Source organism: Vicia villosa, linkage group LG1 (assembly GCF_029867415.1).
Source record: "Vicia villosa cultivar HV-30 ecotype Madison, WI linkage group LG1, Vvil1.0, whole genome shotgun sequence".
Classification (NCBI taxonomy): domain Eukaryota; kingdom Viridiplantae; phylum Streptophyta; class Magnoliopsida; order Fabales; family Fabaceae; genus Vicia; species Vicia villosa.
Genome location: NC_081180.1, coordinates 179,521,219 through 179,665,397, shown reverse-complemented (window position 1 = coordinate 179,665,397; position 144,179 = coordinate 179,521,219). Strand labels below are relative to the sequence as shown.

At 35.6% G+C, this 144,179-nt stretch overlaps 5 protein-coding genes and 3 non-coding genes across 8 annotated transcripts; 7 read left to right on the top strand and 1 right to left on the bottom strand.

Annotated features, from left to right (window-relative positions):
- Positions 1-10,003: 10,003 nt before the first annotated feature.
- LOC131645334 (small nucleolar RNA R71) lies at positions 10,004-10,110 on the top strand. The gene has a single exon (XR_009296963.1). It is a non-coding gene; the product is annotated as a small nucleolar RNA R71 (small nucleolar RNA).
- An 18,189-nt stretch (positions 10,111-28,299) lies between these two features.
- On the top strand, positions 28,300-33,977 carry LOC131644710 (sorting nexin 1-like). Its single transcript, XM_058915269.1, has 10 exons — positions 28,300-28,689; positions 29,798-29,933; positions 31,072-31,205; positions 31,688-31,759; positions 32,292-32,451; positions 32,591-32,724; positions 32,850-32,918; positions 33,101-33,180; positions 33,474-33,534; positions 33,626-33,977. Exons 1-10 carry the CDS (start codon positions 28,522-28,524, stop codon positions 33,833-33,835), a joined length of 1,224 nt encoding a protein of 407 aa, XP_058771252.1. The 5' UTR covers positions 28,300-28,521; the 3' UTR covers positions 33,836-33,977.
- Positions 33,978-34,708: 731 nt separating this feature from the next.
- On the top strand, positions 34,709-35,809 carry LOC131644711 (uncharacterized). Its single transcript, XM_058915270.1, has 3 exons — positions 34,709-35,158; positions 35,276-35,329; positions 35,436-35,809. Exons 1-3 carry the CDS (start codon positions 34,871-34,873, stop codon positions 35,667-35,669), a joined length of 576 nt encoding a protein of 191 aa, XP_058771253.1. The 5' UTR covers positions 34,709-34,870; the 3' UTR covers positions 35,670-35,809.
- Positions 35,810-40,850: 5,041 nt separating this feature from the next.
- LOC131620804 (protein ORANGE-LIKE, chloroplastic-like) lies at positions 40,851-43,426 on the top strand. The gene is made up of 8 exons (XM_058891970.1): positions 40,851-41,276; positions 41,408-41,525; positions 41,845-41,967; positions 42,199-42,285; positions 42,427-42,503; positions 42,643-42,770; positions 42,914-43,050; positions 43,165-43,426. The coding sequence occupies exons 1-8, from the start codon at positions 41,068-41,070 to the stop codon at positions 43,240-43,242; spliced, it is 957 nt and encodes a 318-aa protein (XP_058747953.1). The 5' UTR covers positions 40,851-41,067; the 3' UTR covers positions 43,243-43,426.
- Positions 43,427-43,895: 469 nt separating this feature from the next.
- Positions 43,896-43,975, top strand: TRNAL-UAG (transfer RNA leucine (anticodon UAG)). The gene has a single exon. It is a non-coding gene; the product is annotated as a tRNA-Leu (tRNA).
- Positions 43,976-44,816: 841 nt separating this feature from the next.
- LOC131620793 (beta-fructofuranosidase, insoluble isoenzyme 1-like) lies at positions 44,817-49,281 on the bottom strand. The gene is made up of 7 exons (XM_058891960.1): positions 49,077-49,281; positions 46,962-46,970; positions 45,998-46,860; positions 45,758-45,916; positions 45,433-45,671; positions 45,268-45,361; positions 44,817-45,188 (listed from the first exon to the last, which is right to left on the bottom strand). Exons 1-7 carry the CDS (start codon positions 49,249-49,251, stop codon positions 45,009-45,011), a joined length of 1,719 nt encoding a protein of 572 aa, XP_058747943.1. The 5' UTR covers positions 49,252-49,281; the 3' UTR covers positions 44,817-45,008.
- A 2,248-nt stretch (positions 49,282-51,529) lies between these two features.
- Positions 51,530-62,151, top strand: LOC131660307 (uncharacterized). The gene is made up of 2 exons (XM_058929528.1): positions 51,530-52,188; positions 59,851-62,151. Exons 1-2 carry the CDS (start codon positions 51,530-51,532, stop codon positions 62,030-62,032), a joined length of 2,841 nt encoding a protein of 946 aa, XP_058785511.1. The 3' UTR covers positions 62,033-62,151.
- A 12,846-nt stretch (positions 62,152-74,997) lies between these two features.
- On the top strand, positions 74,998-75,077 carry TRNAL-UAG (transfer RNA leucine (anticodon UAG)). Its single transcript has one exon. It is a non-coding gene; the product is annotated as a tRNA-Leu (tRNA).
- The last annotated feature ends 69,102 nt before the right edge of the window (positions 75,078-144,179 follow it).

Genomic DNA, 144,179 nt, shown 5'->3' with positions numbered 1-144,179 from the left:
TTCAAGTATTTTTAGATGTTTTATGTTGAAAAGAAAAAGAACTAGCCTAAGTATGAAGGGAATTTCTACCTAATATTATCATGGTTTCTACCTAAGGTTAGGATTTAAAGAAGTATGAAAAATAGAGCGCTAAGTAGAATATTGAAAATAGCATGAAAAAGAACAAGTCAAAATATAGCACAAAAGTGAATTAAAAGTACTATTATTTTTATGAGTTTTTTTTGAAGGAATTTAAATGTCAAAATTACCTAAAAATCTACTATTTTTATGACTTTTTATGAGAGCAACGAACTACAAAGTGCCGAGTTAAACTAGCCTAAAAATCTATTAAGGAAACTAGTATTTTTTATGAGTTTTTTATATGTCAACAATAGTGTATCAAAGTCTAAAAGGAACATTATCAATTTTATTACTAAAAGAAGTGGTAAAAAAAATCTAAGTAAAACGTAAATTATTTAGGTGAACAAAATGGAAACAGGGGGTGCAAACTGAAGTTGGTGGTACATATAGCAGCATGGGCGCAAGGCCCAGGAATGTTTTTTGTTCAGTTTCTGCCTAACAAAAACGTGTAGCGATGGGCCAAAGGGGGTGAGCAAGGAGCAATCAGGCCCAAGGTTTTATTGTTACCAGAAAATTGAAGGAGGGGTGCACGATGGGCCTTTCTGGGGTGAACAGCATAGTAGGCCTATGAAGTGTTATTTTTGTTTGATCCATTGTTATACTTGCCATTATTCAGAACAAAAAAACAATTAAAAAGGAAAATTAAATAATAATACTTGAAAGGGAATTAGGTTAAATCGTGAGTGACCTTTCAGCTTGCACATTCTCCTTTCTCTTCTCCTCAAAACGCAAACGGCTCAACGGCGACGGATTCACCTTTCTTCTCCGATCAAGCAAACAGCGCCGCCATACGCGGCTCGCCCTCTGCCTCACTCCTCTCTTGCTCTCAAATCGATCCTCAAATCGTATTCTCATTTTTTCCTCTAATTCGGTAACACAGAGAACCTTAACCTAAGTCTGAAATTGAACGGAAATCTCGGGGCCTTTTGAGCAATAACCATGGGGAAAGCGTTCGGTGAAGCTCAAGCATTCATATTGCATCAAGGAAGATTTGAAGAAGATGGAGAGACAAGGAGTTACGAAGACTTACCTGACTTTGCCGAAGGAGGTTGAAGATCGAGGCTACCAGAGGGGGGACTCCGTGTTCTTGATGTACACTGAAGGCGCGAAATAAACGCGACAAGGAGGTGAATGCTTCAGGTAACGATCTTTGACGCTATTACTCTTCGCGAATTCTTTTTCTCCTTCTTCTCTTCTTTCCCTTTTTTGCGATTTTTTGTGAGTTGTTACGTGAGAACGAGTGATGGAGGATAGGGATAGAACAAGATACCGAAGGATTAAGCGATCGCGGAGGCTAAGCTCTACCTCGTCGGAGCTTCGAGGTGAAGCTTCGAGAGGTATTTCGAAGGAGCTCTGGTATGGTGTAGGTGATGATTTGCAGAGGGCAAGCGAAGGTTGAAGATGAAGGATTGAGAGAGAGTGAATTGGAGAGAGTGAGAGAGTTAGGGTGAAGGAATTGTGAAGTGATGAAAAGTGATGGTGGTGAATGGTGGAGTATGAGTGTGTTCAGAGAGTGGAAAGAGGAAGAAGATGGTGATGGATGAAGTGTGAAAAAAATGGCGTGAGAAATCAGTGTGTATGAGTGAGGTTTGAATATATAGAGGTGGAGGGAAGAAGTTAGTTAAGGGGAGAAGGATTCTGAGCCATTAGATTAGAGAGAATCGGTTAGGAGATTGAAGGGTGAGATCGAGAGTTGGTTATGATCAGTTATGAATCTGTTTTGGTTGTTAGAAGTGAGCTAGTTATAAGAATGAAGGCTGGTACTTCTGTTATCAGTTACTGATTCTGTTAGTGATGTCAGTTAGTTGTTATGTTAGTTACAGAGTTAGTTACCATGACTGCAATGTTAGTTATAGGTTGAGAGTTAGGTTGGTTTTCTGTTAGAGTTAACTGGTTAGAGAATAGGCTGAAGGTTATGAAATGTTTGGGATTGGTTATTTGATTGAAGGTTAGAGTATTTGTGTGGTTGAATTTGTAGAGCTGTTAGAAAGAGTTAGTTGCAAATGGTTTTGACAGTTAGGAATCGGTTAGGTTGTTAGGAATAACTAACTTCTGCTATGAGGTGGAGGGTAGAGATTGAGGTGGTTTGCAGTCAGTTAGCTGTTAGTCAAAAATTCTGTTATGAGATGGTTTGGACTGTTGTTTGTATAGTCACAGAATGTTATAGGTTGAGAAGCTTTAGTTAGAAATTCCATTTCAGTTAGTTAAAAACAGTTAGAGACATAGTTAATTGTCAGTCAAAAATGTTAATTAGTTATAAGTTGTTAGTAACTATTAGGAGAAAAAAGTTAGTAACTGAGTCAATGTCGACTGAAATGTTAGTTAATAATCGGTTAAAAAGTTAGTTACGAACTTGAAAATAGTTAGTTGTCGCTTCTGTTGGTTAGAATTTGCAGGTGTATTGTTTTGGCATTGAATGTATATAGGGACATATTTGTGAAAATGTAGGGCTGCATGTATGTGTTTTGAACTGAGTTTATGGATTGGTTTTGAGTAATGTGAATGTGGATTTTGCAGGGCTTGGTTTGGTTATTTTCTGAACTGGTTCTTGTTTTCTGCAGGGCCTGTTATATGGTTTTCTTTCTGGTTTTTTCTATTGCCAATTTGAGCTTGTAACATGATTTTTTGAATGAGTGCTTAGATGTGGATGCTGTATAATGCAGGTTTTGGATATGGTGAGATTGAATGTATGCAGCTGACTTCAATTATGAATTGTGGCAGGTTCTTTTGGAAGCTTTGCAAACCTTTGGGTATGTTTCAAGTCATGAAGGCATTATGGAGAAAATTTTGGCAAATGATGAAGAAACAGCGAACCTGGTTGAAGATGTTAGGTCTAGGTCATTGTTGGGTTTGAGTCAAAGTTGGTCAACGGTTTGACTTGGTCAACAGTTGACCAAAAGTCAAAGTTGGTTTTTTTTGTAATTTTCTTGACTTCGTTTTGTAGATAGCGGTGGACTCTTGATCTTTGTAATTAAATCTGATCTTGGTTTGAATAATGGGATGTTGACTTTTTCAAGTAATGGACTCATTTCCCTCATTTAGATTTAACTTTCTTATTATCTTGAATGAATATCATGAATGAAATTTTCAATATGACCTTTGATCCAAACTTGAATAACAAGGGCAATCTTACAATCTCAATGAAATATTGGCTTCAGTCCAAACCTTTTTCAAACCACACTTGCTAACCGCATCTTTGCACCTTGACCTACATTTTGCAAATTAATCTATAAATCTTCTTTTGCCTTGACAAAGTTCCTCATTGAAGATAATATTTGAAGCATAAAGGAAATCCTTGTCTTGTAGTACACATAACCATGAATCCAGACCCTACTTCCATAATTCAACGCTTTAAGGAGCGCTCGACGAATCAGTGTTATTTGATATGTACACCTCACAATCACTATGAACCCTTAATGATTCAAGATCCTTGATCCCAATGTCAATTTTATTGGTTAATGAATGCATGATGCGTTATATGACCTAATGGAAGATATATACATGAGATTATGAAATGAGAAGTCTAAGCCAGTTAAAAGTTAAAGGGGTAGGACAAATTTGGGGTATGACACTCTCCTCCTCTTACATCAGTCCAGATCACAAGCACACTCTTTTCTGCATTGGCAAAAAGACTGAGATCAACATCTCTCACATTCTGTTTGAGAATCTGAAGACTTCAATCCTTGAGTCAAGAGAAGAGGAAAGGGCGAAGTACCCTCATCTTCCAAGAACGACTATTCCGTTTGGAAGAATGATTTCAGACATTATTACTGAAAGCAAAGTGCTGGACTCCATCAGAAAACTCAATGCATCCCACTTGCTTGGAGTAGTTCAAGGTCCCATTTTTAATGGTGTGGATTTGTTCAGATTAGAACTCATCAAAAATGTACCTTCTGTGTGCCCAAGTTTTCCTGACATTCTCTCAAGAAGAGTTGTTGCTGAAGGTTTTGCCTCCCTGTTTCAAGAAGAACTGCATCAGGTTGTCAAGTCTTACCTGGAAGATTGTGTTAGGAAGCAATCAGATATTGATCCTGCTTGGATCCATGGCAGATTACTTCCGTCCAAGGCTGATCTTCTGAAGAAAGATCAGAAGGAACTAAAGGCTAGGCTAAAAAGAAAAGCCCAAGAAGATGAGGCTGAGAAAGCCAAGAAGTTAAGGGTCACCTATGATCCTGACAAGGTGGACTCTGAAGAACGAAGAGATAAAAGGATCAGAGATTCCTTTCGCAGAACCAGATCTTCTTCTTCTTCTGTACAAATATCCAGAAAGGTTTTTACTCCACCTCCTTCTGTCCCTAAACCTTTTCCCCAATCACCTCCTTCTGAACCAAAAGTAAACTTCACCTTACCAAATCCTTCTCCATCATCCTTCTCCTCTCCCATTCTAAACCCCACACCTTTAAGTATTCTTCCCCCAACTCCTTCTGATAAATCTTTCTCACCAATTCCCTTTACAAACACTCCATCCTCGTCTCAATCTATCATTTTTGATATTCCATCCTCATCAATCATTCTCTCAGATATCCCTTCTTCCTCATCCACCGTACCTCCACCTTCTATATCCCATCCCTTACCTACCAGAAAATCCAAACCTTACTGTCTTCTCTATCCTGACTACAAATTCACCTTCAATCCGCCTGAACCTGAACCCTATACCTACCTGGAACTTTTCAGACATGAGGTGATTAGCAGTCTAGACCTTCTGAAGGATGCATTTCTAAATGGTCTGGATGATGTTTCTACAAGAAATCTCTGGAGAAGATTTCGCAAGGATTTTCAAGTAGAAGCAATGGGAGTACAGAAAAGACTAGTGGCTGCTGCCCCTGGTTACCCTGGTTACCTTCTGGAGGAAGATAATGGTATATACTACCATCCTCTCAGAAATTGTGTTGCTGCTGAGGAGAAGCCCTTTGTGGATGAATTGGAAGTATTAAGACTGGCTGCTGAAATGGAAGCAAATCCATGCAGGGATATTGTTATCTTTATTCCTCAATACCCTGTTCTGCTAGGAGACTTCAAGACTCTCTTTGACTATCTGAGGGAAAACCCGTCTGAGAAAGACCCAAGCTTGGTCATTCCAGAAGTTGCTGACCCACCAGTAGTCGAAGGTCCTTCTGCTCCCAGGAATCTAGCTGCCATTCTTCAGGCACTTGAGAATGGAGACTCGGAAATTCCTGCTGCAGAATATGGAGATGCTTCTATGCAAGAAGCAGATGCTGAAGATCATGTTGCTGAATCAGTTCCTGTTGAGGAAATCCCTGCAAATGATCTATCTATGGAAGCTGCAGATCAACATGCCATTCCTGTGGTTGAAAGCGGTGAAGCTTCTTCTGATGAATCTTCTCGTCTTGCAAGGACTCTAGAAGAAATTCAGAAAAGACAGGATGAGCAAAGCTCACTCAATGCTGAGTATAGCGCTTTCATGGTGAGGCAAAAAGGACACAACAATATGGTTCAAGAGATGCTGACCAAGATCTTGTCAAGACTAGGGCCATCCTAGATTGAGTCTGTGTTGTTTCTTTCTTTTCGTTGCATCTGTCTTTGTGCATCTGATCTTTCTTATCTTCATGTACTTCTGTACCTGCTGTTTGAACTTCAATGAAATCAACTTCTTCCTCCGTGTGTTTCGTTTTGTTTGTCTCTGAATCTTTTTTGCTTTTTGATGATATGACAAAAAGGGGGAGAAAGATAAATGATAAATGATTTGATTTAATCAGTTGCTTTCACTGACAAGAACTGCAAGTTCTATATGGTTTAAGTGTTTTGCAGGTATAAAGATGTGAAGAAAATCTTCAAAGCAAACACAAGAAGCAAAACCATGGAAACTGAAGCAAGCCGAGTGCTGTCAAGCTTCAGAGATCAGAAGCAAGAAAGAAGAATGAATCAGAAGCACTGATAATAGAATTTGATCCATATTTGTCTATTTGTTTTGACAAAATTCTATTTGCTCTGATACATTATTTGCTCTGATACATTATTTTAGCCTATATGGCTCTGATACATATCATGTGTTCAAATATACATTTTATGTTCTAACTCGTTCATGCTGACTTTTGTCGTTTAGTTTTTGTTCTGTAACATTTCAGGATGTAGAGATGCTCAGATGATGCTCTGGTACATTCAACAAATGTTCTGATACAAATCTAGCATGAAGTAATGTTGGTAGAAATTCAAAGCTCTGAAGCTATCCGAGGGAAGCAGAAATCAGAAGCTGTGAATGTTCTAAAGATCCAGAAAACTCAAGTTCTGAAGCTGTCCTAAATGGAAGCAGAAATCAGAAGCTGTGAATGTTCAGAAGATCAAAGAAATTCAAGTTCTGAAGCTGTCCTAGATGGAAGCAGAAGTCAGAAGCTGTGAATGTTCAGAAGATCAAAGAAATTCAAGTTCTGAAGCTGTCCTAGATGGAAGCAGAAATCAGAAGCTGTGAGTGTTCTAGGGATCTAAAGAAATTCTAGTTCTGAAGCTGTCCTATGGAAGCAGAAGTCAGAAGCTATGAATTCTCTGAAGACAGAAGCGTATATGATCGTCTCTACCGAAATAATCAGGGAAGTCTTTTATTAAAGTTCTTCGAGTATTTATTTCAGGGGGAGATTATTTATCTCAGGGGGAGATTGTTAATCTCAGGGGGAGACATATTCATATGCTTATGCTATAGCTGTGTAATTTGTCTTTTGCCATCTATTCTTTCTGATCGCAAATTCATATCATTTATATATGTTTTTGTCATCATCAAAAAGGGGGAGATTGTTAGAACAAGATTTGTTCTGATCAATTATCTTAGTTTTGATGATAACAATAATATGAATTTTGCTTAAGATTATATGGTACTCTAATCCAATGCAATTTCCTTTTCAGGGAATATATAAAGAGTACGCATAATTCAGCGCTCAGAAGCTTTGTCTCAAAGGGTTCAGCATGCAACATCAGAACATGGTCTGGCAAGACATCAGAAGATGGTCGAAGCAGAATCAGAACATGGGTCTATGGAAGCATCAGAAGAACAAGAGAACAGAAGCACTGAAGTTCTGATGGTATCACGCTCAGAAGCACTTCAAGGTCAGAAGATCAGAAGATGCTATGCACCAAGCTGTTTGACTCTGATGATATTCAAACGTTGTATTCACAAACATCAGATAAGAAGAAAGTACAAGTGGCAAGCTACGCTGACTGACAAAAGGAACGTTAAAAGCTATTCTAGGCTACGTCAGTAGACACAGCGTGAACAAGGCTCGAGGTAGTTGACAAAAGCGTATAACATTAAATGCGATGCTGTACGGAACACGCAAAGCATTAAATGCACTCAACGGTCATCTTCTCCAACGCCTATAAATATGAAGTTCTGATGAGAAGCAAGGTTAACGATTCTGAACAAAACAACTCATATTCAACTTGCTGAAACTCTGTTCAAATCTAAACTCAGAATCTTCATCTTCATCAAAGCTCACTACATTGCTGTTGTAATATTTTAGTGAGATTAAGCTTAAACGATTAAGAGAAATATCACAGTTGTGATTATCGCTTTTAAGAAGCATTTGTAATACTCTTAGAATTGATTACATTAAGTTGTAAGGAACTAGAGTGATCGTGTGGATCAGAATACTCTAGGAAGCCTTAGAGGTTATCTAAGCAGGTTGTAACTAGAGTGATCGTGTGGATCAGTAGACTCTAGAAAAGTCTTAGAGGGTATCTAAGCAGTTGTTCCTGGAGTGATCAGTGTGTGATCAGAAGACTCTGGAAGACTTAGTTGCTGACTAAGTGGAGAACCATTGTAATCCGTGCGATTAGTGGATTAAATCTTCAGTTGAGGTAAATCATCTCTGCGGGGGTGGACTGGAGTAGTTTAGTTAACAACGAACCAGGATAAAAATAACTGTGCAATTTATTTTTATCTGTCAAGTTTTTAAAGCTACACTTATTCAAACCCCCCCCCTTTCTAAGTGTTTTTCTATCCTTCACTGGTCGGTTTAGTTCTTCGTCTAGAAACTCATATCTAAGATCGGTAGGAAGTGTCTTCAGCTCTATAGCAGGTTTCTTAGGTCCAGGTATAGGATCAGGAGTTAAAGCTAAGCATTCACTCAGGTGGTTATCTTGATATTCCTCACGCCAGTTGTCATCTTCAAAAATTGGCGGCATAGGAATTCTTAGGATGTCGGTTTCCGTATTTGGTTCGGATTTTATTTCATGAACACACTCGTCGATTATGTCAGCAGAACATCATGTGTCAATTATAGAAGGTGCTTTTAGGAATTGGGAAAGTATAAATTCTATTTTCTCTTCTCCTACTTCAAAAGTAAGCTTTCCTCGTTTTACGTCTATAATTGCACCAGCGGTTGCTAAGAATGGTCTTCCTAATATGATTGGGATGTTAGAATCTTCTTGGATATCCATAATGATGAAGTCAGTTGGGATGTAGAATTGACCTACACGGACAGGGATATTCTCTAACATTCCTACAGGGTACTTTACTGAACGGTCTGCTAGTTGAAGAGACATTCTTGTTGCTTTAAGCTCACCTAGATTTAGTTTCTTACAGGTTGAGAGAGGCATCAAACTAACACTAGCTCCTAAATCGCACAAGGCTTTCTCTATAATGGTTTTACCTATTACGCAGGGTATAGAGAAACTACCAGGGTCTTTCAGTTTTGGAGGCATATTGTTTTGGATGATAGCGCTACATTCAGCGGTAAGCGTTATAGTTTCGTTATCCTCGAGTTTCTTTTTGTTTGATAAGATTTCTTTTAAGAACTTAGCGTACGAAGGCATTTCAGTTATGGCTTCTGTGAATGGTATGGTTATGTTTAATTGCTTCAGAAGTTCTACAAATCTTTTAAATTGCGCTTCGGTTTTTGATTTAGCTAATCTCTGAGGGTAAGGAATTGGTGGCTTATAAGGTGGTGGTGGAACATAAGGTTTCTCCTTTTCGGGTTCCACTTCGTTATTGTTCTCATCAGTCTTAGTAGTTTGTTCGTCAGTTGTTTTCTTTTGGGTTTCCTTTGGCTCTTGTTGTGACATGGGTACGTTTTGGGTTCTAGGATCTATGGGTCCATCGTAATTCGTTCCACTTCGTAGTGTTATCGCGTTCGCATGTCCTTTAGGATTAGGTTGTGGTTGAGCAGGAAACGTGCCAGCAGGGGCAGCAGTAGGTGCTTGTTGTTGAGCCACTTGTGAGATTTGAGTTTCTAACATTTTGTTATGCGTAGCTAAAGCATCTACTTTGTTCGATAGTTGTTTTAGTTGCTCGCTATTGTGGATGTTTTGATTCAGGAAGTCTTTATTGGTTTGTTGTTGGGAAGCTATGAAGTTCTCCATCATGATTTCTAGGTTCGACTTCCTAGGGGTGTTTTGAGCAGCTACAGGCGCTTTTTGGTAGCCAGGTGGTACAGCAGGTGCTTGTCCAGGCGCGTACAACGCATTGTTGTTCTTATAAGAAAAGTTCGGGTGGTTTTTCCATCCAGGGTTGTACGTGTTAGAATAAGGGTTTCCTTGAGCGTAATTTACTTGATCAGATGGGACTCCAGTCAAGAGTTGGCATTCAGCAACTACATGCCCAGTCAATCCACAAATCTCGCAGTTAGGTGCTACAGCGGCAGCGGTGGCTGAAGGAGTGATGGTTAAATTCTCGATCTTTTGAGTTAAAGCGTCTACTTTAGCGTTAACGCGGTCTATACCACTTATTTCGTACATTCCTCCTTTGGTTTGTGCTTTCTCTAGAGCAGCTCGTTCTCCACCCCATTGGTAATGGTTTTGTGCCATGTTCTCTATGAGTTTGTATGCTTCATCATGGGGTTTGTCCATTAATGCTCCGCCAGCAGCGGCATCTATAGTCATTTTAGTGTTATATAGGAGACCACCATAGAAAGTATGGATGATCAGCCATGGTTCGAGTCCATGATGAGGGCATATTCTAAGCATGTCCTTGTAACGTTCCCAAGCTTCGAAGAGTGATTCGTTATCTTTCTGGGTAAATCCGTTGATTTGACCTCTAAGCATAGCAGTTTTGCTAGGCGGAAAATATCTCGCTAAGAATACTCTCTTCAATTCGTCCCACGTAGTTATGGAATTGGAAGGCAGGGATTGAAGCCACGCTCTCGCTCTATCTCTCAAGGAGAAAGGGAAAAGGCGTAATCGAATAGCTTCGGAACTAACGTTGTTGGCTTTGATAGTGTCGGCGTATTGCACGAACACGGATAAATGGAGATTGGGGTCGTCTACAGGGCTTCCAGAGAATTGATTCTGTTGAACAGCTTGGACCAGTGAAGGTTTTAGTTCGAAATTGTTCGCTTCAATCGCAGGTGGTGCGATGCTTGAATGCGGTTCAGCGCGCGAAGGAGCGGCATAGTCTCTAAGAGGACGAATAGCAGCCATCTCTAACTTCGGGGTAATTTGATTGATTTGATCAGTAAAAATCAATTCCTGATTGATCGGAATTTCTGCTACTTTGGGAAGATTGCGAGCTCGACGTTTGACGTTAATGAAACGTTCGATCTCGTTAATTCGTTGTATTAAGTCTCCTCCTTCTGAACGAGTATTTGGCATACAATCGTTCAAAAAGAAAGGGAAGAATTGTCCTAGTCTCTACGGTGTAACAGTGAGTTACGATATCGACTTAAATAGTCCCCGGCAACGGCGCCAAAAACTTGATCGCGACTTTACGTGTCTATAAATCTGATAACTGCAAGTGCACAGTCGTGTCGTGTAGTTTTAAAAGATATCGAATCCACAGGGACTATGAATCGATCTACCGTTATCTAAGGTTACTATGTAAAGCTAGGAGTACTAAAATTTCGATTGTTCCTAAGGGAGAGTGATTGTGAGAGAATAAAGAATAATAATAAAAGACAGGTATCAGTATGTATTTCGTTTAACTACAGGAAATCCGAAGGTCCATTGGCTTTTGCATAATCAAATTAAAAATCTTTACTAATTCAATTGATTAAAAATCCTCGTCTCAAACTTTCGCTCTGTTGAGTCAGACTACTATCCTAATCCTAATGTACGCTTTCGCCATCCCATTAGATTTTAGAAGAGCTTTTTGGAAACAATGTAATTAATAAAATGCCTATTTTATGAGGTCGTTATCTATTTAAATCTCCTAATCTCAAACTTTCGCTCTGTTGACTCGGAGCAAGCTAATATCCCTAACGTACGCTTTCGCCATCCCGCTCGAGTGTAAAAACAATTTTTGGAAATAAATAAGTCCCAATTAGTTTTAATACGCTTTCGCCATCCTTAAAACTAATGTCCTATGTCTACTATCCAGTTAAAGACCTCAAACTTTCGCTCTATTGGTTTTAACCTTTGACCGTCTTAAGCCCTCAAACTTTCGCTCTATTGGTTTTAAGACTTACTAATTAAACTAGACATATAAACCAAAAATAAGTGATAATTAATAAAACAATATTAAGCCAATTTATTTAGGATCCCTACGGTTAACTTACTTTACATACCGACACCTTTAGTAATTTAGCCAGACATATTAATACGGTTAAACATGCATAAATCAGTTTTGTTCATAATAATAAGCATATTAAATAGCATATAATATATCATGCAATAATAATATAAATAAAGGCGGTAAATAAAAACCTGAATTAAATAAATGGCAAATAATTCTTCAAGTATCGAACCTCCACCACAGCTTGGCTGGATCGTTCTTCGGAATTTAAATGGCAGAAAATAAAAAAAAACAAGGAATTAAAACGATAAATCTAACGTAAGGCTAGATCTACGAAAAGTTCACAACAATTTCCAGTGTAGAAATCGTTGTGAGAAAATAAACGGTTGAATGAAAACAGAATAATGAAAAGCGGTTCGCGGTACAATTTCGGCAGCACTTCGTTGGCAGGAAATCGGACCGATTGAAGTGAGATAGCAGGTCCTATTTATAGGAGGGGATTTGCAGTTGGAATCCGTGAATTGAGGGACCTTTTTCTGACTGGGACTTGGAGACGTGCGTCTCCGATTCTTCAGGGAGGCAGCTGACTGACTTGAGACGTGCGTCTCAAGTGGAGATTCTTTAGGGAGGTGGAGACGTGCGTCTCCCCTTTGCTGAGGTGGCAGAGACGTGCGTCTCTGCTTACTAGTGTGGCCTGGGTTGCTTTCCTTCGTGGGCTGGATTGCTCTTTTGGGCCTTTTGGGTCCTAATTGCACCCTTCTTTCATTTCAGCACTCCTTTTCGTCTTTTAAGCATAAATATTGGTCATTTAAGCTCGATTTTCTTTCCTTTTCGCAAATAGACGCAATTGAAGTGTAAAACCTGAAACAAAACAAATACACGCGTAATATCACAATAAATTAACATAATAAACGGAAAATGCTATAAATATCTATGGATTCTAGGCTAAATATACGATATAAAATCGTGTTATCAGAGTTTGAGTACCTTGACAATTTTAGTCAATATCATTCCCATCCTTTTGGACAAAAACAACAAACTTAAGCAATCAACAATAGACACTTCAAGTGTGTGTGTGGGATATCATGTGACACAAGAACAAACAAGTGAGTATGATAATCAATAAATAAGAGAGATGGATGTATCTAAAACCCATGGATTCAAACTCATGTATGAATGATGAATGATTGATATGATGAATAAACACGGGGTTAGATAAACAACACATAAGAGAAATTAACAAGATAATGGTTAAAATAACAATTAAGTACAAAACAAGGATTAAATCGACAAGTATGTACAAGATAACAAACTTAATTAATCATGGATAAACAAAGATCAACGTGTTTCTTTTTATTTTTGGGTTAGGGTTTTAAACCTAGGTTTTTTGAATTAGGGTTTAATCATAAACACCTAAATCTAATTGATTTTAATTGTTAAATTCCTATTTCTTTAAGAGAAATGGTCTAAGGGTACATAAAGAAGTCAATGACATCCTACTCTAACCCTAAACAAATATTTACAAACATTCATAAAGTTCTATAAAAGAAATAACCAAAACAAAAGATTTTTTAATTGGTTTTTCTTAACATAAAAGACATGTTTTTGAATTAATTTTTAAATAAAGAAATATTAAATATTTTTGGGATTTTTTAACATAATGTGAAAATACATAAAAGAAAATAAATCACACAAAAAAGAAGGGATTCAAAACATTGATTTTACTATTTTTTTATGATTTTTTGAAGTTTAATAAAAACTAAAATAAAATGGTGATAAAAGAAAGGTTTTGTCTTTGGAAGGGTTTGAACCCATGCCCTTCACATCACCACTCAAAACCTTAGCCACTGGAACAGGCGCGTGTACTGATCATTAGGCCCATCCCATTTCAATACATATTAAAACAAGTTGGAAATGTTAAAAATAAAATAAAGAAGGAACAAAAGGTTTGGGGCAAGGGGGATTCGAACCCCAAACCCTATGGGCATGAGAGGACTAAAGGCGTGTTGGTTACCAAGTGAGCTATTACGATGAAGCCGTTAAGCAATGGACACCATTAAAAATAAAATAAACAAAGTTTCAAAATTCAGACTTCCACTTCATCTTCTTCATTGGACCACGAAGAACAACATCAAAACAACCATGGCGCCAAATTCAAATGTTATCAAATCTTAATCAAATTGAACAAATTAAAATCCTAAAATGATCAGCAAGAGGTCACGAATCTAAACATGTATTTAACTAACATTTATTTAACCTTAAACGCATGAATTTCTGGAAAACTATTAAGAACCCTAAAAACTCAATTTCAAATTAAATGACCAAATCAAACAATCAGACTCTAAAAGCTTAGGACTTTTGTTCCTTACATTATTTTGAACACAATGGTATCAAGAAATGCAAGAAACAAAGCACAAATGAGTATGCTCGAATTCAAGAAAAATACCTCTGAAAGTGAGGATCAAACTCTTGATTGGAGGTGTTTCTGGGCTGCCAATTCAATCTGGAATCCTTTAGTGATGTCCAAGGAAGCTTTCTGGGTGCTTAGAACTCCTTGAGGACCCATGCAACTTCAAACACGATTTCACCTACAAAGCAGAAAAGTTATGGTTGGAACTTATAGTTCCAAGTGTTACAGATCCAAAACAGGTGTTTGGATAGCTTCTAAATGATGTTTAGAAGGTATCCAACACAAAAAATCCAAGAATGCACGAGCCAAATCAAAAATCACAGTTTATGGCTTAAGGGTGAGTTTTGGAAAAATGCAAATGGTGATTTTGTGCTTTAGGTGTTTAGCAAGTGTTTGGTGGTTATGGACAATTTCTATATGTGATATAGAAGCTATTTGAAAGGTTAATTTGGTTGGTAAGTGTTTGCTTTGGATTTTGGTTAGTTATGAGCTTGAAAGAACCTTTAATGGAGGTAAAAATGTGATTTTTGTTTAGGGGACCTTTGAGAGGTTGAGGAAGGCATGGACAACTTCTAAATGATGTTTAGAAGTTTTCTAAACCTTTGGTTGATACCCAAAATTGCTTAAACTTAAAATGACCTATAAAATGCAAAGATAGGAAAATGAGAATTTCAAGTGAGGTAGTGACTTGGAAAATTCTGGTGTGTTTGATCAAGGGAGTGATACTATCTATTTATAGGCAAGGATTAGGGTTCGTGGAGGGAAAAAATTCAGAGTTTTGAGCTCACATGTGATCTTTGTACCTCTTTGCTTGTTTGTGAAGAAATGAGAAAGTTATGGTTTCAATGGAAGGTACAAACTTTAAGCATGCTTGCAAGGACTTTGATATGATCTTAGAGAGTTTGCTTGTTGGATTTGTGTTGCTTTTGCTACAGAGGAGACATGGGGGAGGCTCAAGGAAAGTGGACTTTGCAAAAGCAATGCTTTTCTAGAATGGAAGTGTGACCTTTATGCCATTAATGGATTGATCACTTGGATAATGTCTTAAACACTTGGATTATAGCTCAAAAGAAAGTGTAATCTTCTGATTATGGTGCTTTAAACAAGTTATATGGGCTGCAAGAAAGGAATCTTTGCATTTGAAATGGTTTTGGTTCATAACTTCTCCATCTTTATTCTTGAATTCAAGTGTTCATGGTGCCTTTTTCACAAAATCATATCTCATTCAGCAAGCCATGGATTTTCATGCTATTGGTCTCTTTGGAAAGTCCTTGCTACATAATTCAATTCACTTGTTAAAAGTTTCCTCAAACTCTTTTTGGATCATGGAGAAAAAATGGCTTAAAGTTAAGAAAAAACTAGGTGAAAACACTTAAAAAATTTCTAAGTTTTTTAGACATAAACCTTCTTAATCCAAAATCTCTCAAAATAATCACTTTTAGCCAAAAGTTGCATTGTGATAAGTTGTTTTTTTGTCAAGATCTACAACTTTCATGTTTGGAGATTTTTAGGTTTGTAGGCAAAATTTGGAGTTCCCAAAATTAGGTCAAAATTCACTTAAAACCCTAATTTTGACTTTTGTTGAGTTTTTTATTCTTGATGAATTCGTTGAATTTTCTTTGATAAAATGTCTTCAATATCCATATGATGATGATTTGGATCCTTAAAAGTCCATAGTTGACCATTTTTCTCAAAAGTCAAAGGTTGACTTGCACAGTTGAATTTTTCCAGATGAACTGTAGTTTTGTGATTTCCAAATGAATCAAGCTCTCCTCTTCAAATGAATGATATGGATGGATTATAATGTTGATTTGGATACCCTTGAATCATATTTTGAGTCTTTGAGCCATGTCCTGGTTAAAAGTCAACTCTCTAGTGTAATTAGGTCAAAAACCCTAATTGGAGCCTCTGGTGAATTTGAAGGTGATTGATCTTGCATTGAACCCTCCTTGGATCTTGATATTTATTATATAATCCTTTGAATTATAGAAAAATGTTGAATTATCTTGTGGGACTCAAAACCCTAATTTGCCTAGCCTCCTCTTGATCAGTCTCCTGTCTTGGGGCACAAGCAACAAACAACAAATTTTTTTGTATTTTTGTTAGCAAATGATAAATGCATGATGATTATGATGATAATGATGATCCTAATGCTTAATATATGGTTGGATCCCAGTGGTCAAAAATTGGGGTACAACAATCCTCACCTTCCTCCAAATTATCATTGGCATTCTATTCATGGTTCCAAACTAAACACTAGCAACTAAATTGTTTTGTTTTGGAACTAGAATTAGGTATAATTAATACAAAAAAGGATAATAGGCCATGGGGATGTGTGATCCGAAATGGAGGGTAAGGACCAAGAGACAACAAGATACAAAAATAAAAATACAAGGGGATCCTTGGGCCGGATCGGTTGAACCGGATCCGATGCCCTCACCACTAAAACGGGTTAAGGAAACCCTAAACCAAAACATTCTCAACTCAGCCGTTCAAATCTCTTTTCCTTTCACGTTATGAACAGAACAACAAAAACACCATATCTTTTTTCTCTCTCGATCGCGCAATGATTTCCAACGATAATCACAAGCCAACATTCAAACAAAGCAAAATCATTAGGTTAAACCAATCTCCCACCATAACCCTAACCCCAATGTTTCACTATGTTCATAGATAGATTACAGATTACAAGCAAAATGGATAAATGGAAATTGAAAAAAAAGCGAGAGAAGAAAAAGAACGAGCAATCTAACATCAGAATGCTTCAGGTAATCTCTTGGCTTCGACTTGCTTCTTTGCTTGCGTTGCCTCTTCTTCTCATCTGTGTGTGCTTCTACGCTTCTGTTTTTTTCTGCGTTTGGTTGTGTTGCTGATGTGATTTTCTCTGAGTTTGACGCGTGAGAGTGAGGTATTGGTGTTACGGTTTGAGCGAGTTGAGTGTAAGGGCTGAAGTTGGAAGTTAGTGACGATAATGGTGATATAATGAGTGAAATGGAAATCGTTGGGCTAAGGTTGTTGATAGTTTGTGTAGAATGGATTTAGCATAGGTTTGGTGCAAACAAATTATTGGTGGTCCCCTAATGAAGAGATGAAGGGTCAGTATTATTGGTGGATTGAGGTAGGTTTTGGGGGGAAATTGGATGGCTTTTGAATTGTTTTGTCATACTGATTCAGTGCTTTCTAATGTAGGTTTTCTGCCTTGCCATTTTTATGTAAATATTGGACTGTTTAAGACAGCATATTAGTGCAGGTTGGAGCAGCATTTGCAGGTTTGTCAACATTGACTTTGGAGTTTTGTATAAAGATGATGGTGATGCGCAGAGCTGAAGATGCTTCACATCACTTATTATTTTTTATTTTTTGTAATATGTTAAAATAATGTAATAAAATATCTTATTTATTATTCTTAAATCCAACTTAAATTAGTAATAGTAATTAAATAGCCATTTAATCACTAGCACCAATCCAAATAGAACTTAAAAGGAGAATGCAATCTAAGTTATGCAAAAAGTGTGAATTCAAATAACAATGCAAACATGCTTTACAATTAATCTTAAACTTCACAATAAATTCAAATTTTAAGTAAGTCAATTGTTTATGGCTCACATGAAATCTAAATTCAAGGAAAATATGAGTGTAATGTAATTGATTTTAATCTTTTTAAGTTAGATGCATATGATAAAATAAATCTGATAAATGACAAAGTTCGATGAGATGAAATGAAATGGTCTTTTGACTTATACATGAATATGAAATGACTAAGGAACATAAATCAATATATAAGTCACTCAGATGATTTTTTTAACGATTAAGGTCAGATGACTAGATTGAAGAAGGTAGGGCAAAACTTGGGGTATGACAATAATAATGTGAGGATAATGAAGAGAAAAGAGAGTTTCTTCTTCTTCTCACTGTTTCATGTACCAGCTTCCGAGTTCTGGCGCGACTGAAGTCATCTCTTGCTGATTATCCATCTCAAGAAGACTTAAAGCTACTATTAGGTTTATATATTTTTTCAATTTTTGTTTAAGGATGTTGCCTCTGAGAACCATGCTTCTAGTTTGTACTCAATTCATTATGAGCTAAACCTTTTGTCGTTGAGCAATGTGAAGTTAATATTAAGTTGGTTTTATGTAAGTTGTGTATTGTTCAGTGCCTTGTTTTATTACGTGACAACTTGTTTACAAATTTGCTTCTTTGAATGATCAACTTAGGAAAAGATAATAGGTTATTATTGTGAGAGATCCAACAACAAGTGGATTTCATAATAAAAGTAGTTGAAAAGAGTAGGGTAGAGATATTCACTTAGAGATAAGGAACTACAACTATAAAGGATTTCAGAATTCAGACAAACGTATTTTAGGTTTATAAGTTGACTTATAGATTTGTTCCCTTGCCCTCTGATGCATGCTTTAATGTTATAGAAATACACCTCTAAATCACTTTGGCATTTCCTGGCACGACACTACACATCACGAACACATATCACTTCACTAACATTAATGGATAATAACTTAACACACCCTCTTTTGATATATTTCACGCACACCTTACACTATTTATATTTGATTTAAGAGAAAACTGAACTTGTGACAATCAATTATTATTTTTATCCTTGCTCTGTTGCTCATGCTTAATTTTAAAAGATAGTTCCTTACAAAATGATTCTAAGTAACAATTTCACTCCCAAACTGCACTAAGGAGACCAAACTGGAGGATGCCCCATTTTTGTTGAATAGGGAAACAAAGAGTTGGTGGAGATGAGCCTAAAGCATAATGCAGAACAAAGAAGAAGAATTGACGCGGGGAGCTTTCAGACAGAAGTTCCTAGAGAAATACTTTTCAATAAGTTCTAGGGAAGAGAAAAAAGCTCAATTCCTTCGGTTGCATTAGGGAACATGCTTGTCATTGAGTATGTTGCGAAGTTCGAATTCTTAGCAAAGTACTTATGCTTCTTCGACAACAGGGTTGATGAACATTATAAGTGTGAACAGTTTGAAAGACAAGGCAAAACTGACAAACCCTTGCATTGTTATATATAAGCAAGGTTTGAGAGGCAACTGTTTTGGATTGGCCAAAATGACCCTCGGTCGACCACTCATGGGGAGTTATAAGTCATCTGGATGGCTTGCGGTGCATGAGATTTACCATGTATATGATCACTGACGATCTAAAATCAAGATGCATCTAATGACTCCTTGCATCACACGCTTAGTAAATAGCGGATTGTTATAACCGCCTCACTATATAAATGGTATATGCAAAGAATTCAGGTACACAATTTCAAATTCAATTTCCATTCACTCTTCTCCCTCCTATACTGACTTGAATATTGAAGTGTTAACCTTATAAATCAGCCTCTCCTCAACCACTTTGAAAGCTCAAATTCACACTTTACCTTCATAACCACCCATTCCTCCACTAATTTTAGTTCCGCAATGGGCAACTATAAGATCCTTCTCTCATTTTAGTATAATTTAATTTAATTGTTGATTAATAAATAAAAATTGAATTGTTAAAACAAATTTATAAAAGAAAGCTCCACAAAGTTTATTCCAATAGTTAGATATAATTAATTTTATCTCATAGTAGTTTTTATATTAGAGTTTAAAATTTTCTGCTCAACTAAAAAGTAAAACCATAACAAATACAACTATTAGGGGTGGACAAATTTTATCTGTTGATTTAAACTGACTGATCCGTTGGTTATTTTGTATAATCGGATCAGGTCGGATTGGGTGTCGGGTTGATTTAGTTGATTAATTTGGGTATTGTAGGGTTATTTCGGCCGGGCACGGATGGTTATTTTAAATCCGTCAAAAACCGAATCCGACCGAACTCAATTAATATTTAGTTTATTTATTTTTATTACTATAAAACTAACATATTATAAAAATAAAAGTCACAATATTGTCATATTTTTATCATTTTATAGTTTAACAATTCGTTTTGGTATCACACTAATATAAGAACACGCCCTTTAAAAATTTAAATGTTATTTAACTTGTAGTTTAAAGTGTGATAATAACCAAAATAATTTCAATAATATTAGAAATGTTATCACATAATAATAATCAATAATAAAAATTGTTATTCTTTAATTATTCTAAAATTTTGTTTATTTTTTTACGATAAAAAAATGAATATATGAAATTTTATAAAAAAATAGTCAGTTTAATGAGTTTATTCCCATAAATATTAAACGGATAAAATCCACCCGACTTACCCGCTTAACCGATTTAACCCAAACTAACGATAACCAATTTTTTTCGGTCGAAATTGGCTCATTAAAATGAAACTCTAATTTACGTCGGATTTATGTTTTAGACCCGATACCGACTCAAACCGACCGATTGTTCACTCTTATCAATCATGGTTTATTCCCAAAACAAAAGCTGTATGTACCGTTATTTCACGTTTAATTTAATTAAACGCACGTGTCAAAAAACATTATCTAAACTCAAGCATGAAAGTTGTGCCACGTCAGTGCCATACACGTCAATGCTTAATGCTTATTGGTCAAATGTCCCAGCTATGCACTTAACCTTAGTGCCACGGCAGGTGGTTTTATGATTTAGTTAGTTAACCGTGTGTCAACTGTCAACTAGATCCTTATAATAACACTGTTTCGTCATAAACGGGTCGGAGCATTTTAAACCATGGATGTTTTTCATTCTATGATATTTTCAAATCACAATTATGAATTACTGTTAAAAAATGTGTTTCAATCGAGAGAACCGAGGCTGGAATCGTGAACGGAATCACTTTCCTTAAAGTATTTCAAGCACTCCCGAAATGTCTTAGAGTTTTTATGCAGGAATACCCAGGATAATTCAGCCTTATCGAGTTTGCGCAAGACCGGCGAAAACTCGAATGCAGCGAAGAACGATCTGGAATTATTCAGAGGATTTTCGGAATTTGTGATGTGATTTTCTGAATGCGGAATCATCTTTAAATAGGCCACGAAAATGTTAGTTTCAAAGGTTGCGACCCTTAATGAAACAATATATTTTCAAAAGTTATGACTGTTGCACATAGACAGATTCATGCACCATTTGCATGGTTTCAATTCTGCATGGTTTCGTGAACAGTTGCCTCCTTTCCGATTCAAAATTCAAATCACGTACACTGAGCAAAATATAGCACCCGGCCGAAGGCCCGCCGTCGCCCGCCGGAGCCGCCTCATTAACGCCGCGAATAGCCCGATCGCTCCGATGCGACGTGCCTAAGTGCTCAAGTGCCGTCTACAAGCCGCCACTAGCGCCTCTACGCCCACGCCCACGCCCCCGGACCCGGACCCGGACCCGGAGTCGGAGTCGGAGCCGGAGCCGGTGTCGCCGGTGGCGACACCGGCGAGTGGTTGTAGGATTGGGACAAGTGGCAATAATGCTTGGGACCACCACATTTGTCAATGTGGCACTTTATCCTCTTTTGTCCTTTTGTTGAGTTAATGTCATTAATTCTTTTATAAGGACTTTGAAAATGAGTGAATCTTTCAATGTGGGACTTTATTACATGCATTTATTAGCATTTACTCATTTTCACCATTTGTCATTTTAGAACACACTTGTAATCATTATACCATTAATAATTACAACAATCCCCCACTTGTTCTAATAATGAAAATTCCAATTCCAGAATATAGAAGATAAAAGTGTTAATACAGTTAGGTATCTTTCGATTTGAACTTAACCTTAGTAAAGACAACGCAAAGTCTAATCGGAATGTTAGGTAGCTATGCTTTGAACCATTATCCCATGTGATCAGACCGGCATTGCTATACACACACTTTTAAGGTTTTCTTCGCCTACATATCTCGCCTAGCACTATTTATGGCCATGTGCTTTTCCTGTTTTTCATGAATTTTTCATGAGAGAAACTCCAACTCTCACTTTGAGACGGCACCATCTCGAAATTCACATAGGTGAAGTTTTATCTCTATATCCTCGATATAGTACTTCATTAAGAGTTTCCTTAAAACTCAACCCTCAATTATGTAATAGTCAACATTATCACGAAATGTTGTACCAACTTCCAAATCAACGACTTGTTGTTACCCATTGAATCTTAGGTTAAGATGTATTAACTTCAGATTGGGTTGCTATCATTGTCGGAACCCTTATTCAAGGAGCTTTAATCCCATACCTTTCGAGGTAGACTTTACTAAATCTCTGGCCAGTGGTTTAGTAAAAGGATCAGCCAAATTGTAGCTTGTTTGTATATATGTCAGTGAAATGATCCCATCCTTTATCATTTTTCTCACGAGAGAATGTCTAAGACCTATGTGTCTAGACTTTCCATTGTATACTTCACTGAAAGCTCTAGCCAGGGTGGCTTGACTATCACAATGTATCAACACCTTTGAAACATTTTCTTTAGCTAATGGAACCTCTAATAAGAGATCCCTCAACCATTCTGCTTCTTGCCCAGCAGATGCAAGAGCCACAAACTCTGATTCCATGGTTGAGAGAGTAATGCATGTTTGTTTCTTGCTCTTCCAAGAAATCGCACCTCCAGCTAATGTGAATATCCACCCAGTTGTAGATTTATAATCTCCAACACTTGATATCCAACTTGCGTCGGTATATCCTTCTAGTATGGCAGGAAACTTACCATAATGAAGGCCAAGGTTTTTAGTTTTTGACAAATATCCAAAAATCCTTGTTATTGCCTTCCAATGTTCATCATTTGGATTGCTAGTAAATCTACTCATTTTACTAACAGCAAATGCTATGTCTGGTCTAGTACATTGCATTAAGTACATTAGACATCCAATTGCACTTGCATATTCCAATTGTGCCATGGATCTACCATTGTTCTTTTGAAGTTTGACACTAGGATCGAACGGAGTGTGTACTTCCCTGAAGTTAAGGTGTTTGAACTTTTCCAACATTTTTTCAATGTAATGTGTTTGATTAAGTTCATAACCCCCACTATTTTGTCTTACTTTGATCCCTAATATAGTGTCAACTAATCCAAGATCTTTCATCTTGAATGTGGAAGTTAGAAAACCTTTTGTTTCTAAGATTCCATTCATCTCATTGCTAATAATCAACATGTCATCAACATATAGACATAGAAAGATAATAGCATTTCCACACACCTTTGTGTACAAGCATTTGTCACAAGAATTTGGAATGAACCCATTTGAAAGTATGGCAGTGTCAAATTTTTGGTGCCATTGTTTAGGTGCCTGTTTTAAACCATATAAAGATTTGACAAGTTTACATACCTTTTGTTCATTTCCATGAAGTGTGTAGCCTTCTGGTTGCTCCATATAAATTTCCTCGTCGAGATCACCATTTAGGAATGCTGTTTTAACGTCCATTTGATGTACAATAAGGTTGTTCAAGGAGGCTAGTGCAAACAGAATTCTAATCGTCGTAGTTTTTGCTACTGGTGCATATGTATCAAAATAATCAATACCTTCCTTTTGTCTAAATCCTTTTGCAACTAATCTGGCCTTGTAGGTGTTTAATGTACCATCGCTGTGATACTTCTTCCTAAACACCCATTTGCATCCAATGGGTCTTGATCCCTTCGGAAGATCGACTAGTTCCCAAGTGTGATTTGACATAATTGAATCCATTTCATCTTGGATAGCATCCTTCCAAAAAGAAGCGTCTCTAGAAGTCATTGCTTCTTTATATGTTTTAGGATCATCTTCAATTTGAAGAATAATAGGAATTTTATGAACATCATTCTTATTATTTCCTTCAATTAGATAAACGGAAATAAGTTGAGAATCGATTTCATCTGGTCCTAGACCTTTATTCCTACGTGCCCTTTTGCTTCTTCTTGGTTCGGGTTGTGTTTCAACAATCCGCGTCGAATCATTGTTACCAGATTCTTTGATCGTGGGATTCTCTGGTTCCTTATTCTTTGTGATAAGATTTTCGAAGAATTCCACATCTCTAGATTCGACAATTACATTAGACTCTAAATTTAGTAGTCTATATGCTTTGCTATTTTGTGCATATCCTATGAAAGCACATCTGATCCCTCGAGGACCTAGTTTTGTTCTTTTGGGGTCCATATTTTTATAATATGCCACGCACCCCCACACTCTAAAGTAATCAATATTTGGTGACCTTCCTTTCCATTTTTCATATGGAGAAATTCCAGTTGTTTTTAATGGAATTCTATTCATTATGTGACATGCGGATAATAATGCTTCGCCCCACAAATTAAATGGCAACTCTGAGTGCATCAACATAGCATTAATCATTTCTTGATATGTTCTATTTTTTCTTTCGGCCATGCCATTTTGTTGTGGTGTGCGAGGCGCAGAACATTCATGTATAATGCCATATTCTTCACAATATGCATCAAATTCTGCCGAGAAGTATTCACCGCCTCTATCACTTCTAAGTACTTTTATGGTAGTACTTAATTGATTTTCGACTTCCGCTTTATATGTTTTAAAAGCATTAAAGGCATCGTCTTTATGCTTTAAGAGGTATACATGTGTGAATCTAGAACAATCATCAATGAATGTTATAAAATAACGATTTCCCCCACGGGTTAACATTCCATTGAATTCACACAAGTCAGAGTGCACAAGATCAAGAACATTTGTTTTTCTTTCAACACTTTTGAAAGGTTTCTTAATCATTTTAGACTTAACACATATTTCGCATTTTCCGAAATCATGAATGTTACATGATATCAATCCAGATTTAATTAGTCTATTCATAGTACTAATACCAATATGTGCTAATCTAGAGTGCCATAATGAAATAGATTCAAGCATATAAGCAGAATTAGAAATTTCATTAATAATATTATCAGTAGTACATAGTTTGATCATTCCCTCAGCGGAATATCCTTTTCCTACAAATATACCATTACGGGTCAATATTAACTTGCCCGATTCATACACAGATTTAATGCCAGGTTTTCCCAACAAGTCCCCACTAACGAGGTTCCTATTCATATCGGGAACATGAAGAACATTGATAAGAGTGACTTTCTTTCCAGAGGTGAAGTTGAGTTCGACAGATCCTGTTCCAACGACTCTTGATCGGACCTCATTGCCCATTTGCACCTCCTGTCCATCATTGACTTCGGTATAGGTTTTGAATGCCGCTTTATCATAAGACACATGTACAGTTGCACATGTATCATACCACCATCCTTGGACTTTTCCTTTGATAGCCATAATTTCGCTTACAGTAGCGATTATGTCGTCATTTGTATGAACAGCATTAACCTCATTTTTGGGCCTGTTGTGCCTGCAATCTCGAGCATAATGTCCGGGTTTGCCACATGCATAGCATCCATTTTTAGTACCCCTTTGTCCGCCAGAGTTTTTGAACCTGTTATGATCTTTCTTTGGACCAAGATGATTTTTTGTACCATCATATTTTTTCTTTCCTTTGGCAGCAACAGCATTTGCCTTTGCAAATCCGGAGGACTCGGTCTTTTCACGATCCTTCGTTTCTTCCTCGATTCGAAGGTGTTTCTGGAGTTTCTCCAACGAGAGATCCTCGGAACTATGCAGCAATTTCTTTCTGTATCCTTTCCATGAAGGTGGCAATTTTGCTATGATTGCACCGACTTGGAAAGCCTCAGGGACATCAATTTTTACGGCCTTAATTTTATTCACGAGAACCTGTAACTCGTGTACTTGTGCAAGAATAGGCTTTGAATCCAACATTTTAAAGTCAAAGTATTTAGATATTAAGAACTTTTTCGTACCTTCTTCTTCGGCTTTAAATTTGAATTCAAGTGCCTTCCAAATTTCCTTTGCAGATGCGGTATCAGTGTAGAGATCATAGAGACGATCGGTTAATGTGTTCAGAATGTGTCCACGGCACAGCAATTCATCTTCCTTACGTTTCTTTCTCTCCTTCTTTATTTCATCGGTGTCATCTGGAGTGGGTTCTGGAATTTCCTCCAAGTCAGGATCCAAGACATATTGAATTTTCAGAGTAGTCAGGAGAAAAGTCATTTTGTCTGCCCAACGGGTATAGTTTGTTCCATCAAAGCGATCTAGTTTCACAAGATCCTGGTTCATGAGTTTGATGCTTGAAACAGAAGCGTCGGTAGCCATGGTTTGATAATACTTTAAGATTGTTAAAAAATGTGTTTCAATCGAGAGAACCGAGGCTGGAATCGTGAACGGAATCACTTTCCTTAAAGTATTTCAAGCACTCCCGAAATGTCTTAGAGTTTTTATGCAGGAATACCCAGGATAATTCAGCCTTATCGAGTTTGCGCAAGACCGGCGAAAACTCGAATGCAGCGAAGAACGATCTGGAATTATTCAGAGGATTTTCGGAATTTGTGATGTGATTTTCTGAATGCGGAATCATCTTTAAATAGGCCACGAAAATGTTAGTTTCAAAGGTTGCGACCCTTAATGAAACAATATATTTTCAAAAGTTATGACTGTTGCACATAGACAGATTCATGCACCATTTGCATGGTTTCAATTCTGCATGGTTTCGTGAACAGTTGCCTCCTTTCCGATTCAAAATTCAAATCACGTACACTGAGCAAAATATAGCACCCGGCCGAAGGCCCGCCGGAGCCGCCTCATTAACGCCGTGCTCAAGTGCCGTCTACAAGCCGCCACTAGCGCCTCTACGCCCACGCCCACGCCCACGCCCACGCCCCCGGACCCGGACCCGGAGTCGGAGTCGGAGTCGGAGCCGGAGCCGGTGTCGCCGGTGGCGACACCGGCGAGTGGTTGTAGGATTGGGACAAGTGGCAATAATGCTTGGGACCACCACATTTGTCAATGTGGCACTTTATCCTCTTTTGTCCTTTTGTTGAGTTAATGTCATTAATTCTTTTATAAGGACTTTGAAAATGAGTGAATCTTTCAATGTGGGACTTTATTACATGCATTTATTAGCATTTACTCATTTTCACCATTTGTCATTTTAGAACACACTTGTAATCATTATACCATTAATAATTACAACAATTACCCCAAAGCCACGCTAAGAAAATTTAAGAATAATTTTTTTTTAATTTCATTATTTTTTATTAATTAGAATTATTTCATGTGTTATTCAACTTAATTTTTTTTAAAAAAGTGTTTATAATTTCAAACTGAAAATAATAAGAGGATTTTTATTTAAGATAAGAGTGTTTAAGTTACTCATTTGATTAATTTATTTGTAAATAAAATTGAGAAAAATTAGTAGTTAAAAAATTTAACATGTGAATTTATACATATCATATGTTAAGAAAATTGTATGTAATACATGAACAATATGATAGTCAAACTCATATTTATTTAATATTTGTAATAATAAGTAAATTAAATTATAATTTTAATCTCTCTATTTTTTTTTTGAAATCTATTTATTCTCTATTTAAATTCATTCAAGAAATTAGTTTACCAATTTCAAAACCATACTATTTTGATCTCTCCCTCAAATATATTAAATTTTTATATGTGACACAAAATTCTATGATGCAAAAGAGTACAACAAAATTAATGAATTATACATTTTTACTTTTATGATTACAAACTAAAAAATAAAATAAAATAATATTTCAATAATTAAAAAAAACAATCATCAATTATACACTCCACATAAGATTGAGTCATTCCTTTACTAAATTATTAGATCGATTACAATAATTTTAGGAACTTTCATTCAGGATTATCGATGATGCCAATAAAATAATAAGATTGAATTTTATCTTTCAATCTCGCGTTTATATGAAATATTGAGTTTTTATCTTTTAGTTTAGAATTTATATGCAATATTTATAAATGATATTGATTTTGTCTTCTAATACGAGGTTTAATATATATTTTTTATTTTAGCAAATATTTTTAAAAATGGATCGGAAAATGAAATAGAAAGAGTAAAAAGTAATAATAAAGTGAATTATTGCAAAAGATGAATAAAAAAAAAATCCTACCAGTATTTCATTATAACAAAAACTATAATTATAATATATATGATTCAAAAACATAAAAAAATATTTTTAAAATATATAATGAATTTCACATTTTGATTTAATATAATAAATGTTATATTATAAATATTTTGAACATATCTAAATTAAAATAAAATATATCATATAAACTTATTATAAAAAATAAAATACACATAATAAAAGTTTTAAAAATTAAAAAAATTTACCTAGTAAAAAAATTTATCTCTAAATCAGTTTTCAAAATGTTTTATTTTACTTTATTCTTCAATACATTTTTTCAAAATTAATTTATAAAATAATTTCTCAAAAATTAAAAGCCAAACCTCACTCAACCTAACCGTAATTCTCCTCATATATATCCAAAAATTTAGCTTATGCATGCATGAGAATTGGTTTAACAAACCTACCCGACCCATTTAATAGAAAACCGGGTTTTACACGCATTGAATAACAAACAAACACACCATTAACCAAAGCAACTTTACTTCCCAAGTGGCAACAAATTTTCACCGCCACACCAAACGCAACAACCTCTCCTCACTGATTCTCCGATCACTTTCTTTTTCTATTCCCCAAAACGACCGTGATTTGTTCGGTAATTACAAATCTGCCACCGCTCAATTCACAAAATAAGCAACCACGATCTTACGCAATTGAAAAATACTAGTAATTTCTTAAAACTTCGAATTTGATGGTTAATTTCGAGGGAATGGAACAGCAGAGAAGTTCCACCGGTGGTGCGTCGCTGAGCCCTAGATCGCCGTCGTCATCGCAACCGTTTCTCTCCGTTTCTGTTACGGATCCCGTTAAACTCGGCAATGGCGTTCAGTCTTATATCTCTTACCGTGTCATTACCAAAGTATTTTCCTATTACTCAATAATAACTTCGTGCTCTTTATTGTTATTTTTCTATATATTTTTTTGTTGGAAATTTCGGTGTTGATGCTTCTCTTAAACTTAGTTTAGCGTAAATGTGTGAACGATGAAATTTTGAGATTGTATAATTTCGGTTTTTGTGTGATTGATTTTGCTAACAAGTTCAGTTTGGGGGTTTTCTTGTTGAGTGAGCCGGAAATCGGAGTGATCGGAATTAGATAGGCAGAGGGAAATTACGAAATTACACAGCTGAGTTGTTTTCGATGAGTTTTGTTGTTCATACTGAAATGTGGTTTAGCTTTGGACTGCGTGTGCATTTATAGATTTGTTGGGATTAAGAATTAAATTGGAACATGCATGCTTGTGTTAATAATGCATGTTTAGCATGGTTACTGATTGTCGTATAAGTAGAGAGGACATGCCTGGTAAGTTATGGCGTTGGACTGGCATTGCCTAAGGATTGGTGATCGGGAGGACTGTTTACCGTTTCAGTTTTGTTATCTTGGGATTTGCAATTTCTTAATTGGCAAGGGAGGATCGTTTGATGTGATACTATGATCCAAATCGTAACTGCGCATTTTAAATCACAACGGCTTATTGTAGGAATAGAAAAAATTTATACAAGCTCATCTCAAATTCTCGGGGGAATATATGGAGTTTGGGGATCAAAAAGAGAGCTTAGGATCAGGATGTTAGAGAGAATGTACTAATTAGTGAATTTTATTTAGGATGAAGTGACGAACTTCTGGTTCAGTATTTGGGAACAGAGGTTAGATCTGGAAGCTGAAGGTTTAAGTATGACGGACAAGTTTAGTTAATTGAATTTGAAATACTATCTCAAAAGCTGTCTGATTTTGCACAACTGGAGTTTATATATTAACTTCGATGTTCTAGATGAAATTTATTGAGTGTATATAATATCTATAAAATTTCAGTGAAGAATAGCTAACTAATTCCTCCCTTATATTAATTGCAAAGATGTTCTCTCTCATCATTTGAGTTTTATTTCCATTTGAATGGATAGAGTTAATATGTAACTGCAAACATACATATGACACATGATCATCTGACTATTTGAAACAATGTGGCAGACAAATTTTCAGGAATACCAGGCACCCGAGAAGATTGTCATCCGGCGTTACAGTGACTTTGTTTGGTTACGTGATCGCCTTTTTGAGAAGTACAAAGGCATTTTCATTCCTCCTCTTCCAGAGAAAAGTGCTGTAGGTAACATCTAAATAGTACTCTTTCTTGCACTCTTTATAATACTTTGAATGTGGCTATCTATTGAAATTTAATGTCAATGCTACCTTGATACTTGTTCCGTGCTATAACGTTGTGTTGCTTTTATTTTCATTGCAGTAAAAACATTTTGTTTGATGGATTTTTTTTTTCCACCTTGCTCTTTTACACTATCAATCAAAATAGTGTAAAACAGGTTGTGTGTGTGTGTGTGGAACAACATTGGGTAGAAAACTTTCTCACTGAGAATTGAGAACAATCAATTTTCACCATCCAGTAAATATTATCAAATCTTTTGTAATTTATTTTATTCCCATAAATTCAATCCCCCGTTTCTCACTTCTTTGATCCATGCGAGTTTCTTATTTGAAATTCATCTGTTAAGAACATCAAATATTGGATTTCAAGCAAGTTTTTAACGTTCTTGTTAGTAGTTTTATGGTTTTAATCAGAGAAAGGAGAAGAATCAATCATGAGATTCATGTTCCTGAACATGATAGTATCAATTAAGAACAAAGTAGCTCTTGTTCAATAGGGACAATGGTGGAAGAAACACAGAACGTTGTTTTGGGACAAAGATGCTGGAAGGGCAGCTACATAGAGAAGGGACAGTAATCACTCATGTGACCTTAATTGATTTTTTTTAATCTAGACCAATGACCATTGAATTGTATTTTATGGTGAGGAATGATGGTTCTCATTTGTCACAGTAACAAATTGTTTTCACCAGAGTTGTTCCCTATATATATTTTAAGAATTAACCATGGAAGTACCAGTCTTCTGCTTTGCCTGTTGTATTTTTCCTTTGCCTTTCAGATTTCTGATGGTGCTTTATAATTTGAATACAAATCTAAATTGCTTGTCTGATTTATTTTATGGAAGTCTTTCTTTTCAGAGTTTAACATGCTATTTATTATAGTGTGTCCTAGACTGCCTTTGATTATGCTTATAAAAAATTAGTTGTAGATTTGATACACTTCTGTTGAACATTGTTTAATTATGTAATGATATCTATGATTCCCCTCATAGAAAATTATTGATTTCTGATTGTAGTTTATTCGAGACTTCAAATATCATGTCATCCAACACTCTGGCTGATTTTCAATTTTGGTTTGTATTACAGAGAAATTCCGTTTCAGTGCTGAGTTTATTGAAATGAGGCGACAGGCATTGGATGTATTTGTAAATAGAATAGCATCGCATCATCAACTTCAACAGAGTGAGGATCTGATGACGTTTTTGCAGGCAGAGGAAGAGGTGATACCTTGACTTCAGTGAACTATTTTGTTCTCTGTGCATCTCTATCTTTTTTATTTGTGATTTGTTGGCTACTTCGCTCTTTCTTTTGCTTTTCAACTTTTTATCATGGTGCCATGTCAATGCACTGTTTTTGAGTCCAAGTTTTTGATTCAATCTAACCATATTGACTTTAGTTCGGTGTTGAGTCTCCTGAATTGACCATCATAACTTGATTTCATGAAATTAGTGGTTGTTATATGAAAAAATGAATGATGCAATATGGTTTGATTCCATATCTACCTCCTAATCAGTTTACACTCTTGAGAGTGTAGGAAATTGAACGTGTCAAGACTTACCCCCATCCTCTACCGCATGGGATTTTATTATGTCTATTGTATCTGCAACTGCTCTAGTTCTGATGTTTTCTCACATTTGATTTGACTTTTAAGAGGTAAAATAAAGCCTTACTTAAGCTTGATTTCATCAAACATACTATGCAGACAATGGAAAGGCTAAGGTCCCACGAGGCTGGCTTATTCAAGAAGCCATCTGATTTAATGCAGATTTTTAAGGTAAGACGAGTTCTACTGCTGTTTTTGAATATGAATAGTTTCCTTTTACTTGATTGAAATCTGTTAAATGGAGTGATCTAAATTTTGCATTTCATTTTACTAAGATTGAAATCTGTTAAATGTAGTGATCTAAATTTTGAATTTCACTAATTTCCTGTATGAAATAACCTTACAAGGGGTTCGTCTTTTTTTCCCTGTTAGTACGTATGAAATGATTATGATTTGCTTTAATTTTTGCAAATAAAATGTTGTGGATGACATGTAGATCAATATAATAGAGTGTGATCAAAGGAGTTTAACAGGTTCTATTTTTATCTTCGGTAGACCAATGAAATATACTCTGTATTTGATATTTGCATTTTGCTGCATTATTATGCAATTCAACTATTTCTATGGATATGTTTAATCTAATGGTCTCCTGGATTGAAAACTTCCTCTATATAGACATTGGCTTTTGCTAGTCTACTTGTTTGAGTGTGATGTTTGTTCAGGTATCTTGTAAAACTTAAATTGATTAAGTGAATTTTTGCAGGATGTGCAATCAAAAGTGAGTGATGTTGTCCTTGGGAAGGAGAAGCCAGTGGAAGAATCTGATGCTGAATATGAGAAGCTAAAACATTACATTTTTGAACTAGAAAATCACTTGGGTGAAGCTCAAAAGCATGCATATCGTCTTGTGAAGAGGCACAGAGGTAACAATTTCATTTAAGATTTCAGTTTGATACTTTTTTTATCTTCTACCTATATTACTCACGTGCTTTCTTTTTATATTTTATCCCTTATTATGCCAAGATTATTTACGGTAATAAAATGTACTTTTTGCTCTTGCAGAGTTGGGACAATCATTGTCAGATTTTGGAAAAGCCGTGAAACTTCTAGGTGCTTCTGAAGGAAATGCACTTGGTAAAGCATTCTCTGAACTTGGGATAAAGTCAGAGATTTTATCAGTCAAGCTGCAAAAGGAGGTAAGCTCTATGTGTTATTGTCATACATTAATTTACTGACTTCTCATATAAGCTTGTTTGTTAGCATAAATTTGCATGCTTTTGAAGGGTGAAAAGAACTATCCTAATTTGAATCTGTCAAGCAGGCACATCAGCTCTTGATGAGTTTTGAAGAACCTTTGAAAGATTATGTCCGTGCTGTACAATCTATTAAGGTAGTTCTGGTTACACTTTCTTTCACTATTTCATAACAAAATTGTCTAACTTGATTAAGACTTTTTTATGATTTTGAAATTTATTTCACATGCCTGCTCCTTCCACCCTTCCCCCAAGAATGAACTTAAATGGATTGTTATGACTTATTTTAAATTGAATGGCTGTTTACTTTCTGAAATAGGCAACAATAGCAGAGAGGGCCAATGCCTTCAGGAGGCAATGTGAACTGGCTGAAACAATGAAGTTGAAGGAGATTAATCTGTATGCTCCTGTTTATCACTTTTACTATTTGACTACTTTTGTTTGCATTACATGACACGATTACCCCTCTTTTCACATGATATTTATGGTGAATTAACATTCACAATAAGTTCCTTTTGAATAGAGTCCATTTCCCCCAACCAAAACTTGAGCGAATAAATTATAAATGCAAATAAGTCTTGTTTGTGTCTTGTACTGTGGGATTTGTATAATTGTAATCAAGCCGATGTACCAGAAAACTGCTTATTGTCATATATCGTGATATATATTCCTTATTATTGTTTGGAATGCAGTGACAAACTCATGTTGATTCGCTCTGAGAAAGTGGGAGAAGCTGAGCGTGAATTTCATGAGGCAAGTTTGTTTATCATTTGACGTCCCATGATGATTTTTTTCTTATAAATAGTGTGTTTGACTGGACTGACATGACTATGACATGCTGCAGTTGAAGGCGGAGAGTGAACAAGCGACAAAGACATTTGAGACAATTGTGAAATTAATGAATGAAGAAATAGGGCGTTTTCAGGAACAGAAAACATTAGATATGGGGATAGCTTTCCACGAATTTGCCAAAGGTCAAGCACGTCTAGCAAATGGTATTGCAGATGCGTGGCGAAGTTTGCTTCCTAAACTAGAGGCATGTTCCTCTTCGTAGTGAAACTCTTTGTAATAGGGGCTTACAAGAGTTCTATGCTGTTTCAAATTATGTTGTAAAAGATGTGATTTTCTCACCACTTTGATTTTGTACAAAGTCTTAAAACAATTGAAATGCAATATTTAAAATACCTTTAATTTTCCGTTGTCCTCTATCTTCCTTGTTTCATGTGGTTGTATACCATGTTTGTTTTCATGGTGGATTGGATGTGCGGTCAATTGAAGCATGCAATTATATCTAGAGTTAAACAGCTTTTAGCTAAACTCAACTCTCTGTGGTAACCTGGAAACACAAATTCACAAACACATAATAGAAATATTGTGGTGCTCTAGCCTCTAGTAAGTCTCCCTTATTAGAATATATTGAATGATTCATTATGTTCAACTTTCTAATTGGCGGTCATGATACAGATATTTCTTTACATGAGTATTGTTTAAAAGTAAACTTAAAGCCATTTTGCAGATTTTACAAAAGGGATTTTATTTTGGTTCTTATAGTTTTATTTTTTATTAAAGGTATTTTGTTATAAACATGACTTGTTTCTAGTTAAATCCAATCTCTATTGGTGAATTAATTGAGATTTAACCTATATCTAACCATAACAATTATGTGCCTATTTAGAAGATGTAATAGCGGTATTAACTAAGTTTAAAAAAAAAAACATATATAATCTGCCACTATAATATTCTTTTTATATAACTTATATCAAATAAATATTTGTAGATGCATTTAAAAACTACCTTTAAAAAAGGCTAAAAAGTGTGTAGAAATTAAATTCAAGGGAAAATTAAAATAAGTTTTTTCGTTTAAAAAGAAAAGGTAGAGATATTGGGTTGACAGACAGCAATAATATTGGCAACGTGGGACTCTTAAGAGCCATTTGTTCACCACAAACCTAAACACAAATGAAATCAGCTCAAGCATTATCTATCCAGTGCCATTATTCAACATACAAAATAATAATAACAATCAATAATAGTTAGCTTCTGATCTTACTTGTGTAGTGTGAGAGAAGAAGAAGAAAAAAGGAAAATTATGGCAATGACAACAAGTAGTAGATGCTTGAACTTGAGTGTAAATCTGAGAGGAACACGATTCAACTCCCATGTTCCTCTCCCTTCTTACCACTCCCTCATTCCTATTTTTCACAACAACATTCATCCTTTACCCGTGCTTCGCACTAGCTTCCATCTCACGGCGGTGGTGCCCAAAGCCTCAGCTGGAAGCTACAGCTCCACCGATGGCGACGACGGAGTTTCTCTTGGCACCATGAAGCTGCCGGTTAACATAGATCTTCAAAGATTCGATTCCCTCTTATTTCAGGTAATATTACTTAGTGTCAGAGACACGCATCTGTTCAGAGGTGTCAGTGCTACCGAGGTACCGAGGTGTTAAATCACTTCACTTTCTTACTTATGTTATATATTTGTGTTGTGGCAGTGGGCAAACAGCCTTGCACAGGGAGCCAATCTACCACTTCCCATGCCTCTCAAGGTACACACATAATATGTTCTCGTTCTTTCTTACAAAACATTTCATTTGTTGCTAATGCTATCACTTTTCATGTAACAATGTAAATCATTTCAATTTAATAAAACAGGTGGACAAAATAGCAGGTGGAGCAAGATTGGGATTTATAACCATTGGTGATGGGGACACAGAGGTTCTTGTGTATATTGACTGTTTGGTTTTTAAACCCAATGAAGGTTCTGCTCCAGTTTTTCGTGCCACCAGACACGGACTCTTGAAAGATAAGGTGCCACCAGGTGAGCCCAGAATCATGAGGAGCCTTATGCAAGCTCTCGAGAAGTCGGTTCAAATCGCTAGATTGTGAAGTTTTTGGTTTTGTTTTTCTTCTCTCAGTGTACTTGTGGGTTTTGAGCTGATAAATGTAAGCAATCTGAAATGAAGTATAAATTTGATGCAGCTATATTTACTTCAAGAGACTCATGAATGATTGTACATATTTTGTTACTACTGTGTATTACAAATTATCAAAACAATTTTTGTTTTTTTGATCATAATAACTATGTTTTAGATGTGTCTGCAAACATAACTAAGACAAATTTTGACATATTTAATAAATGTGTTTTGTTATTTAGACACAATTTGACATCAAATTATACAGTTAATATCGATCACAGGTATAATTAACATAGTATAACAATGTTTTGCAACTCATTAACCATCAACTAAACATATAATTAACCACGATTGTGAATATGTTTAATCATGATTTCAAGTGTACTAGAAATGTCATAGTTAATAATGTTTAATTCGTAATGAATTATGGTGAGTATAGTTACTAGAAGATGGTATTGAATGGGTAATTTGTTTATTGATCTCATACACTTAAAAGAGAATCTAAGGGCCCACAAACGGGTCGACACTTGGCTTGCCTTCATCAGACATCTGTCCCACAATGCATCGCCTGAAAGCATAACACCCACGTAGTAGGGGGCTTGTCCTAAGGTGAAATGTGAACAATGACGTTTACATAGTGCATAACTACATATGTGAAGTCATGCCCATGACTCTCTAATAAGTATAATAAGTATGCAGTCAACAACTCACTTAGTCAAGGTGAAGTCGTTATCACTTCTTAGGATCCCCACAAATCTAAACTCATAAGTCTCAATAAATACCTCTCATCCTTAACATTAGGAAAGACAACTCACAACTGACACGAAATACCCTAAAGATACAAAACTTCTCACCTCACATGAGCTTGCTCTCTCCATAGCTAAAAACACCACCGAACAAGATTTCTCACCACCAAATGCAAACTCTAAACTACAAAAAATCACTAAAGGCCTCTGGCCACCTCTACCGACTCAGGGGTGCCACGTATTATGTACTTTTTGACAAGTATAATGACGCCCACCATGGAACTCCGGTAAAACTAATTTGTGCCACACCTTCAACTATCATCACCACTACTGCACTCTCTAAAGCTTCCACATCTAACATCAACTATCTTCAATCATGGTTTATAGGAGGACACAATCCCCCACACATGAAGATATCAGAGGTAGTAGTGATCCCAACGCCATGGCGAAATGCACGCCGTCATGTACAAACTACGCCGCCAAAATCAAAGTTTGGAAGACAATACATGTTTCCCCATAATCGCACATTATAAATTGAGGAGTGAGAAGTTAAGTAACACAACCAGCTAAGGGGTGATCGAACCACATAAAGGGCACTCGAACTAATACAGGGGTGACTCGGGAAGGACAACATATACGCCTCTCGCCCTCGCCCAAAGGTCTTCCTCAATTATTCTACTACAGTTACCTTAGGGGAAGGACGAAAATACTAGAAATCTTGACGGCTAGTTCTTGGTCATTCCATGCCGAAGTGTCTACAGTTGTATCTTAGGTTGATCTTTTGTAGCAACGTTGGATGCAATATCTTCCTTAATCAATTTAAATTTGAAATACCTTAATGTCCACAACGAGGCAATCACCATCAGCGTTGACCTGACATGAGCTAAGATGATTTATGAAGTTTTATAACATGATCTGAAGGAAGGTGAAGTTACAACTATGGAAACTAATGTGCCCTTGTTGATTAAACATCTAAAGGATATGGCCATCCATCCTCTGACTAAGAAAAGATACCACAATCAGAGTGATGAACAAATGTGGCTAACTAAAAGGAAAATAGAAAACACCAACCCTACAGATAAATAAGTGGTGGCATAAACCACCTGATTATGTTATCTTTTAAATTCTTTCTTATATACAAAGATATGGAATGCACAATGTAATGCAACCATTTAAATAAAGAAAGAATTCTCACCAAATTTCCCTTCCTTCTTATCACGAAAGGTAGTGACAAGTTTAGGGTACGACAAGAAGGATCGAAGCTCTGCCACACAGACTCAGGGGGCTGTCATAAACGCTAAAGGCATATGACTAAGTGTGTGTTTGAAATCAATGCTACCCACCGCTATTGCGCGTCAATATCATTTCCTAATCAATTTTACCGAAGCTACCATTTCTAGCTTTTACGTAACATGCGATCCCACTGTGAGTTTTGATTAATACCAAACATAGGCTAAAGTGATCAAAACCCCATGACACCAACACACGAGCACAACGAACACGCCCCAAAGTGGCAAATAACAAGCCTATCCTCCTTTAAACATATATCCCTCTCGAGGGTAAGGTCGCCAAGCTTCTTCCTTAACTTTTCCCTCTCTCGACAAAAATGATCAGGCAAGAAAAAAATTTCTTAACTAGTTGCACCAAAATCTAGAACACCGAATGCCCAACAAACATGATAAGCTAACTTCGTCAATTGACCTCGGTGAGCCTCGTTAGGGAGTTCTAAGAAGTAACAATAATCCTCGTCTGAAATCGAGGAACTAAATTCACCATCCGTCCTCGGACCTAGACATTCCAACAATACAAGATTGGCATCCATTTGTGTGGGGGACGGTCCACCCACAAATGTAAATCGTCAAAGGCGCTTGAGAAGGGGACTCTCCTCACAAAATTCTTTCAGCTCAAGGATGGGAGGAAACCTTTTCTCCCCTCCTGACCAAGAGAAGAAGAATTTTCTTCCAAAAGAACGCGACCAGGAGAGGCTGGAGTCACGTCCCTGACACTAAGAGAGACTATTTGGATAACTTGCCTAATCACTAGGCCAAACGAGGTACCATTAGGCGTACCTGACGCAAATAAACCATCGACCGAGGGCGTGTTTGGAATCCCAACTGGAGCAACAATAACTTTAATCTCTTTCTTCATCTGTCACATATAATCCTCATTTTTCACAATGTTTACAAAAGGGCAAAAATATTAGGAAAGACTAAAGAATAGAAAGGGGAAATACAACATTTTAAAGTCAACTATTGATTATTTTCTTCCTCTCATATTTAGACTAGCCATCCATGATCCAACAAGTTTGAATGCATATTTTCAACCGAGTCTTAGAAGCCAAATCAGACAAGACTATTCCTCATACATAACCAAGTTCTTGGGAAAAATACACTAGTAAGGAAATGACTTTGAGTTCAATCTTTGCGGAACATATTCATACATGAAATAGGAGCATCATGATGTAGTCTACAAATCTTTGAATAACCTCCCCGATTAAGGGAAACCACTAAGAAAAAATGGCCCTTAGAGTTTCTCACATTATTATAATAAGGCTTAAAATATTTGGTGTTTAGCCGCAAGAAAGTTACGCCAGAACCATCTACGGATTTAGAACCACTTTGCACTTTGAAGAGGTGAAAGGACAGTGTCACATTCAACTTGCTGCCTTTATATTCACACCAATGTTAAAAGACCTTGACAAACGCCCAACTCACAAGTTGGAGTTGTGAGAGGGGTAATAAACAGGTGATTTAGAAAACTAATTTCAAACTTATTAAAAGAAAGACGATAACCAAAGAATGAGATAAACATTCATGGAAAGGGATAACACACCCATAGTATTGACCGCAAACCCTTTGATCTTCATACGGAGAAAGGACACCTCAATCCTCAGGCGGACCCACATCAGCCTGAGTGAAAGAATGACTACGAGAAAAGGAAGAAACAATACCTGATATCTCCAAACTTACCGAAACTCCCAAAATGTCGATACCAGCCCTCCTAGTTGACACAAGGGAAACAACCATGTTTGCAGGAATCAAAGAACAACAATAGGAATATGTTGGCAGAGTAAATAAATTTGAAACACTAAGTAATCCTAAAAATGATGAAGGAAAGAAGAGAGCAAAAATCTCAAGCGCCAAAATCCAGAAGCTCGAGTATGAAGTTGAACACGTAAGAAACTGAACCGACAAGAAAAATTTCTCAGGTAACAGGTCATCTTTCACATCAAGAGAATTTTTAAAACAAAGGTAGGGAAGGGGAAAAGAGCTTCTCGAGAAAGTCAACAAGCAGTCACACATGAAAGAGTAACGTCCATTTGGAAACCTAGTATATCTTTTCAAAATATTGAAGGCCACATGACCATTTCCCACTATCAACGGTTGGGATTTTCCTATGACTGATAGAATTATACTCTAATACCCTCAGTGTAATTATGATGACAACTAGCTAGGATATAAAGCATGTGTTAGTCGTCCTCTGCTCCTTAAAGCACCTCATACGAATGTTGTCCTAAAACTACCTTTTCCTAAGAACAACGACGTCTCATTAGACCTCTCACCATGGTGACTTTATGAACACGTAAGGTCTATTACCTAAAAACACTTGCCTTTCATGATATAAGACAAGGACTCAGGGGCAACAATTCTTGGTCGGTTGCATAGGCCCAATAAAGTGTAAAGCCCAATACCCGGAGAACACAAAATGTGACAAAAATGGACATATGTAATGCTATGCCTTCTCACGCTACCCCATCCAAGAACATATTATACACCGTCCGATATATCCTCCAGCCATCCTCACTTCAAACATCATATTTATATTTCAATTTCTAACAAACTCGCATATTTAAAAAAGTTAACGCGCCATTTCCAAATATGATTTTCACTCTCCATTTAAAATTACACTATTCATTTCTATCACTAATTTAAGTGTTGAAATGCTAATCTTGTAAGTTAGCCTCGTCCACCACATCAAAACTCAACTCTACCACGACGCAAGATCAATTTTATTTCTCCGATCATCATTTCATTCTCTAATAGGGCAGCTTTTACAAAAGATTTACACTTATTAGACCGTAAATTTCACAAGTTTCTTTTGACCAGTTTGACTTTCAAAATCACACAACAATGTCAATTTTTAAGTTATTTTAAAGAAATCAATACACATATATATATTTGAAGTGATTTAATTAAATACACATATAAAAAAAATATTTACACCGTCAATATATAAAAATTAATCTCATAAAAAATAGAAACAATTTTATTTAGTTTTCTTATATAATGAATTTTTTTTCTCAAATTACATTCTTTTATAATTTCCTTAAAAATACATTCAATATTCAATACAACTTGTTTTCCCTTAAATGAAAGATGCCATGGCATATTGTTTGTCGTTGGAGGACACTATCCTTAAAAAAATAAAATATTAACATTCGATATATTCATTGTTCGTGGTGACGTATCATCCTTAGCAACTATTGTCTGTTCTGGTGTTCTTGGCTAGAGTTTTCCATTAGTCTCCCACTTCACAGTTCACACCATTCATAATTCACAACCACTTCCACAACCACTTCCATTCTAATGATTCTTCCATAACCTCAACCTCAAACCCAAATCAATGAATACTTTCTCTCCCTCCTCAACTTCCCTTTCTTCCACAATTCTACCTTTCCCCTCACATACAAAAAACTCCATTTTATGTGCCACAAGGCTTAATGGAAACACCAACCAATTTGGTTTTTCCAAAGGAACTCTTTTGCAGTTGAAGTCAAGGATAATTGCTTGCTCTTCTCCACAGGATGCTGGCTCCGGTGAAATCACACCAAAGTTTGTATTTTTTTTTGTTTGTTTTTGTATTCTAATTTCTAATTGTTTTTGCCAATTGGGTGTCTCTAATTTGATTCAAAATGGAAACTTTGTAACTGGTTTGATAAAAAATTATATATTTTTTGAAACAGCAACTTTTGCATTATTGAGGGACCAGAGACTGTTCAGGATTTTGTTCAGATGCAAGTGCAGGAAATTCAAGATAACATTAAGAGCAGGCGCAACAAAATCTTTCTTCTCATGGAAGAGGTTAGTTCATACTTCCCATATAGTTCATTAAATGTTCTCATTTTTCACATATTTTGGCGATGTTTGGATAATAACTTGTTTATCGAATAAGGGTTTATGTATAAACTGATTCAATGATAATGGATAAAACAGTTAAATTGTGTTCATATAAGTTATAAGTTGTTTTCATGTGTTATTGAATGGTTATGAAAATCAGTTGAAAACAACATAGGACATTTATGGATATTAGTGAATAAGTTCAAATAAGCCGATCCAAACATGGTATGTGTATCATATAGCCACACTTTTGATAATGGCTAACAAGAAATGAATATGGCAGGTAAGGAGATTGCGCGTGCAGCAGCGCTTAAGAAGAATACAAAGAGCTTTTAGTGAAGATGGAGAGGAGGATGCAAATGAGATGCCGGAAATTCCTTCATCAATTCCTTTTCTTCCTCATGTGGTGAGTTTCAAAACTTTGTTTTTATTATTAGGCTATTGGTGTTTAGTTGTTGATTGAACCATCCTTCTATGGATCGGAGAGAAACAAGTAGCACAAACCATACCAATTTCTACAAGTAGTGAAGAAGCTTATTTACATTGAAGAAGTTTGTAAACAGCTTATGTTGAACATCTTTTCTATTCGAGTCATTCTTTATCTTAACTAGTTTGTGGGCTTTTCGGATTGAAGTAGACGCCCAACACTTTGAAGAAGCTCTATCTAACAGGTGCATCATTCATATCTGCAATAATTGTATTTGGCGGGCTTATCGCACCGACGGTAATTTTATTTTCTTATTCATTTCATTTTTTTTATCTATGCCAATCAATCAACCTAAACTATTTGCGAGTCTATGAATGGATCCTTTTATTCTCTATTGATATTTGAGTTTAATTCTCACTATCCTTATGTTAATGGCAGCTGGAACTGAAATTGGGCATTGGTGGTACCTCATACGAGGATTTCATAAGAAGCTTGCATTTGCCTTTGCAACTAAGGTATATGCTATTCTTTGATTAGCTGACATAATCAATTTGAGATTTATGTCGGTCAGAAAGACCGAATTTTTTTTTGTTGACAAGTAGCATATTTACTTGATCAATACCTGATTATGATTCGTTTGGTTCATGAATCCAGTCAGGTCGACCCGATTGTGGCATCCTTTTCGGGTGGAGCAGTTGGCGTGATTTCAGTACTGATGTTAATCGAGGCTAATAATGTTGAGCAACAAGAGAAAACAAGGTGCAAGTATTGCCTTGGAACAGGTATGTTTCTACTCTTCGAATATTATCACTCTCTTAATATAAGATCTAAAGATATAAGGTAGAAAAAGAATTTATAAAAAATGATGCGCCTCAGTTTTGTAAGAATGAGTCTTACACGAATTTGTAATTTTATTTATGGAAAGGTTACTTGGCTTGTGCTCGGTGTTCCACAACTGGTGTATGCTTGAAAATTGATCCAATTTCAGCATCTGGTGCTACTGTTAGACCCCTGCAAGTTCCTACAACCAAAAGATGTCCAAATTGCTCCGGTGCTGGAAAGGTACACAATCCAGCAGCGCGTCTCATCTGATTCATTTTCTATTATACGCAACCGATTAATTTTGATTGCAATAAGTAGTGTTTTAAACTAATTGTCTTATGTGTTTTGTTTTAGGTTATGTGTCCAACCTGTCTTTGCACTGGGATGAAGATGGCAAGTGAACATGACCTGAGAATTGATCCATTTGACTAATTCTCTACCTCTTCTGACTTTGAAGGACTTGTATTTTCACCTCAAATTTAGCAATAATTTCTCTTTTAGAACAAAATATATATGAATAACGAATATGGCTAAAAAGCTTGTAACATTCTGTTGTGCTGGAATTCTTGATCCTAGTTCCATATTGATTGAATATAATGTGATACTTTTAATACAATCCTTTATGTTCTTCCACCCTCCCCAGAGGTGGATTTTTTATAACGAGAACAAGCGAGCTGAACAAGAGCATCGGTTAGGACTAGATTATTCATATCAAGATAGGACTGAGGCACAAAATCAATGTTGGATTTTAAACTTTTAACTCGTTTTAGCAAACTAATTAGTTGAGAAATTACGAACTTTCAAAGTATGTATGATAAAAATTGACTGCAACCTATCAAGATATCCGTGGATGCAATGAAGAAAAGAAACACGAGGAAAGAGAACTGCCTGAATAAACTTTATAGAAGTCATGATTCAAATTCAACAATCATATCTCTGTAGCATTCACACCAAGCAATCTTAAAATTTGTTTTGCAAACATATTGGAGGAAAGTCCACAAGAACAAGCAAACCAAGAATTCATTTACTGGCGCGGTTAAGAAAAATTGATACAATTAGACAAAGTAGATAATTTTAATCAACAAGACAGTTTGGCCGAGTGGTCTAAGGCGCCAGATTTAGGCTCTGGTCCGAAAGGGCGTGGGTTCAAATCCCACAGCTGTCAAAAATTTAGTTTTGATCTTCCCTGGAAAACAGCTCGGAGATTACTCTAATTGATTTTTTTTATTAATTTGCCGCAAGTATGTTTTTTTTATTTATATTCTACAACCTTTACCCTGTTTTCTTCATTATAGTATTTCTGTTTTTTTAATGATTTTGTTCGAACTTAGTAATTTGAATAACATGAACATGAGCAAATGTAAGGATTCAATGTATAAACTAGATTTTCAATGAAAATTCACTACTGTGTCACATCACTACAATTTTCTAATTGCATTTTCAAATTAACAATTTTATTGTTTTTGGTTTGTTAGATGCTATGCTTGTCTGCATCAAAGGGCTGTGAACTGCAGGAAAAAGAAATGTGTTCACAGTAATCAGGTGAGGCTAATTTCTACTATATAGTTTTTTTATGTAATGTAGTTGTTGTCTAAAACTGTGCGTCATTAAAATGTAGCGTTGTTATTTACCATATACTAGTCTTGCAGTTGAGGCCAAAGAAGAAGATTAAGTAGATTATGGCTCTGGTGGTGTTCTTCTTGTGTGGTGAGCTAGTGGACAGTAGTTGATTAATTCAGTTGATCACTTGCTTAGTATGGTTGATTAGCACCAAACATTTGAATGATTTTAGTTTTGTTTGTGTCATTCAACTTTATACTTAGTATGACATTTTGATATCTTTTATATCCACTCTTAAGTTTTCGAGATTCATTTCTTAATACGATATTAGCAGCAGATGATGAATTAGCTGGGAAATGCTCATGCGCAGCACTTGATTCTAGGTTTTGTTAAGAGTCTAAAAATCAAAATGAGTTGGAATGGTGATTAGATAAGATGAAATCGTCTATTAGAACATCATTCACACCCGATTAATACCATATAATATCGACTTTTTCACTTCACATGACTACATTTTAGATAGAGATACCACTAGTTATTTAAGGCTAAAAGTCAAACAGACCCTCTTTGGTACAATACTAAGAGAGGAAATACTATTTTATACTTTATTTGTTCGGTAATATCGATTTATAGGTAGTTTAATTTCGACTAGCGGTCTTCATGCTCCATGCCTTTAGGTTCTCCACAGTGATCTGCTCGGTACCGTTATTGAACACAAACAAATGAGCTTTTTCTTTCAATGCTAGCGTTGGATAAACCCTAGACAAAATGTTTGTTTTCCCTCCAACTCCAAAACTCTCCACTACAGAGTGATCAATCTGCATCAGATTCAAACATTAAGTATTATTTCGTATTGTAGCTAGGTCTTATTTATAGGGGAGTGTGTTATCGACATACCAAACTCCTGAGAGAAAGTTTCTTATTATTTCCCAAATCCACATTCACAAAGCCTGCAAACGACGGCTTGTACAATTCCCGGTTCAACGAGGAACTGTATAGAAGTATACACTAGTTAGAAAACATTTAAGTTAACCGGAAGAATGTAGAACTTAAACACCAAACCTTTTTGCATCAGAGCACATGAGAATCTTGTGTTTATTCGAAGCTTTGAAAACTCTGAAGAACACAGGAGTATACTCTTCAAGTTTTTTCGAAGCCAATGTCAAAAGTCCAAACGGCCCAACCCCGCCTCGAACTTTTGAACCCTTTTGCGCACATAGATCCTCTGCATTCTCCCACTTAGGATCAAATGCCTCAGCCTTGTCCAAACTCGAGAATGAGAATGTAACCTCCACATCAGCCTGAAGCATTTGTAGAGTATATAATTAGTAAAAACATTAATATACTACTTAATTAAGTTAATTACCGATTTAACTAAGAACCTGACCTGAGAAGCAGTAATCCCTTTTACTTCAACATAACCTCCCTTCCTAAGCTTTTGGTTTTTCATCTCAACTTCTTTCCCTCTTAGCCTATTTAGTTCTTCAACTGGCCATTGTCTTAACTGTCTCTTACTAGAATCAAGCCACACAGTTCTTGGAATCGCCTGAAAAGTTTTTCATCCATATGAAATAAATTTCTAAACTACAATAATAGCAACATTAATTTAATTCAGCACGCGAGCTACCTGAATTCCTGCCCATCCTTTCTTAACATCATCTTCTTTGGTATCGGATTCATTAGCCCATCCCCATATGATCCTTCGATTCTTGCTTGGGTCGAAGAATGATTTGGAAGCGTAGAAGTTTCCATAATCGTATCTAAGGCCGCCCCAACCATCTTCTGAAGTTTTATCTGGTATATACCTGTCCTGATTTGGGATATACGTTCCGATCGTATAGTATTCGTACCTTGTTATGTCAAGGCTATTCTTTAGCACATGCTTAACACTATTATCCATCATCGACGAGTCTAACCCATTTTTCCCTTCCAAAGAAACCGGATAAAAATCCGGACACTCCCACATTCCTGTTCTCTTAGCCGAATGGATCGGGTGCTTGGCACGAATCCATTTCAAGAAGTTTTTACTCCTATATAAATATGCTACTCCTGTATCTTCCCTCTTGCCACCAATAAGTATCCTCCACTGTCCATCCTTGCCCAACCATGCAGTTGTCGGGTCTCGAAACACCGATCCATTCATGCCATGATCTGCAGTCACAATCGGGTTCAAGCGATCAGGCTTATCCCATTTTGTGAGAAGCGGATCAGACGTGTTTGCGGGTATAGCAATGCATTGAACCTCATTGCTTCGCTTGTCAACGACTCCAGTGTAGAGGATGACAGGTCCTTTGCCAGGGAGGATTGTGGCCGAACCGGACCAGCATCCGTATTTGTCGAAGGGCTTAGACGGGAATAGAGCGGGCTGAAGCTCTTTCCAGTTGATGAGATCCTTTGATACTGAATGGCCCCATACAATGTTACCCCAAACAGCTCCTTTGGGATTGTACTGGTAGAATAGATGGTAGATTCCTTTGTAGTACATGGGTCCTGTTTTGTATATGAAAATTGAAAAATATATATTAGTGAACTTTTGTATATGGTAATTGAAAAATGTCAAGAAAATTCAACAGTGGGAAGAACTCACTGACCATTTGGATCTGAATTGTTCCATAATCCATGCATATGAATATTACACCATAGATTATTGGACAAATTGAGGAATCAGAAAACAGAAAAAGTTAGAAGTTCATCATGAAGGAGAATGATATATGAGATGATTATGAATGTTAACATATAGTAAATATTAAGCAAAATGTGTAGGATTAGCCATGAATTTCATTTGGAAAGCTAGCCAAGTATTAACTGAAAATAAAAGTAAAAGAGTAATTATTACTATTATTTTTATTTTTGTTTTTCAACATTTTTATTTTGTAAAATGGGTTTTTACAAAAGTTTTTTTTTTAAACCATTAGCTAAACTCTTTTAGAACTGTATTTACTGTAGGTTTATTGCCAATATCTATGTTTGATTAAAAATCACTGATTAATAAAAAATTTCATTGTAAATAAGTTCAATTTTGAAAATTTACCTGTAAAAAAAGTGATTTTTTTTCCTGATAATTAAAATAATTTTAATATCGTAGACATATAATGAGGGAAATAATAATGAGCCGTTTGTTTTAGTTTTAAAAAAAAATGATATTTATAAAACTTTTTTGAAATATTAAAACTTTTCTTAATTTTTTTATAAATTTAAAAGGCTAATTTTAATATTTTATAATATAAATATAACTAATTGAATTGAAAATATAGTTAAAATTATAATTTTTTGTAAAAAAATAAAAAATGATTTTTAATAAAAACTATTTTAAAAATAAGTAATTTTTTTATTTTTATATTTTGATATTCAAATAAAGTTATAGTAAAAAGATGTAATATATAAAATAACATTTTTGTGCTTTAAATAACATTTTAAAAGAACTAATTAAACTAATTTTTTTTGAAATATATTTTTAAAAAAATTCTTTTATTTTTTTTAACAAAAATATATAATATTATAAAAAAAATTTAAAATACAACTAAAAGAAACTGCCTAGAATATGATGGAAGGTAAACATACTCAAAAAAATCTATTTAAATCAACATATTAATAATTAATTTGAAATGATCAAATTTTAATAATATGTATAATTGTGTCTAGAGTATTGACTCTTTAACTCTTCTATGATTTTCTTTTGAATAATAAATTGATAAAAAAGGCATGCATGAGCATGATGTATAGAAATAAATATGGTAGGGTTATACAACAGAATCTATTTGTTAATAGTAATCTAGATGTACGATTAATTGTCAAAACAATGAACACATATTTGTGAAACAATTTTGGCCCAATTGAAATATAAAGCATACTATGATACTTTCCATATTAATATAAAATTAGCCCTGCATCTCCATGTGTAAGTACATGCCAGGGACTAAAAACAAGAAGTGACAGTTACTAAATATGAAAATGGCCACTCTTATTTCTAAACATTCTATTTTCAAATAACACTTTGTGTTGAGTTCATAATTACTCACCACTTCATTTCATATTTTACCCAAAAATTGGAAAAAGTTATCATGCACTACTTAGTGTAATGTCAAATATGTTAATCACAAAGCTACCTTTTTCCTTTTTATTTTTGAATAATAAACTCTATTTACATTTTTGGCATATAATTCCATGATCATAATTTCATAAAAGTTCAGATGAAATATTATTCCATGTAAAACATGATAGATATTCAAATCTACCAAGCACAAAAACAAAAGATAGCTTGTCTCATATAATTGAACTCATAATATGTATTTTCCACGATCATAATAATTTTTGTTATTATGACACGCGTTACTATATAAACTTGCCTTTATGCCTAACTATCAACAATATTGTTTAAACTTTAATTTAATGTACTTTTAGTAAAAGTTTATGATTTATTAATATTTAATTTATTATGAGCAAGAAAGATATGTTAGTCAATATATATTATATTATCACCTCATTTTAATGGTTGATTAGGAAAGAATTAAGTGAATTAAAAAGACATAAAAATTAGAATTAAGGTCATCTATTACGGTTGAACGATGACTAACTTATTTAAGTAAACGATTTTGATAAAATAAAAATAAATAGTAGTTATATGTGAAGCTAAAATAAAATTGCACTCAAAATGCATAGTTAGCCACTATGAGTAACGAGTAAGAAAATTAAAAAACGTTAATTACCGTTAATCCAGTTTCTATTAGGTTGAAAATGGAATCCAGTTCTATGAAGTTTATTCACAGAATGAGGTGAAACTGATTGAAGATCAGGGTATATGCGATGAAACGCTTCAACTCCATTGTTACATAACACACAAACAACTATAAAAACAACAAGACATTTTGTGAAACTCATCATATTCTTAGGAAGAATGAAGAATATAAGAAGTGGGAATTGGAGAGTATGGAACAAAAGAAGTAGCTAATGTGGTTATTTATAGAGCCAAATGGGAAGGGAGGAAAGTTGTGGTGGACTAGAAAAATAAAACATTAGGCCATATATAGAAACACTACTTATCTTATGCTGCATTAACAATAACTAAAAGTTAATAATTGATTCAAACTAATCTAAATAAAAATTATAAATTGATAAAAAAAAATTAAAAATTACAAAAAGAAAATATTATATAAAAATTATAAATTGATAAAAAAAATTAAAAATTACAAAAAGAAAATATTATTGAATGCATTTGAATGTTATTTTGTTAAAGCCGCTTTAGATCAAATTTAAAATTGATTTTACGGTACCAATTTAAACTGAGTTGGCCATTCATGATTATTTTTATATTTATTTATCTATTTTGATATGATATACTGCATTATTTATCATTCAATAATATTTATTTTTTAATATTATTATTAGTTTGGCTTGGTTTAATTTATTTATTTTATTATTTTATTTATATCATTCATAATCAATCTTTCTTATTTTATAATATTAGTTTTGAGATATTATATCACATATTATTTATTAATATTTTATAATACTTATTCGATATTCGATAGTACTTATTTTTTTAATACTATTATTAGTTTGGTTTAATATATTTATTTTTATCATTTAATGTATATCAATCATCGGTCATTCTCATGTTATAATATTAGTTTTAATATATTATATATTATATCACATATTATTTATTAATATTTTAATATTATTAATAAAAAATATTATTTTTAATATAAAAATCTAAAAATCAATTCAAATTAAACCTATAAAATTAGATTGGATTAAATTTTTTAATTAATCATCTAAAATCAGATCAAACTGCAAATTAATTCATTTTTCGATTGAATAAATTTTAGACTTAAAATTGAACTAAATTCCACCTATAATACCCCCAAGCTCCCCCGTATATAAGTCTTCTCTAAATTTATTTCTAATAAATAATTTTTAAAGATTGTTTATAGGCCTAAGGTCTAATAAGAGTTTAGTCTTGTAGTGTTAAATGTTTAATTTTTACAAAATTAGTGATATTAGTTCAGTTAAATGGTTTTATTTATTTATTTTTATCATTTTATTTATATTAATCAAAACCAATCATTCTTATTTTATAATATTAATTTTAATATATTACTATTATATAACATATTATTTATTAATATTTTAATAATATTAATAAAAAATATAATTTTTAATTTAAAAATCTAAAGTCGATTCAAATTAAACCTAAGAAATTGGATTGGATTAAAATTTTTATTAATCATTTAATTGGATCGAACCTCAAATAAAGTTATTTTTTGATTGAACAAATTTTAGCCTTAAAATTGATATCTCTACCTATAATACCTCCTAGCTCCCGTATATAAGTCTTCTCTAAATTTATTTCTAATAAATAGTTTTTAAAGTTTGTTTATAGACGTAAGGTCTAATAAGAGTTTAGTCTTCTATAATGTTCAATTTTGTAATAATAAGTGATAATAAATCTGTAATCAGAGTTTAAACATGTTTTACTAAATTTAAATTTTCTAAAAAAATAACTTTAAACAATAAAAGAACTTTTTATATATATATATATATATATATATATATATATATATATATATATATATATATATATATATATATATATATATATATATATATATATATATATATATATATATATATATATATATATATATATATATATATATATATATATGGGAGCATATCAAGTGAGAGCATTTTTAAATGAGAGATGAGAGAAAAAAATATCAACCATTGAATTCATCAAGAGAGAGAAATTAATAGTCTCATTAATGTATTAACATTCTCTATATATATATATATATATATATATATATATATATATATATATATATATATATATATATATATATATATATATATATATATATATATATATATATATATATATATATATATATATATATATATATATATATATATATATGATAGAGGGCATAATAGTATTGTAGTATTATTTATTATTATTATTATTATTGGGCTTTTATATTATTAGTATCCATTAAGAATGTTATATAAGGTAGTCTCATAGAGACATTGGGAATCAATCAATGAAAATCAAAGTTATCTTTTAATTCTATTTTCTTAATTTGTTTACTTGTTTCTCTTAGTTTTGTAAGCCTTGTTAGAGTTAGCATTTTGCATCCTAACAATTGCCGCTTTCATCATGTACTCAAATCCTCCTATGGATTACCTTTATCTTACACATTCATCTCATCAATGGAGCATTCCTCCTACCTATCTCACAAACCCCTCTTTCACAACTCCTACCACACCTTCATTTCCATCCTTTCCATGGGAACTTTTCTCACCCTATTACACAAATTCATATATTCCAACACCATCACCATATTTGTATTTTAATCATGGATATTCACCACATCCACCTAATCCTAACCCATATTCATTCTATTCAACATCTCATTATTCATACCACTACACCAATTATCACCAACAACTTCAACCAACAAAAACCTCATCCAAAATTAAAAGGGATTGTGAGAAGCATTTGCAAGTCTTTCATCCTTGTTTTAAGAAAAGATCCAAAAAAACCACAAAAAAACATGTTGCCCACAATGTGTTTGTTGAAAAACCCCTACCAACCACGTTGGCTCTTCGTCGAACTTCGATTCGCCTTAGCTTAAGAAAACAAGCGCTTAATAATAATGTAGGAACTTCTCGTGTCAAATTGATTCCACACACATTTTACAGCACATGTGATGCTTTCCAGCAAGTTGTTCTGAGCAGGCGTGAACTGTTGTCACAAGCTGATGCTATTAACACGCAAGACGACGATGATGATGGTGACATGGAGGATGAAGATCAGTTGGGTGGGCTGGGTGCAGATGGAGATAGCGTTAAATCTTAAACAAACCTGAATGGTGACAAGGATGGTGGGAAACTGTAACACCCGTATATTTTAATTTTAATTTAAATGGAAATTTAATTTATAATTAGAATTATTGGTGGTTTGTGGGATTTAATTGGAAGAAAGATGGTTTATAGTGTTGGGCCAAGTGTGGTATTAGTAAATAGGGGGTGCTATGTTAGTAAAGCCCTTTACTAATTAAAATGTTATTTTTCATAAAAATAAGGAAAATTGGGGGAAAGGAGAAAAGGAACGTGAAAAGCAGAACAGAGGAGATGAGGGATTGGGAAGCTGGTACGTGAAGAGGAGCAATGGAGGGAGAGACCAATCAAGAATCTTTGGCTAAGGTAAGGGGGGACTCTCCGGTTATCATCTATTATCGTATTCTTGGATAATAATATTGATTAGGGATGTTGTTGAGTCAATTGGATTATATGTCGGGTTTAGGGAGGTTATGAATTGATAAAAATTGCATGTATTATTGATTGATTATGTGTTGTTTTGATGTGTGATGATGAATAATGATGCAATTGATGATTAACTGCCTATATATGATGTTTAGAGTCAGTTTTGGACTCAGATTGGGTGAGATCGCAGGGTCTGACGCAGACCTGAAAGTCTGTGAAATCGCCAGTTCGCGCCGCGTCCTAGTGTTGGCGCCGCGAAGGCGTACTTGTTTTCTCGTATCGCGCCGCGTGCATAGGTTGGCGCCGCGAACGTGTTTGTGTGCTTCAGGTCGCGCCGCGAACTTTGGTTGCGCCGCGTGCTGTAGCGTTAGTTGTTTTCTTGGAAAAGTTAAATGATGTGTAACTTTCAAACCGTAAGTCCGTTTTATACGCCGTTTTGGACGTTGTTCCTTAAATTGAATGTTCTACCATATAAAATAAATATAACAACAATAACTTGATTTTATTTTGAAAAGTATCGTTTTCTTCAAATGTGGGTTATTCTTGTTTTGCGTAGTTGATGAGGTGCAATGGTTTGTTGTTTGCATAATTGAATATGTGCAATGATGGGGTTTGTTATAATATGATTGCTCCTGCTTGTTATACAAATGGATGTTGTTCATGGTAAATATGGTTATCATGTATTTTGATGAATGATGAGGTAAATACTCTATCGTGGATGAGTTGCTTTGTTGTACTTGGTACGCGATTGTGAGGGGTGCTATTGTGTGCACTGTATAATGAATGATTTACCTGCTATGATGCTGTGGTTGTAATTGGTGTTTATTATACATATATTGTTGATGTAAAATATGTATTTTATTATGGTTGAGAAACAACATAACTGTGTGTGGCTGTTGATTATTGTGGTGGTTGATGATTATGATATCTGGTTGATTAATGTTGATGATGAGCATGTTATGGTTGATACATGCATTTCATAATCATGTTGTGGGCTGTATCCCTTATGGTGGTGGGACAGCGGTAGCTAATTCCCATTGTGTGGAATTGGTGAGAGAAGTAGCCGAATCTTTATGGTGGTGGATCGGTGAGATGGGTTATCCCATGTTTGGTACCACATGCATATAGTTGCATTTGCATTAGGTTGTTGTGTATAATTATAACATGAATGGAAGATTGTCCAATGTTATAATATTTGATGATGGTGTAATTGTTATGGTGATGTCTTTTGGTAATGTATTCTATTGTTGTTGTGTGTTGATAAGTACTTCTTGACAATCTGAATATAATGAAATTGGATGAATAATGTGACTATGATGTGTTATTGTTTATGATTCGATAACATTTGTTAATTGTGAATGAGACTCACCCTTACTTTGATGATTTCAGATTGGCGAATAGCGGCTTTTGGCTCGGTGAGGATTAGCTCATGAGTCAGTTCGTTTAGTATAGCGTCGGTGTCATGCTCTGATATTGTAACACTGGGGGAACGCTAGTTTAGAGTTTATGATAATACTCTATCGTGTTGTTATTGTATTAATTCTGCGGGATACTGCATAGATGATGTTATGCTTATCCGAATGATGAATTGTCCGCTGTGTTAACATGAGATGTTTATGTATTATGATTTTGTTAAATGGATGATTTTCCCCTAAGTGAAGCATGACAATTGATTTATGATAATTTGTTTTAAATTGAATTGTGGCACCCTTGTTTTCATGTTTTACTCTGAATTATTTTATTAATTTCCGCGGGGTTTAGAAGGGTGTTACAATAGTGGTATCAGAGCAGGTCGGTCCGTCCGGCCAATTGTTGAGTCAGTTGAGTTGCACGACGGTTGAATACTGTCGGCATATTATTCCTTGGTATGCGACATGTGAGTGAATCACTGTCGGTACTTGGTTGTTTGTTGCAAGTGTGGGATTGAAACAAGTGGGGGAGAAGCTTCGCTTCTCGGTTATGTTTCAGTTGAAGAAGATTGATTCAGTAGGCTGTTGTTGAAAACAGTGCGAGCGTTGTCGGAGTTTGTTGTTTCCCGAGTTGAAGGTGACTTGGAATTAAGACTTCATTGGGAATTGAGTTGGAACATCTTGAAGGAAGGTGATTAGAGGTAATTGACAGTTATTGTAAGAGAAGGAGATTGGAGAGTTGCGATGTGTCAGCTCTGCTGGTGTGCTGCGAAGTTGTCAGTTGAGTAGCCTTGCGTCTCGGAAGAGGTTCAGTTACGAGTTTGCAATGAGGATTGTTGTCGTGATGTTGCAGAAAGGGGAATGTGTCGCTTAAGTTATAAGGATGTTTGGAAGTGAAGAGATACGATAAGGGGCTGTTTGGAATGTGATAGAGTTGAAGAGAATGAGTTTTGGAGAGAGATTTTCGTAAGCAAAACGCAGGAAAATTGCTGAATAGCTGCGGAACTTCGAAAATTCATAACTGGAGTTCTGGACATCCGAATTGAGTTCCGTTTGAAGCGTCGGAAAGCTAACGAGATGAACTTTGTTATAAAAATGGTTGCAACAGCTGTAAGATAATTAATTGTGACAGGATGACGTTGGTAAGAGGCGAAGTTACGGTTACTCTTGTTCTTATAATTAGACTTGTTTATTAGTACTGCACGGGATATCAGTGTCAGTGTTGAACGGATTGAAGGAATAATTAGAAGGTTTGTTAGGGAGTAATTTTAAGAATTGAATTTATCAATTGAGGAGCTTTGGATATATTGTATAGAGTGTCGCTGCATGATGTCAGTGTTGCATTTTTTGGGCAATGATTGGAAAATTCATATCTTGAGTTTCGAGTGTCGGATTAAGGTGCCGTTTGAATCTACGAAGAGGTGGAATTATGTTCTACCTTATGGAAGAGTTATAAATACAATAGATTGATCCTATAAGGAGATATCGTGAAGTCAGTTAAGGAAGTGTGAAACTTGTTGAATAAGAATGCCTACTACCGCGATTGTTTGAAACGAAGTTGAGTAGAACATGTTGTTGATGAATAAGTTGATGAGATGTTCGATCATAAAGATGATTTGAGTACCGATGGATTTTAGTGAGAAGTGAATTAGTAGTAAAGGTGGAATAAACTCTAGAACGGTTGAAGTCGTATTTGTGATGCCAAAGTAACGACAAGTATAAAAGAAGAATTGTAGAGAATTTCTAACGCCTATTGATATGAGGAAGACTTTGTTGAGATTCCGAGTGAAATAATATTGGTATGCGAAAGAAGTCATGAGATTGGGAGTGAAACCACGAGTTATGAATGTTGTGTTATTGTGTTGCGTAGGAAGTCTTTAAATACGTCGGTGCTAATGGTGAAGGAGTTGGATTTAATTGGACAATTTAGAGACTTAAGTTGGTATGTGAAGGAACTCGTAATAGTGTTAGATTGGGTATGCTAGGAGATTACTAGTGGTATTCTTGACGAGATTAGAGAAGGTCAGAAAGCTGATGTTGAGTTGATCGACAGGTTGACTTTGAATTACCAAGGTAGAGGCGGTGGATTCAGAATCAACGAGAATAGTATAATGAGGTTGAGTGGTTGAATTTGTGTTCCTGATGTTTTGAGCTTCGGAAGGATATTCTAGAAGAAGGACGCCGTATTGAATTATTGAACTATGACGATGTTAATGAGTTTGGGTGCAAACTCGGAAAGGACACTGTTATGTAGTAACGACAGTTTATGCTTAAATATGGTTGTCGGCTATCTATTGACAAATTGAGGACTTGATCACCCTTAATCTCTTGTTGGTAGTAGACGGAAATCATATAAATGAGATGAACTTGTTTTGTTACCTTAATGGTATAAGTTGTGATGGATATTAAGCCGTGAGGATAATCACTCACTACGTTGTGTGAACTTATGAGGAAGTGAATATGGAAGAGTGCGACATGATGGGCAAATGACTTAAGACGGGTAATCAGAGTCGCGCAGCGAAAGTGTGATGTAGAGTAGTGTTATGAGTACTACTTGTGGCAAGTGGGGAATTAATATGTCGGAAGCCTACATAGAGAATATATATTGATCTATATGTTGGATTTAGAATCCAGTGGATGTGAGGATGTCGTGTCGAAGAATTATAACTCTTTTGAATAATTGCCGAGATGATGAATATGTTATTACGGTTGTACGTAGTTAACGAGTATGTATTCGGCGAAATTAAAACGAAGAGTTGATGTTATATGATGTTGAAATAATTTTGTTTCGTTGTTAAGGTGGTATTGTGGATTCCAGATATAATGAGGAATTATACTCTATGAAGGGAGGAATTGATTTAATTCTTAGTAGAGAGCGTGACTCAGTTGAGCTATCTTGTAAGCGATGGTATATTGAGGCCGATGAGTGTGTACTTGTTCTGATGGTTAGGATGTTTAAATAGAGGAAGTAAATCAGGAATTGGTTTTCGTTGGATGCGAGTAAGGATTGCTAAATGGTAGATTAGTACCATGAATGATGAAGAATGATTCTTGAAACGAATGAGTAAAGAGAGTCGGAATCGGGTAAAACTCATAAATCTATTTGGTATAGATGATTGTGATGAGTAGTCAGAGTAGTGCGGAAGAAACGGAATGTAAAGTGTTGGATAATCGATGACTTGACTTAAGAGGAGTCAGATAATTGGAATTCAATGGTATAGGAATATGAGTATTGAGTTTCTTGAAGGAAGCGGTTGGTGAAAAGTGTAAGTATTATTTTATCGCTCAGATGGAAAAGTATGTCTAAGGTTGGTATGTTTGGTAGATGGTATGCATTACTGCAGTGTTGATCAGTGTGATCATACTATAGATTGTGTAATTGTATTGCTCGGCTGTTGAGCGTATTGTATAGGTTATACCTCAATGTTCTATTGTTGTTAACCTTTTGGAGATATAGCGAGTGATATACTATTGGATGGTCAAATGCGACGTAAGAACTGGGATTTGAATGCATGAAACATGTTTCCTGTTGGTTATGTCAGATGGATTTTGAGGATTGACCGATGGTAACGTTAATTGGGAGCTGGAGAGTCAGGTGGAGGACTCTTATACGAGGTGGTTACTTGAGGTATGTTTTCGAGGACGAAAACTCTTTTAGTGGGGGAGAGTTGTAACACCCGTATATTTTAATTTTAATTTAAATGGAAATTTAATTTATAATTAGAATTATTGGTGGTTTGTGGGATTTAATTGGAAGAAAGATGGTTTATAGTGTTGGGCCAAGTGTGGTATTAGTAAATAGGGGGTGCTATGTTAGTAAAGCCCTTTACTAATTAAAATGTTATTTTTCATAAAAATAAGGAAAATTGGGGGAAAGGAGAAAAGGAACGTGAAAAGCAGAACAGAGGAGATGAGGGATTGGGAAGCTGGTACGTGAAGAGGAGCAATGGAGGGAGAGACCAATCAAGAATCTTTGGCTAAGGTAAGGGGGGACTCTCCGGTTATCATCTATTATCGTATTCTTGGATAATAATATTGATTAGGGATGTTGTTGAGTCAATTGGATTATATGTCGGGTTTAGGGAGGTTATGAATTGATAAAAATTGCATGTATTATTGATTGATTATGTGTTGTTTTGATGTGTGATGATGAATAATGATGCAATTGATGATTAACTGCCTATATATGATGTTTAGAGTCAGTTTTGGACTCAGATTGGGTGAGATCGCAGGGTCTGACGCAGACCTGAAAGTCTGTGAAATCGCCAGTTCGCGCCGCGTCCTAGTGTTGGCGCCGCGAAGGCGTACTTGTTTTCTCGTATCGCGCCGCGTGCATAGGTTGGCGCCGCGAACGTGTTTGTGTGCTTCAGGTCGCGCCGCGAACTTTGGTTGCGCCGCGTGCTGTAGCGTTAGTTGTTTTCTTGGAAAAGTTAAATGATGTGTAACTTTCAAACCGTAAGTCCGTTTTATACGCCGTTTTGGACGTTGTTCCTTAAATTGAATGTTCTACCATATAAAATAAATATAACAACAATAACTTGATTTTATTTTGAAAAGTATCGTTTTCTTCAAATGTGGGTTATTCTTGTTTTGCGTAGTTGATGAGGTGCAATGGTTTGTTGTTTGCATAATTGAATATGTGCAATGATGGGGTTTGTTATAATATGATTGCTCCTGCTTGTTATACAAATGGATGTTGTTCATGGTAAATATGGTTATCATGTATTTTGATGAATGATGAGGTAAATACTCTATCGTGGATGAGTTGCTTTGTTGTACTTGGTACGCGATTGTGAGGGGTGCTATTGTGTGCACTGTATAATGAATGATTTACCTGCTATGATGCTGTGGTTGTAATTGGTGTTTATTATACATATATTGTTGATGTAAAATATGTATTTTATTATGGTTGAGAAACAACATAACTGTGTGTGGCTGTTGATTATTGTGGTGGTTGATGATTATGATATCTGGTTGATTAATGTTGATGATGAGCATGTTATGGTTGATACATGCATTTCATAATCATGTTGTGGGCTGTATCCCTTATGGTGGTGGGACAGCGGTAGCTAATTCCCATTGTGTGGAATTGGTGAGAGAAGTAGCCGAATCTTTATGGTGGTGGATCGGTGAGATGGGTTATCCCATGTTTGGTACCACATGCATATAGTTGCATTTGCATTAGGTTGTTGTGTATAATTATAACATGAATGGAAGATTGTCCAATGTTATAATATTTGATGATGGTGTAATTGTTATGGTGATGTCTTTTGGTAATGTATTCTATTGTTGTTGTGTGTTGATAAGTACTTCTTGACAATCTGAATATAATGAAATTGGATGAATAATGTGACTATGATGTGTTATTGTTTATGATTCGATAACATTTGTTAATTGTGAATGAGACTCACCCTTACTTTGATGATTTCAGATTGGCGAATAGCGGCTTTTGGCTCGGTGAGGATTAGCTCATGAGTCAGTTCGTTTAGTATAGCGTCGGTGTCATGCTCTGATATTGTAACACTGGGGGAACGCTAGTTTAGAGTTTATGATAATACTCTATCGTGTTGTTATTGTATTAATTCTGCGGGATACTGCATAGATGATGTTATGCTTATCCGAATGATGAATTGTCCGCTGTGTTAACATGAGATGTTTATGTATTATGATTTTGTTAAATGGATGATTTTCCCCTAAGTGAAGCATGACAATTGATTTATGATAATTTGTTTTAAATTGAATTGTGGCACCCTTGTTTTCATGTTTTACTCTGAATTATTTTATTAATTTCCGCGGGGTTTAGAAGGGTGTTACAGAAACCACAAGATGATTTAGAGTTGTCAGATACTGAAAGTGATCTAGATCAAACTCTTCAATTCCTCTCCCAACGTTTCCGCAACACTCGCTCTCCAGCACCAAATCCTCGCCGCCAAGCAGAATCCTCCCTCTCTGAAGCCGCCAACACTCCCAACTTCGGCCTCGTCGTACTCCGCCTCATCGCCGAACCAGCCGTCGATGCTCAGATCCGTCAATCCCCAGCCGTCAACTTCAAAAACCACCTCCGTCTCCGATGGACGTTAGAAGAGAGCTCCATCCTTGAAGCCGAGAAAGAACATATCAAAACCCTATCCATTTCTCTCATGCTTGCCGTCTCTCCCAAAACCCATTATCAACTTAGCGAAGCCCTAACTATCATCGGTAAACATGATTTCCCTAAAGCATGGCCTACGCTTCTCCCTGAACTCGTCGCCAGTCTCCAGAATGCATCTCAGTCTCATTCCAATGATCTTTGGATTGATTTGAAGCATTTTCTCGATAATTTTGCTGCTCCTTTGCTTGAGATTTTTCTTAAGACTGTGTTGTTGATTGACGCTGCTACTACGGCGGTACCTCCACCACCTATGGCGAACCTCCGTCAACTGTTTGAGTCGCGGAAATTATATTGCAGCTTATTTTACTCATTGAATTTTCAAGAGCTCCCTGAGTTCTTCGCGGATCATGTTAGGGAATGGATGAGTGGGTTTCGAAAATACCTTACTACTAGTTACCCTATTCTTGAGGGCAATGGAGATGGTCTTGCTCTTGTGGATGAACTTAGGGCTTTTGATTGTGATAATATTAATCATTATATGGAAAAGTATGAGGAGGAGTTTAAGGGGTTCTTGAATGATTTTGCACTTGTTGTGTGGACTTTGTTGGGGAATATGTCACAGTCGAGTAGTCTTGATCAACTTGCCATCACAGCTATCAAGTTTTTTACCACAATTAGCACCGATATTCACCACAATTTTTTTGCTCCCGATAGGATTATACCACAGATTTTCCAAGGCATTGTGATCCCTAATGTGAGGCTGAGGGAAGATGATGAGGAGCTGTTTGAGATAAATCTTATTGAGTATATTAGGAGGGTTAGGAAGGTTCTGGAAAAGCTCAGACCTCCATCAGTGACAGAACTGTTGCTGTCTTATAATGGTGATTCATGTCAAATTCAAATGCTTGGTTTAGCTAAAAAGCCACCTGATGGATCCCAAAGCAACATTGCTTGTGACTGCTCTTCTCAAAATGACACCTTCTGTCACGCAGTAAGGATGGAATTCAAGGGATACAACCTTCCCGGCACGTTTCCGCCTCAATTGGTTAAGCTTCCATACCTCAAAGTAGTTTATTTTGCTCTTAACTACCTAAATAGTACGATTCCAAAGGAATGGGGTTCGATTGAACTAACTTCAATCTCGCTACTTGTTAATCGTTTGTCAGGGGAGATTCCTAAGGAGTTAGGAAATATTACCACTCTAACATACTTGAACCTTGAAGCAATTGATGTGTTTGTTCAAGCCTTGGAGTCGGAGGAGGACGGTTTATGCGATGATGTCACTTTTCTCTCTGTAGCCGAACATAATCCCCTATGTAGGCATCATGCTAAAGGTCACTTTTGGGGATTTACCATACATGGTAGTATCCAACATTATTTCACACGGGCATGGCTGCGTCGAATCATTCTTGTTTCTGTTTTTGAGGGGAACACCATACTTCCTGTGATTGCAAAGGTACGGAAATTCGGTGCATATGTTTTTGTTGCGATTCCACCTAAACCACCGGATGAAATTGTCATTCAAACACTGTCACTGTTTCTGTCATGTTTTTCAAAACAATTCGTTCATCACTGTTTTGAGAAGGAAGAAAAAGAGCATTTGACCTCGCTAAAACCACGATTCGATACGCTTAATGATCTAGTAAATGTCATCTTGAAGGTTACCAAGTGTGTCATAGAGTTCCATGAACTTCCAGTTCAGTACAATTCACACAAAGTACCAGCCTACAACACTGCCTTTAAGCATATCCTAGTTGCTGCATATTGGTGTATTAGAAGTATTATGGTTTGTGCTTCTCAGATTACAAGCCTCACTACACTTGGTTATGAAATCTTCACCTCTATCATTAGTTTCTTTTTTATGTTAAAAAATGATGCTGGTTTTAAGTGCTAATTCTAGAACCTTAAGGACAAGGTTCAAGTGAACCCGGCGGCAATGATAGAGGGGCATAATAGTATTGTAGTATTATTTATTATTATTATTATTGGGCTCTAATTGTATTTGGGCTTTTATATTATTAGTATCCATTAAGAATGTTATATAAGGTAGTCTCATAGAGACATTGGGAATCAATCAATGAAAATCAAAGTTATCTTTTAATTCTATTTTCTTAGTTTGTTTACTTGTTTCTCTTAGTTTTGCAAACCTTGTTAGGGTTAGCATTTTGCATCCTAACAATATATATATATATATATATATATATATATATATATATATATATATATATATATATATATAAGGCAAAATACCCATTTTGGTCCCTTAACTATAACCCTAGGTTCAGTTTGGTCCCTTAATTTTTTTGTGCCAAAATGGTCCTTTAACTTTTTAATAGATGCATATGAGTCCCTTCCGTCCACTCCATTAGTCAAAGTCTGTTAAATGTCTACGTGGCAGTGACAGGTGGATTTGACCAAGTATTGTGAGGGACTTAGCGTCGGAAAAACCGACGTTAAAAGCTATTTCTAGATTTTTTTTAATTATTGTTGTTCATCTTCTTCCCCAAAATTTTTCTTAAAAAAAACCTAAAAATTTGGGGATATCAACAAAAACTCAAAATTTCTTACTAAAAATTGTGAACAGCATAAATTTCTTACTAACAACAAAAAATTCCATAAAATCATATCTCTTCCACCCATAACAGCATATCACTTTCTCTCATAAAACGTGAACAAAACTTCTCTCTTCCTCTCTTTTTCATCTCTTACTAACAACAACAAATTCTATAAAATCAAATGAACACAATGCAATCAAGTCCTGCAATCTCAACAATAAATCACAAGCAACAGAAACATCATAAAAAAGTGGTTGTCGGAGGGGTGGGGGCTTCAACGGAGATCTGGTGCGGAGGGAGGATGGAACACGGTTGGCCGTAGACGGCGGAAGGGTGCTTCCATGCTTTCGGTGGTATCCGTTTATAATATTTTCTTTTCTCACTCTTCTTTGTTCTGTTTTGATTTTGTTTTAATCCATAGATTTTGCATTGAGGTCGAAGAGGATTTATTATTTTTGTGCAGGTTCTTGAATCAGATTGTGTTTAGAGGTGAGTTTGGTGGTGTTGATTTTGAATTTGTGAGGTTTATGTCATGTTGATGTGTTTTATTTACATGAGTTTGTTGTTGTTGTGATTTGATAAAGTGACAAAAGTTGAAGATGATTTGTGGCTACTTTGTTAGATTTTGCAGGTTTATGGTTTGGGTAGGAGGATGACAAAGGTCATGTTAATGGTGCATAATGAAGGTTTATGGTTTGTTGTTATCATCAAATTTTCGGGTTTTTTTTGAAGGAATTTTTTTTGGGAAGAAGATGAACAATAATTAAAAAAAAAAATCCAGAAATAGTTTTTAGCGTCGGTTTTTCCGACGATAAATCCATCACAATACTAGGTCAAATCCACCTGTCACTGCCAAGTATTCTCAGCCTCAGGATAACAAGTATTCTCAGCCTCAGGATAATGGTTAAACATTCTAAAAAAGAAAAATATTCTACAGAAAATTTAATATTTTAATTTTCAAGGTATTAAATACGCAGATTACCGAGATAAATTTACTATTTTAAAGTCTTAACCATTGTCCTGAGAACACTGATTAACATTTTCCTAATTTATTTTTTATTTATTTTCTTTTTAATCTCATGGCCTGAGTTCTATTTTTTTTACCTATTTTCTTTTTTAATATGTGAATCTTTACGCATCTTTCAACCCCTTTTTAAATTGTGTAGAAACAAAATAAATAGTTCTTATTAAAACATCGACAATAAATAACAATCAATCTTTAGAATAGAAAGAAAAACATTATCAAATAGGATTATTCTATATGATAGAATAGGAATCTTTATGAAAATAGGTTGTCGAATTTCATCATTCCTACGTGAATAAGAAAGTGAGGCGCGCGCGCACTTATATATATATATATATATAGTCATGGCAACTGGGCAGGTTAGAGACATGTTATTACCTCCCTAAACTCAAATATGAATTCTCAAACAATCTTTGTTTTCCCCCAAACCCAAGCGGTGATGTAATTAAAATCCAAACCCGACCCAAACGAGTTCAGGTTAGGTTCGAGTATCCCGCCTCATCACCACCCATTTAGTAAAACCAATTTTTATAATAAAAATATGGCTTAAATGCATCTTTGGTCCCTGTAAGTTAGCGAGTTTTTGATTTTCGTCCCTGTAAGTTTTTTTTCTGGGTCTGAGTCCCTATATTTCACTTTTGCGTTTGTTTTAGTCCCTAAAATCAAAATCCGCAGGAAAATTCGCAGGAAAACCTGCAGATTTTCCTGCGGATTTTGGCTTTAGGGACTAAACCGCAAGCAAAAAGTAAGATATAGGGACTCATACCAACAGAAAAAACTTACAGGGACGAAAATCAAAAACTCGCTAACTTACAGGGACCAAGGGTGCATTTAAGCCTAAAAATATTTATTTTTTCCTAAATCAAATTAAATTATAAATAATAAAATAAAACAATTTCAAAAAGTTGTATACATATATTTCAGATATTTTAAATAGTTAATACAAATCAAAATATCAAAACATTGACCACATAGTTAATATTCTAAATTGTTAAAAATAAATAATAATGTACATAATGAAATATACGGGATAGTTCGGGGTGGGTAATAGTGTCCCCATTACCCGACCCGTTCTCATATTTTGTAATTGGAGAAACCTAAATCCAGTCAAAGCGGGTTTTTCCCATCAACTTAGGGGCGGGTTCGGGTGAGTACCCATGGGTACCGGTTTTGCCATGCCTATATTTATGTGATAAAATAAGAAGGGGCTTATAATAATAGATAATGGCAGTAATGGAAATACTCACAACAACAAATCATCACCATTTTCTGCACAATCATTTACATTCTACGTGATTTTTTCCTGCAACTTTGGACCACCATTTGCAGCTTTGTATTTTGGTTAGAGAATTGAAAAATTAGAAAGCAAAAAATCAAACACTAATAAACCATATAAATAAATCAGGTTTCTTTCTGTTATGGTTGTGCTTTTCCATTTTATATGCAAGTTCTCCATAATAGAACATACTGAAAGCATTAAACCAAAATAAATAAATAAAATAGTAATCATAAACATTCTAATCATGATCTAAAACACAAAAAATGTATTTTTAACATTTTCAATCATTTCTGAAAGGCCATTCCAGTGAAAATTAATAAATTTTTTCTATAAATTATAAATTTTTTTCTGTTGATATAGAGAAAATTAACCATTAAAATTACAATGGAAAATATGATCACCAGACCAACTCAGTACTCAATATTAAGGTAGCCCATCTAAGCTAGGCCCCACTATGACAGAGGAGAAAGAATCGCTAAAAAATTATGTTTAAATCGGTATCTCACTTAAGCATTTCGTCCTTACATGCCTCATGTTTGAGGGACTATGTATATCCCAAACTCTCATTATATCATTTAAAGTATCTTCTTGCCGTTATGGGGCTCATGCTTGAGGGACTGTGTACATCATGGTCTCTCATTCTCTCACTTAAACCATCCCGCCCTTATATTCCTGATACTTGAGAGACTGTGTACATTTCATTCTCTTGGACAAGGTTCTAATCCAAAGTTGATAAAGCTCACCCTGACTCTTAACTCGTCTATTAGAGTAAAACTAAGCTAAAACAATAAAAGGCCAAAATTGATCAGATTGGCCCTTGACCAACACAAAATATTAAAAATTAGAATTAAAAATTACATCCAAAGCCGCTTGATGACCTTAATGGTCTAAGAGCAGACAAGGGAACAACGACTATTAGGATTATTAAATGGAATTTATAATCATTAAATAAGGAATAAGACAAGATTATTATATAACGAGTATTATCACAAATAGAAAACGGAGATACTTCTTTCATACAACTGACTGACAGTTAATTACTTGTGATTCTTATCGGCTTTGCACCGCTAAATTTATCAATAATGTACTTTCCACGTACAGGGTTATATAAATAATACGCAAATTAAAAAAAGTAACTAATTATTTAACTCTTTGTCCATATTTTAATATGTTTACGAGTTTATATTTTTTAAAGGAAAAAGGCTTAATTCATATCATTAATAAAAAAAGTGTTGAATGCATGTTGATATATGGATAAAATTGTGAAAACTACTAAGGAATTGAGCCACTCGTTCTATAACATGAACAATTTAATTAGTTTTTTCTAATATAGAACTTAACATTAGAGACTTAAAATAAAGAGTTATTAATCTCTTACACTCAATAAAATCACCTTACTCTAAAAAATTCAATTGCCAACTATTCAAAATGTTTGCTACACTTTCAGAATCTAGATCAAAGTTCACTCCATCAATGTTAAGCTCATGCACCCATTTCATGGTCGATAAAAGGCCTAAGGCCTCCATGTATCGACATCGTTAATAGGAGAAAACTAATCAATCCGGGCTATCCCTCTTCATCTCAGACATAAGTACCCATCCTTATCTTATTATGAATAGTTGAAATAGATTCATCAATATTGCATTTGAGACGTTTCGTCATAAATTTTCTCCATTGTTAAGCATATCAATTTGATCTTGGCTGATACTTATTTATCGGAGTAGTTGGGAATTTTTCTAGGTAAGAGGCATAATCAAAAATTGTGTTTTCTAAATTTTCTATTTGATTTCAAATATGACTGTCTCTACACTTCCAAGTTCTCAACAATATGACTGAGAATAATGCTTTTCGATCTTGATTTATTTCCAGCAAAAAAGAGAAAACTATTATTGCGAAATATATGTTATCACTCAACACATGTTATAGTATGCCATAACCTCACTTCCTCCCATCACCCAATACTCTTTAGGAAATACAAGAAAATGTGTTTATCGTCTTCCATTCCTTCACCAGTGACACCATAATAAATTGGACATTATACGCTTTTATTTATCAATCATTTTCTTATCGGTACACAGTTCCTACACAATCGCCAATTTTATTTTTGTATCTCCAGAGGGGTCTTTATTTTCTAAAGGAGCTTCCAATTTACGATAGGCACTACATACTAAAAATATGTCATTCTTTTCAAATTTCTACACAATTTTGTCAATATGAACAACTTAAAACAAGAAAATTTTAAAGACTTTTCCCGCTTATGCGCCTCCAACAATAGTGTTAATTAGGTTGGTATTCCAGTGTTTTCCATTTTAACCCTCAAGTTAGAAACTTTTAGATTGTTTACTATCAGGATGGTTAACCTTGAGTTTTCCAGTGAGGAACTATCATACAATCAATTTTGACCCAAAATCTGAATTGTCTCTCCCAACCCAATGCCCCACCTTTACACACCATACCCAACAAAGTTTAAATTTAAACTACTTTGACGCACATGATTAGGTTGTGCCTAATAGATGAGTCGAGAAAATTACATCTAAGAAAAATATTTAGCTTTGAAGAGATATATGACCAGGTTACCTGGACTTGTTATGCTTCAAAGTCTATTTACCAAGCATATCATAGTTGTTGGAGCTTAGATTTATGAACCCCATACCTCTATCATTCTTATGCATAGACATACAGTCTCAAAAGAACTAGTGAATACTGTTAGTTTTTTATTTTATTGATTGGCATTAATTTTAGTAAAACAAATATAGCAGCAATATGCTAAATAGGATGTGTTAACTTGCTAAGAAGAATTAGTTGAGCAAGAAGTCTTATCTTATGTAGAAACATGTTAAGATGAAATGTTTCATCATCTAGAGCAACAAGTCGGACAAGATGTCCTATGCAGATTCATTCGACATCGTGAGTGTTTAGGCTTCTCTCTTGGATCGGTTCAAGATTTAACAGATGCAGAATATTCTGGGAATATTATGCAGTCCTATGTGGCGCTCATTTGGCGCTGATTTTAAAGGTCTGGAAGATTCAAGTCAGAATCAAGAAGAATATGCACTTTCTAATTATGGAGAAAAATTAGGAAGGTTATAATTAAAGACATATTTTTAAGCAGAAGTTTCTGGAGATTTATAGTAGCTGACATGCTGTGATTTGAATCCCAAATCCAGTTAAGAAAAAGGTTATAAATATAAGTATTTGTAACCTAAAAGAGAACGAGTCCAATATGTAGAAACACTAGGGCTTAGTCATTGTGCCACTCTCTAGGAGAGTTGGTTTGCGTGATCCACTCAGGTTGTGAGTCGAACTGTGTTATAGAGTTGTAAGTCTCTATTATTGTTCTCCTCAATTTTGTGAAGAAAAAGTGGGTATTGTTCTTGATCGAAGGTTTTAAGCAAGATCAAATATTCTTGATTAAGAGGTTCTTAATCTAGTGTTTCTTGTAATTGAAGATTAAGGTAAAGAGTTGTCAACATCAGTAACTATGATTGTTATTGTGAGACCTTACTACGATGATTGGAAGTGAGAGTGCTTTCTCATATCTAGGAGGTTTCTAGATAGAAGTTGCATTGGCTAGGGATTAAGTGAGAAATCAGTAAACTTGAGGTTGCTTACGTGTGAACGAGAGCTTGATTGCATGGTACTTTGAATTGATACTACTAATAGTGGATTTTCTTCCTGGCTTGGTAGCCCCTAGAGTAGGTGTTGTTGTACACCGAACTGGATTAACAATTCTGGTGTGTTGTTTACTTTCCAGTACTGTTTGATTATGCTTATACCTTGCCATTGTTGTTTGTTCAAATTCAGATGTTTCGACATGTCATAGGACATCCGAAGTCTGATATACCAGAATTTCAAATACCTTTAGCCCGATCCACTTATACCCCCACCTAAAAGAGTTCAAAGTTTTCTCAATTTCGCCACTTAAAGAAAGTTGACAACAGAAACAATGTTCATGAAATAAGACATGATGAATTGATGTACATCGAGAGTTGTGTTTTCTATTCCTATAGAATAAGTAAGTCATTTTAAATTTATTTTTTATTATTTTCTATTATTTTTAGAATTTAATGGACATACATTCATTTTTAGTTTTTTTTTAAATGTCATCAGATAATAATTCATTTATTTTTCATGTCATCGAACTAATCATACTAAATTATAATCCTACAACTTCTTCCCTCCAAAATTTTCCCGCCAAAATCTATCATAAATTAATTTAATAAATAAATCATACTATTTAATAAATGTAATACTATTTAATAAATAAATAACAAATCATAAATTAATTTAATAAATAAATGATACTATTTCATAAATTATATAAATTAAGAAATATAATTTATAATTTATAAATAAATAACACTATTTAATAAATTATAAAAAAATAAATAAAAGAAAAACCACTCTCCACGTTTCAACCCTAAAAAAACTACTAACCCACTAAGAGAAATAAAAAGTAACCACCCACGACCACGATGAAAAATATCGACTTCCTATCCCATCCACCTTCTATCACAAATCACACTGCATCATGAAACCATATAATAACATATTTTTCGTAATAAACCTAAACAAAAATGCATAATCAGTAATATTGTGATAGTTTAGTTGTCCCACTACTTCATCTCATAAACCCATATAAATACTAAACCACTTCTATATTTGATGGATGGTTTCTTTCTCTTAACTTGCAGATTTTCTTTCTTCCTCTCCAAATGTACTTCAAATAGATACTAATATGAAAATATAGTAAGAATTACAAATATTTATTGTGCTTCTCTTTATAATTTTATAATGTCTCCACATTAATTTTCCTATATGTTTTGATTTTTTAGGAATCAACATGTTATGATTGAAAAATTGCATAAGAAATAAAGGTATTTTTTAGTTATGTAGTTCAAATTTTCTTCTTCAATTATTTGTTTATATTTTTTTAATTATATTATTTATTTTCATTAATTTTATAATATTTCCATTAACTTTTCTATGAATTTTGTTTTTTCATGAATCAACGTGTCATGATTTAAAAATTGTACAAGAAATAAAGGTATTTTATAGTCATGTTGTTTAAATTTTCTTCTTTAATAGTTTGTTTATGTTTTTCTATTTATGCGATAATTCTTTTATGTTATTATTATTATAATAGTTGAATATGAGTTTTTCAAAACTCTATCCTTGATTTTTTTAAGGTGTATTTTTATTAATTTTATATTAACTTTTCTATGTGTTTTATTTTTTCAGTAATCAACATGTCATAATGGAAAAATTGCACACGGAATAAAAGTATTATAGTTATGTTTCAATAGTTTGTTTATATTTTTTATTTATATTTATTTTCACTTATGCGGTAATTCTTTTATGCTATTTTTATTATAATATTTGAATATGAGTTTTTAGGGTGTGTTTTATTTATAAATGAAAATAATGATAGTTGAGACTTACGTGTTATAAATTAATAATTTAGTTATTAATTACTTAACAAATAAAATAAAATATTAACTCCATTCTATAATCACCCACCACTCATCTCATCTTTTCACATTATAAAATAATAATTTATTTATTAGTTAATTCATTATTAAATTAAAATAATATTTCTATTAATTAATTTTACATCTATTAATTTCTTAATTAATCAATTAAAAAAACCACCCACTTCTCCATTATCTCTTTTTCATAACTAATTCTGCCACTTACAGTATTTTATTGTCAAGCATAACTTAACATTTATGTTAATCCCACATCTCATTCTCACTCATAATTTTGAGAAAATGGGTCATGCACTGACAGTGTAAAATATTTTTACACTGTCAACCAATCACCACCATGTATCTAATTAAAACATTCTTTTATTTAAAAAAACTTTAATGACATGGCACATTCATGACTCCCTATTGAATGACAGTGTAAAACTATTTTATATGCACTTACCTTTTAACTCCATAATTTTATGTCCATGCTACTTCATTTAATTCATTCATTCTGAAGTGTCACAACTTTTACTTGCTAAAAATGTTTTTCATTTTATCTTCTCTTTTATATTTTATACCTTATTTTACTATTGTCTTATTTTTGTTTTACAATTTTTTATGTTCTTTTATTTTTAATATTATGGTTAACTTTGAATTCTTTATTATGTTTTGTTTGTAGGTATTGACTTTGACATCAAAAAAATCTTTTTTTATCTCTTTGATATTTGTATATTGTTCTATTGTCTTTTTTATTAGTTTAAATTTGTTTTCCTCCATATATATAATTGTATGTTTTATTTGTAATATATACTCAGAAAATACTTTTTTTTTAAAGATATTATTTATTTAAAGGTATATAGTTTGACATCACAAAATATATTTAACATATTGTTTAGTTTTTAAATAATTTTTTATTTTCAATTATATTACCGTTTTAATTTTATAAAAAAATATGTTTCAATTTTATTTTTGTTTTATATTACCGTTTTAATTTTTTTTAAACATATTATTTATTTAAAGGTATATAGTTTGACATCACAAAATATATTTAACATATTGTTTAGTTTTTAAATAATTTCTTTGCTTTCAATTATATTACCGTTTTAACTTTATAAAAAAAAATTGTTTCAATTTTATTTTTGTTTGACTTTAAGATGTAAAAATTTAATTACGATGATAAAGTTTAGCTATAAATTAATTCTATTATTCTTAATTTTGATTATTTCTTCTAAGTATAGATTTTAAAGCATCATAAAATGTTTTTTTTTTTATTTTTAAATATGTTGTTGAAACAGTTAATTTCTTAGAGAGGGTTTAGAAGTTTAATATGCTTTTATTATTCTTATTTTTTTACAATTTAAAGTTATAAAATTTTAATTTCAAAAATTAATAGATATATTATTCATTTCATCTCAAATAAGCTTAATTAATATAAAACGTATTCATAATAATATATTTAAAATTGTTTTTTTCAATTAAAAATAATAATTAAATAGAATTTTATCCGTGCATCGCACGGGTGAACGTCTAGTTTTTATATAATTCAGTGATTTGACAGAATACTTGTTGCGTTTGTAAATTAGATAATGTATTTTCTGTTTCCTTTATTTTTTATTTATATCTTTATTCATTATTTTCATGATGACACAGTGAAAATTTATCTTTATTTTTGACATACAATAATAATGATTAACTTTGATTGGAAATATGGATATACAATAAATCTAAATTAAAAATGATTTACTAATTTCAACCAAATGAAAACAACTTTGTACATTGACCAAACAAAAAGATGAATCTAGATCAAAGTTGATCCTAAATCACCATTTCTAAAGTGGATGATGAAGAAAAGATAAAAAAGTTCTTAATGTTTTTTTGGAATAGTATTTTCGCAAAATTATTAGAAGACAGGGAGAATATTATTTATGAACAAACATATTAACGAATTAAAGTAACATGAGCAAGTATTCTTAATGTCTTGCGTCAACTTGTCAACGTAAAAAACCATCAATATATTATATGTGAGCTATGAAAAATTCCAATTACATAATTTACTTTTCCAAACTTGTTTTCCACTATATCTTACTTTGGTGAACCTGTTTCATCTCTTAAGTGCTAAGTACTTGATTAAAGTTAAGATAGAAAAAGTGGTGCATAAAACTTTCAAAGGAAAAACAGAAAAGAAAAACAAATGAAATGCAAGTACTTAGTTTTACCAGAATGTTTGGTCCTATGTCAAATGCCAACTCTTTGTTAACTTGAGTGTTCAAAGTCAAATTAGATAACTGTCTTAAAAAGGGGTCAAATTAGATAAGCAAAACCAATCACTTTCTATTATCTCATATTAAAATGATTACAAAAAATATTATTTATTTTCACAAGAGTTCGTTTAGTGAGAATGAATGCTTTGATTCTTCAAATGTGCTTAGTTCGCTAAGCGAGAGTGTCTACCATCATCCAAAAGCGAAATGCCATATAAACATAGTAGAAAATAAAATTTTCTCGTAACTGATTCTTATAAATGTGTATGATTAGTGATAAATTGGTTATCTCTTATGGCGATTAAATGTTGATGCATAATCAAAAGAATTATCACGAGCGCTGAAAAAATGCCTTTACTCAATTCATACGAACAAAGTGTTTGACCTCAGTGCTAGCTGCTACGAATGAAGAAGAGAGAGAGAGAGAGAGAGAGAGAGAGAGAGAGAGAGAGAGAGAGAGAGAGAGATATGATAGATTTAACTGAATCGAATAGATACAAATTATAGCATATTATTTCATCAATCAATTATTAAGAATAATAAGAACGGCGTACCTTGTAGGATTGATGAGATTGCCGTCAAATAGTGAGTATGAAAGGATTACTACCCTCATTGCCATATAGGATTTTCACTGTATATTAATCGTCTAATGGGGCAACGCTTAAATAGCTAAACGGCTGAGGGCAGGGACCTCTCATTGGGCTTAACTGAATGGTCCAACCCATCACGGTCCATTTAGGCATAAAGCCCAATTAAATAATTCATATACAATTAGTGTTTAATATCAATTGACCATAATATAATTTACTAATAATTAATTATGTCAATCCATATTTGATTAATTAAAATAATTAATCTTACAAGAGAGAGATTACGGCTAGGGTTTCAGAAATTGAATTTCATCAAATAAGAAAACTTCAGCGCAAGGGTTCTATTTATAGAACAACTTGTGTGGGTAGTAAGCTAAACAAGCTCACTTAAGTGCACCTTACCTTACCGTGTGTTGCATTCCACTTAAGTGCATTATAACTTTCGATATTCCACTTAAGCGCATTGTACCTTAAAGATGTTACCTATTCCACTTAAGAGCACCGTATCTTACGGTGTTCCATAATTCTCTAATTAATGTTAGTGCTTTACAAGATCTCAGAATCGAATAAGCTTCACTTATTTATTTTATCTCTCATTGGTTTATCCTTATGTGTGTGACCCTATAGGTTCTCGTAACGTTGACAATTACACTAAATCACACATTTAATTTAATAAACATTGAGCAGTATCTAGCAACATAACACTGCCACCCAAGTCACAAAAATGTCTTGTGATATGAAAAAACATTTACGTGATACTGTTTATATGTACGATTACCCTTTTATCCTCATGTATATTTTGAACACAAGGCATAGGTTGTGTCACCCTTGTCTAATTCAATATTGAACCCTTTGACATATATCATCTTACATATGATAGAAAAATTCGATCTAGGCAGCTCATGTCACTCAGCATGATTTGCAGATTATCCATCAACCATCTTTATGGTTATCCTATTACCAACAACATTTAATTGACAATAAAGTACCCGACTCCACATCTAAGGTCCATAGTAATTTTAGGTCGAAGGATGATATACGCCACTATCATCTTGAGAATATCTTATGACACTTGCATAACATCCTATGTAGTATTCTCATGGTGAGTCAATCTAGTATAAATATTACTCCTACATATGTGAAAACTTGATGACTCTTTATCCATGATTCATGAGATGTGATCATTAGTCTAGACACATAATAGTCTCAATGTTTTAATGTTATCTACATTCACAATAAAGCTCAACTACATATAAAAATAATGTCCTTTTGTTTAATGGAATCTCATGATTTAGTTTCATTTAATGTTTCATTAAACAAACCAATTATTCTAGAGACTTTATTATTTTGAAAAAACAAACATAACTAAGAAATACCTTATTATTACTAATAAATAATTCGATGCAAGTACCAAACTCAATAAAAAATTATTGGTGTATAAGGTTCGCACCAACAATATCCCATTAGCACTTAAGCGAATAAGACATACACCTAATACCCATAGATCTAGTATGACCATCATGTTTCTACTACATAAGAGGCTTTGTCAATAGATCATTACATTGTCAAGTGTAGGTACTATGCATATCTTCACATCTTCTCTATCTAAAACTAGCACTCCCATGGTGTTGTAAGAATCGTTGACATAAGTAACCAAAGTTGATCAAACAAAACAACAAGACAGTTTGGCCGAGTGGTCTAAGGCGCCAGATTTAGGCTCTGGTCCGAAAGGGCGTGGGTTCAAATCCCACAGCTGTCATTTATTTTTTGTCAACAGAAAATATTTGAAAAAATATTTCCTTACTATGGGGGAACTATTGAAAATTAGAATTACAATTTCATTGATATCTTAAAAGACTAGTAACCATAGATATTGACTACACATCGAGTTCAATAAAAAGGAAAAATGTACTCAAAATGTTGATCCAAAGATAAAATTATATATTATCTGCACATTCTCATTCACCTTATTCATAGAAGAACCTTGGTGGATTAATCATAAGTTGTCTAGCACTAGAGTTTTATCAACACCACCATCGCTTACTGATGGCACCAATGAAACCACTATTGGAGGATTGACATCGATTGGTGCAACATCAATTTTCCACTAAGAATATGAAAGGTAGATAAGAGGGACGATACAATATGGCAACTCACCTCTTTTACTACAATACTAAATCTCTCGGAAGTGTTGTTGAATAAGTGACTCCAAACACAAGAGGGAGGTGAATTGTGATATTCATAAATCGTGATTAATTTAAAAATTATCTTGCTTTGAAAACTAATTTATGTTAGTGCAAAGATAAAGCAGTTGAAAATAGAAAGAAATATTTAGGGAGGGAAGAAAAATTATTAACTGAAAAAATAAACTAGGAATTTAAATTACAAAAGGAAAACATTTTCAAATTACGAAGTAGAAAAAGGGAATTATAAGGGAAAATTATAATGGAAAAACATAAGTGACTAAAAACCAATTAGTTTATCTCATCATCATCATCATCATCATCATCATCATCGTTTGAAGCCAAAAATGAGATGAGGTTTCTTCTTTCCATCTTTTAATGAGTTTGTTGATCTTTGCATTCACTTCCCTTTGCTCACCGCATATGTTATTGAGGGTGTTTGAGGAGGATGGAGGAAGGTCATTATTTCTATTCTGCCTTCCTCTTTTTGGAAATAGTGGAACAAGTTATCTTCTTTGAATAAAAAAAATACAATTTTGCTTCTAACCGCATAATCGGTGTAAGTTAAAAAATTTGTTACAAGTTCAGCATAGGGAAGAGTGATATTTTTCCTTTTGTTGTCCAACATGTGGTGAAGTACAACATTTGCCTAATTTTTCTCAACTTAGTTCTCCAAGAACCAAACTGCGAGGATGTCTGGCTTTTTGGTGGTGTTGTAGTTACTTTTCCTTGGGAAATGGACATGATTCATTGTATAGTGAATCAGTCTACTATCGAGGCGAATGAAACTGATAGTGAAGAGAGTTGGTATTCTAGAATAAGGATCAATGAGAATGGTGTGAGCATGAATATCAATGTTAAATTTATTACTTTCTAACCGGTTTGATCATAGTTTTGTTCCATAAAGGGTAGGATATACACTTGAGAAAAATCTTCAAGGAACAGAGTCATCGGGTTTTCTTGACTTTGGAGTTGATGATGCCATATTTGTACGTAATACTAGCATAAAACATTCTCACTAATTCAAGGTACATCTCTTGAGGTTTTTCAAACACGAAGTTCTTCAAGCCGACAAAGTTGAAACTGTCCATGAAAGAGCAGTTTTTGAAGAAATCTCCGTCTAAGTGGTGAGATACATGCAATTCTATATTGATGTAATACCGATTGAAATTTATTTCTTGAGCTTGCATGGAGAAGTCTTCCGAGAAGTATGAGGATTATGGATGGGATGAATGGGTTCTTTTTTAGGACATTTGAGGTGATGATTGATGATTCAAAAAACTAAAGTGCTTCTAATGTAACTCACAAATGAGGATATGATGGGATGAGAAGAAAATTACCTATATTTATAGAATTTATCAAATCAATTGTGCCAATTGATTAGAGCCTTTAATTTTTGTAATTTATCTGTTTCACATAACCGTTTCATTTATTACACATCCAACTATCCGTTGTGGACATTTCTAACGTTCCAATTTTTATTTTCTAGACGTTCTAATCAACTGGCCTATTGTGCCAATTGATTGGCTGACCTATTTATAGTTTGTATTTGGGCTATGTGTGCAGCACCCCTACTTGGCCTTATTTGTACCTCTTTCTATAAAATACTTGAAAACTTGTCTTTATGATTAGTACAATAATTTATTAAGACGAGCAAAAATTGCAACCATTATTTTAAGGGTTTAATCACAGTTTTATGATCATTTCGACTTTTAAAATAGTGTATGCCTCTTTTATCTAGAGATCTTGATAAATACTCCCCTTAAAGGGAAACATCAGTCATATTATGGTGTATCCTTCTCTATACATTGTTGGATGAAAGAGTTGGTATAAGCAACAAAATGAATATGTTCATTACATGCATATCCATTTAACTGACCACTAAGGATCATAAAAATTCATATCTTCTCAACCCATTTGATCTGATTGATATTTTCCATTATTGTGCATCCTTGGATCAACTAATTTGTAAAATCAATATACTTGGGAGTATACTCTTGCTTTACACAGCTCCATTGATAATCCTTTTAAAGCTTCGAGCTACAAAGCATACCTGCAAAACACTAAAGTTTCACCTTTGGTTCCCAAATCTTCTTAGGCCCAGGTGCATTAGTTCCAAAGATCTAAGGTTGTTGCCTTTAGATATTTTCTATTTATCGAAGAAAAGGTTCTAAATGACCAATTCTTTTATATTGTGTTCATTTATAAACTAGACCATTCTTTCTCTTATGATCTATGCTTTTACTAGATTTTCTATCCTCTTTAAATCCTAGTCCATTTTTGTTTAAGAAAGGTTTTTGACCTGATAATATTAAGTCAAGCTTTTCTTTTCCTTGGGTAAACTTACTTAGAGAGACGCAACATTTACATTCTTGTCTTGAGTTTCTGATCTTAATTATTTCTATCTTGAATGGTTCATTGATTTCTTTCAGATATCTTAATGAATCCTTCAGATCTAAGTTTCGTTCTCTCAGTTTCATATTTTTGTCAATTAATTAACCACTTATTCTAAAAATTTATTCATAACATGGTTTAGTTACCTGAACAGTATCTACCATGTAGGTTTCTTTTAAGTAGACTTCATCTTCTTTGATAGAAGAGGATTCTTTTATAATTCTCCCCGACGTAGATGTTTCTTCTGTTTTTCTTCTTTCGAAGATTTCACTTGAAGATACTTCTTCTTCACAGTTTCTTAAACATGGAGTTCCTTCTTTTGATTTGGAATATTTTGAAGATCCCAACTATTGGGTAAGTTCTATTGAATAACTCCATCGGAGTTGTATGATAGGAGTATGATGAAGTTGATGATTATTCATTTTCAACGCTCATATCCTCATCTTTGAGTAACTAAATTAGTTCCTTTAATTTCTCTATAATGTCATTCTTCTTGGATATTTCCTAAAATTCATGAAGGTTCCTATCTTTTTATGTAAAGATTGGATTAAGCTTCCAATATTTAACTCTTAGACATTGGTTAGTTACAAATGTTCCAATACAACTTCCAATATTTCTAAGTTTTAAAAAGCATTTAAGAGTGACACCTTCATCTTCTCTGCCTCGTGTGTTCATATCCTTTTGCTTGATACTTGGAGAAACTGCATATATCATTTCAAGAGTATTCCACATTTCCTTGACATTTTTGAAATGATGAACATAAGAAATTTACTATAATCTAAAGACATAATTATAAAGATAATATGGTTTATCTACTACTTATTCATCTGCTTGGTAAGTAGGTGTCATACCCAAAAATTTGCCCTCCATATTTTAAGATATTTGCTTTAAAATGGTCTCCTCATGCTCATAGGATCCTTAACTGTTCAAGAAAAACCCAAGGATTCTGTAGCACCCCATTACTACCCGGCAATATTTAAGAATCAGAGTTTCAAAATTTCTCAATAAACAAATGAGGCGTCACATATTCATTTCACAATAAATCACTTAATCGCATTTAGCGGATACATAGCACATTTTTTGATCAATTAAACAAATACTCAGCATATAATACTTTTCAAAATAAAGTAGCTTCTTTTGTTAGAACATGGCAGAATCATAGTTCTCAATCTTTGAATCAATAACATCTTATTCAGCTAAGATAAAACAATAAACAACAACAATCATAAACATCATAAATCACCCCCCCCCCCGAGTGCTACGTATCAGAGCGACAACCGACTCGATTAACAGTAACTAAATCTTCATACTCGAACACCTGCACGTTACCAATATAAAGGCAACGGCGAACAAGAGAAAAGGGTGAGATATCAAATCATATAAGTGAGTGCATGATAAATTGTATATTAGGATCCAGGCATATATAGTTATCACATCGCAAGTATTAATATTGCTATACACTTCATGCTTTCACTAATTCACAAATCTCACATGCTTTACATCTCACAACGAGTCACCACAATTCATAATCACATAAATTACATATAAATCTCATTCATTTACTTTGAAAGCTAATTCACGATACGTCACAAGTAAAGTCACAATTATAGTCCCAAAACATCATCGCAGATAAGTCATACATTTAGTCACGAAACATCACATATAAGTCATACATCTAGTCACAAAACATCACATATAAGTCACACATCTAGTCACCAAATATCGCATATAAATTACACAAGACATGTTCAGTTAATTGCATTCATAGATATTTATATCTTCCTACTATTCACAAAATCATGAATTCACATTTTCACATACATCCATCATTTAACAAGTTACGGTGTACCATCACGATGTAGTCACAAAACGTCACAACTATGAATCACATAAGACACATGGGACATGACTCATGTATATGCATGTGGTACCAATCGGAGCTTCAGCCCCCGTCACCAATTGCCCAATTCAGAGGCACAAGGCATAAGTCTTCGTCACTAATTTTGCCAATCCAGACCATCACAGAGTATGCATATGAAATGTGACTCGACAAACAAGACATACACAAAACTCATCACAATCACACATCATCACTAGGGATACACCTACATCACTGATAATTACCAATTATTAGAGGTAATTCAACGTCACAAATAATCTTTCATCTTCACATAGAAATAAAATCATCACGACATCAACATGCTTCGGTATATCACGACAAACATGTAACCTCACATATTAACAACATCATCACAACATGATCATCATCATCATCATTTACTTCACCAAATATTCGTCACAAGACACATGCCCATATCACAGTCATCATTTATCATAAAAGGTAATAACACTTCACCCATAATACAACAATTTCACATAACAACGGAACAATTCCGACAATTCATCAAATCGACGGTCAATACTATTAGCAACAACAGTCACAAGTTATTCACAACAAAGCCAAGGATATAATCGCAATTCAATACTGGTTAATTGGACACAATTCCATTAATTTCCGGTTATACATTCATCGAATAATTTGAACATTTTCATGTTAATTAAGGACTAAATCCTGCTATTTTATAACCCCCTCATAATCATGGTTCATTTTCATTATATATGTCAATACTATTTCCTTTAGGAACAGTAAGCAAACATGGAACAATGTATCATCACACATCAGGAATACATGAACAAAACAGAACAAAACAAGAACAAAACAACAGAACATTCTTCACTACTAACTTGATCTATGTGCTACTTTTGACTTCTTATCATCAAATTGAACTTTACGGTTGTCAATGGCTCAATACTAAAATATTTGAATAAATTATTTGCTAGTAATCAACAATGCACTAAGCATTTGAATATTTCCTAGACTAGTGCAGCTGGAATGTTGGATTAAATATCATAACCAAAAACATAGAATAAGCATAAAGGTATACTCATCACGATCTGCTGGTTTTCTAGGTTTATGAATCTAATGTTTATTATAATTTAATTATGGTGTGTTGAATTATAACATATGATGGTGTTGTTGCTAAAGGAAAGACGTCACTTGTACCAGCCTAAGTGGTGCCGCCTGTCATGGGCTAAGGAGCTGTCGCCTGCCATGGATTTCTTGGACGACCGTCATGAGTTCATGTATTCAATTCTCACGATTAATACACAAACAACAACAAACAGAATCATACCAGCTACTAGCGACAACGGCAAAATTTCAATTTCCAGAAATGAGTTAACACGACAATTTCAAACAACAACAGCGATTTACAGCTAGCAGTATTTCATGGATTTCCAATTTCTAGCAACCATTTAACACAGCAAAAGCAATAAATCTACACATCCAATCCCCCAGATACAATTGTTAATAAGCCCCATTATAGGAAGAGAACCCCACCCTTACCTTAATCAATTTGAAGCAACTTGTTGGGTCTCCGATTGCACTTCCGATTAGGCACCATGGATGGAAATCTTCAAGCTTATTCCTCTTCTCCAAGGCTTGCCTCTTTCTCTTCAAATTTTGTTCTCTCCAAAATGATACACTCCACTTCTCAATCTCTAAAACCCTAATTTTATTATTCCAATTGGGCTTAGTCTTTCACTTCCTTTTCACAAACTAATTTAGGCCTAATAAGATAAATAATCCGAAATAACCAATACATCACTGAATAATATTCCGTCGATATAATAATTCATTTGCTGACATCAATACTTATTCTCCACAAAATAATTCTCAACCGATAAATTCCGAAAATAAAATAAGGAAATTTAATTAAATAAATAATTAAATAAATAATTAAATAATCGGGGCGTTACAGTTTCACCAGGCAAAACCCTTTCTAAGCAATAGGACCATAACTACGTTTTTATATACTCAAAGGAAATTGAGCCTCCAAGGACTCAATTGGACTTCATGGTGTCTCATATGCTTCAAAGTATCCTCATACCAAGTTTCAATCCTTGAATCACAAGTTTGCCCAGTCAGTCAGTCAGTTGACCAACAATCAACTGTATCAGGCAAAAAGTCAATTATGGTCAATATATAGTCAAACTCAAGATTTTTGGTAAACATCAACCATTTGAAGTCATATTCATCATTTGATCAAGGGTTGATCATGATTCATGTCAAAACTCATCAAATATCAAATGTTACTATATTAGGGTTTTGGTTATTTTTGAAGGAATGCCAACCCCAACTTTGACCAGTCATAAATTTCACATACTTCATCTTTTTTTCCCAACCAAAGATCATTCTCAAGGAAATTCAATTCTCTTCAACTTTGACGTTGGGTTCAAGTCCTAGATATGCTTCAATTAAAAGATAGGAGTCAAAATATTACAGGTCCTTCTAGAAGTCCACAAAAAAGCCATTTTTTGTCAGAGCCAATATCACCTAAATAAATTCTTCAAATGCAAAACAAGTTCCAAAGGGGGTTGTAGTAGACATCTTGAGCTTTCCAAAAAGTACAAGATCATCTCCATATGATAAAAATTGAGTGAGTTATGATTGACAGAAGTTGGAAAAAATTCAAGAAACATATGAAACTCTAATTGGTGAATTTTTAACTTTTGAGTATTGGGCCTATAATTTGGAGTTGCCCACGTGGATACAAGCTTATAAAAGGCCCATGAATCAATTTTTATTTATTTTATGCTTTTATTTCAATTATATTTGAATTTATTCATTTAAATTCAATTTAAATCAAATAAAATCATGATTAAATATTAAGAGATTATATATTTGATTTGCCAAGTCATGATCTGTTTCAAATAATCCAAGTGCAAAAAACAAAAAGAAAAAACGTGAGAAAGTGCATAAAATAGATTTGAACTTAAAAAAGAAAGTTTTGGTGCAAGAAATCAAATCAAATTTCTTCCAATCAAGTAATTGATTCCTTCCCAACTTTGTTACCCTAATTCCATCCTCTATATATACTCAACATATTCAGACCTAAAGGACACAGAATCTGAGCCTCAAGAACCCTAAACAAACTCTAAAAAAATCACAAAAAAACCAATTTCGTTTTCTCAATTGCAGCCAAATTCAAAGCCTTTTAAGGATCAAACAAGCTTCCTTAGTGTCTCCTGAAGGTAACCCAATCATCACCCAGGTCCAACACGCCCAGAAACGTGTTCTTCACAATCACGATTTATCAATTATATTTCAAAATTGATTTCACTCTTTCATGCATTTTAAATGAAATTTCTTTGCATATTTGTGTTTATACTGATGTTTAGAACATGTCTGGACTATTTAATTTGAGTTTTGGTGCGGATATGGCAAGATGCCATTGTTAGGGCTCCAAGTTCCTCAAATGGGGAATCCTAAATAGAAGTAATTTCATGTCAAATTAATAGGTCCATTGAACTCAGGAGGTGATTTTACACTGATCTAGGACATCACTTGGAATTTATTTGCAATATTTTGTAAGTTTGAATTATGCAGGTCTCTAGCTACGCAAAAATCCATAGGGAAAGGGTACTAACACCTTCCCTTTGTATAACTTACCCCCGAACTCAAAATCTTTTTAAAGGTTTTTCATGTTCTTTTATACCTTTCCTAAAATTAGATAAAATAAAAGTCGGTGGTGACTCTTGCTTATCGCAACATGTTTTGCGAAAAAAAAACAAAAAGTCAGTTCTCCCACCGTATTACAGTAGGGATAAACAGACCATTGATTATAGTTTCCCCAAATTCTTGATTTATACTTTGAAGAAAAAATCCAAGCCTAGCTTGCCATATTTTAAATATATTGTAAGTACTAAGAGTGCGCCTAAGAGGGGGGGGGGGGGTGAATTAGGCCTTTGAAAAATTATCCGGTTTTAGAAGCAAGTTGTTCTTTCTGGTTTAGTGCAAGAGTTTAGAAATGTGTTACTTTCTTTTCTGGTTATGATTTGTGAAAGCGGTAAATGCGGAAAAGTAAGGAACACAACGATGTATACTGGTTCCCCTCACAGTCCGAGAGTACTCCAGTCCCCTTTCAACATGAAAGAGATTTTACTATTGTTTGTGACTTACGCAAGACAAACCAAACACCAAGAACAGTCCTCTTGGATTTTCACAAGATTTCAACTACCAAGAACAATCCTCTTGGATTTACTAACTTGATTATGAGAACAATCCTCTCACTAATCAAAAGCCCTTGCTTCCAATTATCCTGGATAACAAGTCAATAATAACCAAATATATTTGAGTAGTAATGTTGATGAACATATATCAATCCCTAGGATTGATCTTCTCTTCCATACAAGCAATTTATGATGAAAATATAGTGCTCAAGTTTTTATGAGAATGATATGAATTTTCTAGAATGTTATGAACATATATGTAGAAAATTCTTTATGAAATATTAAGAACAAAAACACTTGTATGAAAATTTGAGTGAAAAATATGATGTTAAATTGCAATGGAAGAGATGATTTTTAATTTGAAATTTCATGTATTTATAAGTGCATAACACCTCTATGAAACATGGTAAGTTTTGAGACATTTTCATGAAGGTTTGCAATAGTTTAAAATAAGAATGATTCATGAAAAAACATAATTTTAAATTTTGTACAGCACTTCTTAAGTCAGTTAAAATAGTCACTTGACTTAACAAGTTCGCAGAATTTTTCAAATTTTAAATTTAAAAATACTGTTTCAAAACATTGTAAATTGTGGCAGTTTTTGTGCTGTTACGGCCGCTAAAAACGCCATAATTTACCAAAAACAGCATGTTTGAAAAAATTAAAATATTTAAAGAATTGTCTAAATATTTGAACCAACCTAATGCAACATCTACTGATTTATTCAAGTCAATATATTATATTTGAAAGTGATTTAATATGGTTCAAACATGATAAAAAAATTATATTTAAAAGAGATTTAACATGGTTCAAATATGATTAAAAAAAATATTTGAAAGTGATTTTGAACACAAATGACCAATGCATGCAAGTGATTTTTTGGAGAATAATTTGAACACTAAAATTATCAATATAATTGTATGCTTATACCTCTATCAATCAAGATCCATGCTTCGTCTTCATCTTTAATCTTGAATAATTTGGTGCTAGCTTTTGCTCATGATAAGACTTGGACACTTGAATTGATACATTGTTCTTGAAGCTTTTTCCATACTTTTTGATATGATTATTTGACATTCATTTTTTCTTCATCAAAACACATTGGATTGAGAGTCTTGACTTCACATTCTCCCCCTTTTTGATGATGACAAACAATTGAAAGTTGGAATGCTTGGATCTCTTGAAAAACTTGAATCTCTTATGTGAATGCTCCCTCTATCTTTGATAACTCCCCCTTGATCAAAGCTCTCCCTTGATTCATATAGATTTTGTATCTTTCTTTAGGGCTGCAATAGTTAGAGACAAGCATACACATACACATATATATCTTCTCCCCCTTTGTCATTAGCAAAAAGGATGGGAACAGACTTTTTTTTTTTTAAAAATGTAGAGAAATTTACGAAAATAAAAAACAATTTTTACCTATGAGTTTTAACTCATGAATGACTTCATCAAAACATTCTTCTTTGGTGAATATAATTTTGAAGCCTTTGTCATAAAGTTCGCTTTTGCTTAGAATATTTTTCTTTAGTCTTTCAACATCAAGTACATCTTCAAATGGATGTGAAAGTTAGTACTTCAACTTTGCCAATGCCAAGAATTCTTCCTTTAAGGTACTCCCCGTATGAAATAACCCTTGGACTTTTAGAACTGGATTTGAAAGTTAGTTTATGTCTCCCATAAAATGCTTAGAACCACCACTTACAAAAAAGCACCATATATTTTAAGTGGTCATCAAGTAAACCTATAAAACAAATTAAGTTTGATTTTGTACCCAATGTGCTTTGGGTCCATCATAGTTAGTTCCTTTCTTAACCCACCCATAATGACCACTTGCCACACTAAAATTTCTAACATAGCAAGCATTAGGTGTATGGCCACTTATACCACAATAAAAACATGTAGGAACAAAATTACTTCTATATCTAGGAACATAAGGTTTCTTTTTAGGAAATATTTTCTTAGGATGGTGATGAAACACTTTAGGCTTGTTAAATTTCTCTTGGGATGTTTGGTCATTAGCTTTAACATAAACAATTTTGTTAGAAATTGGTATTGAGAACTTTGAATAACCAAGCCCACTTTTATCATTAGAATATCTTTGTTGACTAAGGACACCCTCTAAACCAATTTGCCCTTTTTCATATCTTTCTAGGACTCTCTTTAATTGGACAATTTGAAAAGAAATAGATTCATAATTATTACATGTAGATTTTTGTTTTTCTTTATCAACATATTGTTTCTTTTCAATCTTGAAATCTTTTTGTATAGTATCAATTTTCTCTTCAAGAGATTTGATGTTTTTCTCTTATATTGATATGGTTCTATATAGCATTTTGTATTTATTTAATAATTAGTTTATGGCACCTTGTGCATCATGATCATAAATGGAAAATTCGTTACTAACCTCATCGTCTTCATCATCTGACTGGTGTGAAGCCATGAATGCTAGATTTGCATATTCTTTGCTTTTGGAATCGGAAGATGAACTTACTTCATTATCTTCCCATGCTATATATGATTTCTTTGAATTTTTATCCTTATTTCCCTTGAAGTATTTATTCTTCTTTTCAAGTGTAGGGAATTCACTTTTGACATGTTCTTTTTCTCCACATTCAAAACATTTAACTTTCCTTGTTGGTGCTTCCCCTTTAATGATCTCCTTTTTCCTTTCTTTTCTTAGAAACTTTTCAAATTTCTTGATAAAATCATCATCTTCTTCACTAGTGGATTCTTCTTGATTGCTATCATGATGTTTGACTTTCGTATTTAAGGCAATGTATTTTGAATCTTTTACTTGAATTTCATGTGTTTCAAGTCTTCCGAGTTCTGTTTCATATTCTTGAAGTTTTCCGAACAATGTTGCGGAAGTCATTCTAGATAGATTCTTCTTCTCGGATATCGTCGTTACTTTTGGTTTCTATTCTCTTGTTAAGGATCTAATAACCTTTAGATTTTGTTCCTCGGTAGAGACTTTCTTTCCAAGATCACTTAAATCTATTATTAAGTGAACACCATAATTTACCAAAAACTGCATGTTTGAAAAAATTAAAATATTTAAAGAATTGTCTAAATATTTGAACCAACCTAATGCAACATCTATTGATTTATTCAAGTCAATATATTATATTTGAAAGTGATTTAATATGGTCCAAACATGATAAAAAAATTATATTTAAAAGAGATTTAACATGGTTCAAATATGATTAAAAAAATATATTTGAAAGTGATTTTGAACACAAATGACCAATGCATGCAAGTGATTTTTTGGAGAATAATTTGAGCACTAAAATTATCAACATAATTGCATGCTTGTACCTCTATCAATCAAGATCCATGCTTCGTCTTCAACTTTAATCATGAATAATTTGGTGCTAGCTTTTGCTCATGATAAGACTTGGACACTTGAATTGATACATTGTTCTTGAAGCTTTTTCCATACTTTTTAATATGATTATTTGACATTCATTTTGTCTTCATCTAAACACATTGGATTAAGAGTATTGACTTCACATTCTCCCCCTTTTTGATGATGACAATCAATTGAAAGTTGGAATGCTTGGATCTCTTGAAAAACTTGAATCTCTTATGTGAATGCTCCCCCTATCTTTGATAACTCCCCCTTGATCAAAGCTCTCTCTTGATTCATATAGATTTTGTATCTTTTTTTTTTGGGCTGCAATAGTTAGAGACAAGCATACACATACACATATATATCTTCTCCCCCTTTGTCATTAGCAAAAAGGATGGGAAAAGACTTTTTTTTTTTTTAAAAAAATGTAGAGAAGTTTACGAAAATAAAAACAATTTTTAGCTATGAGTTTTACCTCATGAATGACTTCATCAAGTTAGACGCTTGGCTTACGTATCTAGAGGGGGGTGTCATACCCCAAAATTTGCCCATCATATTTCAAAAATATCTTGGCTCAAGCAATGAGAAATAAGCCTGATTATCTCTCTCCTAAGCAATCAACCCACAACTAAGGTTTTTCTTCTCTCAAAATAAAATCAGGTTCTGACACCTCAAGTGGACCTCATGGTCTCTCACATGCCTCAAAGGATCCTCATACCAAGTTTCAAGCTCTGACTCATAAGTTTGATCAGTCAACTACTCAAATGGACAATAGTCGACCAATTTGACCTAAAAGTCAACTATGGTCAAACCACAGTCAAAACTCCCGATTTTTGGTCAACATCCTTATTTTAAAGTCACATTCATCATTTGATCAAGGTTTGATCATGATTCATCAAGGAGAGCTTAGAAATCATCAAAATTCCAAGTTGCTAATTTAGGGTTTCTAGGAGAAAGTCAACCCAACTTTGACTGATCATATCGCTCTCATACTTTTTCATAAATTCCTTAACCAAAGCCCATTCTCAAGGAAATTAAATTCTCTACAACTTTGATGTTGGGTCCAAGATCCAGAAATGCTTCCGCATAAGAGGTATGAGCCAAAACATTACAGGTCCTTCTAGAAGCTCGCAAAAAGCTGTCTTTTGTCAGGAGCTATATCATCAAGATAAAATCCTCGAATGCAAAAAATGTTCCAAAGATGCTTGTAGAAGACATCTTGAGCTTTCTAAGAAGTCCTAGAACTCCTTCATATCTTAAAAATTGAAGGAGATATTCCTTGTCAAAGTTGGTCGATTTTTGGTAAAATACATGAAGCAAATAAGGGCCAAATTCGATTTTCTTGCAAAGGGGCCCAATCTTTTATGGTCCAAACTTGTTCCCCAAGTCACTAAGAGTGTCCATGCCCAGTCCCACGAATATTTAATTTTTACTATATTTTTAGTGAATTTTATTCATTTAAAATACCATTTAAATCAAATAATTAAAGGAAAACACAAAAGATTTGTTTTGGTTTTATTTTTCAATCAATCCCAATCATCCAAATATCACATTTATGATGTAATTTCGTGCTAATGGGGATTGAGAAGAGAAAATCAAATTTTTGCCAGTTAGGAAAAATTTCATAACTAATTTCAATCAAGTTCCAATCAAATTTTTCATCATCAAAGAGCAAGATTTAATTGGATTTTGTGCAAGTTTGTTGACCTAAATTCATCCCATATATATGCTGAAGAGAATCAGAAGCAAGGGGAAGAAAAATCATAAAGAGATCCCTATCCACCATAAAAAAACCGTAACTTGCAAGCAACTAGCAGACTGAGTTTTACATCGTTTCAAGCCTTTCTAAGTATCAAGAACGATTCTCCAGTGCCTTGTAGAGCCATTGTAATCGTCACAGTCATTTGGAACGCCCAGAATCAACCTCTGCATCTCACGGTTTGTTCTTCTTTTTTCAAGAATTGATTCCTATAACTTACGCACCATAAATGTGTTTTGATTACATATTCTCGCTCATAATCATGTTTGCAAGGTTTCTGGGTGATTTGATTTGAGTATGGATGAAGGGACCATAAACGGCCATTGTTAGGTTTTAGGGTTCCGTTTTTGGGGACTTTGAATCTCTGGCAAAATTGGCCAAAATTAACGATGCAATTGAATTCAGGGGATGATTTTCGGCCAATATGTGTCATTGGGTTAAATTTATACTCTATATTTTGAGTTTTGGCTTTTTGCAGGGTTTATGGCAATGCTCAAGAAACTGTGGCTAAAGCAGGTGTAAATCGTGGGCAAAACTCTTGTCCCTATGAAGAAGATGAAGCTGAGCGCGCTTTTCTGGTTTGAATTTATATGTGACACTTTTTTTTATATATTGTTATTGGCGTGTGTGTTAAAAGAATGACAAAGCAGTTTAATTGGCAAGAAGCACTCGCTTGTGAGGGAAGGAGCCTTGGTTCGAATCCCCCAGGATGTAACCATTTTCTTAAAAATGCTATGCCATCAGATCCAGCGCGTGCATGCCCTACGCTCTTATCATGCGTCCTCATCCTTCCACCGTCAGGTCACAAACAGGGCATGATCCAAGGGCCACGATGGCAGGGATCACCATAGACACTCAATGATCATCAACAGCCAAATCCAACGTCCAATCAGGTTCCCTTATTATCTTTTTTTCTTTTTTTGTTTATTGTTTTGGTTTTTTTTATCTTCTTTTCTGATTTATTTTTTTTTTTTAATTAATTAATTCATTAAACTCTTTTTTTTTAAACCAAATCTTTTTATTTAATTAAAACTTTTTTAGATAGTTAGTTAGAGTATGTAATCTTAGGTTTTTAGGTTAGGTAACTAAGTTAATATATTTAATTAATAAATTAATTTTTTAGGATAAATAATTTAATTAACTAGAATTAATTTAATTTAGGTTAATTTAAATAATTTAGGGTTCATGAAAATGATTTAATCAGGATTATTCGATTTTAAAATTAATTAGGTTAAAACCAATAATTAATTTTTAGGGTTTGTCTAACCCCGATTAAATTAAAACCTTAGGTGACCATAGGGGGTCTTAGGTAGGTGTCGTTCATTAACTTAGTGTCTATTTTTTTTCATAAAACCTCATTCCCTTAAAATCAGGGTTTACCCTGACATTGTCATAAAAACCTTTTCTTGTTATTTTTATTTAAACCTTTTAAAAAAAATCAGGGTTTACCCTGAATCTTTTCAAAAACCCTTTCATTTTAAATTATTTTGCCTTTCTTTTTTTCGATACTTTTTGTTTGCCTTATGCCAATTGCCTTGCCTAATTTAATTCTTGCAATATTATTGTAACTTCCCCAAAGCCTTGTAATAGCCTAGGTTGTTATTGTTTTTGCCTCTATTCATTTGCAGGTGTTTATTGTAATAGGTTTAGGTTTTTACTTTCTGCCTTTAATTTTCCCGCATACAGGTGTTTATTGTAATCGCGTAGGACTATTAAAATGTTTTATTTTTCTGCTATGGTTAGTAATCCTAGGGAGTGCAAGCCTGTTAATTAACATAGCTCACTAATTACAAGATAAAATATCTGAACTTAACCACCTGATTGTGACACACACACACCCCTTTATGGTAACCTTTCTTATGCTGCCTGTTGCCTTTCAATTTAAACAGAATAGTCAAGTCCCTCAGATATGAGGATAACTTAGCAAATGTTGCCCTCAGTTCATTATCATCGTTAAAGATCATGAGCCCCTTCGATGTTACCTTTGGTTATATGATCTTGTCCCTTGAGGTTGCCTACGATATGATGATGATAGTCCCTTTCGATTGTTGAGGTATCCTCACTGGTTGCCTAAAGATGACTATTACATCATTCTCTAAGACTACCTGCCCTCTTTATGGTAGGGACAGTCTTGTGGCGAACGATAATTTCGATGACCCTTTTCAAATCCAATGAAAGGACTACCTGCCCTCTTTATGGTATGGATAGCACTTTCCCATTAAAGTCTTAAAGAATAGAAACTTTTACCTTAAGGGTAATTGCTTTTAATTGCTTGCTCTGATTTAAACTCAAAACTTTTTCACACTTTCTTTTCAAAATACTTTCAAACAAGGCTACGCTTATTTACAAGCTAAATTCCTTAAACAAAGTTTTTACTATTCACACACTACACTTCAAACTCTTTTGGAAAATAAGTGAGTTAAGCAATTAAGAGCCCATGGATAACCATGGATACAAAGGGTGCTTTAAACCTTCCCTTTGTATAACCTACCCCCCGAACTCAATCTCTTTCAAAAAGGTTTTTTTCTGTTCTTTTAGCCTTTCTATATATTGGATAAAATAAAAGTCGGTGGCGACTCTTGCTATCCGCAACATTCCAAAAAGTCAGTTCTCCCACCGAGTTACAGAACTGGCGACTCTGCTGGGGATATACTTAAAAAAGAGGGGTTACCTTAAAGTTTAGGTTTCACTTAAATGTTTTCAGTTGTTTGTTTTGATTGCTTTATTTTAAAGGTTTCTTGGGAATTAAATGAAGGACGAATCCTATACCCGGATTCAAGTACACTTAAGATATGAGGGGCATATTCATGGCGACCTCTTTCACATATGTGGGAGATGAGTCAATATGAAGTTCACACTTAAGTTAGGACTCCATAGATATATACACACCTTGCTCAAATGAGGGAGGTCTATGTATATACCTTTGGGTGCGCCGGAGCTTAAGGACCTTTAGTTACCCTTTAACCCATCTTGGCCTTTAGGACGTAGTGGGGGGCTACTCTTGACAAATGTTGAGGGCCTAGTCGCTACCCGATACTACAAATCAGATAGGTTCTTTCTTAAAGTATCATTGCATGATACGAATGCATCATGTCTGAGGGTGCCTTAGAGGGGCTGACAATTCTGGGTAACTGGTAGAACCCTGTTGCTGAAATCTCTTTATCCATAGAAGTACCTTTGGGGAAGGGTAGTTACCTGGTCAGACTTCATACAAGCCTTTAAACCTAAGGACACTTGTGTGACTTGCTTGTGTGTGCTTCTAACCCTTTGATTTCCTTGCAAGTTTTGTTATAGGACTTGTTTGTCCTTACTATCTTACGCTTTCCCTGATGCACTGCATTCACATAACATCATGACATCATAACATCATAACATCACATGTTAACTAACCCTTTCAAGGATCTTAGGAATTTAGGGCGCACAATTTCAGGTGCTCTTATCAAGGACTGAATTCCTATCAAGGGGCAAGAGGATTTATTTTCCTCTGGCCACATACCTTCCAATTCAGAGACTCAGTACCTATCAAGGGGCAAGAGGATTTATTTTCCTCTAGCCATGTACCTTCAAATTCAGAAGTATCCCGAATCAGAGGCGATGACCCACTGGATATGGTGAGCTTGATTCTCAAAGAAGGACGTTCAAGGATGAAAGCCAAGATTCTTCAGACGAAGCTGCGATCGGTTTAATTTCTAATGTTGCTAACTAGATTCCTAAAAGATCCTTGAAAACATTGCATCTGCATTCATAATATTGCATAACACGTTTCCTATGATGGGTTTCTCATCCTTCCTCGCTGTTTATTTCAGCACAAATGGATCTCGTGCAATTAGTCAAAGACCTTCAGGCTCAGAACACCCAGTTCCAAGCTTTGATTTTGAATTTGGCCAAGGGGCAAGACGAGCTGAAAACCCTTTTGACCAAGAAGGAGAAAAAGCCTAGAAGATCTGTGGGTGTCTTTGACATGGGAAGAAGATTCCGAGGACCACTCAAGAAAGCGGAAGAAGTCAAGGTTTCCGAAGAGGATGACGATGAACAAAAGGACGACGCTAGTGTCAAGATTGATGCGAAAAGTAATCATGATTCTGTCAAGCCCTCTGAGAAAGAAGGAGATTACTACTTTGAGGACGAATATCCTGATGACAAATACAAGTTACTGGAAGATTGCATGAAAGTTATGGAACTTCAGAAAGTACCTGATCTAGATTTTGAGGAGCTAGGACTCATCTCTGGAGTTGTTATCCCTCCGAAGTTCAAGACTCCAAACTTTGCTAAGTACGACGGAGTCTCTTGTCCTAAACTGCATTTGAAATCATATGTGAGGAAGATTCAACCTCACACCGCCGATAAGAAGCTATGGATCCACTTTTTCCAAGAGAGCTTATTTGGAACTCAACTCGAGTGGTACTATCAACTGGAGGGTACCAATATCCGTACTTGGGAAGACTTGGCTGTTGCTTTCTATAAGCAATACCAATACAATGCTGATCTCGCGCCAACCTGTATGTAACTACAAAGCATGTCTATGGGCTCTAATGAAAGCTTCAAAGAGTATGCTCAAAAATGGAAAGACTTGGCTAGCAGAGTTCAACTTCCGTTGGCTGACAGAGAATTGGTTGACATGTTCATGAGCACATTGACCGACCCTTTCTATAGTCATCTGATTGGGAATTCTTCATCTGGCTTCATCGATTTGATACTAACTGGAGAACATGTCAAAAGTGGTATCCGAAGTGGTAAGATTCAAGTGACTACATCCTTAGGCGCTACAAAGAGGCCATTCAACGGGAAGTCAGAGTCCAATGTTGTGTATGGTCAGAAAAGGAGTAACCATGACCAATCTGTTGGGGCAGTTCTAATTTCCACACCGGCGCCTCAAAAAGGTCGTCAAAACAAGCAAGACACGCCTAGGCGTCAGTTCACAAAGATCAATATGACGCTGGCTCAAGCCTTACAACATCTGCTGAAGGCAAATTTGATTACTTTGAGGGACCCTCCTAAGAATCCTAACACATCTGCTCGTAGTGTAGCAACCTGCCCTAAAATTAAAGACTTTTTAGAGTCGCCACCTATTCTACCAGGGCGAATAGGAAACCCAACGAAGTTAAGAAATCTGGGTAAGATTATTATAATCAGGTCGAGGGAAGGTGTTAGGCACCCTCAACCCTTTCCTAAGGTTTTGAGTTTAAGGAACAAATTTATGGCTAAAATAATTAGAACAATAGCTAAAGAAATGAAAAGGGTGAACGGTAAAATTTGAACCTGATTAGAATTTTGGGGAAGGGGGACTCGCCTTGTTGCCAAGTGCCTACGTATCTCCTTATGGAGAATCAGAGTCAACGTAGTTTGAGCACAGGGTTATACGCCTTAGAATTAGAGTTTGATTTGATATGGTTTGAAGTTGTTTTAAAGGCTTTTTGAGTGGCCTATCATAATTTTGAATTTTTGATTTGAAGGTGAAAGTGTTTTGAAGTTTTGGCGTACAACCCTGATTTGATATGTTACCGTTAGGTGCGATGATCAATAGATTTGATCATTATAGTTAACGGATTAAATGATGTATTGCTGGTTACTCTGACCGATAGATTCGATCGTCACGAGCAGCAAATAAAATGTATTTTAAATTTTGTAATCAAATTATGCGTTTTATCATTGCCTCTCGTAACTAATAGATTTGGTTATTACATGACAACGAATTCAATTATTTACGTTTTATTATTTTATCTCTCGTCATTGCGACTAATAGATTTAGTCGAGTCGAGGAGAGAATTAAACCAGAATTAGTTAAATTAGTATTAATAGATAAATTAATTAAATTAAATTTATTTCTCGCCAATGCGACCAATAGATTTAGTCGGATCGAGGAGAAAATTGAATGATGATTAAGGTTTTGCCAAATGGCAGTGGGATTGGGCAAACCCTAATGCATTACTAACCTTCTAGGGTTTTTGTGATTTTTGTAATAAAAGAATAATTAAATAAATTAATCGACATAATCGAACAACCGGGAAATAATCCTAACGTTAATTATTAGCCTAACCCCATTTTTATTATTTTAAACCTAATTAAACAAATAAATTAAATTAAATATAATTGGTTAATTTTAAATCTAGATAACTAAATAAATAAATAAAAAAATATGTAGAAGAACCTGGTTTTTATTGTGTGTGGGCAAGCTCCTGGAGTTCCATGGTAGGGATGCAGTGCTGTACGTTAGATCTGGATGGTAGAGAGATCCTGGGGCTGATAACTGAGGATGTATGGTGGACTTGCCCGGAGGCGCAACGCCTGATTTAGGAATTGGCCCTAGCAAGCAAATTCAAGAAAATAATAGCAAAATAAACATGACCTGGGGATCGAACCCAGGTCTCCTAAGTTCACAGCACATGCCTCCACTGTCTCTGCTAGACATCCATGTTGTTAGACAAACACATTGGGAATAATAAATATAAAACCATGCTATAAACAGAATGAAGTCAACACAAACCCATGTGGGACCCAGGCAAATGAGTTACGCTCCAATCCTGTGAGGAGAGAGAGCCTGATTCCGCTGAGCCGCCAATAGAAGAGCTCCGAGGGTAGTCAAAAGTTCCACGTTATTGTTCATCACCACTTTCACCATGTTAATTGCGGATTTTGCCATGAGTTTTCTTGCGAATTCTGCTGCGAGTTTCCCTACAACTCTCCATGGCTAATTTTGTCATCCTCAAAACCTGTGAAAATCGAAAGAAGCAAACACGAAACCTGCCCAGATACACTAATTCATATCCCCTGAATCCATTGGATCCGTAAGTTTCCCTTGAAAATCGCTGTAAACATGAAAACGAAAGTGTGTACCTTCCATGCCCTAGTAATGGTGGAACTTCATACCTGCATTAAAACTCATGAACTATGAGTCTAAACAAATCTAAACCTCGCCATAAACAAGAATACCTGCATAAATTGCATTAATAACGTATGGGATGAGAGTTTAAGAGCATGGAAGCTTCAACCACCAAGTCAATACGAATGGCAACAGTTCTGGAGGGTTGTAAGCTACGAGAATAGTTGGGAACAATCCCTAGAGGCTTCAAGATGGCGAACTAATGCCTAGTTTCGCTTGGAACCTGCTGGGAATAAAATTCTCATATGCCCTAGTTTGGTGTGTTTTTATTCTTTGAAACCCTAGTCCTATGGCCTCCTCCCTTTTTATTTTTTCGTCCTCCCTTTCTTGCTGAGTATTTTTAGAATATATATGGCCTCCCCTAGGGTTTCTTTGGGCTTGGGTCTTAAGTAACAAGAGAGAAAGGATTTTGATTTTAATTACATGACTTTCTCTCTATTTTTATCTAATATTTTCCTATCATCAACCCAAACAAATTTTAATAATATTATGATCATGACTTGATTGAAAAATAACCCTTGTGCATCCTTTAGAATATCTCCATCATTTATCTAATTTAAATTGAATTTAATTGATTAAAATTCAATATAAAAGAAATAAAAATAATAGAAAATAGAAGAATGGATTTAGAGGTCTTTATTTGGGTCATGAATATGTTTGAAGTGAACATCTTAGGCCCATTAGTTCAAAAACCAAGTTTTGGGCAATTAGGGTTTCATGCATATCTTGAAAATTGCCCAACTTCAACCATGCGTATCTCACTCAATTTTAACCCTATGGAGGTGTTCTTGATTAATTTAGAAAGCTTAGAGTGTCTTCTAAATGATCCTTTTTGTTTCATCTCAATTGAGTCTTCCATGTTCATGTATGCTTTATTTGAAAAAGATGACTTCTAATTGACTTTCAAAAGGACCTGTAATGTTTTTGTCCATATCTCCCAAATGGTGCATTTCTTGATTTTGGGCCCAACATCAAAGTTGTAGAGAATGAAATTTCCTTGTGAATAGGCTTTGGTTGGACAATTTTTGACAAACCGTGTGAGAGTTATGACCAGTCAAAGTTGAGTTGACTTTTTAGTTAAAAAACCCTGATTTGAACCTTTGATTAGGAGAGAGTGACTTGAGTTTAACCATTGAGCCTTGAACCCTTGAAGATGAAATAAGACGGGCAAATTTTGGGGTATGACAGCTGCCCCTGTTCAATCTTCTTAAACCTGAAGAGTCAGATAGGCACGTCTACCTATCGAAATCTAAAGGTAGAAGATGATTGGACACTGAAATGCCCTGAAATTTGCATTTGTAGGGAAAGGTTTTGTGGTAGATGGGCTTAAAGATGCCACCCAAGTTAAATACCACTCTTTTTCTTGGATGTGAAGAAAATGCTTTTTGGAAGAACCCACGTGATTTGATTGTAGTATGGCCTAAAAAGGCAACCTGAATTTTATGCAATGTTATGATGCATGCGATGCATGATGCAGTGAGCTTCTCAAAATAAATGAGAGCGATGCATGTATATGCATTATGTATAAATGAGGTATGTTAGTTGAATGATGCATGATTGTCAGTTGAAGTATGTTAGTAATTTTGAAAAAGAAAAATAAAACCTTTGCTTGTTATTGGTGATGTTTTGGAGAAGATCACTGCCGAGGGACTAACGTGATAAACCCAATTGAGAAACCCTTTGAAAATCTTTTTGTAAAACCCTTTGTAAAACCCCTTTGTTTTTTCGAAGTAGATCACTGCCGAGGGACTAACGTGATAAACCACATTGAAGAAACCCTTTGTAAAACCCCTTTGTTTTTTCGAAATAGATCACTGCCGAGGGACTAACGTGATAAACCACATTGAAGAAACCCTTTGTAAAAACCCTTTGTAAAACCCCTTTGTTTTTTTGAAGTAGATCACTTCCGAGGGACTAACGTGATAAACCCCTTTGAAGAAACCCTTTGTAAAACCCTTTGATCACTGCCGAGGGACTAACGTGATGGGTAAACGTAACTATCAACATCGACGACTCGCAGTTTGTTGTAGAAGATAGTTAACTTGTTATAGCGCTAGCAAGCCTTCGTAGTTTGTGAACCCCAAAAGGATCACTTGCTATAGTTCTAGCAAGCTCTCCTGCACCAATAGGATTACTTGTCATAGTTCTGAAAAGTTCACCTGCACCATTAGGATTATCTGTCCTGGTTCGGACAAATTCACCTGCACCATTAGGATTACTTGTCATAGTTCTGGCAAGCTCACCTGCACCATTAGGATCACTTGCCCTGGTTCGGACGAGTTCACCTGCACCATTTGGATCACTTGTCCTTGTTCGGACGAGTTCACCTGCACCAATAGGAATTATTTGCTATAGTTCTAGCAAACTTACCTGCACCAAAGGAATTACCTGCCATGGTTCTGACAAGCGTACCTGCATAAGAGGAATCATTTGCTATAGTTCTAGCAAACTTACCTGCATGAAAAAGATTCACTTGCTATAGCGCTAGCAAGCTCCTGCAGTTTGTAGGTAACCTACTCACTATAGTTCTAGTAAGTCGTCACGGTCGGTATACCCACTCACTATCGTAGTTTGAGTAAGCTTATCGAAGATGGTATGACCCACTTACTATAGTTCTAGTAAGTCGTCACATTTAGCCATACCTGCTTACTATCGTAGTTTCAGTAAGTTTATCGTAGATGGTGTGACCCACTTACCATAGCTCTGGTAAGTCGTCGCAGTTAGTCACACCTACTTACTATCGTAGCTGGAGTGAGTTTATCGCAGATGGTATGACCCACTTACTATCATTCTAGTAAGTCGTCGCAGTTAGCCTTACCTACTCACTATCGTAGTTTGAATAATCCCAAAAGGATCACTTGTTTGGAGACTCACGACTCGAGGGTCGGAGAAAATATCATGTCAAATATTCGCGACTCGAGGGTCGGAAAACACACATATCACAACACGAGAGTTGGAAACTTACGACACGAGGGTCGGAAACTGGGTCGATCACAACACGAGGGTTGGAAACTCACAACACGTGGGTCGGAAAATAGATCGATCACAACACAAGGGTTGGAAACTCACGACATGAGGGTCGGAAACTGGGTCAATCACAACACGAGGGTTGGAAACTCACGACACGTGGGTCAGAAAATAGATCGATCACAACACAAGGGTTGGAAATTCATGACACGAGGGTCGGAAACTGAGTTTTTGTAGTATATGAATGCATTAGATGATATGTATATGGTAATGCGTATGTATATGTTTTATGAGTGAAATGAACAACAAGGTTGTTATCATCGGTAAGGTTACCGGGATACATCAATTAGGTGATCGGGAGTGAATATCTCCGTAGGGTTGCTAGTCATCGGTAAGGTTACCGGGATACGTCAATGAGGCGATTGGAAATACACCAACATTGAGGTTACTGTCATCGGTAAGGTTACCAGGATACGTCAATAAGGTGATCGGAAATAAGCCAACAGTAAGGTTACTGTCATCGATAAGGTTACCGGGACACGTCAATCAGGTGATTGGAAATAAGCCAACAGTAAGGTTACTGTCACTAGTAAGGTTACCGGGACATGTCAATCAGGTGATTGGAAATAATCCAACAGTAAGGTTACTGTCATCGGTAAGGTTACCGGAACACGTCAATCAAGTGATTGGAAATAAGCCAACAGTAAGGTTACTGTCATCGGTAAAGGTTACCGGGAAGCAGGTGGACAATGTAGCTTAGCACCAGAGTTTTGAATTGGATGTTTTGATGTATGGGATAATGCTTATGCTCATGCATATGTTGATTGATGCAATGAGTGGAACGAAATAATGTCTTCTATAAGACTACCTGAAAAGGTTTCCCGAAATGGATATGAACATTTGTCTTAAAGAAGACTATTTGAAAAGGTTCTTAGTAAAGGATGAGGAATGTCTTAAAGAAGACTACCTAAAAAGGTTCTTGGAAATGACGATGATTGTCTTAGAGAAGACTACCTAGAAAGGATCGTGAGATTTGTCTTAAAGAAGACTACCTAAAAAGGTATGGTGTAATGCATCAACCAATGTATGTAATGCATGATTTATATGTATTTGCATGATGCTCCGATGATAGGTTGTTGATAACCAAAGCGTATTAGCTCGCTGGAATTGTAGGTTTGTTTGATAAGGTGGGGTGTGATGCTAGCGCGACTTCCCAATCCCTATTTTTTTTTTTTAATTTTGAAGATCGTAGTTAGGAAAAAGATTTGTTCGATTTTGTAAAGTGTGATAACGCCTTTCCCTTATGTTGTGTGCATTGCCCCAGTTTGGTTTTGTGAAATACTCCACGCCTTTAACCTTTGGAGGTTCTCCACACTTTTAACCTTTTGAGGTTCCCCACACCTTTCCTTTTGGATTGTTTACCTTATGGATTTGATATCCAATGCCCCAATGTTTAGTGGAAAAAGGTGCCTATGATCTCCAAGCCATGAAGGGAATGCCCCGAGAAATAACCTTGTCATATGCTTCGACGTTTAGATTGAAGGGTATGCCCTTGATCTCCAGGATATGGAGGGCTATCCATAGTGTTCTATCCTTTTGAATTTGAATTCTTCCCATGTTTGACATGCCCCTGATTGTTATTGCTTTGAGATGTGACCTGAGTCAATTGAACCTTAGGATGAATGCCCCTAGTTAGTAGGATGTTTGATTGCATGCCCTTGTGATCCTTGAAATTTTGCCCCTGTTTAGGAGAACCCTCTAGATGTGGTTCCCCCTGCAAAGGTCTTATTAGAAGTGATCGCCCTTGATTAACCACTTTCGAGATCTCCTTGATGCTAAGTGTATATTCGTAGATGACGTTGTACCCTTTGAGAAGTAACTTCCAATGTGATGCGTATGCAAGTTTTGAAGTCAAAAGTCCGTTATGAATTATGACTGGATGATTAGAAATGAATTCTTGAAGAACCGTAGTGGTTAGGAGTAGTTTTAACATACATAGGAGTCGGTATAACAAAATCCTGCTTAATATGCTTTCGTAGTTAACCTCGCCTCCATTAGGACTTTTGAATGTTGTAATTTGGCCTGGTTCACGATTTTAAGAAACAATGGATACAAGGCTCAAAATTTATTTAACCCACCCCTTTCTCCTTGATGTTCCCCAGATCCTAAAAATTCGCCTAATCCAATGGATGTGCTTTGTATGTAAGAGAATCGTTTCGGTTTCGATGTTGATTAAAAGCCTCAGTAAAGATCCAAGCATTGATGAAAATGTAGAGATTCAAGCATTGATGGGAAGCTTCGATGATTTAGCAGTCACAAGATTATCCTTTGTATTTCGCCTTTGTTTCTCCCTTATTTTTGCACGAACCAATTCCTTTGAATTTAATCCATCGGGATGCCCTAATTTTTGCCTAAGTCGTTTTGTTTCCTTTTATGGAAATCTCCATTTTGACTTAGGGGGTGCTTTCCTCCTTTTTTGTTTTGGTGGCTCCTTTGGAAATATTGATCCTTGGATATTGAATGTTGTAACTGCTGTGTTGATTTTGACTTGTAAGCTTCGACTTTGATACTTCCTCGATCTTGAATGATTCGTTGAGGAAGAAGATTGTTGTGAATGTTATCTCCATTGCTTCCTCAATCTTGGATGAACGCAAGGAATAAGATATGCTTGAACCTTATGCTTGAACCTTTGCTTGAATCCTTGCTTGGATTGACTGATTCTCTTTGACAACCAAAATACACTATTGAATTAATTGAAATCTACCCTGCCCCTGGTTGAAATCAAGGTTTTTTTTGAAAAGTAGAAATAAACTCCAACTCCTGGCTCGAGGGGGTAACGAGGGATTAACATCCTTATATCTCCACTATTTAGGAATTGAAATAATGCCTGTACATCGTCGACTCGGTCTTACCTTGAAAGCATACGTTTTGCGAGATTTAGTTATTTGTATTCGTCATTCTCCCTTAAGTTTGTTAATAATCCTAAATTTGAAATTGAAAATAGAATAGAAGTGTGCGAGTGGAAAGTCGTAGTAGCGAGCGAATGAATTGACTCCAAAACCTGCATGGTCATCCCATTAGAGTTGCTAATCCGAAGGTACAACTTTTATCCTGAGTAACACTTAGCGATCGTAGGGGTTGAAATCCTGAGTATGAAAAGACCTATTAATCCTAGGGTCAATCTCCTTTTGTAGATCCATTTGACCTTGTTTTACTCCTTAGCTCCTTAGACTTGTAGAAGTAACGGCAACCTCGAATTCTCCTTGGGCACGTCAAAGTTGTCGGGAATAACTTGTTAGCGTTGGGTTTTCGTCGTTTCAGAACTTCATGAGTTTTCTTAGACTGAACCTCTTTTACTTTTCTAGAGGATAGTATCACACCATTTACAATCTCCAGGGTTTGTAGATTGATAAAGAAAATCTGTGACCCTTTTGCCCCTTGGTGTGGATTTAGCATATGTCGCATTCCCTCCATCGTAGTCATGCATCTTTGTTCATGACATTGCCCCAGTTGGATCGACCCTTGCCCCCAGGTTATCGTAGAGCATCCTTGTAAGTTTTGCTATGTTCATAGACGAACCCTTTTATGACTAGATACCTCTGGAGTGTATCTATGAGGGAGCTCCTTTGTCGAACTAATCCTTGCTCGACGATAACCTTTGTTGTATTTAAAATCTTGTTATGACAAATCATGGACATGCGGCTGGCATGGTGAAAGACACCCCTTCTTAGTAAGACTAAGATCATTCTCAATACTTTATCCTCCTTTCTCCATAGCTTGTGATCCTTTGATTTTCTTCGGGAATTTCGGGAAACCGGCTAGCGTGGTAAGTGTGGGTGCGGGCAAAGGTAGAAGTGCAAATGTTAATGTAAATGAATGCATGAAAATGCAAATGCATGCGTATGCTATGGCTCATTATATGCAATGCAGACGTATGACATATAATCCTAGGGATAGTCTTAGAGGTGACATTAGACCCTAGTGAAATCCTTGCAAGATAGATGCTATGATACACCAATGGAAATCCCTTAGATTTGGGAGTATGCAGAAGGTAGCGGCTGGTGACCGTTCAAGACAGTCACCAAATCTCATGGCCATCGAGAGGTCGTTCGACGTGTACCAATGAAGTTGTCCTTGGTGGGAAGGTTCTCTATGCGGAACACAACCTATCTAAGGACGATATCGGACGAAGTGAAATCCCTACAGGCTAGGGATAAAAGATGTATAGATTAAAATCTAAAACCCTACCAGTTGGAGGGTACGCGGGAGCAAGCACGGGTTGACCGTTCAAGACAGTTACCAGCTCTCATGGCCATCGAGAGGTCAATCGACGTGCGTTAATGAGGATGCCCTTCAGGGGAAGGACACGTCGTTGTAAAAATACAAGATATAAAAAGAAAATCCCTACAGGCTAGGGAGTGCGTAGACGCAGGCACGGGGTGACCGTTCAAGACAGCCGCTAGATCTCATGGCCATTGTGAAGCCAATCGACGTGCGTAAATGGAGGTGTCCCTTGTGGGAAGGACATGGTCTTGCAAATAGAGTCCCTGCAGGCCAGGGAACGCGTAGGCATACCTGCAAAATTAAAACGCAGATATTCGCAGTGTATAAATTGCACACATATAATAAGCACATAAGCACGTAAGCCTTAGGTTCATAGGTTCGACGTAACGGCTTAGGTTGCCTACCCTTCCCATTGGTATGTTCTAGAAGGTCTCATGGGGTCGTTCGTAGCCACCGAGAATTTTTGTCTCTTTGGATTTTAGAACAACTCATTTATCCATGAGGTTCGAGTTTTAGGGGTAGGTTCCCAGAGAGATCACCCAAATACCAAGTCCACCCCTACACAAGGTCAAGCCTCGTATCAGACATTTCCGGATATTCAACCCACTCTGAGTGGAATTATAATAAGACTCATAGGCGATGTAATTCCCCTTTGGTCTTAAATATAATTCTCACGCTTAAGTTTAACACAATTTATAATATCCCAACAGAATACAATAAAACAACAAATATACAATTAATAGAAATATTTGATTAAATTGATGTAAATGAAGAAGATTGTAAATGAATAGATAAATTGCAAATACATAAAGAAATAAAATTTAAATATTTAATTATAAAAATCTAAATCCTAGAAATTGTAAATAAATATATAAATGAAAATTTAAATATTTAAATATGAAAAACCTAAATCCAAGATATTGTAAATAAATAAAAATTTAAATATTTAATATAATAAAAAAAAGAAAAACCTAAATCCTAATCCACACCCTAATTTAGGCAAATTAGCCAAACCCTAATAGCTAACCACAAACCTAAATAATTTGTCAAACCTAAACCCTGCCAAAACCTATAGGAGCATAATAGTTCACCATTTTAAGTTTTCCCCAGCAGAGTCGCCAGTTGTAGCAACCTGCCCTAAAATTAAAGACTTTTTAGAGTCGCCACCTATTCTACCAGGGCGAATAGGAAACCCTACGAAGTTAAGAAATTTGGGTAAGATTATTATAATCAGGTCGAGGGAAGGTGTTAGGCACCCTCAACCCTTTCCTAAGGTTTTGAGTTTAAGGTACAGATTTATGGCTAAAATAATTAGATCAATAGCTAAAGAAATGAAAAGGGTGAACGATAAAATTTGAACCTGATTAGAATTTTGGGGAAGGGGGGCTCGCCTTGTTGCCAAGTGCCTACGTATCTCCTTATGGAGAATCAGAGTCAACGTAGTTCGGGCACAGGGTTATACGCCTTAGAATTAGAGTTTGATTTGATATGGTTTGAAGTTGTTTTAAAGGCTTTTTGAGTGGCCTATCGTAGTTTTAAATAAATATGTAGAAGAACCTGGTTTTTATTGTGTGTGGGCAGGCATTTTGGAGTTCCATGGTAGGGATGCAGTGCTGTACGTTAGATCTGGATGGTAGAGAGATCCTGTGGCTGATAACTGAGGATGTATGGTGGAGTTGCCTAGAAGCGCAGCGCCTGATTTAGGAATTGGCCCTAGCAAGCAAATTCAAGAATATAATAGCAAAATAAACATGACCTGGGGATCGAACCCAGGTCTCCTAGGTTCACAACACATGCCTCCACTGTCTCTGCTAAACATCCATGCTGTTAGACAAACACATTTGGAATAATAAATATAAAACCATGCTATAAACAGAATGAAGTCAACACAAACCCATGTGGGCCCCAGGCGAATGAGTTACGCTCCAATCCTGTGAGGAGAGAGAGCCTGATTCCGCTGAGCAGCCAATAGAAGAGCTTCGAGGGTAGTCAAAAGTTCCATGTTATTGTTCATCACCACTTTCACCATGTTACTTGCGGATTTTGCCATGAGTTTTCTTGAGAATTCTGCTGCGAGTTTCCCTACAACTCTCCATGGCTAATTTTTTCATCCTCAAAACCTGTGAAAATCGAAAGAAGCAAACACGAAACCTGCCCAGATACACTAATTCATATCCCCTGAATCCATTGGATCCGTTAGTTTCCCTTGAAAATCGCTGTAAACATGAAAACGAAAGTGTGTACCTTCCGTGCCCTAGTAATGGTGGAACTTCATACCTGCATTAAAACTCATGAACTACGAGTCTAAACAAATCTAAACCTCGCCATAAACAAGAATACCTGCATAAATTGCATTAATAATGTATGGGATGAGAGTTTAAGAGCATGGAAGCTTCAACCACCAAGTCAATACGAATGGAAACAGTTCTGGAGGGTTTCAAGCTACGAGAATAGCTGGGAACAATCCCTGGAGGCTTCAAGATGGCGAACTAATGCCTAGTTTCGCTTGGAACCTGCTAGGAATAAAATTCTCATATGCCCTAGTTTGGTGTGTTTTTATTCTTTGAAACCCTAGTCCTATGGCCTCCTCCCTTTTTAGTTTTTCGTCCTCCCTTTCTTGCTGAGTATTTTTAGAATATATATGGCCTCCCCTAGGGTTTCCTTGGGCTTGGATCTTAAGTAACAAGAGAGAAAGGATTTTTATTCTAATTACATGACTTTCTCTCTATTTTTATCCAATATTTTCCTATCATCAACGCAAACAAATTTTAATAATATTATGATCATGACTTGATTGAAAAATAACCCTTGTGCATCCTTTAGAATATCTCCATCATTTATCTAATTTAAATTGAATTTAATTGATTAAAATTCAATATAAAAGAAATAAAAATAATAGAAAATAGAAGAATGGATTTAGAGGTCTTTATTTGGGTCATGAATATGTTTGAAGTGAACATCTTAGGCCCATTAGTTCAAAAACCAAGTTTTGGGCAATTAGGGTTTCATGCATATCTTGAAAATTGCCCAACTTCAACCATGCGTATCTCACTCAATTTTAACTCTATGGAGGTGTTCTTGATTAATTTAGAAATCTTAGAGTGTCTTATAAATGATCCTTTTTGTTTCATCTCAATTGAGTCTTCCATGTTCATGTATGCTTTATTTGAAAAAGATGACTTCTAATTGACTTTCAAAAGGACCTGTAATGTTTTTGTCCATATCTCCCAAATGGTGCATTTATTGATTTTGGGCCCAACATCAAAGTTGTAGAGAATGAAATTTCCTTGAGAATAGGCTTTTGTTGGACAACTTGTGACAAATCGTGTGAGAGTTATGACCAGTCAAAGTTGAGTTGACTTTTTAGTTAAAAAACCCTGATTTGAACCTTTGATTAGGAGAGAGTGACTTGAGTTTAACCATTGAGCCTTGAACCCTTGAAGATGTAATAAGACGGGCAAATTTTGGGGTATGACACGTAGCTATAAGCCCAATGCGAGGTGCACATATCATTCTAATAGTCCTGGACATGACACAGATAATTGTTGGCCGTTGAAGAATAAGATCCAAGATATGATCGACGCAGGTGAAATTGAGTTCGACCCTCCTGCAACCCCTAACGTGATCACTGCTGCCATGCCTAATCACAACAAGATTGCTGATGCTGTGGATGGCTAGAAGGATGTCTTTCGGATCATTAGATTTACTTTCATTTGCAAATTTCTTTCCTGTTTGTTTAAACATTCGACTTATGATAGACATTATCTGTTTTAATAATCATCATCAGTGCATTGCATATGTTTGTCTTGAATGAATTATTTCACTATCACTCATCTAAATTGTGTTTTTATTTTGCATATGTTTTGTGAAACTCAACTCTTGCTAAGCTGTAAGTCTTTTGAGGGAGGATGACGAAAACGATACCGCAACCTCATATAGTATGCTTTTGAACAGACTGCACTGAAGATGTACAGGCATTATTTCAATTCCTGAATAGTGGAGATATAAGGATGTTAATCCCTCGTCAACCCCTTTGAGCATAAGAAGTAGGAGTTTTCTTTCTTGTACAGTTCAAAACGCTTAATCATAACCCGTGGCAGGGTAGTTACTCAGTTAACTCAATTATACTAGCTGTTGTTTACACAAATAATGATGGATTCCCGCAACCATTAAGTCAGGAAGTCAATATCTATCAAAAAGAAAAAACTGTTAAGTCAAAACCTATGAAGGAAACTTATCAAAAATTGAAACATCCCACTGACTGTAACCTCAAAATAAACAGTTCAGGCAAAGTTAGGGATGACAAAGTCAAAAAGAGGTTGATAAAAATCCTCGACAAAAGAAGATATTACAAGAAGAAAATATTACAAAAAGGGATGACCGCCTGTCTAAATAAACTTCCAATACTTTAAACATCATCAAATGTCAATGTTACGGCCTCAAGACCTGCTAGAACTTAAATGCAAAGTTAACTGAGCATAGGATCGAAGAACATCACGAAGATTGGGATGGGTGCAAATAAACTTTGAGCCACTATCCTTTGTTTCTTAAACCGTGAACCAAGCTACGTTACAACCCTTGAAAGTCCTAACTGAAGCATGGTTAGTTCGAAAGCAAATTGTCACCAAAAAGGTATCCTGACTCCTTAAGGTTTGCCAAAAATGTTGAGTTGATATCTCGTTTTACAAACGTCACATTTTTAGACATCACGCTTTTACATCTCCTGTTTTAATGTTTTTCAAAAACTCAAGACAGACATATGCATTGTGTGGACCTCCGTTTTTTATCCCGGGCCATACCTCTGTTCTGGAGAGATACGTGAACTGACTCTTTTTTATCGCTTAATGCTTTCACATTTTGAAAATTCACAGAGTCGCCACCGACCTTTTATTTTATCCAATTAAGGAAAGGTTTATAAAAGAAACAGAAAAAAGACCTTTAAGAAATTCAGGGTAAGGGGGTAGGTTATACAAAGGGAAGGTGTTAGCACCCTTTGTATCCATGGTTATCCATGGGCTCTTAAGTTTGCTTAGCTCACTTGTTTTTCGATTACTTTTCAATTGCTTTAGAATGCTCATATGTGGTTTCAAATACTTTTGTAAATTGAATTTTGTAATGATCCGTGTGTGGATGTATACAAAATGCTTGTTTATCTTTCAAAAGATGTTTTGAAAAGAACGTTAACTTTGTAATAATCCGTGTTTGGATGTATACAAAGTATTGCCTTTTTTGAAAGTTTTGTTTTGAAAAACAACAGTGTATGAGAATTTTGTTTGTTTTGATTTGAGCAAGCAAACTAGGAGGTCTACATTGAGTTGTAAGGTCTTTATCCTATTTCCTTTAAAAATCTATCCTTTCACCGGATGTAAACAAAAGGTTCGATTTTGTACTCGAAACAGTAGAATTTTTACTTTGATTTTGAAAAGAATGAGAAGGGATTACCTTAAAAGGTGCAAGTGTGATTGTGATTGGATTCAGATATTTTATCTTTGAAGTTAGTGATCTAACGGTTCAATTTTATCTTTGACATACACGCAGTTTATATTTGCTGGAAATTAAAATGCGGAAATGTAAAGTGCGGAAAGTAAATCTACGCTATTACATCGATTGTGCAGGAAATGTAAACTAGCCTATTTACATGATTTTGACATCCTATACATTTATCTAGGAATTTAACTTGCAAGAAAAATAAAAGGCATGTTTTTGGATTTTTTTTATGATTGATTTTAATTATAATTAATGCATGATTAATTAAATTAAAATGAAGAAAAAAGATGAAAATATATTTAAACCTAGAATTTAAGTTTAAAATATGTACAAAATATGTGTCAATTAATTTTAAAACAAAACTAATTGTTTTGGAATTTTTGAAATTGATTTAAGCTAATTAAAACATAATTATACAAATAATTATACAAATAATTAAAACTTAAAGAGAAAATTGTTCAAAATATGTACAAAATTAGCTTATAATATATAAACAATATTTAACATAAAGAACAATTTTTTTTTATGATTTTTTGATTGGTTAGAATAATTAAAAAGCAAATATATAAATATATACTAATTAATTATGCAAAATATTGAAATTTTGAAGAAAAATAAAATATTTTTATTTCAGAAAATAATATATTATTTTAGAAGTCTAAAAATATTTTTTGTGTATTTTTTGGATTTTTAAAACTATTTTTAATTAATTTTGTAAAGAAATTAAAATAAAATAGAAAATAAAAGGATACTGATCAGGTGTGGTTGGATTGAGAGTCCATGGTAAGGACTGCTTTGTCTGGTGCGTTGGATTAAATTATGAGGAGATCTTGTGGCTCAGATTTAAAGTCACATGAGGCGCATGGATAAGGAGACAGCATGTGATCATGCAGAGTTTGAGAGTCCAGCGTGGGACACATTCTAGTTGACCAGCAAATGAGGAGCATGGGATGTGCCACGCGTGCAGATAGAATGGTCAATTTTGACTGACGAACCACACTTGGACGCGTGGTCATCTTCAACCTCCATCTCCTTTATTTTTTTAAACAGATAACGGGGGTTTTAAACCTCCTCTATTTGTACAGTAAAAACGCCATTTTTGGTAGCTTCATCAACCTGCAAAAATAAGTGTTAGGAATAAAAATAAATGACCCAGATCCCCTAATTAGGGTGCTCTGAGTCCAAATATGACGTTAGTTTCGCTGTTTGAGTATTGTAGTTATGGATTCGAAGAGATCAAAGTTGGAACATGCATGAACACTTGTTAATGGCATAGAGCTATCCTCACGTGGAAACTAACATGTTAGAGCCCAGATCTTCCCAATAGGACCTCATGAACACATTAGGATGATTAGATTACATTGAGACTGATTGAATATAGGAAAACGAAAATTGATCATGTATGAATATGAAGAACACTATGCACGTGCTACGACTCTCATGGGACCATATTAAGGGTTCATTCTTACTCTATATGATCTCAAAAGATGATTGAAAGTGTTTGTTTGTATTGATATTGATTGGAAATATGAAAATGAAAATTACATAGTTTAGAGATTTTTGTGAGAATTATGATGTTTCTATGCTATGCTTGAGCTATAATTTCGTGTGTGTTGGCTCCCCCTTTGATTGTTGGAATATGCTAGCCTATTTATAAGCCATGAAGTGCTTAGAATTGAAGCTAAGAAGCCTTAATTGTCTTTGTTGGAATCTTGACTTTCAAACTTAAAATTCAAGCAACCATTGCTTCATTTTTCCACACTCTTGCCATAGACTTGCTTTGCACCTTCCTTGCTGCATAATTAAGTCCCATGTGGAGACTTTAGCTTAGAAAATAAGCTATGCTTTATCCTTTCTTTTTTTTTCCTTTTTAATTTAATCTTAAATGATAAAATTAAATCAAAAAATGGAGAAAAATGTTATGGGCTTGGTCTTGGTCGTGGGAGGCCCATAATAACATGGCATACATGTTTGAACCATGAAAACTTGGCCCCATTTGGAAAAAAATGCATTTTTGAGCAATGTTGGTTTTATGCATTTTCCAAAATTTAGCCAACTTCAACAAGGTGTAAATCCCTCAATTTTTGTCATATGAAGGAGATCTTGCACTTTTTGGAAACCTCAAAGAGTCCTCTAACCAATGCCTTTGGTCTCATGTCAAAATGATTTTTGATGCTCTTTGTGTGCCCTTTTGAAAAAAGTGTCTTTTTGTTGACTTTGAAAATGACCTGTAATGTCTTTGATCATATTTTTCAAATGGTGAATCCAATGACCATGGGATCAATGGCATTTGAAAGATAATTGAATTTCCTTCAAAATGAGCTTTGGTTTGAATTTTTTGGATGAAGGATGAGAGAGTTATGATCAGTCAAAGTTGAGTTGACTTTTCAGGCAAAAACCCTAATTTTGAATCTTAGGGTTTTGTTGATTTTTGATCTTTCCTTGATGAATTATGATCATCCAATGATCAAATGATGAATCCTTTGACAAAATATGGACTTTGACAAAAAATTTCATTTTTGACTGTCTGTTGACTTTTTTGGTCAAACGGGTCGTCTGTTGACTATTTGAGCTGCTGACGGTGCGTCTGAGTGAATTGAAGTTTGAAAATTTGTATGATGGTACTTTGAGATATATGGATGTGTATGAAATCCATTTGAGCTCTCAAAAACTTGTTTCTCCTGTAAAAACAAGAAAACCCTAGTCAGGGACTGTTTATGTAGGAGACAGTTAAGCGTACCTGATTTTTGTGCAGTGTTGAGTCTCTGCTAATCGCGTGATATTCAGAAGACTTCTAGAACAAAAATCTTGGAATTTTGAATTGTGAAAGATTGATTTGATTGATGGTACAAAACACTGAGAATTGTACTGCCAGCAGTTTGGCTGTCGACTGACTGTTCAGGTATTGACGTAGCAGTTAGAGTGAAAAATCAACAGTCAAAGTTAATTTTCTTTTTTTGTTGTTTTTGTTTTATGTGAAAGATTAAAGTTTATTTACATGACTTGTTAAAAACATAGACATAATAAATAACTAATATACTGTTACCAGTACAGTTTGAGTTTCCTGATTCTGCGCCTGCAAAAAGATTTTAACTCTGTACCAATTGTGTCAGTACTATTTATCTGTAAATAAATAAATAGCATGTGTGAAGTAATAAACAGTATTTGGCGTTTGCGTAAGAATAAATTCAACTGCAAGCCAAATTACTGTATAAGAAAAATTCTAAAAACTAAGTATTTCATATGTCAGGATATTTGTTGAAATAAAAATCCATGATTATATGAGACTCTTAATTTTCAGATTGGAGTTTTCTTGAAAAAAGATGCGGGCAAATTTTGGGGTATAACAGTTGCCCCTATTCAATCTTCTTAAACCTAAAGAGATTGTCTGAAATCTGAAGGTAGAAGATGATTGAATATTTAGATGCCCTGAAAATTTGCACTTACCTTGATCAGAAGAGATGTTGGAAGTTGCATTTGAATGTCGTCTGCGAAATGTTGTTGGCAGATTGAAACATTACCTGAGATGGGCTTTCAGATGCCACCTGGTAAATGGGTTGATGGTTTGTTCATCAGAATGAATCCATTGATTATATCTGGATGAAGGATTTGAAAGTCTTTGTGTTGACTGTTTCGGAACCGTCCAAGGTTACCGCTTTAAGTCTTGGAGGATGATTGCTACGGAACTTGCCCAAAGTTTTTTCTGCTTTAGATTTTGAAAGTTGATCATTGTGGAACCGTTTGAGGTATCAGCTTTAGATCTTTGATGTTAGATCATTCTTGAACCGTCTGAGGTATCGACTTTAGATCTTCAACGTTAGATCGTTCTGGAACCGTCTGAGGTATCGCTTTAGATCTGCAACGTTAGATCGTTCTGGAACCGTCTGAGGTATCGCTTTAGATCTGCAACGTTAGATCGTTCTGGAACCGTCTGAGGTATCGCTTTAGATCTGCAATATTAGATCGTTCTGGAACCATCTGAGGTATCAACTTTAGATCTGCGATGCTAGATCGTTCTGGAACCTTCTGAGGTATCGACTTTAGATCTTCAATGTTAGATCGTTCTGGAACCGTCTGAGGTATCGCTTTAGATCTGCAACGTTAGATCGTTCTGGAACCGTCTGAGGTATCGCTTTAGATCTGCAACGTTAGATCGTTCTGGAACCGTCGGAGGTATCGACTTTAGATCTGCAATGTCTGTTTTTGAGTTGGTAAGTGATCAGAATGAATCTTCGGCTTGATTATATCTGAGAGAACTGTTCATGGAATTCAGGTGAACATTGCATGTGATTGAGAATATCTTTGTTGAAGATATCCGTCTACCTGAAAAATCAAGTTAGTGATATGCAATGTTTATGATGCATGTAATGTGAGCTAAAGGAGAAATAGGCATGTTATGTTGTGTATGAATATGCGCATGAATATGCGCATGATGCATGATGTATGATGTATGATGTATGAATGTGAATATGTGATGTATGAATGTGATGTCAAGCTTTTATTTGGGAAAATAAATTTCCGTCAGTCATCTGGATATGACTATATTGTGATTGTTGATGATCTTTTGTCTTGTTTGAGTACCCTTGGCTGGGGAAATTCTTTGAGAACCCTGGTATTCTGTTGAAGGATCTTTGAATATCTCTTGAGAATGAAAGGTAGCTGGAAGTTCTGATGCCCTTTCAAATGGGAATGAGGAAGATGCATAATCCCCCGATGCACTATCTAACCAAGTCCGGGTGCGGGGATCACACCTTCTGGAGATAGTAATCTGGAACAACCCTGCTGGGGGATAAGACTTCTTTTGAAGAGAAAATCTTTTTGAGGAATTTGCTGAGAAATGCGTTTCTCTTGGGGATTTTCTTCTGATGGGATGATGTCCAGATAATTGGGACATTTCTTGAATGCTATTCCTGTTTTTCCTGGTAAACATCAATCATATTCAAATGCACATGTTCATTCAAAATTATCATTGGGACGCTTACGTATTTAAACAGAACAAATGAAAATGGTGATTTTTGAGCCTAAGCTGCATTGATTTTTGAAAAAGAGCCATGATAGGCTGGTTAGCACAGGGAGACAACAATCCTAGAAGTAGGAAACTGTCAGAAAGTTTTGGAAAATATTTATAGAGATAAATAGCTATGTGAAAACAATCCAGTCAAGTTTCAACTCTGCTATTGCCAATCTGTCTTCGAGCATCTCATCCCTCTCTTGTTGGAAGAAAGTGATTGGACTGATCGGTGTCTTTGAGGTGTTGAATCTTGATGGTGAGTAGGCAGCTGAACGGAACACAGTTGTATGCTTCATTCCCTAACTTTTGCCTAGGCTGCCCTTTCAGGTTTTCAGCCTACCGGGATAGTATTTGTTTAGTCTCTAATTTTTTCCTGGACCGCCCTTTCGGGTTTTCAATCCACCGAGACGCTCATTTTTTTGCCTAAGTTGCCCTTTCAGGTTTTCAACTTAGCGAGCTGTTTTTTTTCTTCTTAAGAGAAGTATTTTTTGACTATGTCAGCATTCACAGGGTGTGGGAAATCCTCGCCATCCATGGTGGTAAGCAACATGGCGCCGCCGGAGAATATTTTCTTGATTATGAATGGTCCCTCGTAGGTGGGAGTCCATTTGCCTCTGGGATCACCTTGTGGTAAGATGATGCGTTTGACAACCAAGCCACCAGTTTGGTATGCTTGACTTTTGACTTTTTTGTTGAAGGCTTTGATCATACGCTTTTGGTATAGCTGACCATGACAAATAGCTGCGAGCCTTTTCTCATCAATCAAGTTTATCTGGTCCAACCGTGTTTGAATCCAATCGTCTTCGTCTAGATTGGCTTCTTTCATAATCCTTAGGGAAGGAATCTGAATTTCAATTGGAAGAACTGCCTCCATACCATAGACTAAGGAGAATGGAGTTGCCCCTGTTGAAGTACGCGCAGATGTGCGATAACCATGAAGGGCAAAAGGCAACATCTCATGCCAGTCTTTGTAGGTTACTGTCATTTTTTGTATGATTTTCTTGATGTTCTTGTTGGCAGCTTCCACCGCGCCGTTCATCTTTGGTCGATATGGAGAGGAATTATGATGCTTGATCTTGAACTGTGTGCAAAGTTCAGTAATCATTCTGTTGTTTAGATTTGTGCCATTGTCCGTGATAATCCGTTCAGGGATGCCGTACCGACAAATGAGATTGTATTTGATGAACCGGGCCACCACATTCTTGGTAACAGAAGCAAATGAAGCTGCTTCTACCCACTTTGTGAAGTAGTCAATAGCGACCAGGATAAAGCGATGTCCGTTGGAGGCAGTAGGTTTGATTTCTCCAATCATATCAATACCCCACATTGCAAAAGGCCAAGGAGCCGTCAGGACGCTTAATGGAACTGGAGGTACATGTACTTTGTCAGCGTATATCTGGCATTTGTGACATGTTCGGGAGTGATGATGGCAGTCTGTTTCCATGGTAGACCAGTAATAACCTGCTCTCAGGATCTTTTTAGCCATTGTATGTCCACTGGAATGAGTACCGAAGGCACCATTGTGTATTTCTTCCATGATCTGTTCTGCTTCCTTCTTGTTTACACAGCGAAGTAAAGTCGAGTCATGGTTGCGTTTGTATAAGGTTCCATTGCTTAGAAAGAATTTGGCAGCAAATCTCCTTAGAAACTTTCTGTCGTTAATGGATGCCCCTTCAGGGTACTCCTGAGCTTCGAGATATCTTTTTACTTCATGGAACCATGGTTTTTCCTCGGTTCCTTCGGTATTGATCTCATTGCAATAGGATGGTTCATCTTGCCTGTAAATGGTGATCATAGGCGCCTCGTTGTCCCACCTGACTTTGAACATGGATGACATGGTAGCTAAAGCATCAGCTAATTGATTTTCCTCGCGTGGGATGTGTTCGAAAGTGATTTCTTCGAAGTAAGGAATCAAACTCAGCACATATTCTTTGTAAGGAATTAGATTTGGGTGCTTTGTGTCCCATTCCCCTTTGACTTGGTAGATTACCAAGGCCGAGTCTCCGTAGACTTCCAGGAATTTGATTCTTAGATCGATTGCAGCTTTGAGACCCAGAATACATGCTTCGTATTCGGCTATATTGTTAGTGCAATTGAAGCATAATCTGGCAGTAAACGGTGTGTAACTTCCTGCGGGGGAAATGATCACAGCTCCGATGCCATTGCCAAGTGCATTAGAAGCTCCGTCAAAAACCATAGTCCACCGGGATCCTGGCTCGGGTCCTTCTTCTGGTCCTGGTTGTTTGTAGTCATTGACTAGCATAATGTCTTCGTCTGGGAAGTCAAAGTTCAATGCTTGATAATCATCCACTGCTTGATGAGCCAGATGATCAGCTACCACACTTCCTTTGATTGCTTTTTGTGAAGTGTATTGAATGTCATATTCTGTTAAGATCATTTGCCATCTCGCTATTCTTCCAGAGAGAGCAGGTTTTTCGAACACGTATTTGATGGGATCCATCTTGGAGATTAGGAAAGTGGTGTGATTTAGCATGTACTGTCTTAGCCGGCGCGCTGCCCAAGCTAAGGCACAACAAGTTTTTTCGAGTAGTGAGTATCTTGTTTCACAATCGGTAAACTTTTTGCTAAGATAGTAGATTGCGTGCTCCTTTCGGCCGGATTCGTCATGTTGTCCTAGTACACACCCCATTGAGTCTTCTAACACAGTTAGGTACATTATCAGAGGTCTGCCTTCCACAGGTGGCAACAAGATTGGAGGTTTTTGGAGATATTCTTTGATTTTGTCAAAGGCTAACTGGCATTTGTCATTCCACCTTTCCACTTGATCTTTCTTCAACAGTTTGAAGATCGGCACACAAGTAGTAGTCATGTGGGCAATAAATTGGGCGATGTAATTTAGACGTCCCAAGAATCCTCTGACTTGTTTCTCAGTACGAGGTATAGGCATTTCTTGAATGGCTTTAACCTTGGCAGGATCAACCTCAATACCTTTGCTGCTGACGATGAAACCTAAGAGTTTGCCGGATCTTACTCCAAAGGTACACTTATTTGGGTTCAGTCGCAACTTGTATTTCTTGAGTCTGTCAAACAACTTGTGTAAATGACCCAAATGTTCTTCCTCGGTGTTGGATTTTGCAATCATGTCATCGACATACACCTCTATTTCTTGATGAATCATATCATGAAATAGCGCTACCATTGCACGTTGATAGGTTGCTCCTGCGTTTTTCAGACCAAAGGGCATTACTTTGTAACAAAAGGTTCCCCAGGGTGTTGTGAAGGTTGTTTTTTCCATGTCTTCGGGTGCCATCTTGATTTGATTGTACCCTGAGAATCCGTCCATAAAGGAGAATACCTTGCATTGTGCGGTATTGTCAACCAGTACATCGATGTGTGGTAAAGGGAAATCATCTTTGGGGCTTGCCCGGTTCAGATCTCTGTAGTCCACGCACATTCTAACTTTCCCGTCTTTTTTAGGTACAGGGACGATGTTAGCTCTCCAAGGAGGATAACTTACAACTTTTAGGAATCCGGCATCGAACTGTTTTTCAACCTCGTCTTTGATCTTTTTTGACATATCAGGCCTACTCCTTCGTAGTTTCTGTTTGACTGGAGTGCTACCTTCTTTGATTGGCAGGCGATGAACTACGATGTCCGTGTTAAGGCCTGGCATATCTTCATAGGACCAGGCGAATATCTCGACGTAGTCTCGCAGCATTTGAATCAGTCTTTGCTTGACGTTGTGTTCTAAATCAGCCCCTATTTTGACTTCTTTCTTTTCTTCGTTGCTGCCCAAGTTGATGACCTCAATTGGCTCCTCGTGAGGCTGTATGGCCTTGTCTTCTTGTTCTAGCAGCCTTGCAAGTTCTCTTGGCACTTCACAATCTTCCTCACTTTCGTCCTCAGTTTGGTAGATCGGACTTTCAAAGTCATGACGGGCAATAGCAGAATCGTTGTTGACTGGATCCAGAGTGTATGTGAATCTGCATGTTAGTTATGTGAGTGTGTGTGAAGAAAAAACATAGCTATTTGAAAGCGAAGAAAGAAGGAAAAAGGATCATAAAATTTAAATATGCAAGCGTCCCATGATTTTATTGAATGCACATGATCATGATATGATAAGCCCTTATAGAAGGACCGGTGTGCTAAGGCACGCGGCTTTCAAGCTCATGGTTCGATTGTTCAGGAACCATTTTTATCTTTGCACAATATACACAAAGAAAACAGGAAATGGCATTTACTCCTGGACAAAGGAGATCACATCCTCAGCTTTCCAGTTGTTCAATCCACTGTTGTGAGCAGGGAGTATCCAGCTGTTCCAGTTGCAGTTGTCTTTTTCATCTTCCACAACATTGATTTCATTAGTGGGAAAATGAGCCGGTGATCCTTCGGGATAAGGGATATACTCTGCTGGATACGAGAGCCCAGGCTGAGATATCTCTGTTGGCTGAGCGAGATGCTCGATAAGGCCGTCCCATGCAGTCGGGATGATGTTTTGAATAGAGAATTGTGCATCCTGATGAGGAGTGTATGCTGATAGAAAGCAACCCTCGTTATTTGGTATTTCCCTGGCTTCTTCGAAAGCGAAATTGTCATCGTAATGTTCATCCAATCCAGTTGGGACAATGTCCTTCATAGCAATTTGTGAGCTTGGAGGAGCGGAATATTTCACCACATAGTCATATTTGCCGCTGGGTTCTCCTAGCGTGTCCCATACTTCTTTGGGTGGATTTTGATATTGCTCAGTGACGGGACTTGTGAAACTTTCTTCATTTCCAATTTGATCACCCCATCCAGTCGGGGTAATGTCTTCCATAGCAATATAAGAATTCTGAGGTGTGGTATACTGATAATTATACCCGCCGTTTGGTTCTCCCACAGCATCCCACATTCCCATGGAAATGGGTGGAATCTCATCTGGATATGGCTGAATGATATGGTTCAAGAACACTCCTTCATCTTCAATAGCGTTTACTTCTTGGCTGACAAAGTGTGACATCAATCCTTCAGAACGAGGACTTTGATCATTCTTTTGATTTTCACTATCATAGCCCAGACCTAGTTTGTCAGACTTGTAGGGTATATCGGGAAGCTGTCCCCATACTGTGCAATCACCTTGTTCAATCATGGCTTTGGCATATTTGAGAGAAGCCATAGCTGTAGTTGGAGTAGCAGGAATATGCTTGGTGGTAGAGACATCTGGGGAGACCACCTCAAATGATTGGCATGGAGTTTCGATGAATTCTTCCTCCAACTCAACATATTTGGAATTGCTTAGGTGACTAACCACATATTCCTCTTCGCCATAGACTGTGACAATCTTTCCTTTTACTGGATATTTTTGTTAGAACAAGATTTGTTCTTATCAATTATCTTAGTTTTGATGATAACAATAATATGAATTTTGCTTAAGATAATATGGTACTCTAATCCAATGCAATTTCCCTTTCAGGAAATATATATAAAGAGTACGCATAATTCAGCGCTCAGAAGATGTGTCTCAAATGGTTCAGCATGCAACATCAGAACATGGTCTGGCAAGACATCAGAAGATGGTCGAAGCAGAATCAGAACATGGGTCTATGGAAGCATCAGAAGAACATGAGATCAGAAGCACTGAAGATCAGAAGATGGTATCACGCTCAGAAGCACTTCAAGGTCAGAAGATCAGAAGATGCTGTGCACCAAGCTGTTTGACTCTGATGATATTCAAACGTCGTATTCACAAACATCAGATCAGAAGGAAGTACACGTGGCAGACTACGCTGACTGACAAAAGGAACGTTAAAGCTACTAAAGGCTACGTCAGTAGACACAGCGTGAACAAGGCTCGAGGTAGTTGACAAAAGCGTATAACATTAAATGCAAAGCTGTACGGAACACGCAAAGCATTAAATGCATTCAACGGTCATCTTCTCAACGCCTATAAATATGAAGTTCTGAAGAGAAGCAAGGTTAACGATTTCGCACCAATACAATTCAAAATAACTTGCTGAAACGCTGTTCAAATCTAAACTCAGAATCTTCATCTTCATCAAAGCTCACTACATTGCTGTTGTAATATCTTAGTGAGATTAAGCTTAAATTGTAAGAGAAATATCACAGTTGTGATTATCGCTTTTTAGAAGCATTTGTAAACTCTTGAATTGATTACATTAAGTTGTAAGGAACTAGAGTGATCAGTTGATCAGTATACTCTAGGAAGTCTTAGCAGTTGGCTGAGCAGGAAGTCTTGGCAGTTGGCTGAGCAGAAAGTCTTAGGAGTGAACTAAGCCTAGAGTGATCGTGTTGATCAGTAGACTCTAGAAAAGTCTTAGGAGTGAACTAAGCAGTTGTTCCTGGAGTGATCAGGTTGTGATCAGAAGACTCTGGAAGACTTAGTTGCGGCTAAGTGGAAAACCATTGTAATCCGTGCGATTAGTGGATTAAATCCTCAGTTGAGGTAAATCATCTCTGCGGGGGTGGACTGGAGTAGCTTCGTTAACAGCGAACCAGGATAAAAATAATTGTGCATTTTATTTTTATCGCTCAAGTTTTTTAAGTCACACTTATTCAATCCCCCCCTTTCTAAGTGTTTTTCTATCCTTCAATTGGTATCAGAGCCTGGTTCTAAGGTGCAAGCACTTAACCGTGTTTAGAAAAGATTCAGGAAGAGAAAAACGCTTCATTTAAAAGATGGTTGATGAAAGTGAAAGGACTATACCTACACCTGCATCTACATCTGGCTCTGCTGAGCAATACAACGGTAACAATGGTTATACTAGACCGCCGGTATTTGATGGTGAAAACTTTGAATACTGGAAAGATAAACTGGAGAGTTACTTTCTGGGTCTAGATGGTGATCTATGGGATCTTCTGATGGATGGTTACAAACATCCAGTAAATGCCAGAGGCGTGAAGCTGTCAAGGCAAGAAATGAATGATGACCAAAAGAAGCTTTTCAGGAATCATCATAAATGTAGAACTGTTTTGCTGAATGCTATCTCTCATGCTGAGTATGAGAAGATATCTAACAGGGAAACGGCCTATGACATATATGAGTCCTTGAAAATGACTCATGAAGGAAATGCTCAAGTCAAGGAGACAAAAGCTCTTGCCTTAATCCAGAAGTATGAAGCCTTCAAGATGGAGGATGATGAAGACATTGAAAAGATGTTTTCGAGATTTCAAACTCTGACTGCTGGATTGAGAGTTCTTGACAAAGGATACACCAAGGCGGATCATGTAAAGAAGATCATCAGAAGCTTACCCAGAAGATGGGGTCCGATGGTGACTGCATTCAAGATTGCGAAGAATCTGAATGAAGTTTCTCTGGAAGAGCTTATCAGTGCCTTGAGAAGCCATGAGATTGAGCTGGACGCAAATGAGCCTCAAAAGAAAGGTAAGTCTATTGCATTAAAATCTAATATCAAGAAATGCACTAACGCTTTTCAGGCTAGAGAAGAAGATCCTGAAGAATCAGAATCTGAAGAAGAAGATGAACTGTCCATGATTTCCAGAAGGCTAAACCAACTCTGGAAGACCAAGCAAAGGAAGTTCAGAGGCTTCAGAAGTTCAAGGAAATTTGAACATGGAGAATCTTCTGATGAAAGAAGATTTGACAAGAAGAAGGTCATGTGCTATGAATGCAATGAGCCTGGACACTACAAGAATGAATGTCCAAATCTTCAGAAGGAAAGTCCCAAGAAAAAGTTTCATAAGAAGAAAGGTCTTATGGCAACCTGGGATGAGTCAGAAGATGATTCAGAAGATGAGCAGACCAACTGTGCGCTGATGGCGACAGAAGATGACGGATCAGAATCTACATCAGAATCAGATTCTGAAGAGGTATTTTCTGAACTTACTAGAGATGAGTTAGTTTCCGGTCTAACTGAACTTCTGGAACTCAAGTCTCAGATCAGTCTCAAATACAAAAAGCTGAAAAAGCAATTTGAATTTGAAACAAAGAAGCTTGAGTTGGAGAATTCTGAATTAAAGGAAAAGCTTTTAAAATTATCCAATAATGTTGGATCTCCTTCTGATTCAGAAAAATCCACTCCCAGTCTGAACCATATTCTGAAAAAATATGATTTAAGTTTCAGGAAGTTCCTATCTAGAAGTATTGGCAGAAGTCAGCTAGCTTCTATGATATATGCTGTGTCTGGAAACAAAAGAGTTGGCATTGGTTATGAGGGTGAAACCCCATACAAACTTGAACCTGTTGATGAAATGAAAATTACATACAAGCTATTGTATGATCAGTTCAAGTATGGCCACTCACATGATATTAGGCACACCTCACATGCACAAAGTTTTCACAGTACACACACTAAGAAGCATGTGACACAACCTAGGAAATATCATGAAACTCACATTAAGAATTATCATGCTGTTCCTCCTATTGCTTACAATGTTAAACCCAAGTTCAATCAGAACTTGAGAAAATCTAACAAGAAAGGACCCAAGAAGATGTGGGTACCAAAGAAAAAAATTGTTTCTTTTGCAGATTCTCTTGATAACAAAGAAGACATCATTCAACATGACTTAACACCTGGATTCAAGTTGGTCTCAACACTTGAAGGGAAGAAAGATTGTCTTTCAAGTTCTGGTTCTTAAATCTGTTGAAGAAACTATGCTTGTAGGATCTCAGAAAAGAAAGTGTATTAGTCTTGGAACCATCTGTTTTTGGTTTGTCTCTAAAGCTTTGATGTTTCATTCTTGATGCTACAGAATATACAACATTGAAACATTGATTGTGGACAAATCAATAAACATCTGTTTTGATGATAAACTTGTTTCTGATAAAACAAAGAGCTTAAGAATTTCTGCAGATACAGTTGTGTCCTATCAGAAGCTGCAGAACAAAGAAGTAAACCTCCAGAAGCTGTGTATATCAGAAGTAATGGATCAGAAGATCATTAAGTCTTATATCTGCACACTTCAGAAGGAGTATTTCCAGAAGTGAAACTTGATCAACTCAGAAGCAGTGATCAGAATCTGAAGGCGTAAAGTCTGTTCTTAATACAGCTGTCATCTATTATCTAATGATGAACACGTGTCTGTACGGTTTGTACAAAGCGTGCAGTCGAAAAGACGCCGACCTAGGTAACTGTATTAAATCATTTCATTTACTGTGTTCTCTCTCCTAATGTCATTTCTCATTAAATGCATAATGATTTTTTTTTTTTAAATCTTTTATTTAACCCGCTTCATCTTCATTCCAAAATTTTTTTCTCTCTTTTGTGCATTCATCTCGTTACATCTCTCTTCAAACCCTAGTTCTTGATTTGATCTCAAAGCATTATCACAATGAATTCATCTTCTCGTTCTTCAATCTCTAAAGATAGCATCACTTCCACACAGAATCGTTTAAACAAAAATGATGCTCCGTTGAAAACTTGCTTAATACCCACGAAAGAACTGGAAGTTTTATGTGAATCTGCTGTGGATATCAACAACCTTAAAGCAAATGGCTTTCAGTGTGATGCAAGAATCCTTGAGCAAGGATGGTCTAAATATCTTGATAGATTGGTTGGTCCAATTTATCCAGAACTTGTAAAGGAATTTTGGGTACATGCAACAGTGACCCCAACTGCCATCATTTCTTTCGTGCTAGGGCATGAAGTGACTATCACTGAGAAACTCATCAGAAAGCTGTACAATCTTAATGATGAAGAAGGTTGGTCTGAGTTTCAACCCCATACAGTTGACTGGACTTTAGTTGCAAAACAAATCTCTACGGTTGCTGGAACTGACTCTGCTTTTACGGGCAACTTAAAGCCTTTTTATAAAGTATGGGCTGAGATTATCCTGGGTTCTCTCCACCATAGAAAAAAGATGCGCTGCTCCTCCTACATCAGCCCGACTCACAAGTATACTCTTTTCTGCATTGGCAAGAAGATAGAGATCAACATCTCTCATATTCTATTTGAGAATCTGAAAACCTCTATCTTTGAGTCAAGAGAAGATGAAAGGGCGAAGTACCCTCATATTCCAAGAACAACCATTCCTTTCGGAAGGATGATTTCAGACATTCTGATTGAAAGCAAAGTGGTGGACTCCATCAGAAATCGTAATGCCTCGCATTTTCTTGGAGTAACTCAAGGTCCCATCTTCAATGGTGTTGATCTGTTTGGACTGGAAGTCATTAAGAATGTACCTGTTATGTGCACAAGCTTTCCTGACATTCTGTCCAGAAGAATTGCTGTTAAAGGGTTCATCTCTCTGTTTCATAAAGAACTTGATCAAGTTGTCAAGTTTTACCTGGAAGATTGCGTGAGGAAGCAATCAGATGTTGATCCTGCTTGGATCCGTGGCAGAGTACTTCCGTCTAAAGAGGATATTCTGAAGAAGGATAAGAAGGAACGACAGGCAAGGTTAAAAAGAAAGGCTGAAGAAGATGAGGCTGAAAGAGCCAAGAAGTTGAGGGTCACCTATGATCCTGACAAGGTGGAATCTAAAGATCAAAGAGATAAAAGGATCAGAGATTCCTTTCGCAGAACCAGATCTTCTTCCTCTTCTTCTGTACAAATCTTCAGAAATGTCCTTACTCCACCTCCTTCTGTCCCTAAACCATCTTTCCAACCACCTCCATCTGAACCAAAAGTAAACTTCACTCTACCAAATCCTTCTCCATCATCCTCCTCCTCTCCCATTCTAAACCCCACACCGTTGAGCATTCTTCCACCAACTCCTTCTGATAATTTCCCTTCACCAATTCCCTTTACAAATTCTCCACCCTCTCCTCAAGTCATTCCATCTGACACTCCAACCTCATCAATCATTCTCTCAGATATTCCCTCCTCCTCAACCACCGTACCTCCACCTTCTATATCTCATCCATTACCTACCAGAAAATCCCAACCCTACTGCCTTCTCTATCCAGACTACAAATTTACCTTCAATCCGCCTGAACCTGAACCTTCTACATACCTGGAACTCTTCAGACATGAGGTGATTAGCAGTCTAGACCTTCTGAAGGATGCATTCCTAAATGGTCTGGATGATGTTTCTACAAGAAATCTCTGGAGAAGATTTCGCAAGGATTTTCAAGTAGAAGCAATGGGTGTTCAGAAAAGACTAGTGGCTGCTGCCCCTGGTTACCCTGGTTACCTTCTGGAGGAAGATAATGGTATTTACTACCATCCTCTCAGAAATTGTGTTGCTGCTGAGGAGAAGCCCTTTGTGGATGAATTGGAAGTATTGAGACTGGCTGCTGCAATGGAAGCAAACCCATGCAGGGACATGGTTATCTGGATTCCTGAGTATCCTGTTCTGCTTGGAGACTTCAAGACCTTATTTGACTTTCTGAGGGAAAACCCTTCTAAGAAAGACCCTAGCTTGGTCATTCCAGAAGTTGTTGACCCACCAGAAGTGGAAGGTCCCTCTGCTCCAAGGAATTTAGCTGCCATTCTTCAGGCTCTAGAGAATGGAGACTCGGAAATTCCTGCTGCAGAGTATGGAGATGCTTCTATGCAAGAAGCAGATGCTGAAGATCATGTTGCTAAATCAGACCCCATTGAGGATATCCCAGCAAATGATACTTCTATGGAAGCTGCAGATCAACATGTCATTCCTGTGGTTGAAAGCGGTGAAACTTCTCTTGATGAACCTTCTCGTCTTGCAAGGACTCTAGAAGCGATTCAGAGGAGACAGGATGAGCAAAGCTCACTCAATGAGAAGTATGATGCTTTCATTGAAAGGCAAGAAGGACACAACAATGATGTCAAACAGATGCTGGCCAAGATCTTGTCAAGACTAGGGCCATCTTAGATTGAGTCTATGTTGTTTCTTTCTTTTCTTTGCATCTGTTTTGCTTCTGTGCATCTGATTTTTTTTTTTTCATCTTGTACTTCTGTACCCTTTGGTTAAACCTTAATGAAATCATTTTCTTCCTCCATGTGTTCTGTTTTATTCATCTGAATCTTTTCTATTTTTTTTTGATGATATGACAAAAAAGGGGGAGAAATACTGTGATAAATGATTTGATTTAATCAGTTGCATTCACTAACAAGGACTGCAAGTTCTATATGGTTTAAGTGTTTTGCAGGTACAAAGAAGTGAAGTGAATCTTCAAAGCAAACATTAGAAGCAAAACCATTGAAACTGAAGCAAGCTGAGTGCTGTCAAGCTTCAGAGATCAGAAGCAAGAAAGAAGAATGAATCAGAAGCACTGATAATAGAATTTGAATATCATTGTCTATCCTGCTATGACAAAATTCTATTTGATCTGATACACATAATGTTATGGCTCTGATACATTATTTGCTCTGATACATGTTTTAGCCTAAATGCTCTGATACATTTTGCTCTGATACATATCATGTATTTGAATATACATTTTATGTTCTATTTCGTTCATGCTGACTTTTGTCGTTTAGTTTTTGTTCTGTAACATTTCAGGATGTAGAGATGCTCAAATGATGCTCTGGTACATTCAACAATGTTCTGATACAAATCTAGCATGAAGTGATGTTGGTAGACATTCAAAGTTCTGAAGCTATCCGAGGGAAGCAGAAATCAGAAGATGTGAATGGTCTAAAAGATCCAGAAATTCAAGTTCTGAAGCTGTCCTGAATGGAAGCAGAAATCAGAAGATGTGAATGTTCTGAAGATCAAAGAAATTCAAGTTCTGAAGCTGTCCAATGGAAGCAGAAGTCAGAAGCTATGAATTCTCTGAAGGCAGAAGCTCATATGATCGTCTCTACCGAAATAATCAGGGAAGTCTTTTATTAAAGTTCTTCGAGTATTTATTTCAGGGGGAGATTATTTATCTCAGGGGGAGATTGTTAATCTCAGGGGGAGACATATTCATATGCTTATGCTATAGCTGTGTAATTTGTCTTTTGCCGTCTACTCTTTCTGATCGCAAATTCATATCATTTATATATGTTTTTGTCATCATCAAAAAGGGGGAGATTGTTAGAACAAGATTTGTTCTTATCAATTATCTTAGTTTTGATGATAACAATAATATGAATTTTGCTTAAGATAATATGGTACTCTAATCCAATGCAATTTCCCTTTCAGGAAATATATATAAAGAGTACGCATAATTCAGCGCTCAGAAGATGTGTCTCAAATGGTTCAGCATGCAACATCAGAACATGGTCTGGCAAGACATCAGAAGATGGTCGAAGCAGAATCAGAACATGGGTCTATGGAAGCATCAGAAGAACATGAGATCAGAAGCACTGAAGATCAGAAGATGGTATCACGCTCAGAAGCACTTCAAGGTCAGAAGATCAGAAGATGCTGTGCACCAAGCTGTTTGACTCTGATGATATTCAAACGTCGTATTCACAAACATCAGATCAGAAGGAAGTACACGTGGCAGACTACGCTGACTGACAAAAGGAACGTTAAAGCTACTAAAGGCTACGTCAGTAGACACAGCGTGAACAAGGCTCGAGGTAGTTGACAAAAGCGTATAACATTAAATGCAAAGCTGTACGGAACACGCAAAGCATTAAATGCATTCAACGGTCATCTTCTCAACGCCTATAAATATGAAGTTCTGAAGAGAAGCAAGGTTAACGATTTCGCACCAATACAATTCAAAATAACTTGTTGAAACGCTGTTCAAATCTAAACTCAGAATCTTCATCTTCATCAAAGCTCACTACATTGCTGTTGTAATATCTTAGTGAGATTAAGCTTAAATTGTAAGAGAAATATCACAGTTGTGATTATCGCTTTTTAGAAGCATTTGTAAACTCTTGAATTGATTACATTAAGTTGTAAGGAACTAGAGTGATCAGTTGATCAGTATACTCTAGGAAGTCTTAGCAGTTGGCTGAGCAGGAAGTCTTGGCAGTTGGCTGAGCAGAAAGTCTTAGGAGTGAACTAAGCCTAGAGTGATCGTGTTGATCAGTAGACTCTAGAAAAGTCTTAGGAGTGAACTAAGCAGTTGTTCCTGGAGTGATCAGGTTGTGATCAGAAGACTCTGGAAGACTTAGTTGCGGCTAAGTGGAAAACCATTGTAATCCGTGCGATTAGTGGATTAAATCCTCAGTTGAGGTAAATCATCTCTGCGGGGGTGGACTGGAGTAGCTTCGTTAACAGCGAACCAGGATAAAAATAATTGTGCATTTTATTTTTATCGCTCAAGTTTTTTAAGTCACACTTATTCAATCCCCCCCTTTCTAAGTGTTTTTCTATCCTTCAATTTTAACTTCTGATGCAGGGTAGAAGTTACAGCGTTTGCCCCATGTATCCAAGGGCGTCCAAGTAAACAGGAGTAGGCTGGGTGAATTTCCATTACGTAAAAGATAGAATCAAAGATTTGAGAACCCACTCTGATTGGGAGATTCACTTTTCCGTATACCGTTCTGGTTGACCCGTCAAAGGCTCTTACCACAACATCACTTGATTGTAACACAATTCCTTCGAAGTCAAGCTTTTCTAGTACTGTTTTCGGTAACACGTTCAAAGAAGAACCGTTATCTACTAGCACATGAGATAGAGTGGTGCCATTACATTCAATGGAGATATGTAGGGCTTTGTTGTGATTTTTTCCAGCAGGAGTTAGATCCACATCGGAGAAACCGAGACCATTGCTCACGGTTAGATTGGCAACACAATTCTCAAATTGGTCGACTGAGATCTCTTGAGGCACATGCGTAGCTTTCAGGAACTTCATCAAAGCTTTGGCATGAGCTTCTGAATATTTTAGCAGAGATAGCATTGAGATTTTTGAAGCAGTGTGCCCCAGTTGCTCAACAATATTGTAATCACTTTTGCAGATGATTTTCAATATTTCCTCCATTTCTTGCTTTGATGGATCCTCAGCAGTGATCTCCACCGGGGTTTGAACTTGTTCAACTTGTGGCTCTTTGCCTCGAGCGTTGTTATCTTGATTAGGAACTGGGACTCGGACTGGACCAGCAGCAACATTTGGAGAAATTTCTGGTGAAAAGATTCTTCCACTTCTCGTGATCTTGCTGGTACCCACAATATTACCCACAGTTGGAGTAGTTAACTTTGCGGCCTCTTCAGTCGAGGTACCCTGCTTAATTCCATGAACATAAACATTAGTGTCATATCCCCATGGGACAGCTTTGTCTGAGGAGTATGGAAATGGAGTTGGATTAGCAATGACTACTGATGCCACTTTGAGTGTAGCAGAAATTTTGAATGGAGCCTTGGCAGAGATTTTGAATGGTAAGCTGGAGATCACTGAGGCATCTTCTATTCTCATCCTGTTTGCAAAGACTTCGCACAGCACGTCCATAGAAGGGAGCCTCTCAAACATAATGATACGGCGATCCATCCATTTTTGAATTCCCATCCTCAGATTTTCACAACCATTGGGCAGGCAGGAGCAGTAAAAGCAATCGAGGTCACACCCTGGAAAGTAACCAGCTTGGATTAGCTTTCCTTTGACTTCGAAGAGTGGAGTTGATAATTCGTTCACATCATAGATGTAAACAGTGTCCAGGATAGCGTTAACAGTTTTGTCATGCTTTGGCATAGGTGCAGTGATGACATTTGGAGTTTCTGGAGGATCGAACTCAATTTCCCCAGCATCTATCATATCTTGTATTTTATTTTTCAGGGCCCAGCAGTGATCTGCGTCATGTCCTGGACAGTTTGAGTGATAGGCACATGTCGCATCAGGGCGATAATTTGGAGAGGAAGTGTTGACATTCTTTGGAGGACCTTTTAATGTGATCAGATCTGCTTTTAGCAAGTGCTGCAATGCCTGAGAGATTGGCATGTTGATTCTGGTGAAATTTCTTCTTTGTGCATCTGGTCGATGCGTATATTTTGGCTGTTGATCTTTTTGAGGTGCAGATGCGGAGATCAGAACTTCCCCTACAGATTGATGCTGCTCACTTTTGCGACTTTTCTGAATTTGTGTTGCATTGACCTCATTTCTCCCGCTGATGGGCCTTTTTGTAGTACCAGAGGAGGAACCTATTTGAATTTTTCCATTTTGAATGCCACTTTCGACACGTTCTCCGGTCAGTATCAGGTCAGTGAAACCTAATGATGAGCTTCCCAGCAAATGGCTATAGAAAGGGCCAGTTAAAGTGCCCATGAACATGTCAACTAGTTCGCGATCAGATAAGGGTGGTTGAACCCTTCCAGCCATATCTCTCCACTTTTGTGCATATCCTTTGAAACTTTCTTTTGGTCCCATAGACATGCCCCTTAGTTGAGTACGGGTTGGCGCAAGATCAGCATTGTATTGGTACTGTTTGTAAAAAGCAGCAGCTAATTCTTCCCAAGTATGAACCTTGGTATTTTCCAGCTGGTAGTACCACTCGAGTTGTGTACCCGACAGACTTTCTTGGAAGAAGTGAATCCACAATTTGTTATCCATTGTATGAGGTTGTATCTTCCTTACATAGGATCTCAGATGTAGTTTCGGGCAAGAAACTCCATCATATTTTGCAAAGACAGGAACTTTGAATTTTGGAGGGATAACAACATCCGAGATGAGCCCTAGATCATTGAAATCTAAGCCAGGTATTTTTTGTATCTCCATAGCTTTCATACGGTCTTCCAGCTGTTGGTATTTTTCATCATCCGGTTCGTCCCCAGAATGATCATTTTCTTCATTTGAAGAGAGAGAGAGGGTTTAGCAGAACCCTGGTTGCTTTGATTGTCTTCTTGTTCATCATCACCGACTGTTTCAGGGATCGGTGGCTTTTTGAACTTTTTGACTGGGATTTTGATCTTCCTTTTCAGGTGACTCAAGCCTACAGATCCTTTGGGCTTCTTTTTCTTCTTGATTATCAGGGCTTTCAGTTCTTGTTGCCCCTTTTCCAGTTCCAGAATTTCCACTTGAACTTGGGCATTTTGTGCTTCGAGATTCTTGATGCTCATTTCAGATTCCATCTCTTCTGACTGAAATAAACAGCGAGAAGATGAGAAATCCGTCATGTGAACCTGTTATGCAATGTGTATGACTGGATGCAATGTGTATGCAATGTATGAAATGTATATGAATGCAAGGTATGAAATGTATATGCAATGCATGAAGTGAAATGTGTGTGCAATGTTTCAAGGATCTTAGAGTTTAGATTTGTTAAAGAAGAAACAAATGTTAGTTAATCAATTTATTTCTTTTTTTTTTTTTTGCTTCTTTTTTCTTTGCCTCATTTGGGCTTACAAGACAGAAATAAAATAAATGATCCTTCAGGTCTCCCGTGGACGCTTTCTCTTTGCCCCCAGGAATGTGTTGATCTGCTGTTCTTCTTGAAGCTGTCCGGTGAGCTCCAATATCCTTCTCTCATAATCTTGACAGTATGATTTGAAGGTGTCTCTTTCCTCTTTGAGTTGAACCCAAGATTTTTGCAACTCTTCTAGGTCAGTTGGCATGTCCGGGTGTAGAATAACTTGAGGTTCATATCCTTCGACCTCTGGTTCAATAGTCACAGGTAGAACAGCAGGATATGGCATAAGGAGTTTCTGAGCATGAGTGCGGACCCATCTGAGGTAGGGTTCCATAGGAATAGAATTCCATTGCCCCAGAGTTTTGCTTTCTATTCTATAGACACTGCCCCATGCATGTATGAACCTTCGTCGGTGTCTATGAGAATCATTCTCGTAATCAAACACAATGCCATGGATAATCATGTCATGAGGACCGTTGCTCCTTGCATATCCGAATTGGCGTAGAGCTAAAGAGGGATTGTAAGTGATGCCTCCTTTGATGCCAAGGAGTGGCACATTAGCGTACTCTCCACAATGATCAATGATAGTAATGTCTCTTTGAAAGAAGTTGTTCCACCGGATATCTGAATGAGACAAAGACATAATCCTGCGAGACCATTGCATTCTTTGTTCATTTCTCAACACTGATCGGGGAAGATGAAATGTAAACCACCTAGCCAGTAGTGGTATATAGCACATGAGAGTTCCTCGTTTCTTCATGGTACGAGTGTGTAGAGAATGTAGAATGTCTCCCAGCAATGTTGGTACCGGGTTACGGATTAGGAAAAGGTTGATGATGTGTACACTTATGAACTGGTCGGGATTTGGGAATAAAACCAACCCATAGATCAAAAGTTCCATAACTTCCTCAAAAGCTGGATAACTTTTGTTTTCTAGCAGTAGTCGAGCCTTTTCCAACAAGAACTTGGCAAGCAAACCCTTAACTCCACTCTTTGTTTCCCAATTGGACTCGATTTCTGATTTTCGCAGATGTAAAGCAGCAGCAATGACTTCAGGTTTTGGAATCCTTTCTAAACCAGTGAAAGGTAATCGATTTCGAACAGGCAATCCAATTAGTTCAGAGAATTCTTCCAAAGTGGGTACCAACTGGTAATCAGGAAAGGTAAAGCAATGATGTTCAGGGTCAAAGAACTGGAACAGGACCCGTATCATGTCTTCTTCAAATTTTGAGGTAACCAAATGGAGTAGGTGACCATGCCTTTCAGTGAATTGAACATTCCTGGGGAATTCTGACACTAAGTCTTTTAGTTCAGATGGTATCGTTGAGATGTTGATTCGGATGTAATCTTTGGTGGCGGGAGCCATTACCTGCAAAAACAAAGGTAAACTCTTTGATCCTTGAAGTGTTTGGTGCAAAAAATGATATGCTTATGATGCAAACATGTGGCACACAAAAACAAATCAAACAATAGCCTTAGGTTTAAAGGCTTGCATGGAGCTGATAGGTGATACCCTCCCCACTGAAGTTGAGTTGGTTAAAACCTGTCCTAGAATAGTATTCGGGTTCTATGATCCTTGGAAGTAACATCTCAATACGGCGCTCGAGCGGCCGATCAAAATATTCCTCGAGGATAACTAACTTCGATCAATTTCAAAGCTAGCCACTTAATAGGCCATAAGTCAAGTTCAACTAAAAAGGTTCTAAGACAAATTAGTGTTTAATGACATTTCGGAAGCCTAATATACTCCTTGATCGTTTTCAAGGGACATCAGTATAAACCAAAGTATCGCACTAACGATGACTACCAGATCAACCGTATCGGTACATGCCGTACAATTTCCTTGGTCTATTGTCATATACTTAAGGTATCTCGAGATTTGGGTTAGAATCTTTCACACAAGCAAAATACCCAAACAAAACTTTGAAAAATAGAGCAATCAAGTCAAACAATTGAAAACATCGAAGTGACTTATTCTCTTAAGGTAACCCCTTTTGAAAACATTTTGTTTTTGAAAGTATCTCCCCAGCAGAGTCGCCAGTTCTGTGGACCTCCGTTTTTTATCCCGGGCCATACCTCTGTTCTGGAGAGATACGTGAACTGACTCTTTTTTATCGCTTAATGCTTTCACATTTTGAAAATTCACAGAGTCGCCACCGACCTTTTATTTTATCCAATTAAGGAAAGGTTTATAAAAGAAACAGAAAAAAGACCTTTAAGAAATTCTGGGTAAGGGGGTAGGTTATACAAAGGGAAGGTGTTAGCACCCTTTGTATCCATGGTTATCCATGGGCTCTTAAGTTTGCTTAGCTCACTTGTTTTTCGATTACTTTTCAATTGCTTTAGAATGCTCATATGTGGTTTCAAATACTTTTGTAAATTGAATTTTGTAATGATCCGTGTGTGGATGTATACAAAATGCTTGTTTATCTTTCGAAAGATGTTTTGAAAAGAACGTTAACTTTGTAATAATCCGTGTTTGGATGTATACAAAGTATTGCCTTTTTTGAAAGTTTTGTTTTGAAAAACAACAGTGTATGAGAATTTTGTTTGTTTTGATTTGAGCAAGCAAACTAGGAGGTCTACCTTGAGTTGTAAGGTCTTTATCCTATTTCCTTTAAAAATCTATCCTTTCACCGGATGTAAACAAAAGGTTCGATTTTGTACTCGAAACAGTAGAATTTTGACTTTGATTTTGAAAAGAATGAGAAGGGATTACCTTAAAAGGTGCAAGTGTGATTGTGATTGGATTCAGATATTTTATCTTTGAAGTTAGTGATCTAACGGTTCAATTTTATCTTTGACATACACGCAGTTTATATTTGCTGGAAATTAAAATGCGGAAATGTAAAGTGCGGAAAGTAAATCTACGCTATTACATCGATTGTGCAGGAAATGTAAACTAGCCTATTTACATGATTTTGACATCCTATACATTTATCTAGGAATTTAAATTGCAAGAAAAATAAAAGGCATGTTTTTGGATTTTTTTTATGATTGATTTTAATTATAATTAATGCATGATTAATTAAATTAAAATGAAGAAAAAAGATGAAAATATATTTAAACCAAGAATTTAAGTTTAAAATATGTACAAAATATGTGTCAATTAATTTTAAAACAAAACTAATTGTTTTGGAATTTTTGAAATTGATTTGAAATTGATTTAAGCTAATTAAAACATAATTATACAAATAATTATACAAATAATTAAAACTTAAAGAGAAAATTATTCAAAATATGTACAAAATTAGCTTATAATATATAAACAATATTTAACATAAAGAACAATTTTTTTTTATGATTTTTTGATTGGTTAGAATAATTAAAAAGCAAATATATAAATATATACTAATTAATTATGCAAAATATTGAAATTTTGAAGAAAAATAAAATATTTTTATTTCAGAAAATAATATATTATTTTAGAAGTCTAAAAATATTTTTTGTGTATTTTTTGGATTTTTAAAACTATTTTTAATTAATTTTGTAAAGAAATTAAAATAAAATAGAAAATAAAAGGATACTGATCAGGTGTGGTTGGAATGAGAGTCCATGGTAAGGACTGCTTTGTCTGGTGCGTTGGATTAAATTATGAGGAGATCTTGTGGCTCAGATTTAAAGTCACATGAGGCGCATGGATAAGGAGACAACATGTGATCATGCAGAGTTTGAGAGTCCAGCGTGGGACCCATTCTAGTTGACCAGCAAATAAGGAGCATGGGATGTGCCACGCGTGCAGATAGAATGGTCAATTTTGACTGACGAACCACGCTTGGACGCGTGGTCGTCTTCAACCTCCATCTCCTTTATTTTTTTAAACAGATAGCAGGGGTTTTAAACCTCCTCTATTTGTACAGTAAAAACGCCATTTTTGGTAGCTTCATCAACCTGCAAAAATAAGTGTTAGGAATAAAAATAAATGACCCAGATCCCCTAATTAGGATGCTCTGAGTCCAAATATGACGTTAGTTTCGCTGTTTGAGTATTGTAGTTATGGATTCGAAGAGATCAAAGTTGGAACATGCATGAACACTTGTTAATGGCATAGAGCTATCCTCATGTGGAAACTAACATGTTAGAGCCCAGATCTTCCCAATAGGACCTCATGAACACATTAGGATGATTAGATTACATTGAGACTGATTGAATATAGGAAAACGAAATTTGATCATGTATGAATATGAAGAACACTATGCACGTGCTACGACTCTCATGGGACCATATTAAGGGTTCATTCTTACTCTATATGATCTCAAAAGATGATTGAAAGTGTTTGTTTGTATTGATATTGATTGGAAATATGAAAATGAAAATTACATAGTTTAGAGATTTTTGTGAGAATTATGATGTTTCTATGCTATGCTTGAGCTATAATTTCGTGTGTGTTGGCTCCCCCTTTGATTGTTGGAATATGCTAGCCTATTTATAAGCCATGAAGTGCTTAGAATTGAAGCTAAGAAGCCTTAATTGTCTTTGTTGGAATCTTGACTTTCAAACTTAAAATTCAAGCAACCATTGCTTCATTTTTCCACACTCTTGCCATAGACTTGCTTTGCACCTTCCTTGCTGCATAATTAAGTCCCATGTGGAGACTTTAGCTTAGAAAATAAGCTATGCTTTATCCTTTCTTTTTTTTCCTTTTTAATTTAATCTTAAATGATAAAATTAAATCAAAAAATGGAGAAAAATGTTATGGGCTTGGTCTTGGTCGTGGGAGGCCCATAATAACATGGCATACATGTTTGAACCATGAAAACTTGGCCCCATTTGGAAAAAAATGCATTTTTGAGCAATGTTGGTTTTATGCATTTTCCAAAATTTAGCCAACTTCAACAAGGTGTAAATCCCTCAATTTTTGTCATATGAAGGAGATCTTGCACTTTTTGGAAACCTCAAAGAGTCCTCTAACCAATGCCTTTTGTCTCATGTCAAAATGATTTTTGATGCTCTTTGTGTGTCCTTTTGAAAAAAGTGTCTTTTTGTTGACTTTGAAAATGACCTGTAATGTCTTTGATCATATTTTTCAAATGGTGAATCCAATGACCATGGGATCAATGGCATTTGAAAGATAATTGAATTTCCTTCAAAATGAGCTTTGGTTTGAATTTTTTGGATGAAGGATGAGAGAGTTATGATCAGTCAAAGTTGAGTTGACTTTTCAGGCAAAAACCCTAATTTTGAATCTTAGGGTTTTGTTGATTTTTGATCTTTCCTTGATGAATTATGATCATCCAATGATCAAATGATGAATCCTTTGACAAAATATGGACTTTGACAAAAAATTTCATTTTTGACTGTCTGTTGACTTTTTTGGTCAAACGGGTCGTCTGTTGACTATTTGAGCTGCTGACGGTGCGTCTGAGTGAATTGAAGTTTGAAAATTTGTATGATGGTACTTTGAGATATATGGATGTGTATGAAATCCATTTGAGCTCTCAAAAACTTGTTTCTCCTGTAAAAACAAGAAAACCCCTAGTCAGGGACTGTTTATGTAGGGGACAGTTAAGCGTACCTGATTTTTGTGCAGTGTTGAGTCTCTGCTAATCGCGTGATATTCAGAAGACTTCTAGAACAAAAATCTTGGAATTTTGAATTGTGAAAGATTGATTTGATTGATGGTACAAAACACTGAGAATTGTACTGCCAGCAGTTTGGCTGTCGACTGACTGTTCAGGTATTGACGTAGCAGTTAGAGTGAAAAATCAACAGTCAAAGTTAATTTTCTTTTTTTGTTGTTTTTGTTTTATGTGAAAGATTAAAGTTTATTTACATGACTTGTTAAAAACATAGACATAATAAATAACTAATATACTGTTACCAGTACAATCTGAGTTTCCTGATTCTGCGCCTGCAAAAAGATTTTAACTCTGTACCAATTGTGTCAGTACTATTTATCTGTAAATTAATAAATAGCATGTGTGAAGTAATAAACAGTATTTGGCGTTTGCGTAAGAATAAATTCAACTGCAAGCCAAATTACTGTATAAGAAAAATTCTAAAAACTAAGTATTTCATATGTCAGGATATTTGTTGAAATAAAAATCCATGATTATATGAGACTCTTAATTTTCAGATTGGAGTTTTCTTGAAAAAAGATGCGGGCAAATTTTGGGGTATAACACATTGCATCTCATGATTTCATTATTAAACATATTCTGCTACATAATTTCAAATGTTAGCATCAGGAAGAAGTTGTACAGGATACAACTAATGACTAAAAGTCATCCCGACAGACGAAACCATTTCGGTAACAATAACTCTTACACCTGACTCAATTAGAAGTCAACGAATACAAGGGGCATGACATGCTTTGTCCAATCAATTTGGGGCAATCAGGTCAAGATGTCGAGAATCTTTCAAAAATGCCAATCGATCTGGGGCAACCAAGTAAAGATTCAAAGAATCTCTCAGGAACGCCGAACAATCAGGGGAAGGTCACCCATAGTATATATCTCAAAAGTTCCTCACAAGGAGAATCTCTCTAGAGTCCCTACTGGCAGGGGCAAAGCTATGCAAGGCATGTTCAACACTTCGATCAATACTCATTGGTGTGTTCCAATCAATACGAGTCCAGGATTGACAACTACTATAACCACTGGGGGCAATGTTCAAAGCATCTATGCCTTCCCACAGTGACAAGTTCACAGGATCATATCCCCACAAAGTAATCCTTGAGAATATATCTTCAAATGTTCCCTTCCCAACAGAGATTTAGTTCCCCAACGGAGTTTACATCTTCGACACTGCCGGTGCTCCGATGCCTTTCTTTTCTCCAAACAGGGTTACTCATCTCTCTTATCCCCAGTCTGGGTACATCAAGATTGATCTTTCAAATCACTTCTTTCCCCAAGCAGAAGTTAAAAATCCCCAGCTGAGTATCCTCGAGCATGAAGCAGGAGTTCTTACTAAAACGGAAGACATGTACTCTTCATTCTCCATAATAGTCAGGGATTTATTTTCCCCGCCTGACGCTGCTACAATCTACTATCATCATTAACAACATTTTGCATTCATACATCATACGTCTCATGGCACACAGATAATATACATACGCCTCATGGCATATGCATAACACTCTCATGCATTTCAAAAAATAAACATTACAATACATGCATCACGACATTGCATAAAACTAATGTCGCTTTTTCAGTCTATTCCTACAAATCAAATATCTTCTAGATATAGTGCAGAGATAATCAAGTCAACAATTTAATTCTGACACTCATTAAGACAGAGATTTAGTTCTGACACTTAATTTTGGATATCTTCCAAAGATAGTTCAGAGATAATCTAGACCATGATTTAGTTCTGATACTTAGTTCTGGATATTCTCCAAAGATAGTTCAGAGATAATCAAGACAAAGATTTAGTTCTGATACTTAGTTCCGGATATTCTCCAGAGATAGTTCAGAGGTAATCATCTTCTTAAGATCTAAATCAGTTACTACACAAGGTGCTGAGATGATCGACATTACAAGATCTAAATTGGTGATCCCACAAGGTGCCGAGACGATCAATCCAAGATCTAAATTCATCAATACAAATGGTGGAGACGATCATTCCAAGATCTAAATCAGTTACTATACACGGTACTGAGACGATTGACGATCCAAGATCTAGATCTATCATCACAACGGTAGACACGATCATCCTTCAAAGATCTAATTCAGTTACTACGAACGGTGATGACACGGTCAATATTCCAAGATCTAATTCTATCATCACGAATGGTGTAGACACGATCATCTTTCCAAGATCTAATTCAGTTACTACGAATGGTGCTGACACGATCAACATTCAAAAATCTAATTCTATCATCACGAACGGTGTAGACACGATCATCCTTCTAAGGTTTAATTCAGTTACTACGAACGGTGCTGACACAACCAACATTCAAAGATCTAATTCTATCACCACGAACGGTGTAGACACGATCATCTTTCCAAGATCTAATTCAGTTACTATGAACGGTACTAACACGATCAACCTCCAACAAGCACTTCTCAATACATATGAGCTCAGATACAGCCTAACGTATGACTCAATACAAAGGATCCAGTCTAACGTATGACTCATCCTTGGACACAACTTGACGTATGGTGTATTCTGACAACTATCAACACAGGGGACCTGGTCTAACGTATAACCTATCCTACAGCCCAACGTACGGATTTCCCAGACATTTATCAATGCAATTGGATTCGGTCTAACGTACGACCCATCCTTCAGCCTAATATACGGCTCTCTAGACATCTATCGATGCAATCGAACCTAGTCTAACGTACGACCCATCCTTCAGCCTAATATACGGTTTGTCCAGACATCTATCGATGCAATTGGACCTAGTCTAACGTATGACTCGTCCTAAAGTGCAGCCTAACATATGACTTACTTTAACATTCATCAATACAGTGGATTCAGTCTAACGTATGACTCATCCTAAGTATATCTTTTCAGATACAGTCTAATGTACGACTCATTCTGACTTTCAACCTATCAAGTCAGGTGGCATCTTTAAGCCCACTTCATACTCCCAACATCCAGATGGCATCTTTTAAGCCCATCTCAATCAATTCTCTCAATAACTAGATGGAATCTTTAAGCCCATCTCCGACAATACTCTTCCCGGATGGCATCTGTAAGCCCACCTCCGGAAAAAGTCCCTGCATCAGCAAGGGAAAATTTCTTGGTATTCTAGTGTTCAATCCTCTTCCACCTTCAGATTCCGACAGGCACACAAGCCAATCTACATCCTCAAGTCTAAGAAGATTGAACAGGGGCAGCTGTCATATCCCAAAATTTGCCCATCATATTTCAAAAATATCCTGGCTCAAGCAATGAGAAATAAGCCTGATTATCTCTCTCCTATGCAATCAACCCACAGCTAAGGTTTTTCTTCTCTCAAAGTAAAATCAGGTTCTGACACCTCAAGTGGACCTCATGGTCTCTCACATGCCTCAAAGGATCCTCATGCCAAGTTTCAAGCTCTGACTCACAAGTTTGATCAATTAACTGCTCAAATGGACAACAGTCGACCAATTTGACCTAAAAGTCGACTATGGTCAAACCACAGTCAAAACTCCTGATTTTTGGTCAAAATCCTTATTTTAAAGTCACATTCATCATTTTATCAAGGTTTGATCATGATTCATCAAGGAGAGCTCAGAAATCATCAAAATTCTAAGTTGCTAATTTAGGGTTTTTAGGAGAAAGTCAACCCAACTTTGACTGATCATATCGCTCTCATACTTTATCATAAATTCCTTAACCAAATCTCATTCTCAAGGAAATTCAATTCTCTACAACTTTGATGTTGGGTCCAAGATCCAGAAATGCTTCCGCATAAGAGATATGAGCCAAAACATTACAGGTCCTTCTAGAAGCTCGCAAAAAGCTGTCTTTTGTCAGGAGCTATATCATCAATATAAAATCCTCGAATGCAAGGCTTGTAGAAGACATCTTGAGCTTTCCAAAAAGTCCTAGAACTCCTTCATATCTTAAAAATTGAGGGAGATATTCCTTGTCAAAGTTGGTCGATTTTTGGTAAAATACATGAAGCAAATAAGGGCCAAATTGGATTTTCTTGCAAAGGGGGCCAATATTTTATTGTCCAAACTTGTTCCCCAAGTCACTAAGAGTGTCCATGCCCAATCCCACGATTATTTGATTTTTATTATATTTTTAGTGAATTTTATTCATTTAAAATACCATTTAAATCAAATAATTAAAGGAAAACACAAAAGATTTGTTTTGGTTTTATTTTTGAATCAATCCCAATCAATCCAAATCATCCAATCATCCAAATTGAATCAATCCCAATCATCCAAATTATATCACTAAGAGTGTCCATGCCCAATCCCACAAAAGATTTGTTTTGGCTTTAATTAAAGGAAAACACAAATTATATCACATTTATGATGTAATTTCGTGCTAATGGGGATTGAGAAGAGAAAATCAAATTTTTGCCAATTAGGAAAGATTTCATAACTAATTTCAATCAAGTTCCAATCAAATTTTTCATCATCAAAGAGCAAGATTTAATTGGATTTTGTGCAAGTTTGTTGACCTAAATTCATCTCATATATATGCTGAAGAGAATCAGAAGCAAGGGGAAGAAAAATCATGAAAGAGATCCCTATCCACCATAAAAAAAACCGTAACTTGCAAGCAACTAGTAGACCGAGTTTTACATCGTTTCAAGCCTTTCTAAGTATTAAGAACGATTCTCCAGTGCCTTGTAGAGCCATTGTAACAATCATAGTCAATTGGAACGCCCAGAATCAACCTCTGCATCTCACGGTTTGTTCTTCTTTTTTCAAGAATTGATTCCTATAACTTATGCACCATAAATGTGTTTTGATTACATATTCTCGTTCATAATCATGTTTGCAAGGTTTCTGGGTGATTTGATTTGAGTATGGATGAAGGGACCATAAACGGCTATTGTTAGGTTTTAGGGTTCCGTTTTTGGGGACTTTGAATCTCAGGAAAAATTGGCCAAAATTAACGATGCAATTGAATTCAGGGGATGATTTTCGGCCAATATGTGTCATTGGGTTAAATTTATACTCTGTATTTTGAGTTTTGGCTTTTTGCAGGGTTTATGGCAATGCTCAAGAAACTGTGGCTAAAGTAGGTGTAAATCGTGGGCAAAACTCTTGTCCCTGTGGCTAAAGTAGGTGTAAATCGTAGGTGCAAATTGAATTTATATGTGACACTTTTTTTATATATTGTTATTGGCGTGTGTGTTAAAAGAATGACAAAGCAGTTTAATTGGCAAGAAGCACTCGCTTGTGAGGGAAGGAGCCTTGGTTCGAATCCCCCAGGACGTAACCATTTTCTTAAAAATGCTATGCCATTAGATCCAGCGCGTGCATGCCCTACGCTCTTATCATGCGTCCCCATCCTTCCACCGTCAGATCACAAACAGGGCATGATCCGAGGGCCACGATGGCTGGAATCACCATAGACACTCAATGATCATTAACAGCCAAATCCAACGTCCAATCAGGTTCCCTTATTATCTTTTTTTCTTTTTTTGTTTATTGTTTTGGTTTTTCTTTCTTTTTTTTATCTTCTTTTCTTATTTATTTTGTTTTGTTTTTTTAATTAATTAATTCATTAAACTCCCTTTTTTTTTAAAAACCAAATCTTTTTATTTAATTAAAACTTTTTTAGATAGTTAGTTAGAGTATGTAATCTTAGGTTTTTAGGTTAGGTAACTAAGTTAATTTATTTAAATAATAAATTAATTTTTTAGGATAAATAATTTAATTAATTAGAATTAATTTAGGATTAATTTAATTTAGGTTAATTTAAATAATTTAGGGTTCATGAAAATGATTTAATCATGATTATCCGATTTTAAAATTAATTAGGTTAAAACCAATAATTAATTTTTAGGGTTTGTCTAACCCCAATTAAATTAAAACCCTAGGTGACCATAGGGGGTCTTAGGTAGGTGTCGTTCATTAACTTAGTGTCAATTTTTTTCATAAAACCTCATTTCCTAAAAATCAGTGTTTACCCTGACATTGTCATAAAAACCTTTTCTTGTTATTTTTATTTAAACCTTTTTAAAAAAAAATCAGGGTTTACCTTGAATCTTTTCAAAAACCCTTTCATTTTAATTTATTTTGCCTTTCTTTTTTTCGATACTTTTTGTTTGCCTTATGCCAATTGCCTTGCCTAATTTAATTCTTGCAATATTATTGTAACTGCCCCAAAGCCTTGTAATAGCCTAGGTTGTTATTATTTTTGCCTCTATTCATTTGCAGGTGTTTATTGTAATAGGTTTAGGTTTTTACTTCCTGCCTTTAATTTTCCCGCATACAGGTGTTTATTGTAATAGCGTAGGACTATTAAACTGTTTTATTTTTCTGCTATGGTTAGTAATCCTAGGGAGTGCAAGCCTGTTAATTAACATAGCTCACTAATTACAAGATAAAATATCTGAACTTAACCACCTGATTGTGACACACACACACACACTCCTTTATGGTAACCCTTCTTATGCTGCCTGTTGCCTTTCAATTTAAACAAAATAGTCAAGTCCCTCGGATACGAGGATACCTTAGCAAATTTTGCCCTCAGTTCATTATCATTATTAAAGATCATGAGCCCCTTCGATGTTGCCTTCGGTTATATGATCTTGTCCCTCGAGGTTGCCTACGATATGATGATGATAGTCCCTTTCAATTGCTGAGGTATCCTCACCGGTTGCCTAAAGATGACTATTACATCCTTCCCTAAGACTACCTGCCCTCTTTATGGTAGGGACAGTCTTGTGGCGAACGATAATTTCGATGACCCTTTTCAAATCCAATGAAAGGACTACCTGCCCTCTTTATGGTATGGATAGCACTTTCCCATTAAAGTCTTAAAGAATAGAAACTTTTACCTTAAGGGTAATTGCTTTTAATTGCTTGCTCTGATTTAAACTCAAAACTTTTTCACACTCTCTTTTCAAAATACTTTCAAACAAGGCTACGCTGATTTACAAGCTAAATTCCTTAAACAAAGTTTTTACTATTCACACACTACACTTCAAACTCTTTTGGAAAACAAGTGAGTTAAGCAATTAAGAGCCCATGAATAACCATGGATACAAAGGGTGCTTTAAACCTTCCCTTTGTATAACCTACCCCCCGAACTCAATCTCTTTCAAAAAGGTTTTTTTCTGTTCTTTTAGCCTTTCTATATATTGGATAAAATAAAAGTCGGTGGCGACTCTTGCTATCCGCAACATTTAAAAAAGTTGTTTCTCCCACCAAGTTATAGGGAGTGAATAGATACTTCAGAATTTATTCGAATTTTTCTTAAAAAATATGGCTAAAGCGTTTAGGGATCGACTCGCGTCTATTCCGAACCGCTGCGGGAAGGATCAGATATGTTTTTAAACCACAAACTGATTATGATGTGAAGATGGAAATACTATTAGAGAAATAACAAGTTATGCTACGATAAATCGTTTAAGTGTTTAACTTGGATAAGCTTGTTTCCAATGACTTTGATTAATGAAAGAAGCAATATATCAAGCACGTGGTGTATAATAATCAAATTGAATTGTGAATCAATGTGTGATGACTTGTGATGTGTTTGCAGGATTTTATCACACAAGTTTAACACGTGTATCCGTTAATCAATTTGCAATTATAACCAGAAATAAGCACAACGCAATCGAAAAGATAAAAGCGATAACGAACACGATATTTGTTCAGGAAGTTCGTCGATCGTCCTCGCTACGACTACATCTGCCCCTAATTCCAAATGGGAATTGGGATGTCTTTCATTATGATTGAAAAGAGTTTATACCAGAAGATAACAAAGCAATAACGATAAACCGAATATGTTGATTCTTTGTATCTTCTGCCCTTGATCTTGAGCCAGATCAAGTATCTTCCAAG

Excerpts from the sequence above, each read along its gene's own strand:
- LOC131644710 (XM_058915269.1), top strand. The coding sequence starts at position 28,522 with ATGGTTAATTTCGAGGGAATGGAACAGCAGAGAAGTTCCACCGGTGGT. Across the intron at positions 31,206-31,687 it reads TTTTGCAGGCAGAGGAAGAG|ACAATGGAAAGGCTAAGGTC; the intron begins GTGATACCTTGA and ends CATACTATGCAG. Across the intron at positions 33,181-33,473 it reads AAGTTGAAGGAGATTAATCT|TGACAAACTCATGTTGATTC; the intron begins GTATGCTCCTGT and ends TTTGGAATGCAG.
- LOC131660307 (XM_058929528.1), top strand. The coding sequence starts at position 51,530 with ATGTACTCAAATCCTCCTATGGATTACCTTTATCTTACACATTCATCT. Across the intron at positions 52,189-59,850 it reads GACATGGAGGATGAAGATCA|AAGGGTGTTACAGAAACCAC; the intron begins GTTGGGTGGGCT and ends CGCGGGGTTTAG.
- LOC131620793 (XM_058891960.1), bottom strand. The coding sequence starts at position 49,251 with ATGATGAGTTTCACAAAATGTCTTGTTGTTTTTATAGTTGTTTGTGTG. Across the intron at positions 45,672-45,757 it reads AAGGGATTACTGCTTCTCAG|GCTGATGTGGAGGTTACATT; the intron begins GTCAGGTTCTTA and ends CAAATGCTTCAG. Across the intron at positions 45,189-45,267 it reads AACTTTCTCTCAGGAGTTTG|ATTGATCACTCTGTAGTGGA; the intron begins GTATGTCGATAA and ends AATCTGATGCAG.
- LOC131620804 (XM_058891970.1), top strand. The coding sequence starts at position 41,068 with ATGAATACTTTCTCTCCCTCCTCAACTTCCCTTTCTTCCACAATTCTA. Across the intron at positions 42,286-42,426 it reads GCGGGCTTATCGCACCGACG|CTGGAACTGAAATTGGGCAT; the intron begins GTAATTTTATTT and ends TGTTAATGGCAG. Across the intron at positions 43,051-43,164 it reads ATTGCTCCGGTGCTGGAAAG|GTTATGTGTCCAACCTGTCT; the intron begins GTACACAATCCA and ends GTTTTGTTTTAG.
- LOC131644711 (XM_058915270.1), top strand. The coding sequence starts at position 34,871 with ATGGCAATGACAACAAGTAGTAGATGCTTGAACTTGAGTGTAAATCTG. Across the intron at positions 35,159-35,275 it reads TCGATTCCCTCTTATTTCAG|TGGGCAAACAGCCTTGCACA; the intron begins GTAATATTACTT and ends GTGTTGTGGCAG. Across the intron at positions 35,330-35,435 it reads CACTTCCCATGCCTCTCAAG|GTGGACAAAATAGCAGGTGG; the intron begins GTACACACATAA and ends TTAATAAAACAG.